The sequence below is a fragment of the Halichoerus grypus genome, chromosome 10, assembly GCF_964656455.1.
Source record: "Halichoerus grypus chromosome 10, mHalGry1.hap1.1, whole genome shotgun sequence".
NCBI lineage: Eukaryota > Metazoa > Chordata > Mammalia > Carnivora > Phocidae > Halichoerus > Halichoerus grypus.
This window is the reverse complement of record NC_135721.1, coordinates 28,617,640-28,761,818: the sequence shown is the minus strand read 5'-3', so window position 1 is coordinate 28,761,818 and position 144,179 is coordinate 28,617,640. Positions and strand designations below refer to the sequence as shown.

The 144,179-nt window shown below is 39.3% G+C and overlaps 1 long non-coding RNA gene across 2 annotated transcripts; it reads left to right on the top strand.

Moving 5' to 3' along the window:
• Nucleotides 1–33,018: 33,018 nt before the first annotated feature.
• LOC144379339 (uncharacterized) lies at nt 33,019–112,527 on the top strand. 2 transcript variants are annotated; one of them, XR_013442161.1, is made up of 4 exons: nt 33,019–33,131; nt 102,489–102,596; nt 105,963–106,066; nt 112,368–112,527. It is a non-coding gene; the product is annotated as an uncharacterized LOC144379339 (long non-coding RNA). The 2 variants fall into 2 exon arrangements; XR_013442162.1 differs by lacking the exon at nt 33,019–33,131 and adding an exon at nt 89,036–89,092.
• Nucleotides 112,528–144,179: the final 31,652 nt, after the last annotated feature.

Sequence of the window (144,179 nt, the reverse complement as noted above, 5' to 3'; positions counted from 1 at the left end):
TACGACATGTGAGTGAGGCCATCTGGAACCAACCAGCCCCAGCCCACTGCCAACTGACTGCTAGAACATGAGTGATCCTGGTGAGACCAGCCCAAGAACAACTTAGCTGAATTCAGCACAGATTGTCAACCCAAAGAATAATGAGCCAAATATTGTTGTTTTAAACTATTAAGTTTGGGGGCAGTTTTTATTCATCAAAAGCTAACTGATATACATATATTTACTCCTTTATTTCTCATAAGACACTATCAGGTAGATTTTGTTATTATCTCTGTTTTATAGATGAAGAAACTGAGGTCGAGGAGGGTTCAGTAAAAAGTCACTTAGCTAGGAAGTGGTTGTATCAGGGTGTGAACCCAGATAAATGGCTCTACGATCCATGCTATACTATCGTAAGAGCTCTAAGTAAAGTTCTGCACTTAAAAAAGAACAATCTTCCATTTAATTGTTAGTTGAATTCCTGAAAAACTCAGTATATATTCAAACTGCAAAAATACTCTTATATTTTTACATATATTTACATATGTTTATATGTAAAACAGAATTAGGTTCCAGGATGAGATAATTATAAACAATTCTTTTTAGGAACATGAAATAATCCAAGAAGATATTAAAAAATGATGCAGGATACAAGACAATTCTTTGTTTAAGGAATTGGTCCGTAAGTATAGGAAGCATATCATTCTTGGGCCCTGCCTACCAAATGCCAGGAGCACCACCCTCCTACAATCATTGTAGCCACAAAAAATTCCCCCATAAATTTCCAAAAATGGTTACTTGGGTCCCACTCCCAGAGAGTCTGTTTAATTGGTCTAATGTGCAGCCAGGGTTAAGTCTCTGGTACAGGTGAAGCCCAATTAAGAGCTCGTAGAGTTTGGTCTGTGATGATGGACAGACCCTTTATTTCACAACCAGGCCATCAAGAATGGTTGTGCAGGTTGTGCACTGCAGTCCTGGAGGGCATGTAGTCACAAAGACTGTGAAGCCCTCTTCATCTATCAGATAGGAACAACATACTTGCTGGCTGGCTCGAGTGAAATCACATGGGAAAATATTATATATATACTTTAGGTGACATGGAATTTTTCCTTAAACAACTTTCTTTAGTTGAGTAGCATTTTAAATTATTTAGACTGTATCTCTCTTCATAAAAGCCTACAAGATTTTATTACATGTATTAAAAATTAAGCTTTATAAAGATTTTTTTAATTAAAAATCCCACATACCCACAAAAGCACAACCCACATACCATCTCTTGTCTTTTTCCAAGACAGCCTATTCTATCAGAGGTCATAATAAATTAAATCCCAAGGTACTCAAATTTTGGTAAGGAACTTGCTGAATTAGAAAGACAGTAGAATTGCAAATATTCTTGGAAAAATGATAGGCATATTACCATATAGGGATGTATGAACATATATATGAAAATACTACACGGAGAAGTTGGGAGTTGACTGTTTTATATTACAAAGGGTTATGGACGAATGTCTGGGTGTCACCCCCCTGCCCCATTCATATGTTGAAGCCCTGCCCCGAAAAGTGATACTATTTGGAGGTGGGGCCTTTGGGAGGTAATTAGGTGAGGTCATGAGGGTGGTGCCCCTTCCTTATAAAAAGAGGCAGAGAGGCTCGAGCTTTCTTTCTGCCATGTGAGGACACAATGAGAACGCAGCTGTCTGCAAGCCAGGAGGAGGGCCCTACCAAGAACAAAATCTGCTGGCATCTTGATTGTGGACTCCCAGCCTCCAGAAACTGTGAGGAAAAAAGTCTGTTGTTGAAGCCACCCAATCTATGTTATTTTGTTATGGCAGTCAAAGTTGACTAAGACACAAAGCAATTCTTTAGAAAATGTATCTCTGACCTACGAAGGATTTACTTCGTGTATCTTTATAAAGCAAGCTTCCTTATGTCAGTGATAAAGTGACTTGATCTCCAGCAATATTGTTTGGGGGCACTTTCTTAAGAATCTGAATATTCATTGGACAGTGTTTAGACAGTATTTATTGAGTTACTACCATGTGCCCATCACTATACTAAGGTCTGGATATTTCAATTAAGATGAGACACTGTTTCTGCCCACAAACAGCTTCTGGTTTGTGAAGCAGATGTATAAACTGACAAGTCAAACACAACCTCACAAGTGGTGAAATGAGAGTTGTGAACAAAGTGTCCAGTGGAGAGTGCAGGTGAGTCAGCCTGGTGGAGGGGGCAGGCCCTTATCAAAAAAATGGATTGGATCGAATCTTAAAAGACCGGTTGACATTTGCCTGCTGGAGAAGCAGGGATAGGTGTGATACAGCAGGTGCAAAGGCACTGGGGCTGACAAGTGAATTGTCAGAAGCATAAGGCTGGGCCTGAGAAGAGGCAACAGTGATGAACTTGAGGACGTAAATTAGTTACAGCCTGTGCAGGGCTTTGGATGTCATGCAAAGGAGCTTAGATTTCATCCTGCAGAAAACTGGAGTCTGCAGGAGTTGAGAAGCAGAAAATAATACCAATTTTGTTCCTTAAAAAAACAACTGCAGCTTCATGGAGGACAGGATGGGAAAAGATGGCCCAGGGGACAGTGTGGAGACCTGTGCTAATGGGCACCACACCTGGAGGCTTTCTGATCTAGATTCCATCCTCGACAGTCAGGTCAGGAGTTGCTGTAGGCATGAAGGTGGGTTGGAAAGGAAGCGTGAGGTGTCATGAGACAAGAAACAATGGAACAGAAATCCAAGCCAGAGGGCCTAGGAAAGAGATGATCAGGCTTTAAGTAAGGGTATTAAGAATGGCACAGGATAACAGGCCAGAACTTCTGAAAATTCGGTGTGCATCAGACTCGGGGCTCGTTACAAGACAGACTTCTGGGCCCCTCCCGCAAGATTCCGACTCTGTATAGGACTGGAGCCTGGTCTACTGATCCACAAGTACACACGTGATGCTGACACCACTGGTCCTCGGACTAAATTTTGAGGAACGAGGCTCTAAGGGGACCTCCAGCTGTAAAATGACCTGAATTGATTTCAGGATTTAAAAACCACTTGAACCTTCAGGGGTAGACATTTAGTTACCAGACCGGAGAGAGGGCTGAGTGGGTGGAGGCGGGCCAGCTCCTGACGGACCAGACGTACGGTCTGAGAGGCACCACGGCGGAGTACGCAGCTGTACGTGAACACCAAATGAGACTTGATTAAAAAAAAAAAATTGGTTTCTCTTCTCCCCAGGCAGCTGCTACAAAATGGGACTAATGGTTGTTTGAGAAGTGAGAGAAAGAGGCAGGCCTGAGCAAGTCCTACACAGACACTGTCTCTTTGGAAACGGGGTCTGTCAGCTGGGAGCTGCCCATCCAACGCTTCCCTGCTCCGACAACCCCATATTGGGAGCACCCGGGCCTCTCCAGGCTGATTGAATGCAACCCCCCGACGAGACCTTCCAGTCTTTCAGGGGCCGGCTGCAAGTGCGAATGCAGGTTTTTGTTGCACAGTTAAAAGGGGGAAAAAATAGGCGAAGATAATAAAATTCTTGAATTGATTTAATTATGGTGCATCTTTTAATATGACAGACTGAGGAGGCTTCTAGAAACTAGGCCAAATTTTCTGGAGAGCTGCCAGCAATCATACGGCATGAATACATATATAAATAAGCAAGATGTTAATGCTAAACCTCTTTTTTTTCTTTTCTGACTTAAGCTGCGAAGGTAACTACGCCAAAGCCATAGTCGGTGTAACCCGAGCAACAGATGGCAATTTGCTTCCATTGCAAGATGGATTTGAAATCGGAATTGACTGAAATACTGGTGCCTATAGTAGATGAAAAGGAGTTGATTCATTTTCCAAGATCCTTCGAATATGGAAATTACTCATCAGTGATTCGGCTAGTTTATCACTAGGTATCAGCACCTACAAACACATTCTTACCTTTGGGACACAAATTCCTTTAGTTGCGCCAGCAAACCAACACTCCGTTCCCACATCACTGAATCAACCCAGAATGTCATCGAAGCAACCGCAACTAGAGCAGTGCAGGGCATATACTAGGCTCTCCGTATGTATTTATTGAGTAAATGAATGAGTTGCCAAAGCAGAAGGTGGAGGTAACTGGCAGCCTGGCCCCGGAAGGGGGCTACAAAGATGGAGAAAGTGTTCATGGTTTGGCTACAGAACCCCACGTGTAGAAAGCAAGAGATGCAGAAGGATAGGAGAGAGAGAGAGAGAGAGGACGCCGAGAAGGAAGGGGAACAGGGAAGCCTGGATTACTGGTCAGGAGGGTCCTGGGAGACCTGGAAGATGAGCACAATAGAGATGTCAATGACCGGGGGCGCCTGGGTGGCTCAGTCGTTAAGCGTCTGCCTTCGGCTCAGGTCGTGGTCCCAGGGTCCTGGGATCGAGTCCCACATCGGGCTCCCTGCTCAGCGGGGAGCTTGCTTCTCCCTTTCCCGCTCCGCCTGCTTGTGTTCCCTCTCTCACTGTCTCTCTCTGTCAAATAAATAAATAAAATCTTAAAAAAAAAAAAAAAAAAAGAGAGATGTCAATGACCGAACTCCTGATGAGAAACATTCTAGCAAAGTAGCTCTTCAAAGAATGGGATAAAATCAACATTGACGCAAACAAGCTCTTGGTGCTAATTATTTGGCAAGCAACTGCTGCAAATCTCTAAGGGGAGAGGGAAGGATGGATGGGAAGTTTTGGAGTCCACTCCAGCTGTCTGGAAGGCTCTTCGGGAAACCTAACTGTTGGGACGCTTGAAGCGTTGGTGATACCAATTTGTTATTTCACAAGTGTATTGATCTCCTACTATGTACAAGTACTTTGCTTGGTACAAAAGTGAATAATACGGGATTCCTGTCCTCAAGCATCATACAGTCCATATGCGGAGAATATATATATTGAGAAATAATAGTCTAATAGGACGAAGTCTGAGAATGATTTGAAATATTCACATATTTATTGATTCGCTCATTCATTGCTTAGAAAGTGCGCCATTCATTGGATTTTAGGATATTCGTAAAATCACCCCTATGTAATTACAGAGTATTTTCATTACCTAAAAAGAAACCCAGTGATCATTTGCAGCCGCTCATCATTTCCTGCTCTCTCTAGGCTCTGACAACCACTAATCTAGTTTCTGTCTATGGATTTCCCCATTCTCAAATGATTCCCCCAAAATGACTTAAGCTAAACATAAGGTTTATTTCTGGAATCTGAAATCTATTCCAATGATGTTTATGACTACACTATCTTGCTAACTGTATCTTTGTAGAAAGTTTTGAGATCAGGAAATTTGATTCAAATTGTTTGATTATATTCCCTTTCAAATCGTGTTGGCTATTTTGGATCTCTTGCATTTCCATATAAATTTTAGGATTAGCTTGTCAATTTTTGCAAAAATGTCTGCTAGGATTTTGGTAGGGATTTCATTTAATCTGTAGATCAATTTGGGGAGTATTGGCGTGTTAACAATATTAAGCTTTCCAATCCATGATCGTGGGGTTTCTTTCCATTTATTTAGATATTCTTTAATTTCTTTCAGCAGTAGGTTTTAGAGCAATACATTTTGCACTTATTTTACTAAATTTATTCTTAGGTATTTTATTGTTTTTGATAGTATCATAAATGGAATTGTTTTCATTTAAAAATTTTTTTAAATTTAATTTAATTTTTAATTTTAATTCCAGTGTAGGTAACATACAAGTTTATAGTTGTTTCAGGTGTACAATATAGTGATTCGATAAGTCCATATGTTACTCAGGGCTCATCAAGAGAAGTGTACTCTTATAGAATTGTTATCTTAATTTCATTTTCAGATTATTTGTTGCTAGTGTATAAGAATAGAATTGGCTTTTGTATATTCCTCCTGTATCGTGAACCCTTGCTGAACTTGCTTATTAGTTCTAATAGTTTTTATGTGGATTCCTTAGGATTTTCTGCAAATAGAGATAATCTTATTTCTTCTTTTCCAGTATGGATGTTTATTATTTTCTTTCCTTGCCTAATTGCCCTGGCTAGGACCTCCAGTAGAATGTTGAATAGAAGTGTAGAGAATGGATACCTTTGTCTTAGTCTTGACAAAAGAAGGAAAACTTTCAGTCTTTTTTAAATTAAGCATAATGTTAACTGTGGGTTTTTCATAGATGCTCTTTATCAGGTTGAGGAAGTTCCCTTCTATTCCTAACTTGTTGAGTATTTTTTTTTTTCATGAAATGGCAAAGATAAATTTTGTCATATGCTTTTTCTGTGTCTGTTGAGATGATCATGTGGGTTTTAGCCTATATTCTATTAATATGGTAGAACATGGTTGATTATTATATATTGAACAAGCCTCACACTTCTGGGATAAATCTCACTTGGTCATGGTGTACTTTTTATGTGTTGCTGGATTCAATTTGCTAGTATTTTGTTGAGGATTTTTACAATTATATTTATAAGACATATTGGTCTGCAGCTTCCCTTGTGATGTCTATCGGTTTCGGAGTCAGTAATATTGGTCTCATAGAATTAGTTAGGAAATATTCCCTCCTTTTCTGTTTTGTAGAAGAGTTTGTGAAGGACTGGTGTTCATTCTTCTTAAAACATTTGGTAGAGTTCACCAGTGAAGCCATCTCATCCTGAGATTTCCTTGTTGGAAGGTCTTTTTTTTTGTAATTTCTTTAAAAAATGTATTACTGATTCAATCTCTTTACTTATAGGTCTATTCAGATATTCTAGTTCTTGAATCAGTTTTGGTAGTTTGTGTCTTTCTAGGAATTTGTCCATTTTATCTAGGTTATCAAATTTATTGACATAACTGTTACCTGTATTATAATTCTTTTTGTTTCTGTAAGATTGATAATAATGTTCCTTTTGTTATTTTTTATTTTAGTAATTTGAGTCTTCTTGTTTTTTTCTTGGCCCAGGCTAGCTAAACATTTGTCAACTGTGTTGATCTTTTCAAGGAACCAAATTTGAATTTTATTGATTTTCTCTTTGTTTTTCTGTTACTTATTTTATTTATTACCACTTCAATCTTTATTATTTCCTTCCTTCTGCTTGCTTTAGTTTGCTCTTCTTTTCCTAATTTCCTAAGATGGGAGGTTGAGTAACTGTTTGAGATCTTTTTTCTCTTTAAATATAGATAGAAATTTTACAGATAGAAATTTACAGATAGAAATAGCCCTCTCAGGGGCGCCTGGCTGGCTCAGTCCTTGAGTGTCTGCCTTCTGCTCAGGTCATGATACCAGGGTCCTGGGATCGAGCCCCGCATTGGACTCCCTGCTCAGCGGGAAGCCTGCTTCTCCCTCTCCCACTCCCCCTGCTTGTGTTCCCTCTCTTGCTGTGTCTCTCTCTGTCAAATGACTAAATAAAATCTTAAAAAAAAAAAAAGAAAAGAAAAGAAATAGCCCTCTCAGCATTACTCCCACTGCTTCCCATAATTTTAGTATGTTGTATTTTCATTTTCATTTTCATTCATCTCAATATATTTTCTAATTTTTTTGTGGTTTCCTCTTTGGTCCATTTGTTATTTAGTAGTGTGTTGTTTCATTTCCACATACTTGTTTGTTTCCTAAATGTCCTTCTATTATTGATTTCTAAGGTCATTCCATTGTGGTTGAAGAATGTATTTTGTAGCATTTCTCTCGTTTTGAATTTATTGAGGTTTATATTTTAACCTAATCTATGGTCTCTCCCGGAGAATGTTCCCTATGCACTTGAGAAGAATATATGCTGTTTTTGTTGGGTGGAGTGTTCTAAAGATGTTTACTGGGTCTAGTTGGTTTACAATATTATTCAAGTGCTCTATTTCCTTGTTGATCTAGAAGTGAGATATTGAAGTCTCCAACTATTCTTACTAAATTGTCTATTTTCTGTTGAATTCTGTCAGGTTTTGTTCATGTATTTTGGGGCCTTGTGATTTGGGACTTTTTAAGAGGCAGAGAACATCAGGAAATGTACATTCCCCAGACACACATACATACACAGATCATGCGCGTGTGCACTCACCGCACCCCCCCTCCCCATGTTCCTTCAAACAGCCTGTTGTTCTGCTTTCTGTGTCTCTTCAAGAAACATTCAGGAAACTGTTAGGCAACAGTTAAACAAATTGCCAGATAAGCACCAAACAATTCTCTGTTTGAATTAGACAGGTTGGAGCAAAGAATAAGGTGGTGGGTGGAATGGAAGGCAGAATTATACTCTCTGCTACATGGAAAACTGTCCTGTAGTGTCTACGGTTAAAAGAGGGAAGTATTACCTCAATAGTCCAGAAAGCCATAATACTGTTTGAACTTGTGTGTTTTCAAAGTCATCTTGGAACCTCGAGTATAATATTCCTAAAGAGGCTAGTGCACTTCACTAGAGGACCTGAGAACCCTTGTCTTTCAGGATCTGACATCCCATAGGCACACCAGGGTTCTATTGTCAATGGCAGATGAATATATATCTTTTCATGGATATCTACTCACACATATATTTATCTTTCATGATTTTACCTCAAAATATTAGAGATATATCTCAGAATTTTCTGGTAAAAAATTCCAAGAATATATCTAAACTTTTCTTGTATTGATTTATATTTTTAATTAATGCTTCTTGTATTTTCTAAATTTACTTAGTTTCATTTTTCCTAACTTAGCTTCTTTATTCAAGAAGTGGTCCATAAGTTTACTGGAGATTTTATGGTAATGTTGTTATCTTCAACTCAACTATTGGTAAGTATTGAGTGACTTTGAGTTCAAATTACTCATCTTTAATCTGAAAAGCACCACTCAGAAGTTTTTGTACGTATTGTTTAAAAAGGAAGTTGTGTACCCTTCCACTCAGCAGAGCTGGACATAGGGTTTACGCCCTCTGAGGAAAGCAGGAGAACGTGAGAAAGGAACATGCCTAAAATATAAGACCATTCCATCTCTGGTACCTTCCCTGGAACCTGGCACACAAAAAAGAGGAGAGACAAAACCCCTGGGTTGGGTCAAAACTCTCCTTAAGAAGTAGTTTTGGGATTACTCCACTTCACTAAAGAAGGATATTGAAGACCCTAAAACTTCAGTCCCTAATCATGGCCCCAATGCTATCAGTCTAGAAATATTTGGAAAAGGTGCAACCAAAAGCCCATATGGGACATGAAGTAATTCAGTAGAACACCAATAGTTTGTATTATCTTGGGCAATCTAGGAATTACCTACAAAATATACACCTAAGTTGTTGAATGAATTATGTTGTTCTATAGGTTTTCAACCTTAAGTCAATGAATGTTGGTGCTATGGACCTCTTTCAATAAATGCTTGACTGGGCTTCTGTTTGACTATAAGTGTTTGATATAGAAAGTAGGACCAACCATCTATTAAGACCACTAAATGCATGACAATAATATGAACATATGTGAAAATGCTTATCTTTATTATTTTATTTTATTTATATGTATTGTTTTGAGAATAGAAGTGAAGGAGGGCAAGTACCCAGTCATTTAAAAAAAACCTTGTTAAGATATTGATTAAAAATAAGGAAAATAAATATTAGATATGTCATTTGTAATTGTTATTTCTTCAAAAAGATTTTGCTAACAACCATATCCCCAACTATATGGTAAGATGCAGGTTCTGTATTCATGTTAAAAATGGGGAATATTTATTGAGCTCATGCAATATAGCTTATACCTGGCCTTCTAGTCAAAGGTACTCTCTGTTGTTTTTAAGAGATTTTACTTTAAGGTGACAAAGAGCATAAAACTGTAGATAGCAGAGAAAGAATTGTGCCTAAAGCTTGCTTGCCCTTTGGACTGGACAGTTTTGAAGTTCATCAAGTAGGAAATTAATATATTTGGGATTGAACAACTTAGTAGTAGGTTGGGAGGGGTGTATTTTAAGTCCAATTAGGTGGAGTCATGCCTTCAGAGACAAAGAGAAACACATTTGCAAATCACCAGCATCACCTTTCGATTCTATGATAAGAAATATTCTCTGCGTCCTCTTTGGCATGAGCTTTTAAAAAATCAACTATAAAATATAATGAAATGCTACTAGGTCCCAGGTAAAAATGACTTGGGACCTTCAAAGTTTAGGGCCAGTTAACCTTTAGTTTATAAAGTTGGGAAAGCCAGTGATCTCAGGTTTTACTAGAATCTGAGCTACTTAAAATTCACCCACCAACTTCTTTCCTTCAGTTATTATTTTCCAGGATCTTCTCTCATTGTCTGTTTGGTGGCCAAATTCAATCCTATTTATTATATCTGACAATTTTTTAACCCTCAAGATGGAATTTATAAGAAGATTTAAATTTGATAAATTTTAGATGGCTTCCTCCAATTTCATTTTGCATGATACCTAAAAAGAGGTCCTTGTCAACTCCAGCCATAGGAGGCCAAATCCAAAATTTTCCAGAGCCCACTTTGACAATAATCTATTGATAAGAGGAAGAAGTAGAAACCCTTTTCTTGGCACAATGGAGGGGTTGTAAATGGTCCCTGGATAACAACAGATCACAAGGAGAAGCTGAAATTATTCTATTCTATTCTGTTCTTATTCTATTATAAACTTCTCAGTCCCCCAGCTTTTTCAGTCCAATCAAGAATATGGATGGTCAATTGGACAGGTCCACTCAGGTTTTAAAGGCAGAGTGGGAAGCATGAACCCGGAAGAATTCAGTTACAAAAGCCATTGGTCTTTTGGAATCTATTGGGTTGGATACTGTGCTTCTCTGTTGGACAAATCATTTTTCTCACACATCAAAATCACTTGGTGACTTCTATCCACTGCTCAAGTATTAAATACTAATTCTCTCTATGATTTAACAAGAAGTTGATATGTGGCCACAAAGTTGAGGTATTGGACTAAAAGCCAATTGACAACTCAAGTTTGTTCCCAGCTTATGAATATGCAGGAAGAAAAAAAGGCTCCTTTATAACTGCTCAAGCGTGCGCATTCTCTCTCTCTCTCTCTCTCTCTCTCTCTCTCTCTCTCACACACACACACACACACACACACACGCACACACGCATGCACGCATGCACCCCCCCCCCCCACATTCTTCACTCCTCTTACTACTACAGGGATTTTGGAGACCACTAGGTGTCACTCTGCACAGATCCCTACATGCAAAGGCAAGGAAACTTGATTCCCTGGTAAAGGCTGTTCACCTTTTCTTTAGGAGACAGAGACAAGATTCAATAAACAATGAGTTTAATTCCTCCTTTCTCATCAGGGAAACAGTTTATCTTTTATTTAGATCTGAAAGAAAACTTTCTTGAGTTCCCTCCTTTCGTGTCAATCTTCCTTTCTCTTGAGTTTAAAGAGACAGAAAAGCTGTTTTTTTGATGAAGAAACACGTAGAAAGCTAAAGAATCACGTTTTATAAGCCTCGTGGAGGTCTTCCTTTGGAGGTCACAGAGTCAAATCTCACATCTCCTCAGATTCTTGAACCCATTCAGGCACAGCAAGCTTTAAGAGAGTGCGCCACCTTAATTGTATGATTTGAAGATATGACTGCAAGCATTTCCCCTGCCTCAAATATCCACTTCACTTCATTTGTGGGTCCTTCCTACCTGGAGTGAAGGTCGCACCAGTGAAATCTCACCTCTGGGTTTGGCATTCTGTGTAACCAAGAACATTGTTATTTAGATGTATATGTTATATGGTACCCCTAGGAGCACATTAACAGTAAATTATGTAATTATATTAAATTAGAGTTGTTTTAACTGTATGTCCTTGTGGAAGACACAGAGGATATATGTATCTTTGAGGGTGTATGTTTCAAATAATAAAGAAAAAGGAAGGAAGGAAGGACGGGTCTTGATCAAGATAATCAAATTGGGCAGGATTAGGGCCTAGGAAATTTAGAGAGGACAGGGAGTGAAGAGGGACATTCTCTATCCTTGTTTCAAAGTTCCCTATCTCTCTGTTACCCTTCTGTGAACACCCATTTTCTCTCATCTAATTTGGAAGATACAGAAAGGTCTGTAGGGATGTATTTCATGAAATAGTTGAAGTGTACAAGAAAGGAAGGGAAATATGTGAAGTGTCTACCTTGCTTTTGGGCACTATATTCTGTGCAGTGCGAATGTGAATTCACTTAAATTATCCTTCTGTAATAAAGCAGGAAAAGGAAATGCACGGTCTTAAGTAAATCTCCCAAGTTCTCAAGGCTGGAATGAAGTAGAGCCAAGGCTAGAACAGATTAGAACCTTTATTTGGCCTTAAGAAGATAAACTGTTTGGACAAGCCTGCACATGAACTCAGTGATACACTTATGAGGGCATTTATTGCAGCATTGTCAAATGGGAAAACTAGAAACAACCTCCGAGTCCATGAATAGGATAATTCTTGAATATGTTATGCACCTGTTATAAAGCACCTAATTCCGAAAGTACTTGAAAGGAAAAATTTCCAAGCGAGGTTATAAGATTAAATGGCAAGATGCAAAAGATTATGTACCATCCTATTGGTTTTAAAAAGAGGAAAAAAATATATTTATTTATATCAATAATTTACATACAATCCAATTATATATATATATATATATAATTTTATATATATAAAACACTAGATTGTACTTTCTATGAAGGCGGATTTTTTTTTTCCCTTTTGCTCAATGACGTATTCTCATTGTCTAGAACATTGCCTGGTGGGGTAACAGACCCTAAGATGACCCCCTAATTATTCACAGCTCCGGGCATTCATGTCCTTGTGTAATCTCTTCCACTCAAGTGTGGATGGGACCTGTGACTTGCTTCTAATCAATAGAATATGGCCAAGGTGATGGGATGTCATTCTCATGCTTAGATTTGATTAGGCTACATTATATAGGCTCCATTAGCAGACTGGAGCTGGAGATTCTCTCTGCAGTCTTGATGAAGTAGGTGCCCATGCTAGGGAGGCCAACATGGTAAGGTTAACGATATATATTCATGTCGCTGCATATGAGTTCAGGTCCTTTCTGCTGATTAGTATTCCATGATATGACACCACTATACTTTATACAATCTTTCACCACTGATGAACACCCACAGTGCCTGTATTTCCCTGCTATCACAAACAATGTCTTGGTGAATATCTTTGCAACCATCACACTATGGAATCTGAGCATATACCCTATATCTGGGGAGTGGTATTGCTGGACCATATATAATATGTTCCTTAATTTCGCTCGCCACTGCCAGATTGTTTCTGGAACGGCTGTACCACAGAGCACGCCCACAGCAGTGCAGGATGTTTCTGGTTTTCTCATATCCTCCCCAAGTGTGTCTATCTCCAAAGCTCATGTTCTTATTATATTTAAGTGATATCCTAGTCATCCAAGTCTTGAAAACATTCAAAGACAGGCTTTCAAAGATGAAAAATACTCCAAAGTTCCAGACATCAATGTATTCTAAAGTTAAAAGACAGGTCATTATCTGAACACTTTTTGGTCTGTTACTATTTGTTGTTCTCCACTGACTTCCTCTTTTTTGATTATGAGAGAAAAATCTGGGTGTGAGAAGAAAGAAATATGGAATATCACACTGAGGTGCCAGGGAAACAGGCATGCACATGCGCAAAAGTGCACATGTGCACGCGGGGTGGAGGTTGCGGGGGAAGGAAGAGAAGCTGAGACCGGAAAGTGAAGAGAAATAAGTGGTATGTAGTGAGAAAGGAAGATGTGTTCTCTTTAAAGCATTGATTGGGAGTGAAGGTGATAAAGGTAGAAGATGATGAAGGGGATCTGAAATGAGCCTGTGTGTCTGTGTGGAGTGGAGCTGGAGGCTGGACCATTGGCCACCTTCTGCTTCACCAGGTTGCCCAAGCCATCTCCACGGACAGAACTCAGCATTGGAGATTTAACACATCTAAAGAGCAATAATTAGTGCTGTTGTTCCTTTGTGTTCGGGGAGATGAGGAAAGAGTAGAATACAATGGCTCAATTAAGCAATAAGATCATGTCAGCATGACCAATGTCTTCTTTGCTTTCTTCCTTCAGAGCTAAATTGCCCAGGTGTTGGAAAAGAAACTTGAAACCAGAATCTCCTCATCACCAAATATTATGTTTTAATTGCTAGGTGTGCCAGGTCTAAATAGATAGCACCAAATCTGCATATCTGAAGAACATGAAATGTAGGCTTTTAAAAGAAATGAAGGTCTACGTAGGTTTTTCCTGACAAATTTTGTTTGAAAAAAATGTACTGAAAAATAGCAATTTCTTATCAATTTGATGACTGATTCAAGTGTAACTGTTATACAAATCAGCAGCAGGGAGTATGCATCATAGTTAAATGATAATCCATGCTAATAGAAGGGACTGAGATTTACGTAGCTGTGAAACCAATGGTTAAAGAAAAAATGGACGTATTTGTGAAATGCAGTCACCTACATACATACCCATGCATTGGAAACACCAGTCTGACTCTTTCAGGGGTGTGGTCTCCTCTCTGTCATCTGGGACCTGAAAATAAGGCCCAAATTCACCCTCCCCTGTGTTAATGTTGTGAATGGGGCAATAGATATACTGGGGGGAAGGTTCTAGATGGACCTTGAAGATCACCCAGTTTTAGCCCCTGTCTGGTGCTTGATTCTCCTCAACTTTGTGTGATGTGGCTGTCCAGATTCTGTTTCAATACTTCCAAGGATTAAAGTTCACTTCATCTCAAGATACCCTATTCTATGTGTATGCAATAAATAGAAAGATCTAACTTTTGCTCTGTTTAAGTAGCTATCTACCCATTTGGAATTCTCCTGTAAGTCCTGTTTCTGACCTTCTGGATGACACAGGAAAAAATTTTCCTGTCATGGTGGTGTGGGCCACTGACTGGCAGCCGATTCTGGACTGGTTGCCTTACCCATGGCAGATAAACTGCCCCTTCACATTTCCCTTTGTTGGTGCTAGCTCTTACCAATTCAGCATCCTCTGCATCTGGAATAACAGATGCCCTCAGGATGGACATTGATGAAATCCACAATTCAACTTAAAACTTCATGTTTCTGAAAATAGCTTTGCTATTTTAATGCCCATGGCATTAAACATCCCTGTGAAGCCAGATTACCACTTTATTATAAAAGGATACAACCCAGTAGCAGCCAAATGGAAGAGATGCATAGGGTAAGCTCTAGGGGAGGGGCAGGGCTCACCAACCTCCCACAACCTTCACATGTTTACCAACCTGGAAGTTCTGAGATTTTTTTTTTTTTTTTAAGGGAAAGTGATATAGGGCAGATTTAGAAGGTTTAGGTCCTAAAAAATTAATAAATAATACAAACTGAAACTATCTATAGAGAGTGGGAATGAAGTCATTCACGAGGTCAAGAACTTTCTGAAATCTCAGTCCTTTGAAGGTCCAGAAGCAAGCTGCAGAGAATAGAAGAAACCCATGACTCTGTGTGTGTTATCTCCTGAATGGATCTCTGCAACTGCCCCCTAGCTTTCATTCTGGTGCCTCTTCATCCACTTTCCACACTACAACCAGAGTGATCTTTTCATTTCTTTACTTAAATTCTTTCAATGGCTTCCCATTTTTCTTGGGCCAAGGACCAGTGTTCTTACCAGTTCCTTCATGGTCTGGATCATCCTTTCAGTTTCACTCTGGGTCATTTTCCCATGCCCTCTGCAGCCACACTGACCTTCATCCAGTTACTAGAACACACCATGGGACCCCTCACCCCAACACGGGGTTACTGCCATGCTGTTTCTTCTCCCCTTTTTTCATCTAATTAACTGACACTTACCATTGAAAATTAAGCTTAAATGTTTCATCCTCAGGGGAACCATTCCTGACCCTCCATTGTAGGTCAGATCTATTTCTTAAGCACTCCCAAAGTTTCTTTCTTTCAGGGTACCTATTTCCCTTTGCAACTGTATATTAGCATGATTGTTAAGTTAATGTCTGTGTAACAGGGGTGTGTTTAATCACCGTCCCAGCTTGAGGGAAAACCTCAAGTGCCCATGAATATGCTTCCCTTCCATGCTTTAATTACTCTCTCTACTCCAGTCTCTCACCTTGTATCTGATGTATGTGTGTGTGTGGGTGTGTGTGGACAAGAAAGGGGTTGTCCTCACAAGGTGGTTGGGAGGGGACTGGTCAAAGTGTTTGGATGGTCCCAGGCGCCGTGCTGTCAGTGCAATGGGAGGACTCGTGCGTCATTTGGCTCGGGGTGCTGGCAACGCATGGTGCTGCGCTTGCAAGCGAGATGGGCAGAATTTGGAGGGTAAACCCTCCCTCTCGGTCTGACCCTTTGGCCCCAAGTCCCTGACTTTTTCTCGTCATGATGCCTCCCCCTCTTTCTTCCTTCTCCCACACTCCTTCCTAGTCCCATAATGCTCTCTTATAGGATGGAATTGGGGGAGAGAACGCTAGAATACAGTACTTCTTCCTTGTCATCAATTGGCTAATTACAAAAAAAAAAAAAAAAAATCTTGCACCTCCATTTTAGCTTTTAAAACTGAAGTAAGAATTTGGCTATTTTGAGCTCCAATTCTTCCGTGATAATACTTCCTTGAGGTAGTAGACGTCTTGTATCTAACTGCCCAAATGAAGAAGGGTCACAGAGAAAAAGAACAGGGTAGGGAATAAGCACAGTGGCTCTTATACAAAATGATCACCCAATCACATGTCTCTTCCCATCAAACTGTGGAGGCAGAGATGATGTCTGTTCTCCCCCAACGTAGTCTCATCAGTACCCGATGCAGGGTCTGGTATATATCAGGTACCCAGTAGTTATTTGCTGAATGAAGGAACAAGTGAATAATTGAACAAGGAGATAAAGCAATCAACAGGCAAGAGCCAACATGCCTGACTTGGAAATGAAGGGCCTGGAAAGTAGGACCTGGTAGCCAAAGACAGAGCCCCAAAGCCCAAGGAAGACAAGACAGATAATAAAATCAGAAGGACCAAGTCTCTGGTGGATTAAAGAAAAAAGAATTTACCCAAGAAGCAAATGGTCTGTGGAGACAGGAAAATAGGTTACTCTAGAGTCAGAACAAAGGCCATACTAATTTTCGAGTAAAAGAGCTGACTGAAAACTTAAGGTAGCTTTGAGTTGAAAGCAAAAGTTCAATCTACAGCCCCAATGTTCATATTAATAGGTATTACGAATGTTTTATAATAATGGCAAATTTTCAACTGGACAAAACGCTTCATTCATATCATCACATGTAATACTCATAATAAACCTGTGAGGTAGTATTTTTTATGCCAGTTTTACAGATAAAGAAACTGAGGCTCAAAGAACATGATAACTTGCCCAAAGCGATACACTAACAAGTGGTAGAGGCAGGAATTAAATTCAGGTCAAAGACACCCCAGAGTCAGAGTCTCAGCCCCAGTGCTTGCTGACATTCGTAAAATGCTTTATGGTTTTCAAAATGCTTTTGACATATATTTGTAGACACTATCCTAACAATCCCAAGAGTAGGCAGGGCAGACAGCATCATCCCCACCTTACAAGTGTGCCCCCTGAAGCTTTAAGAAGCAGTGAGGTTTACCCAAGGTCATGGAATCAGAACTCATGTGCAGGCCTGGTCTTACTACTATACAGGTTTCCTTCCAGAGAAGTTGGCCTAACAAGGTGACTAAGCAGCATAGGTTGTTCTAGAAAGAATAAAGACAAATGGTGGCTGTCTTACAACTTACTGAGGGTTTAAACCCTGAGCTGCCATTGGTCAGGGGGATGGGGTGATAGTTAAAGATAATAAAATCTACATAACTTGACTTGAGTGATCCTGATATTACTTAATTGCTTATACTCTGGACCCTCAAATACATTACACGTATAAACTACTTTCTGTATGGGTGTGCCTGTTACCTCTGCGGTCATGGTGACTCGTGAGAGTGGCCCATCCATCTGCAGGGGCCAGGCTGACTCCCATGTCTACAGAGTGTGAAGTTCACCCATCCCCTTCTCACCAATGTTGACGAGAACAGAGTGCACACCCGATGAGGAGAAGCCACTTAGTTTCTATGTGTGGCCAGAATTGGGGCACACATGAAAAGTGAACCCTGGTTGGGGATGGAGAGGTGGAAGAGGGGGGAGGAGAGGTTGGTGGCTGTGAATCAAGAAACAGAGAAAGCAGATCCTGGAGAATGAGGACTGAATGAGTCAGGCAAGAAGAGAGAAGTGGAGATGAGAAAAAAAGACGATACCTCTTCTGGATTCCTATTTTCAGCTTCCGGTTCCATTTCTAAGTGGAGGCCTGAGGGCTTTCCTGACAAACTAACTGGAGTTAGATTTGGTTATTTGCATCCCAAAGTATCCTAGGTGAGGCCCCCTTTGTGACTGTTGTCGAGGACTGAGGAATGGAAAGACAGGCCTACACCAAGGCCATCACAGGCCCAAAGAAGACGTGCCAAGGCCACATCCAAAGTCACTGCCTTGGAATGATGGCCATTGGATGAGTCACACCAGGCAATTACTTGGGACTGCTAGGGATATAAAGACTTGGGAAAGCCCCGCAGGACTCATGTAGGTGGTGAGGGTAGGAGGCCTGTGATCATCCAAAAAGCACATGAATACAACAAAAAGCAGGGCACCTGGGTGGCTCAGCTGGTTAAACATCTGCCTTTAGCTCAGATCATGATCCCAGAGTCCTGGGATTGAGCCCCGCATCGGGCTCCCCGCTCAGCAGAGAGCTTGCCTCTCCCCCTGTCCCTCACCCCACTCGTGCTCTCTCTCAAATAAATAAAAAAATTCTTAAAAAAAAAAAAAGCAATCAGGTATGCATTGTCTTCCTTTTCTGGTTTGGCTATTATGGCAGTGGGACCACGCTTTACTGCGGCTTCTTCCTGGACACTTTTCTGTTTATTACAATTTTGATGAATCCAGGTAACAGTGAAGTACCAGGATAGGGGCTGATGCTGTAACTAACATCTGTATAGTGCCTAGAGCTTACAAAGTGCTTTCCCATACATTATAGTGCTATAATTGACAGAGCACCTACTGTGGACCAGGTGTTCGGTCCGGGTTTAATATGTAATAGCCTTGATTCCCACAACCACACCCAGAGGGAGGCATTCTCATCCTCAATTTACAAATCAAAAAATGGGGCTCTCAGAACTGAAAGGACCTGCCTGTGAATATTCAGGAGTCAGGGTTTGAGCCATGCTCTCGGGCTACAGTTTGCACTCTTTTTGCCATATGATACTTTTCATTTCACTCCATTCATCCATACTTTCATGAAAAACATACATGATTAGGTCAAAGTAATGGCAAGGGAAATACTCAAAAATAAGTGAGAATTATAAAATAGAAGCATAGAGCAACTCAGCAATGTCAGGAGTGAAAGTATCAGATCAATTCCATTCAATTCTCTCTGGCAGAGGTGAGAAATGAGGCTCTCATCAATTTTAATTTAATTTAGTTATTTAACAAATTCAACAAATACTTATTGAATGCTTGTCTACTCCATGCCAAGTATTGTATTAGACACTGCAGATAGAAGTTAAAAATACATGGATACAATTCACAGTCCTAATGGGCTCTTGAGCCAGCCGGGGAGACAGATTTATAATACAGCTTCCATAGGGGCACAGAGGGAGGTTGGATATTTATGGGGTGTAACAGGAACTTAAGTGTGAATAAATGTTTGTTTTTGCTGGGGGAGTGATCTGGGGATGCAGAAGTTATCACGGAAGACGTGACTGGGCTGGGATGTTAAGGATGAGAAGAGATTTGTTAGGAGGGCAAGGGGGTATTATTAGCCTGAGAAAGATCACTGCCCGATACTGTTTGTTTCAAGCATCTGTGTGAAGAGGAAGTTTGGAATTTTCAGAGCCCAGTTCTTCTACTAGCACGTGTGAATCCACTTTTTTCTTGGAATGAATCCTAGAAGCTGGAGCTGAGTAGCAATACAAGGTGCTTATTCTAACTCTCTTACTATAGCATTTACTGTCTTGAACTTACCATATGTAGCTCTTCACATACAGGGCTGTGTGTGTCTGGACTGTCTTTTTTGGGCTTTTCTTCCATCTGCTATTGGAAGAGTGAGTACCAGCAACTATCATGAGAATATACAATCTGATAAGGCCCCGATTATATTTCTTATTTTCTTCCCACTATTAATGAGTATTTCATTAGTAATTATCACATTATGTGCATGGCTTATATATATCTTTGCTTAAATGTTTAACTTTCACACCAGCTGTGTGTTCCTTAAAAATGCATTCTTTATTTTTTTGTGCAACTGTTGTTAAACAGTTGTTGTTTCCAGATGGAAATATATACCATCAATACACTTTATTAGAAATTTTAATTTGGTTGTGGAGTTCGCTAATCAGTAACTAAAAGGTCAATTAATATTGAACAATTTAAAAATAATTGCATAATTGCATTGAAATGCTCAGTAAAATCTTCTTGCATAATCTGAACAGTGCTTGAAAGAACACTTATTTAAACAAGAATGTTGTGGGGTGCTATAAGATATGTAGAACAGTAGCATGAACTTAGTGAATTCTTAAACACGCTGGTTTTCCAGATCAGTGAGAGCATCCAATGCAATACGAACTTAATGTGATATATTTTAATAAATGCATTAACAGTTGGTGGCTAAAGAGCATGTGAATGGATGTGTCCATCTGCTCAAAAAAAAAAAAAAAAAAAAAAGGCAGGTGACAGCTGCATACAGCTCCTGCCTTGAGAAAGACAGGGTGCTTTCTAAATGTGAAGGTGCCATGCGTTTGGCCAACACAGTCCCAGTGGGAACCGTTCTCTGAAATGTTAATTGAAGTCATTGGGATGTTATTAGTTTTTAAAGTAATTGATTTATACAAAGTCTCAAGAAAATACTGAATGCCTAATGCGAAAGTCACAGTAAAGCTCAATGTGAACGGGTAGCCCCCGCTTTTCGTAAGTTCGTTTATGCCACTTTGCTTTTATGAAGGACCTACATTACAACAGTACCTGTTTTTCACTAACTGAAAAAATTACGAAGAAGATTTGTGCTTTTACTAAAAAAGCTAAAAGCAAAAATAGCTTTCAGTGCTTGTTTCTCATGGAGCCTTAACAGAGGCAGCGTGCACCCCGAGACGCGAGAGTGACGCCACCAAGCTCCTTCCCCGAGAAAGCCACCACAGCTTCAGACTGTGTCTTTGATTTATTTCGTGCATCCCTTAGCAAGATGTCTCCCAAGTGATCAGAAAAGCCTAAGAAAGGTGATTTTGGGGGGTTGGGAATGCTCAAAAGTTTTCTGTATAAACTAATTGCTAATTGGCAATCAGGAATTGCTTCTTTGCTTTATGCCATTTCGGCATATGAAAGGTTTCATATGAACACTCTACTTTCAGCTAGCGGGGGAAACCTAACCAGTCTCGGGTAACTCAATTCATATGAAGTTTGACACAAAAAAGGCACCAGTAAAACTATATGTCTGTGACGTGGAATCGTAAATGAATAAACACTTTAATTGGCAAATATAGTTAAGACCTGAGGATCCTTCATGGTCATCCCAGTCATTCTGTGAAGTGCTGATCATGTCAGAAGGCTTTAGCTTCCTTCGGGGAGTGTGCGCAGGGGGAAAGCAATGCGGACCATATATTTGGAACTCGACGGGTTGTATTTCATTCCTCGTGGCATTAACATCAACAAGAAGTGGTTGTTATAGCAATACTGGCTTAATATCTATCCACCTGCCTTGACATTGTCAGTGGATGACACTGGATTAGTATTTTATATTTTTATCACTAACCTGGATAGGGCAATTATGAGCATTATCAAGTTTTCAGACAGCACCAAGATGGAAGGGCTTAACACCTCAAAGCTCACACACAAAAAGCACAGTGTAATCTTTTGAGTCAAGAAGCTTGAGAGCTGTTCCAAATCCTCTTCAATGACCTGAGAGTAGTCTGTGGCTCATCATTAAAATGAGAAAGTACAGGGTGCTATCTTCTGTAGGGCCCATTGAGTTGTAAGAATTACCTGGATGACGTTTTGTTCCAACTTAATAGCTTTGCACTAGGTAACACATAATATACAATAAAGCGCTGTCAAAAACTCTCAAACTGGATCCAGGATGTTGGCTGTGTGTGTTAGCAGGCCTATGAAAATCTCCTCTCCATCGCTATTCATTTCCTTCATAACACTTTGTCTTAATTAGTAATTCTAAATTTGTTTGTTGAATGATTTTCTAAACACTGGAACTATGTCTTCTTTTTTTTTTTTAAAAAGATCAGCATGTTCCCTGTATCTAACACTTATTATGTGTTTTATATTCTTTGAAGAATAAATGAACCAAATTTATATTTACTGATTTTTCCACAGAAGTCCAGAATTCATTTTCATCAAGGGCTCCAGTTTGAACCTGAGCTATGACAGCTATTGAGTTCAGATGCATCTGGGTTCATCCCTTTGGAGAGAGGGAGGCACCCAGGAATCTGCATGTATTTCATTAAATTAATGTACATGGGAGGAAGAGGAGTGAAAATATGGTCCCAAAGCTTCCTGTATGGAGTACCACGATGAAAGGGGGGCAGGAGCTGAAGGACTTGTTTCCATGAGGGCTCTGAGATATGGTGTATGATGTAAGTGGGTGAGAGACAATCGCCCCATTGCTCCCAGGACCATTCTGGTACCTCAAGGATTGGCATTTTTGGGAGGCTACAGGTGTTACCGACATGAATATTCTCATGAGGAACAGTACCAGTGCTGGAGGAGATGCATTCAGTAAAGTGGACGTCAAATGGAGGGCAGAGGAAAAGGAGAATGTGGCAGAATGTATATTTCACAGACTGGTTCCTGATCCCGAGAGACACCTTTGAGCATTCCCAGATACAATAAGGGAGGGTTTGAACCTTTTTAAGTCGGTGGGGCTAAGAGCTGATGACATGTGCATTATTTCTGATTCTATGAAGTCATCTGTTACCTGTAGTTCAAGAGGCATGAGGCAGCTTAGGGTACAGTTCTGTCAGGCATTTTTTTTTATACCTTGCTAGTTCCTTGGTTGACAACCTTCAGTTAATATGGCTAACTGACATATTTCACTGTATCTAATTGTCTTTCAAGCTTCTGGTCTGACAGAAATTCTGGGCTGGAGATTCCATGAATCACAGCAAATCCATGCCTTAAGGATTCATCATGTGGATGTTCTGACAGGAGAGGCAAATTCAAGGAGACCGGATATTCTGGGTGTGAACTCCCATCCTCACCGGGAAGCTCCAGGAGGGCAAGGTTTGTATCTTAAACACTTCTGTGTCCTCACAACCTAGCACCATGTCTGGCCCAGAGGAGATGCTCAGGAAATATTTGTTGAACAATGTTTTATTTAACTTTATAACCCTGACAAGGTGGAGTGCGTGGAGTTGACTGTTTAAAGAAGATCATTATTTTCATGGAAAAAGGGAAAGGAAAAACAAGTGAGGATCTCAACAGATTCTATAAAGCAAGGTTTCTGACCCCTTTTTTTTTTTTTTTTTTTTTTTTTGCCGTTAATCCATCTTTCTACCTCTCTGTTCTCTCCACTCTAACGGCTGCTTCTCTGACCTGCTCCCACCTGGAGCCTTGAAGAAACCACAATACCTGTCAGCTGGGTTCATGGGGCAGGTAATGTAGCCAGCGCAGGGGACACTCTGAAATGTGTTCAGTGTCTTTTTCCTCTAAGTGCCATTCCTCGTACTAAGAAATTGAATCGTGTGGGACAAGTTCACTGAGATTTGTAAGCTGAACTCCCTGGCTAGGAGGCAGGGATGACATCTAACCACTGCATCTTGCCCATCCTCACTCAACAGTATCTCCTTCCCTTAACATTATCCCAGCCTACTCTCCTGCTCACTTGATTCTTTCCTGAGAAACACCAAGTATTTGGAACATCACAGATGGCCTGATTCTAATGGATGCTGTCATGGCCTTCTGTAATTAAGACAATAGTTGCTGGACACTGTAAGGACTGAAATAATGGTGTAAAACTCTTTAGGTTTCATTGGCCTAGTTAAGCTTATAGTATCAGAACAAGAAATGTGTCTATCTCCTGCCCAAATTGTAATGGCACCATGCTACCAACATGGTGGGTCAATGGGAAGGACCATCTAGGCTGTATGCTCCATAGAAATGGAGTACACATGGGCAGTCCTTCCAGAAGGAACACACCATTAAGGGTCAGCTGGGACTCAGTGAGCCAATCTTATTCTCTTCCCAGTGATGTTAGTACACAGTCAGTGGTGCCATCCCAGGCTATGGGTGTCACACTCCACTCTGAGCAGTGGCTTGGACAAAGCTTGCCTCAGTGTCATGATGTTTTAGTTTAATGAAATGGAAAGTTCCCTGTTCCACTTCTAGTCCTATTTACATAAAACATTTTAAGGAAGAATACCATCATGTGGTACTTTTCTTCATCAAAATATGTAAATTAATCCAGCTCATTTATCCAGTCAGTGCATATTTACTGAGTGCCTACTATGTGCCAGATCCTCTTCCAAGCCCTGGAAATACGCCAGTGAACAAATCTTTAAGTAGCTCAGGCTTATTCTAGCAAAGTTAAATTTCCACTGTTTTGGAGGTATGGAGGCTCAAAGATAGCTCTTGATGTTGTAGTGGGGTTTTGGCTTTGTTTTCTTCTTGTTTACTGTTCCTGTAGAAACACGGACTCAACTACATCTTTGGTTGTTCCCTTTTCTCTTCCTTCCCTTGCTTTGGCTTTCTTTTATTTTTTTCCTTCCTCCCTCCTCCCTTCCTTCCTCCTTTCTTTTTTCCTTTTGCTTTCTGGCCACGCTAGTTTAAGTGTCACAAGCACGTACAAGACAGTGACTGACAATTTAATAACAGAGAATGAAAGCCTTGAGATGTCAGTAGAAAGTAGAAAAATAGGAAGCTAAAGTCACAAATGCATGGCAATCTAAAAGACAGAGCTCTCAGGGATGCCTGGGTGGCTCAGTTGGTTGAGCGTCTGCCTTCAGCTAAGGGTATGATCCCAGGGTCCTGAGATAGAGCCCCACATCAGGCTCCCTGCCCAGCGGGGCGTTGGCTTCTCCCTCTGCCTCTGCCTGCAGCTCCCCCTGCTTGTGCTCTCTCTCTCTGACAAATAAATAAATAAAATCTTAAAAAAAAAAAAACACACACAGAGCCCTGCCAACTTTATTTTTGTATGTATGTTAGCCATTTGGCGACCTGCACATTGGGAAAGAATTAGGGATACACTTACGGTATTAGCTAAATGATAAATGGTCTTAGTGATGCGGGGCTGCTAAGTGGAAGGGCCATCTGACTCTTCCTTTCTGAGATTCTCCTGTCTCCAATCTGCCCATCGATTAGCATCTCCAGACACACCCCTCTTCCTTGACGGAGAGCTTGTTCTATGGGGAGACGATTGGCAGCAATCAGGCCTGACTTTATTTGCAGGAGGTGTTGCTTTCCTGTAGGCCTCTCCTGAGGTGCAGGGGAGGGGTGCCGTCACAACTGGAGTCTGAGAAACCTCCAAGCCATCTCTGACTACCACAGGTGGTATAATGCAAAATACCGTCTCCCGATTGCTCGTTCCCATGCCTCATGCCCTTCTGCTCAGAATGCTCACTCTCCTTGCACTTGGTCCTCTGACTGTCTCTGAAGGGCATCTGCAGAGCTGGCAACTGCTTTGCAATTGCCTCCCGGGGAAATGCGGCCAGTGGAGGAAAGAGGCCCTGGAGGCCCAGAGGCCTCCTCCTCTGACCCGCCCCTGCCACGCCGTTGCCCCCACTGACTTGCGTCTCTCCGCCCCTGCAGCAGCCTCGGGCTTGGGGGCAGTGACAGAGCTTTTGCCCACTCGATTTGTGATTCTTGGTTGAGTTTATATTTCTTGATGACCACGTGTTTCTTTTGCTCATGTCTTCCTGTCCCCATTCAGTTTGAATGTTACTTCAGGGTGGGAACTGTCTGAGTGTTTTCACGTTTCAACAAATACGAACTGAGCAGGTTCAAGTGTCAGTCACAAGAGAAAGAAAATGAACCAGTTCCTGCCTCTTTTCCTCATTTATTTACGTTGCTCATTTGTCTTTCATGCGGTCAGCAAGTACGGACGGAGCACCTACTCTATGCCGTCCATTGTTGCCCGTGGGGATATACAGACAATATTTCCTGCTGTAATATTCTAGAAGGGGGAGATAAGCAATAAACAAATAAGCACATGGTGTGTCATATTGTGATAAGTGCTATGGAGAAGAATCCTGCAGGAATGGGTGGTTGCAATTTTATTTTTTTTATTTTTTCACTTGAGAGACAGAGAGTGTGCGAGAACATGAGAGAGAGAGAATGTGAGAGAGCACATGAGCAGGGGGAGGGGCGGAGGGAGAAGAAGCAGCAGACTCCCCGCTGAGCAGGGAGCCTGACACAGGGCTCAATCCCAGGACCGTGGGATCATAACCTGAGCCGAAGGCAGATGCTTAACTGACCGAGCCACCCAGGCACCCATGGGTGGTTGCAATTTTAAACAAAAAGATAGGGGAAGGTGATTTTAAGCTCAAAAATTGAATAACTATTTTCCCTTCTGCCTGGAATGCATTGTGCCCAATCTCCATGGCAATTCATACCCTACCTGCCCTATGAAACCCAGCTCCAACAGCTGTCATATTTATACTTACGCCAAAAAAAGTATGTAACAGTTATCTGAGATTGAAGTTTAACTGGGTGTCCCGTGTTTTCTCTGCTACCTTAGCACCCCATGCTTCCCTCTTATGAACCGCCACGCCCTCTCTTCTCCTCTTAAGGCACCAGAGTCTCCGGCGGTGTCACATTTATGTGGAGACAGATTTTATCACCTCCTCTCCTCTAAGCACACTGATGTCAAACCTTCCCTGATTCGTCTCTGTATCTCTGCACCGTGGAGCCAAGAACTGGCTCTTAGTAGGTGTATGTATATTTATTTACTTGGGTGCACAGGGTGTTTACATGGACCCTGAGATGAGAACATTTCCTAACTAGGCAAGTTCTTTAGGGCCACAGCCTTTTACTGAAGTCAGAATTCTCCACCACCTAAAGCCGTGTTTCCTAGAACACTCAGTGGGCTCCTAAATGTCTCAATCTCCTGCTCCAACACTCTCTTCTGTTGAGTATGGGCTAAGGTCGCGTAGTTCAGAGAGTTTAGGCTGCTCTTGCCAAAGCGCACGCTGACAAAGGTGCTCACTGACAGATCCATATCCATTTGGGAGAACTCCCAAGGCTGTATATAACTAGATACGCTGATGCTCTGTGATTATTCTGAATCCCCAGGGTAGGATCTCTGAGACTTTTGACTTGGTTGGAATCAGAGTTCTTTACGGGTCACTTAGTCCAAACTTCTCCTGATTCCCTCTATCCTGTCTTCACTCAGTTACTTGTCAGCTAGCAGGCGCCAAGCATTTCTACTAACAGGAACCACGAACCACTTGACTTCTCCACTGCTCCTTATAACTTTCAGCCCCTTCCCTCACATCCTCCCATTCTAGTCCTCCCAGAGTGCTGAACCTTCCCAAGTGCTGAGTCTTCCCAAAGTGCTGTGCTGGGTGGTCAAGTCAGGTCAGGCCAGGCTTCGATCCTTGTCCCTTCTGCGAGTGTTCCTGGGGCAGCTTCCTCTGCTCTGGGCTATCGATCAGTCACTGCTATGTTTACTTTCTGTCTCATAGAAATTTGTTCAAAGCTAGCCTCCTCTGATGACTTTTCATCCCCTTGTTTCTTGCTGTATGTTTACATTTAAAAAACATCTTTTAGGTTTTTTTTTTTTTTTTAAAGGATCCCCCTGGAGGGAGAAGAATTAAGCATGCGAGTTTATTTTGCCAACTTGCAGAAGTCCTCAATGCAATTGAAAGAATTCCATGGGACACCCTTTTGCTCTAAAATATTTCTTAAACCAACCTAATCCAGCCATGCTACCCTCATGCCCTGGGAGTAATGGCATTTTCTTTAGAAACCATTGTGAATCATGCAACATTCAGGGGTCTGCTGGAGTTCACGCAGCTGATTCTGTGCACCTCTTTACAACTCTGCCATACCAGCGGCTTGAAACTGGCCACGCTGGGAGCGTCTGCACCGTACAAAATGGCAAATGCCACCAACCTGGGCTCTCTCGCCCCATCCCCCAACTGGTGAGCTCGTTTACTAGCAGACATCTGAATATATTCTGTGGGAAGAGGGTGAGTGTGGGATGAAACCCTTTCCTTGACACCCACTATACCTCAGCAGAGTTACTTTATCAGCCTCGCTGAGCATTCCCTGGAAAGTCAGGGAGTTGAGTCTGAGAGGATGTGGTAAGATTCAAGACAGGGAGGTTTCAACTGCAAAAAAATCAAGTCCTCAAGGCCCAGAGCACAGCAAATTCCAAGGGAGATATTTGGAGGGTGCCCATGTGAGGAGGTATTGCCCAACGGGAGCTGGAGAAAGTGCTAGAGCCAACTTCAGAATTAGCTGTGGGTTTTAGAGTGAACAAAGACAGGAGACGCAGAAGCAGAAAGTTGGCTTTTTCTTTCTTTAAGGAGCTGACCTTGCTAGAGCTAGGGTGAACCATTCATCTCACCCCCTTCCTTCCCCCCAACAGGGACCTGACACATCTGCTCGACTACCAGGAATGGCAGCGAGTGCAAACACCTGCCGGCCCTGCTAATTACCAGATGCCCCCCAGGACGAGGGCTGCGGTGTAACACCTGGGCAGAGGTGGCTGACTCTGTTAGAACCAGAGAACGCTGGCATTGCAGTTACTGCAGAGACCTGGATCATTAATCAGAGAAATAGTGCTTTGTACCTGGGAAGCAGGGCAACAGAGGGTCTTTTACTTCCGATTAGCGGGTGTTTGTTACAAAAGGAACGTAAACAGATTTCCTTAACTTTCCTGCAGTTGACATCTTGGAAGAGCCTGATGCGAACTCATTTGTATTTGGGTAAAATTTGTTGCCCGAAACATTAATGAAAGGGGTACTCACCAGGTTGCCTTCTCTGTAAATGACCTTAGTATTTCTCTGTGATCAGATTGTGCATCCATTTATTTTAAACCCAGGCACTTTGATAATGTGGGCATCAGCGTCGTGGCTGTGAAAAGGCTCTGGAGAACACTATTTAACAATTTCCCTTTCCGTTGTACCATGCCCGGCAGCCTTTGCAGTGTTTCTAATTTATTGTTAGAGGAATGATACGGCAACTTTTTTTCTCTAGTATTTTCTGCGTGCCATTGTGCCAGGCCCTGCGTGAAGCGCTGCGTAAAAATAATCGCATTTAATTCTTATAACAACTCCATGAGGAAAGAAATTGGTGACCTCCATGAGAGGTCACCTCCCCAACCCCCATTTACAGGTGAGGAAGCTGAGGCTCAGAAAGCTTAAGAGATTTGACTCAAGTCCTGCGTCTTCCCATCCGTCTGGCCTGCCTGCCCACTGAGGTGCTTTAGAAGTCATGCTTGCGGAGGGGGGTGTGTCACATGCAGGAGGGGGCCAGTTCTTGGAGCTTACCTCAGGGTGGGGATATTTTGACCTTCTTCTAGTTTTGACTGTTATATACCTCAGGTTCTTTAGTCTTTCCGCTGATTTGTGACCAGGACCTCTGCCTTCCTGGGGTTGGGGGGCAGACATGTGGCCTGTGCTTTCAAGGAAGAGAAGTAGTGTTCAGGCGCCTGCAGCAAATGCCCACTGTCACCACGTACACGGGAATGATAGCAAGGTCAGATCTGAATTGTGATATGAAACAAAGTCCCTGTTTTTTCTGGTTCCAAGCATACCTTTCTTTATTAATGTTATTTATGAAGGGTAGTTGGAAGAAAGGCAGGCAGGGACAAGGGACCCCCGCCCTAAGAGGAAACCACCCTTAAAAGGATTTTACACCACCCTGGAAGGAGCCCTCAACCCTTTCCCACGTGATAGGTAGATGACAAAAACCTGATTGGGTGACAGGCCCGCGGAGGGTTAATCAGATTAAAACAGCCCGACTTGGGGCGCCTGGGTGGCTCAGTCGGTTAAGCGTCTGCCTTCGGCTCGGGTCATGATCCCAGGGTCCTGGGATCGAGCCCCACATCGGGCTCCCTGCTCAGCGGGAAGCCTGCTTCTCCTTCTCCCACTCCCCCTGCTTGTGTTCCTGCTCTCACTGTGTCTCTCTCTGTCAAATAAATAAATAAAATCTTAAAAAAAAAAAACAAAAAAACAGCCCGACAACAAAAACCCCTAGATCTAAACGCAAAATCCGAAACCCCCTCAGGTCCCCTCCCTCTTTGGGAGCTTTGTACTATCACTCAGTTATCGCTCAATAAACTTTGCTTTGCTGCCCACCACTCTTCGTCTGGTCTACCTCTTCATTCTCCAAAGGGGCGTGACCAAGAACTGTGGGCACCGAAGGAAAAGAAATCCTACAACATTACTGTATGCTATGTCATAAAAGTAGTTTTTTTACCTGCCTGCACTGCAAATACTTAAAGGATTTTTGTGGGGTTTTTTTAGAATAAAGAAAAATGAGAAAGTGTGTGTCTTCCTTTCATGAACCTGAATATGATTTCCAATTTCAAGATAATGTAAAAGGAAGCATATTTCATCTAGGCAGCATGGCTAGGAAACAGAAAGCAACACAACAGTCCTTTTAAAACAATTAATCTTCAGAGTAGTGTCTCCATTGAAGACCTAATCCAAAAGGAACCTTGGTTATTTATCTGCTGCCATTTGAGGTGATAACTAGAGTTAAGATTTCCTTGGAGCAAGTGCTAATCACGCAACTTTTATTTAAACATTTAAAAATCAACAGCAAACTATTACTTTAGGAAAAATTTAAGACTTATTTTAAACCTCTTTATATTCACTGGGGTTGAGGAGATTCAAAATCAAGGTGGTGGAGCAGAGGATTTTTCGGGCAGTGTGAATACTCTGTGTGATGCTTTAATGCTGGAGACGTATCCTGTCAGGAAACACAGGCATCTTGTTGCTTAGAATGCCCCACGCCTCATTTTCCAGGACTTGGAGGCCATTTCTTGGAAGCCCCAGAGCCCAAGGCTTCATTTATTCTCTGTTACACGACTCTCCCTTCAAAAATGGCAGGTATTTCCATCTTCAGTGTCCCTGGAGATAAGCACACCAGCTCTTCACTATAACTGTTTTTGTTAATAATTGCTCAGGTGAACTAGGAGACGGCAGAAACCAAACCCATTGAACAAAGTCACCTCGCAAGGGGGTCGGGAATCTCAGGTTTTCAATCCAGTCGATATATCTGGGATCCCTTTCTTACAGACCCCTCAGATCCAGTTCTTCTCTTTTATTCGTTATCTCACCAAGCCTCTACAGCCCCTCAGCCTTCAGGTGCTCTGGGAACCAGTTCTCTACCTTGAGCTTGTAGCAGAATCTCCCAGGCCTTGGTATAATTGAGGGGTCCCAGGCAGGGGTTAGGTCTGCACTGGGAACAAGGATTTGCATTTCTAACAACTTCCCAGGTGCCCTGATGCAGGGACCATCCTTTGAGAACCGCTGCTCTGGGAGACACAGGCCTGCAGATATAATTCAGGCAGAAACATCTGTTATTTAAAGGAGGGAGGGGTCACCAGATAAACTACAGAATTCTCAGTTGAGTTTGAATTTCAGATAAACAAATAATTTTTAAATGTACATATGTCCCAAATATTGCATGGGACAGACTTATATTAAAAAATTATTTGTTGCTGATCTGAAATTCAAATTTATTGGAGTGCCTGTGTATCCTGCATTTTTATTTGCTAAGTCTGGCAACTCTATTTCAAGGGTATAGCATTTGCAAACTTCCTGATAGCATAATAGCTACTTGGTGACTCAGGCTATTTTCTTAGATATTTTCCTCTACCATCTAGCTCTCAGGCTCCTGAAATGGATTTTCCAACTCTGAGATGGGGCTGTCCTGTCCCAACCCTCCACTGAGACACCCCTCTAGGACCTACCTGTTGACTTAGCGCATTCTAGGGTTTCCTATACTATAATTCCTTGGAGGTTACTATTGCCATGTCTTCTAGTGGAACATTCCTTTTCAGTACCTGAGTCTTTCAATATGCTTTAATAGTGGTGATGTTAGACCAAGGCAGGGAAGAAGGTAGAGCCCACAAAGCACACAGTCAGCTCCCCTACTCTGCTGATGCCAAGACTGGCCAAGCTGGTATCCCTGAAAAGACTCCCCCTGCCAAACAAGATCAGAGAAGGGTGGTGTGTCTGTCAGAGCAAGCAAGCCTCGTAACTTTGTTATGCAGAATGAATGTTAATAACTTATCGTGTGTAAATGCTGTTCCTAGGCAAGTTAAGGATTGCAATTGGTGTTTAATTTTAAAATGCCATTATTGCTTCTGTGAAGTCATTTCTGAAGTTTGACAAGCTTACTTGCAAGGATGTGTCAATTTCAGAATATTGTTCCTAAAAGCACAAAAGATTTCTTTGGCATTGACTATAATGATGATAATGACAAGATAGATAAGGAAATTATTGAATGGAGACCAATCTCACGAGCCTTCAGTTTAGCTGGAGTTCAATGTCCGAGAGTTCATCTGCCACTTCTGATCATTTATTTCCAAAGCAGCAACTGTATTCGAACTCACAGCCCAGCATCATTGTGAAGACTGCAGAGTTCGGGTCTGACAATTTGCTGCAGATTTCTGGAGTGAATATTTAGAAGGGCAACATAGTTCTCTTCTTTCGAATACTAATAATTCTGATTCAAAGAACAGTAACTCGAAGCGTTTTTCCAGGAATGCAGTCCTATTTCCAGACACTCTAATAAAGCTAATCGGAACCTTGAGGCTTTATTTTTGTTTTTCTCTGAGGAATGGATTCCTGTTAAGTATTTGCATTATAAGTCTGAAACCTACCATTGTTTGAGAAACAGATGTTAGAAGAGAATGTGGTCAAAAACAGGAAGAAATGACTATAGCTGAGAACAGATATTTATTTTCACATGAGATGGCTACGTATCTAGTGGCTTCCCATAAAAAGCCATCAATGAATGAAAAAAATCAAAGAAGAAATGTGTCTGTTGTTTGTGTGCAAAAATGTTATTACTAACCCGCCATTAGAAGTGGTGTGCGTTTTGGGTGAGGTCGGATGCATTTGGGCAATGTCACTCATAGGCTTTTGCCTCATCATACTATTAATCAGTAGCAAGCATCTGCAAATGAGATAGCCAAGATTTTCTGGCGTGTTCTGTGGTCAAGGAAAAGGGCCAGTTTTCTGCTCCTAAGGGGAAGGGAGCCCATTTTCTCAACCCCACTGGCATTGTGCTTTTGCGCTGGGCAGCGCATGCTGCAACGCTATCTGGCAGTAGACCGGCGCGGCAGAGACTTGGAGGGTTTCATAAACGTCAGAGTTGAAAGGTATCGTGCATTTTCTTACCCAGAAAGACAGTCTACCCTTTCTCTGCTATACTCCGAGCTGATGAAAAACGCAGGGAGAAACAGTAGTCTATGAATACGGTCTCGGCTTACATTCCTTTTTTTTTTTTTTTTAAAGATTTTATTTATTTATTTGACAGGGAGAGACAAAGCAAGAGAGAGAACACAAGCAGGGTGAGTGGGAGAAGGAGAAGCAGGCTTCCCGCTAATGCGGGGCTCGATCCCAGGACTCTGGGATCACTACCCAGCCCGAAGGCAGACGCTTAAGGACCGAGCCACCCAGGTGCCCCTCGGCTTACATTCTATACCGAGAAGCTATTTTGTTTGTTTGTTGGGTTTAACAGATTGTGCTTTAATTACAAGCCATTAGCTAGTCATTAATACATAAAACAGTTTGGATTTCATAAATATTTTTGAATATTATTCAACTCATTCAACATTTTAGTCTACAGAGAGAATATCTGATTTAGGTGAAATACTTGAGTTAACTGACATCACATCACTTGCGGATAGGATAGCCCAGCCCTTCTGACTCAGTCCAGGGGGGCCCTGAGGGTGGGGTAGGGGTGGGGGCTCTCTGCACTCGGACTGCCTTTGCTCCAGTCCTGACTGCCACTTACTGATGCGTGGCCTTGGGCAAGCTAAGTCCTCTGTTCCTCCATTCCTTTATGAACCAAATGAAGGCAGTTTTATTACCAATATCCGAAAACTGTTTTCAGCATGAAGTGAGATAATCCATGTGAAGTGCCTAGCATCGAGTGAGCACTCAATAAATATTAGATAAAAATAGAATAAAATTAAACAAAATTTTAACCGTATCTTCACTATATCTGATGGATCTCTTATTATATTTTGCAGTTGTTGAATGAAGTATAGAGTATGTTGGCTACCTAATAAAATTTAACCAATGAATATTTGAATTTTGGAATAAACTTACACACTGACTAGGGATTCATTGGATACCGGTAGTAAAAGTACTAAGGGCATATTTAATACAATTAAAGATCCCTTGGGGTGCCTGGGTGGCTCAGTCGGTTAAGCGTCTGCCTTCGGCTCAGGTCATGGTCCCAGGGTTCTGGAATCGAGCCCCGCATCGGGCTCCCTGCTCCGCGGCGAGCCTGCTTCTCCCTCTTCCTCTGCCTGCCTGCTCTGCCTACTTGTGCTCTCTCTCTGTCAAATAAATAAATAAAATTAAAAAAAAAAGAATAAAGATCCCTTATATTCTGTCATCACTCTAGGATCAACTTTTGCCTATTGCCTAAAGCCATAAAGAGAACAGTACAAAATAAATGTAGTTTCATTTGGCTTCATTAAAAATGGTGTTTCTAATCTTATTATTTTCACATTTATTAATAAGCTTGAGTTTTTTAAAAAAAAATCTCAACGTCTATGATTCTTGGACTTGGACGGTGGCACCATTAAGCCATTGGAAAACCAGTGAGTGGAAACAGTGCACTCTTCAAGGATGTGGTTTCTGTGGTCTGGCTCACTCTGTCGTAGCAGTCATGGCTTGGTGGGCGGGAAAGTAGGCATGGAAGGAAGTTGGGCAAGGTAGTGAGGTGGTGTCAGTGGTAATCCGAGTGGTTAGACCACTCGAACTGTGAAAATTTAGTGTTGGTGATTTCCTGGCTGCAACAGTTTTCTTTGATGTAGTCTCCAGTCTCTAGGGCCAGAGAGATCCAAGAACCAACAGAGAGGGGTGTTGGAAAGGAAGGAGGTAAGCTAAGGGAACACACAGAATAGTGAGTCTTCTCTGTGCCTTATTTGCTTTCCCACTGAGCAACTGGAGGACCTTGGGATTTTTTTTACCTAGTTGGAATGGGCACTCACTGCTACTCCAGTCTCGCCCTCTGTGGTTGTAGATGAAGACCCTACTTTGGTAATTCTTGCCTCTACGAGGGACTTTATGTGAGTCATGGACATTCTCAAAGATAATTTCTGCAAAAGTAAAATGTGTATTTGCTGGCTGACTTATTCTGTGAATTGATTTGATAAAACTGATTCTTGCTTCATATCTTAAATGTTTTACACAACCTAACAGAAGAAGAAGCTGAAAAGCATTGCATCACATCTAACACACAGGGCTGGGCTTTCTCCCATATCACAAAGGCACTTGCTTATTGTGTCTTCTACTGATTTATCTTGTTTCCTTTTGTTCAATTAATTGCTGATGTCATCTCTTTTGGCTTTTTCTGAAAGGGTAGCTAGGCTTGCTTTGTTAACTGTTTTATATGCTAACACATATCAAGTCATATTTGACAGAACTACCATTATCAAGCACTTACTATATATTCTCTGTATGCTGATCTCTCTTTAGGAAACCTTATATATGTTACTTCATCTAAGTCTTGTTGCAAGCCTGCAAGAAAGACATTCCTTCCATTCACAGAGATTCTGAAACTCAGAATGTTTAAATACTGTGCTCAAGTTTCAACATGTAGTGAGTGGTATTCAAAACGAATACAGTTCAACTCCTAATGTTCCTTCATTAGGCTATGAAGACTTAGACTTTTGTCTTCTTAGCACTGAATTACTTTGTATAGAACCCAACACAGTTTTTATAGTATTTTTGCTGTCTTTCCAGATAATGCTATCTCTCTTACACTCTCAGTTCATTTCAACATTGTTCAGCTTCTGCACAAATCAAGATTTTTTTCTCTATATTTCAAATGTATAGAATTGACCACACTATTTGCAGCACAGTGCAAGGCACTGTAGGGCATACAAAAATACACGACTCATGGTCTATAACCTTAGGAGGTTCTATTTTAATGGGAAAAAAGTGAGCATGATAAAATGTCTATAATATGAGGCAGAATGAAAGTACCATTATTGAGATATAATCCATGATAGGAATTTCCAAGGAGAAGGCAACCACAGAAGCCATTTCCCCTTTGAATCTTGGTTGAGATTTGGCTTTTTTTTTTTTTTTTAACTAGGTATTTATGGGGAGGGAGGACCAGAGAGAAAGTTCACTGGCCACATTTCAATGGTTCATTGTCACTGCCTTATCTCTCTCACACTTGGGTGTTGTGGGGGAGTGGGGGTTTCTTAGGACTAGCTGACAGAGAAGGAGAAAACCCAAGCTTGGTTCATGAATGGGCTGGCTTGGCATATTTATGAATGTCAACATTGAACTGCTGCTGCATGACAACCCCATTTAGGGGTGACCCTGAAAGACAGTGGAGCGGAGACTTCTCAGTGGACACATCTTTGGGTATTGTACTTGGTAGTCCACTTCGTGTGGAGAGAGAAACTGAGGTAAGGATAAATTTGGACTTCTGAACAGTGGCAAAATGACTTAGCTGATTGATCATGTTCTGGAAGGAGCAAGATTAGCAGATTAGGAATAAGTAGGTTGGGGCAAGAGGACCTATAGGATTAGCCACAGAGTGTAAATATATTTGCATCCTGCATTAGCATGTACCAGAGAGCTTCTGCTGTGGAAGAGGCACTGCCCAACCAAAAGAATGACTCAGCCACTTCACATCAGCCGGAGACATATTCTGACGTTAGGGGCGAAAGAGTTTCCTGATGGATTGGATGTGGAATATGATCGACAGAGAAGAGTCAAAGATGACTCCAAGATTTTGGCCTAAGCTACTGGAAAAATGGAGTTGCCATTAATTGAGGTTGGATAAAGAAGATTTTTGCATGAAGATTAGGAGTTCAGCTTGGGACATGTTGGTTTGAGATATTTTTTAGACACACAAACGGAAATGCTCATAAGCATTAGATATGTGGATCTGAAGTTGAGGAGAGAAGAGATTAACCCAGAGTATAAAAGTCATGACATGGTGGAAAGAATCATAGAAATGAACAAAGAAGTCCTGACTGTTGGACTGAGGGACCCAGGACAAAACTTTTCCCTTACCTGCATTGCTCATGTGTATAAGGAGAGGACAGAAGGTGTGCATGGTAAGGTTTTGTCAACCTTGTAATTCAGATTCTGGGCAAATTTTGCAGAGTAGGAAAGATTGAGAGCTTGGACATTTTTTAGGTGGTGTCAGTGTCTAGAAACTTCTAGTAATCTCCCATTTCCGATATACCCTTTTTAGGGGAGCACATGGGAGAATCACACTTTGCTGCATCCCTTGCAGTAAGTCAGGCTTATACGAGTAGTTCTGGCTTTGGGATCGTGAGATGGTTGCCACTTCTATGCTGAAGCATTCAGTTGCTGGCACAGAACCCTCAGGTGCTCTCTTCCCCCACCGTAGGGAGCATGGAATCATGAGGAGAGGCAGGTGCCACAAGATGGAAGTAGTCAAATCGCTGAGCTGCCACTGAGGACTTGCCGCCTTGGGTTTTGCCCAGACGTGCAGCAGACTTTGGCACGTGCTAAGCTACTAAGATCTTGGTGTTGCTTGTTATCACGGCACAAAGTAGGCAGGCTACGGTGACTGATATGGTCTGCTGTTGGCACACCTGTGGTGGGAGGTCCTGGAAATAAGGATCTGGTCTCTGGAGAAAGGAGAAACCAAATTTTCCTCGTGTCACAATTTTCCTCAGGGCTCTGAAGAACAAAGATACCATCTCCCTCATAATCGTGCTATTCTTTTCCATTTTTATTTTGGTTTACACATTGTTTTTCAGTAAGGTCTCTCTTTTTTCTTTTCCTTAGTGTTGCAATCAAGAACCATAAGACTTACTTGGATGACAATAAGTCTATAAATATTTACAACTTGACTTCTCCAGTTTTAATGAACCAGGTGATTAACGGAGACCCCTATGTTGCTTAAAGATGTCACTCAGAGTGAAAGTTCACCTGCTGAACAATTAAACAATTAATACACTGATGGTTAATGGAGTTTCCAGTGTACCTAACTAACATTTATTAATGATAATGATGACTTTATGTTTTTAAAGCTTGTCAGTTAGATTTAAAATAGACTACACACATCTCTGTCTCAGGCCTTTTTGCCCTTGGTGGGTCAGGCCTGAGGATAAAAATTTGTATGAACTTGGAGGAAGTAATAATTTTATGGTGCATGGTTTTAATCATGTGGCGTTGTCTATTCACTCGTTGTCCGTCTTTCTGTAATGCTGCAGGGGGAATATACCACTGAGTTTGGGATTAAATAAGTCAGATAAACAACATTTTGTGGAGTTCGTATTTGATGCTTGGTGAATATTGGTCTGAGTCCAATCCATATAAAAAGCTCAGCAAAACCGATAAAACAAGTAACAACAGCAACAAAATACGGAAACAAAAAAAATCTATCTGACACATTTTTAGCCCAAGAAGAATTTGGGCACAAAGTTAAAGAATGAAACTCAGTATCATATGGGCCTGCTACCCTTTTGGTACCAACAGCTACATTTTATGTGAAATCTATGAAACTGGCCAATTGATAATAGCAGAAAGCTCATTACCAAGCAAATACAAAAAAGCTATTCACCTTTGAAAGATTGCATTTTCATTACAGAAACAGTGGAAAAGGACCTAGAAAACTAATGAAAAAACATAAAAATGCAAATTACTGCAGCTAATTGGTTGTGTCTTCAAACATACTCTGAATTATTAATTTATAAAAGAGTAAATCTCTTCCTTTACATATAAGGAAATGGTATCCTTCCCTCACGGTTAACATTAAAATGATAATGTTCCATTCTTCTTTAGTGTAATTGTATCAAAATTTTGTTGAGGGAAGGAGCAAAGAGGAAAAACCAAAGAATTCCATTTTTTTCTAAAGTTCTAAACTCTTCCGTCAAATAGCTAGTTACATGTTAAATTCCCAGTCTCTATATGCCGTTAATAAAGAACCACACTGAAGGCATATATATCAGACAATAAGTTCCAAGAGGGTCAGTATTCTCACTTCCACTTGGTTCACTGGGGTGTACCAAGCATTTTTCAATGTCTGGCATGGAGCCGTTAGAATAGCTCTCATCAAGGTAATCAACATTTCCACCTTAACAAATCAATAGTAAGACCTCATCCCACTTGATATTTGACACAGGTAACCATTCTCTCCTTTTTGAAATGCCTTCTCCTTTTGGCTTCTGGGATATTGCTTATTTTTTTCCTACTTCACTGGATATTTCTTCTCGATCTGCTGGCTCCTTTATCTCTTTCCAACATTTGGAGGACGCCAGGGCTCAGTCCCTCACTCTCTCCTTTGGTGAAAGGATTTAATCCCATGGTTTTAAATACCATCTGGATGTTGAGACTCCAGAATCTTGACTGTAGATCTGACCTTTCCTGGGAGCTTCAGACTTGTATATCCAACTGCTGAGTCAACATTACTTGTTATATAGCGAATGGGATTCCAAATCAATCTGCAACAACATGGATGACTCTCAAAAGCATTATGCTAAGTGGAAGAAGCCAGAAACAAAAGACTGCATATTGTATACTGTATAATTCCATTTATAGGACAAAATTATAGTGATTCCTAGCGGCTTGTGGTGAGGGACAGGACTGACTGCAAAAGGGCATGAAGTAATTTTTTGAGTGATGGAAATAGTCTATTTCTTAATTATGGTGGTAGGGTGATGGTTACATGATTATATATGTTTGACAAAACTCATTGACTACACACTTAAAATGGGTGATTTTCTGGTGCATATTACTTATACTAATTATTCTTCAATAAGCTTGATTTCAAAAAATGCTCAGCTGTCTTCTCATTGCAATTAGGATAAAACCAAAATACTTACCATTCTTCAGCCATTTGATCTTTGTTCCACAAAGTAACTAAACTCCTTTCCCTAACTCTTCTCTTTGCCTGGAAATTTCTTTTTCTGGATATTTGAATGGCTAACTACATCTATTTCAGAAACCAATCTCTTAGAGAGACTTTTCCTGTCTCTGGTGTCTAAAATAGGTCTTTCTTCTCCTTCAAGTTAAACTCTTTCTCATTGGCCTATAAGTTTCTGGCAGAAAAAGAAACTGTCAATTGGATTCATTGCTGAATTTCCCAAGCTAAGGTCAGGATAGAGCATATTGTAGGCATTAAATAAATATTTGTTGAATGAATGAATAAATAAATGAATAGCAGGAACTTAATAAACCTTTGTTGACTGGCTGACTAACTGAACTCTAAACCACAATTGTAAAACACTGGCACTTCAAACTTAATTGAAGCATAGGGTGCTAAGAATGTGGATCAATGGTGCTAATGGAGTATGTACTTAAAACATGCACATCCATCAACAGGCATTTATTTAGGTCTATCTGTATGAGTGTACTGAGCTACATGTGGAGGTCACTTATTTCGAAGGAAATGTTCTGTCAATCACTTCCATGCATTTGTTCAAACTTTCTCAAATGAATACATTTCATGGAAAAGCTTCTTAGTTCAAACTTCTGCAAAAATCTGTGGGAAGTGTGGGAATAAGTCATTTTAGTCATCTTTGTGTGTGTGTATAGAATTCTGTTCTTATACTAGTTGTTAGGAGGGTTTTATGGATAACTTTCCTAGATTTGAGAAAGTCTGAAACCATTATTTCCTCTAATAAATCACTCTTGGCACGGTAAAAATAGATTTAGTTTTTATAAATAGGTAATCAAAAAAATAATCATGTAACCAACTCTATTTTGAGAATATAAAGGGTGGCCCTTCCTTGGATATCTGTTAAGTATGAATAACCGGGCAGTGAGTGATCACTCCACTGGCACGTAACCAGGTGAGCATCTTGATAATGCTTATTAAAATACACCACAAATTTTAAATCCGAACACATGTGTTTTTATGTGTAAACAAACTTGAACCACCCTGTGCTAATATAACTGAAGGAATAGTACTTAAAGATAGAGCAGTTAAATCACCAACAAGAAACACACACACACACATATGCACACATGCAGTGGAAAACAGAACTCTTCTTTATGACAGTTACGGTCTAGTATTGATTGTAGGACCTCACTTACTCCTTTTTTGTTTTGTTTTATTTTGGTTTTGATGGACACATTAGGCCAAACAAATCAGAAGACAAAAGCTTCTTCGTGGAGTTCAGGAGCCCAAATGATCCATGGCTGCAAGAGCACCTTCTGGAAGGAGAGTTTGAGGTGGAAGCAGGTGATGGCAGAGTGTAGGTGGGAGAGGAGTTCAATGATGCTGACTGTCTGTCATCTCTGCTCTAGATCCTCCAACTCTCCTTCTCCAAAGTGAATAATTTATGCTTAGTGATACAGATGATCAAAAGTTCTTGGCAATTATGTCTTCCAAAGTAGCACCAGGTCATGGAAAGTAACAATAATTCAGGAACTTCATGTATCAAATGACTGTATATCATGAGAGATCTGAAGTGTCAGATCCTAACTGTAAATGTTTGGCTGTAATTCATATTATACTGTTTGCTATAGAGTCTGGAATTTAGCTTTCTTTAGTATCATCTAAAGAGAAACAAGTACATGGTTTTATTTAGTAATTAACATGTAATTATGTGAAATTGATTAACTTAGGTCATTTTCTTTTCCTTCCCTTTTAAAGACAAAATAGCACATACTGACTCTGTACTTTATGTTGAACCCTTTATAAGTGCATTTTTAAGATTCTGATGCCCAATGTTCTTGGATCTAAAAATTGTGGTAAAAGAGAAGTACTTTTACTACCCCTTCAAGAAGTCATCTCTTGCCTCCTGAACTCATAATTTTCAAGATAAAAGCTGAAGAAATTAGTAGAATCCCCTGCCATTATTTTCTAGACCACCTCAGAATAGACACTGGCTTGTGAGGCCACCTTTCTGGAGTAGGCATTGTTTACTCATTTTACTTCTCGTCCTTGACTGAAGCAGTTTCTTTAACTCTGGATTTATGAGGAAAACATAGTATTATTTGAAAGCAATGGAAGTGACACTGCAGAATGAGAACCATGAACAGTGTCCTACTCCTTTGCCTTAAAAGAAGACTTACTAAAACAGTAAGAGAAAGAACATAATAAAAATAAATACTACTTGCTGTCCATTTGAAATCTATCAGGTGCCAGAGCAGAAGCTTTCAAATAATCGCATGTCATTTACAACAACATGTAAAGTCAGTGCTACAGAGACTCAGAACGGTTGGTTTCCTGTTCTGAGGATCAAATAGTTATAAAATGCCAGAGCCAGGGTCTGAGCCAAGTCTGTCTGCTCAGTTTATGATACCACAATATCTCCACAGTGATATTCTTGTAATCATATCTTCCTCTCTGAGCTCTGGCTGAGTTCAGACTTGTGTCTTTGTTTTAGCTGACCTTGGTCTAGGATTGTCTTCAGTGTATCTTAAGCCATTCTTGTGCTGTGCTGTATTTTATGGGGCTGCTTCTCTCTTCTCTATATCAGTGTTCTTATTACTAATTAGAAAAAAATGATCAGTCTATTGTCTACAGTAGCTCAAAATTCAGATTGTAAATAGACTGCTCACTAATATGTTAAAGGACACAGTCTTGTTTTTCCTTCCTTCTTTCCCTTCCTTCCTTTCTTTTCTTTCTTCTTTCTTTCTTTCTTTCTTTCTTTCTTTCTTTCTTTCTTTCTTTTCTTTCTTTCTTTCTTTCTTTCTTTCTTTCTTTCTTTCTTTCTTTCTTTCTTCCTTCCTTCCTTCCTTCCTTCCTTCCTTCCTTCCTTCCTTCCTTCCCTCCTTCCTTCCTTCCTTCCTTTCTTTCTTTCTTTTTCTTTCTTTCTTTCTTTCTCCCGGTTTTCTCCTGGCCTCCAGTACTTCCTACCCTAGGATTTTGGGTTTCGAGGTCCTGGAGCTCTCTCTCTGTTTCTAAGCATACTGCTTACTGTCTTTGGGTTCCCCATGGTCAGCATTCTGCCTGCCTAGGGGTGCTGGAGAGGATGTTTTGAAAGGAGGGGCATCTTAGTTTGGATCAAAACTGAAAATGGATGTTTGCTATCACACTTCTTGCAGAATGCAGTTAAAATCCTTGTCTGGGGACGCCTGGGTGGCTCAGTGGTTAAGCGTCTGCCTTCAGCTCAGGTCATGATCCGGCGTCCTGGAATTGAGCCCCGCGTTGGGCTCCCTGCTCCGCGGGAGGCCTGCTTCTCCCTCTTCCACTCCCCCTGCTTGTGTTCCCTCTCTCACTGTCTCTCTCTCTCTTCAAAAAATAAATTAAAAAATCTAAAAAAAAAGTACTTGTCTGGATATAGCGGTTAATGGTTCTATGCCTCGATCGTTTTATGTCCACTGTGTGAGCCACACAATGAATGTTGATTTTTAAAAAATACATACTGTCCAAACTGGGCTGTCTACAACTTTTCCATTAAAAGTGTCTCTATTACTAAATATTTCTACATTTGCCATCACACTGCTAAAAATTAAAACTTATGTCATGATGAAAATAAACATCTAAGGCATTATCTGCAAAATCACGATTAAATCCAAGCTGCTGCATTGTATGCATTTTACTTTTCTGAAAGCCACTTTTAATAAATGTTGTCAGATATTTTACTAATCCTAATTCAATTTAATGAATATTTTTAGACGATATGCTACCCATTTGGTTCTGAGTTGGAAATTGGCATATGTATATACAAGTATATAACAGTTTCTCTCCTCCAGGAATTTATAATCTGTTTAGAATATCCAAATAGATAGTGTATAGATGTATGTGTGTGTATGGAACAACTCACTAAAATTCATGATAATATCTGTTTAGTTTTTGAATAAGGTATGTAGACAAACCATGCAGTAGCAAGTCACAATATTGGGAGCATTTTGAACAGAGTCTTCAATGCGCTAGTCCTTCTAATCCTCTCACCTCAGCTGTGAAGCTTTGACTCAGTTTTGGAAAAAAAATACTATCCTCAACAAAACAATTTTAAACCTATGGCTTTTTGGTATCCACTATTATTGCTTTTCTCTCCACGTAATAAAGGGGCAATGTGTTCCTTTATCTTCTTCTTGCTCTGGAGTCACTGAGCCACTTTTACTGTCTTTCCTGACTCTCCGCCAGTTGCATCTCGTTTCTTATTTTGGTTTTCCTGACTACATTCCAAAAGGCTGACCTAAAGTCAAGTTATTTAGTTTCCTGGGAAAAAGTTTCTTTCCTATTTTTTTCACCTTGTTCTCCCGCTTGCAGTTGAAAGTTTAAGTCACTAATTGGTATATTTCTATTAGGTCCCCACTTAAGAATAGTGTAAGGTACCATATACCTCTTTTCTTAAAAAATATTCTTTCACAATTTATAATTTTAGAATTGTAAGTTGCCAACATTTGCGTGTAGCACATTTCTAAAAAATATACAAGGCCATTTGACACAAATCTACAAATGTAATATTCAGAATTTGTACTGTAATAAAAAGCTGAAACTGCATCGTTAGCTGAAAACTGTTCCTTGTCCAGATGAAGTCACAAAACTCCATCTCATGCTATATTTAATGCTTTTGTAAAGAGCAAACTTTCAAGAAATAATCTGGAAATGTGTCTAGCCAGAATAATGGAAAAGGAGTGTGGTGCATCATGAATCAATATAAATTTATTTTCGAGGAAAGCAAAATGACCAGCATGGACAATGAAAATGTTTCAAGCACTATAAAATGTATTGAGTTCCAGAAACCAGACAATTTTGTATAAAATGCCCTTTGGATTTGTTTTCCCCATGATGATAAAGAGTGGGAAAAAATGTACTAAAAATACAGAAAAAAATTATATTCTGAGAAGTATATTAAATCAGAGAAATGATAGTGTCATAATTGATTCCATAAAGAAACTCTCAGAAAAGTAAACTTGACACAACTAGTATGAAGCTTAAAATGGTGAATCCAGCTATCACTGGTCAATGAGAAACAACTGAAAAATTGCATTGAAAAGTTTGGGGAAAAAAATGAAATAAAACTAAAAAACAAACCCTGAAATCACTGGCATATGTGGTTAAGATGAGGTTTCTTTTGTCTTTGTCAAGGCAATGCAAATCAAAACCACAATGAGATATCACCTCACACCTGTCAGAATGATTAAAATCAAAAACACAAGAAACGACAGGTGTTGATAAGGATGTGGAGAAAAATGAACCCTTTTGTACTGCTGGTGGGAATGCCAACTGGTGCAGCCACTATGGAAAACAGTATGGGGGTTCCTCAAAAAATCAAAAATAGAATTACCATATGATCCAGTAATTTCATTACTGGGTATTTATCCAAAGAAAATGAAAACACTAATTTGAAAAGATGTATGCACCCCTATGTTTATTGCAGCATTATTTACAATAGCCAAGACATGGAAGCAGCCCAAGTATCCATGGATAGATGAATGGATAAAGAAGAAGTGGTATATGTATATATATATATAATGGAATATCACTCCACCATAAAAAGAATGAAATCTTGCCATTTGCAACAACATGGATGGATCTAGAAGGTATAATGCTAAGTGAAATAAGTCAGAGAAAGACAAATACCATATGATTTCACTCATATGTGGAATTTAAGAAATAAAACAGATGGACAAAGAAAAAAAGAGACAAACCAAGAAACAGACTCTTAACTATGGAGAACGAACTAATGGTTACCAGAGGGGAGCTGGGTGGGGGCATGGGGGAAATAGGTGAAGGGAATTAAGAGTATTATTATCATGATGAGCACTTAGAATCATCAAATCAGTATATTATACACCTGAAACTAATATAACACTGTATGTTACCTATACCGAAATTAAAAAAAAAAAAATGAGGTTGTGCACTCATTTATTCTGATAATGTGCCTGCTTATTGGCTATCTATCCTCCATGGCTCTGCTCAAAGTAACCCCTCCAAGAAGCCTAGCAGCTTTTACTACTCTCTTGAGATTTGGCCTTTTACTCTAATTTAGATTTTCTTGGTCTTGACGTTTTTTATTGATATGTTAATAGTATTGATTTTATTTACTGGAAGCCATTTCACATATTTGTATGAATAAATTTAACATATATAACATATGCACATTGATCACCTGAAGATGATGTATGGATTATAGCCTTTTAGTCTAACTGATCAGAGATTTCTCTGATGTCATTCAAGTTTTTGTTTATCTAGAAAAATAACCTAATTGATAATGATGAGTATAAAAACAATTAATAATTATATCCACACTATTGTTTTAGAATATGATTTGAAATATAAAAATAGATGAACAGACTAATTGTTATCAATTAATCTAAAAATTCAAGATAATACTCTTGAGGATAGGTTAAATGATTTTTCTGGAATCTTTTGCCTCTGTTTGAAAGGCTGCTTCTTCAAATATTGGTTTTGTGATGTCAGGCAGTTGATTTAATCTATACCTCATTTTTTTCTTATCTGAAAATGGGGAAATTAATGGTGCCTACCTCATAGGATTTTTTTGAGGATTAAATGAGTTAATATTTTTAAAGTGTTCAGAACAGTAAGCAAGTATTTAAACATGATCTAAGTGTTTGTGTCTTATCCATCTCTCCCAATTCAATGTCTATCTCTCCAGCTATGTCAAGTATGGTATTATACCCATCCATTAAGTTTTAGATTTCAATTATTGAGTTTTTTTATTGACGTTTTATTTATTTTAAATCTTACTGTTCATTTCTTTTTATTTTATTTGCTTGTTGCTCATATTTTCAAAACAAAAAAATTCCTTAGATATATTAAACACAATTATTTTATATTCTGTGTTCACAAAAGCCCTCAGTTGTGAGATACTTGTATTTGAATTCTTGGCTTAAAGGTTTTTGGAATATCCAGGAAGAATGGATTTAGCCTGGGGACCCATACAAGAGCTGAATTTTGGTTGAGAATTTTCAAGGACATTTTTCTTTTTGTTCTTCATCTGGTGCCAAGTTTCATTCAAGATAGGAGAAGATGTGGTATATATATACAATGGAATACTACTCAGCCATAAAAAATGAAATCTTGCCATTTGCAACGATGTGGATGGAACTAGAGGGTATTATGCTACGTGAAATAAGTCAATCAGAGAAAGACAATTATCATATGATCTCACTGATATGTGGAATTTGAGAAACAAGGCAGAGGATCATAGGGGAAGAGAGGAAAAAATGAAATAAGACAAAACCAGAGAGGGAGACAAACCATAAGAGACTCTTAATCTCAGGAAACAAACTGAGGCTAGCTGGAGTGGAGGGGGGTGGGATGGATGGGGTGGCTGGGTGATGGACATTGGTGGTGAGTGCTGTGTATTGTGTAAGGCTGATGAATCACAGACCTGTACCCCTGAAATAAATAATACATTATATGTTAATTGAAAAAAAAGATAAGAGGTTTAACTTGCTGTTGTGTGGAGCTGGAAGTGGGCACAGATCTATTTTACCTCACTCTTTCTCTGAGTTTGGAGGATATAGTTCTTTATATAGATTTTTTGTTTGTTTGTTTGTTTGTTTGTTTAAATACAGGGCTCTCCCACTCCTTTGGTGGACTTCTCTCTCCTCAGCTCTGGAAGGCCTTGAAAAAATCAAAGCTCAAGTGCTCCTGGATTCAGCAAATGCCTTTGGAGTTCAGTTGACTTATTTATTTTATTTTATATATTTCCTTCCAAATTCTTAAACTTATTCTTAAATTTCTTTCTTTCCTTTTTTTTTTTAAATTAGGGTTTGAACACTTAACATGAAGTCTATCTTCTTAATATATTTTTAAGTTTGCAATACTGTTGTTGATTCTAGGCACCACGTTTTACAACAGATCTCTAGAACTTACTCATCTTGCATAATTGAAACTTTATACCCATCGAACTACTACTCCCTGTTTCCCCCTCCTCCAGCCCCTGGCAACTGACCATCTGTTTTTAGCTTCTTTGAATTACCATTTTAGATATCTTATATAAGTGGAATCACACAGTATTTGTTCTTTTGTGACTGGCTTATTTCACTTAGCATAATGTCTTCCAACTTTATCCATGTTGTTCCATATGGCAGGATTTCCTTCTTTATAAGGCTGAATAATGAATATTATACAATGGAATCATTGTATGAATATACCACATTTTCTTTCTCTATTCAGTCTTTGATGGACATTTAGGATGTTTCCATATCTTGGCTATTGTGAGTGATGCTTCAATAAATATGGGATTGCAGATGTCTCTTTGAGATCCTGATTTCAATTCTTTTGATTATATACCCAGAAGTGGGACTTCTGGCTCGTATGGTAGTTCTATTATTAACTTTTTCAGTAACCTCCCTACTCTTTTCCAGAGTAGTACCATTTTACATTCTCACCAACAATGTGCACGAGTTCCAATTTCTCCACGTTCTTGCCAACGCTTTTTGTCTTGTTTTTTTGTTAATATCCATTCTAACAAATGTGAGGTGATACGTTATTGTGGTTTTGATTTGTATTTCTCTGATGATTAGTGATATTGAACATCATTTCATATACCTGTTGACCACTTGTATATCTTCTTTGGAGATATGTTTATTCAGGTCTTATGTTCATTTTTAAAAATTGGGCCGTTATTATTATTTTATATCAAGTTACATGAGTTCCTTACATATTTCAGATATTAACCTCTTATCAGATACATTGAATAAATGTTTCTTTATTTGCTGGATGCTCTTAGACCATTTCCAGAGACTTTAAATGGTTCTTTTTACATAATTTTTCACCAGTTTCTCTGGGAGTGGGGGAGGGTTGGGTCAATGGCATTCCTCATCTTGCCAGAGATGGCACCCGTGTATTTATTTTTAAATGACATAATAAACACATGTGATATAAATGATATAAATCCATGTGGATAGAACATTGAGACTCATTCAAATCTTCCTATGTGCTCTTTATTGGCACGATCCCCTGCTTTCCTTTCCTCAAAGTGACTAAATTTTGAAATTTTATAGTTTCCTTTACCTTAAAAATTCTTTTAATCAAATAATGATGTAAGCCTAAAATATAAAATATATAGTATTTTATATTAATTGTTTTTGAAATTACACAAAGACTATTGCCTAAATATAGCTTTCTGGGACTCAGTTTTTGACCCACATTATATTATTAAGATTTCTCCATACTGCAGCATGTAGTTGTCATCTGTTATTTTACTTCTACGTAACATTCCACAGGGTGAATTTATTTATAAGTCCTTTCTCCTTTTGATGGATGATGGGTTGTCCCCAGTTTTTCTTTTTATTCAGTGTTTGGCTCACTCTGCTATGCTTTCCAACCCACGCATTGACTGAAACTGGTGACAGCAGCTCATTAATTGTTTCTGTAATAACCCAACCCAATGGACACCTATCAGTCCTCATCCTACAAGACCGCACACTGCCATTCAACTGAGCTGGCTTCTCCCTCCTTGAAAAACTTGCTCTCTTGGTTTTCATGACACCTCTAGTGTGGTTTATCTCTTGCTTCTCTGATCCTCTCTTCAAAATCTCCTTTGTCCTTTCCATCTTCTTTCCATGCCCTTTAAATGATATTCCTGATGCCCTGATCCTGGGAGCTCTTGCCTCACTCGGTTCTCTCTCCTTCATTGTCGAAAAGTATCACCTGAGGTACTTATTACAGTGCAGATTTGGGGGGAGGGGAAGGGGTTCCCAAAGAGATTCTGTTTTAGTAAGAATAAGGTAAGACACAAGAGTCTGCATTATTAACAATCACCCATCTCTGAGTGGATTAAGGTAGTTCTCAGAATTTATCCTACTGTCTCTTCTGTAAAAAATTCTTTGCTTTGCTTAACTTGTGATGTCTTCCTGAGATTTTATGAAAGTTAATTTATTTTTAAATAAATTGCTGACACTAATAACACTTTTAACAACCTTGCATTTAGAATTGCCTTTAAACAGAGCACAGTAGCTGTCAAGCAGAGTTATATAATATTTTCTATGCTTTGGAGATGGCACCAGTGGAAGATCTAGCTGTGTGGTGGAGCCACTGGTTACCAGGACTGATGGAGTCAGTGGTGCTGGTCAGGCTAAACAATTCTTTGAAGCAAAGGGAACTGGAAAAGCTCGAAAACCATAGCCACCTAATATGAAAAAGTTGATGGATAGAAAGGCTTTCCCTGGTATCTGTAGATTTGGGCAGTGTGGTGTTGATGTGCAAGATGATGCTAACAGGTAGGCAGGAGAGAAGAAATTAGCATTTTGTAGGCCATATGAAGGACTTTTATTTTTATCTCGATTGGAATAAGATACCATTGAAGAGTTTTAGGTACAGCAGTCTCTCCCTTACCTGCAGTTTTGCTTTCCATGATTTCAGTTATCTGCAGTCAACGGTAGCCTGGAAGCAGGTGATCCTTCTGACGATAAGTTAGAAGGTCAGCAGTAACCTAACACTATGTTACAATGTCTACGTCATTCCCCGCACTTCATCTCATCACGTGGGCATTTTATCATCTCACATCCTCACAAGAAGAGGAAGGGTGAGTGCAGTAAGATATTTTGAGAGAAAGAGAGTTCGTTCCCATTCACATAACTTTTTTGAAGTGTATTGTTAAAATTGTTCTATTTTACTATTAGTTATTGTTAATCTCTTCCAATGTCTAATTTATAAATTTAACTTTACAGTTATGTATGTATAGGAAAAAACAGAGTATATATAGGGTTTGGTACTATCTGTGGTTTCAGGCATCCATTTGGGGGTCTTGGAATGTATCCCCCACAAATAAGGGAGACTACTATATAGTGATAAGGTGAAGGCAGTGGGTCCCAGGATTTCAGATGTATACTTTGAAAAGGTTACTCAGGCTGTGTGTGGTGAATAAAATGAGTGTAGGGTTCAATTGCATTTACTGGTTGAAATCAAGGAGAGATAGAGTGTAGCTTGAATCAGAGTAGTAGCAATAGAGATGAGATTTGATTGCATGGCTAATTATCAGTTATGATAAACTGGGCTTATTACTGGATTAGATAGAGGAAAGGAGGGAGCAAGTGGCTTGAGGAACTTCCACGTTCCTGACTATACTACTGGATAAATGAGGGTGCCATTGACTGAGGAGTGGGCTGATGTTAAAAGGCCACTTTTGGGTCTTTGATTATATAAGCATTGGTAGTCTTTAGATGTGAATGATAGTGACCCACATGGACAGACAAGTCATGGCTTGTGGTTTTCTTGTTTTAGTAGATGGACACCTAAGGAAAATCTGTTTTTGTGTATTTTGTGTGTATTAATCTCTCATCATTGACAGTTATTCCCACATGGATGAAGACATGGTATTGACAATTTTTATGCCCTGAAGAGAGAGTGCCTTGACTCTCTCTCTGGTTCCAAGTCCAAACATCCCAGGGAATGCTCTCATTGTTCTAACTTGCTCAGCTGTCTATCCTTGGGCTAATCAATAGTTCCCAGATGGGTGGGGCCATGTAAGCACATAGCAGCTCCTGTGGGAACCATGTGAGTGGAATGGGTGGGAAGAATTAAGGGATTGTAAGGATTAAGGGAATACTGTACAGTAGGTCTCCATGATACATTTGTTGAGAAAAACAGAAAAAACAATTCACTCTCTACAGGACAATGCTGGTTTTATGTTTGCCTGATCTTGTTTTGGGTAAAATATATGCACCCACAGTACTTTCCTTATAATATAAAGTACTGTGAAGTACTTGTCTTAGCACTGTAAAGTACTATAAAGTACATATCCATTTTGAGTACTGAAGTGTGGGATGAATTGTACTTTCTGGGTTAAAGCGCATAAAACATTTTATTTCCCTATGTTATGATTTTCCTTCCATAGGTCCTTTCCATCCCTATAAAACTGGCCAAAAAAAGAAAAAAGAAACTTGGATATAGTAAATGTGGTGTAATGCTATCTTGCCACACCAAGAAATTGTCAGTTTGTTCTATAAGAATATGGATTTAATGTATTTCATATAGTGCATGAGGAACCTCCAGTGCTCCAGCTCCTTGTCCCCATATTTGTGTCCTCCCTCACCCCATCCTCTCAAATTACACTCATTTTACTTCAGGAAATGTTAAATGATTTCTCTGATCCAAAACTGATTCACTCGGGTAATCATTCCATCATTTCACTGAGGTTAAAAGAGTATAAAAATTATGATGATCCTTAAGAAGGAAAATGGAAAGATAAATTGGTTATGACTAAGACAGAAAAAATTGAAACTCAATTGCTGGAGTATAGATGACTTAGGAAAAGGGGAAAGCCAATTATCCTATGTCGAAAGATTATAGGCAATAATTGTAAAAGCTTTTCTATTTGCATAATCATTTTGTGTCGGAGTAGGATTGTTTATCTCTCTTACATGCCCACTTTGATAAATTGTAAATTATACTTAGTACACTAGTGACACAGTAAGATATCCTTTTATCTTCAAGTAAACACACTTTTTAAAAGGTAAGGAGGTTACTTATAGCATTTTGTACCTTGATTTTTAAATATATTTTTTGCTTATATATCTATGTCGTTGTTTTCTTTGGGAAAATCAAGGTGGTGTTGGTATACAGGGATAATGAAATTAAAGAATGTTGGAGGAGATCACAGAGAGGATGTGATCACTGGTTGACTCTTGAGCTGGCTGTGGGCAATCCGAGGCTCCTCACCCTCTCTTCTGTCCTTGGAATGTGCGTCCTGCCCACCCTTCCCACAGTGGGAGCCATTTTCAAGGACACAGCCTTGAGAGGACAATGTGTTGTTGAGGCATGTGGATGGTGCAGGTGACTGCACACCGTTAAGGCCTCTTCTTTAACTTCGAGGGTCCTGGTGGGCAGGTACGGAGAGCTGCTGATCTTACAGCACAGCTCTTGCAGGTAAGTTGGTTTGCTTACTTACCACGCCACCTGCCAATCTGGAATGCTCTGTCTCTTCGACTCTCCCTGTGTACGGAGGCCAGTTTCAGATTTCACTTAGGAAGCTCGGAGGTTTGTGAACCTACCAACAGCTTAAAAAATGCCTTGGTTTTGAAAAATAGAGCAGTAGAAGGCTCACTTTTTTTTTTTTTTAAAGATTTTATTTATTTATTTGACAGAGAGAGACACAGCGAGAGAGGGAACACAAGCAGGGGGAGCAGGAGAGGGAGAAGCAGGCTTCCCGCTGAGCAGGGAGCCCGATGTGGGACTCGATCCCAGGACCCTGGGATCATGACCTGAGCCGAAGGCAGACGCTTAACGACTGAGCCACCCAGGCACCCCGAAGGCTCACATTTTTATGTGTTTTAAGCCCTCTGAGATTTTTTTCTAAATTATAATAACTCCTAATTAAACATGTATGATATATTGTAATAACAGACGAATAGTATAAAAAGGAAAACCACTAACTAGGATTACTTTGATACTCTCATTTTATCATGGAGTAAAATCTAAATCTTTCAAATGCCAAATTTAAATAAGATAAGCCATATTTCATATATTTCTATTACTCTCCTCTTTTTCACTCACTGTAGTTATAGGGACATGTTAAGGCAATCTTTTCCTAAAAAATTTTTTTAATTCCTTGAGTTAGAAGCAATGTTAAGAATAAGGAGAAATTTATAGACTCTCCAATATGCCTTTCATAGGTCGTGAGAAGAGAATGATAAACGTGAAGGGAGAGGAGGATCAATACATATTTTTCTTATGGTTCATGCCTTAATTCTCTCATCCATTCATTTGTTCATTCATCAACATTTGTTGAACAGAATATGTTTCAAGGGATGATGAAATAGCAAAGAAATGCAATCATAGCCCTGGTGGAAAAGAAAGATATGCAGACCAGTTATTACAATTCAGAAGGATTAATGCCGTGGGGTGGAGTGGAGTACAGAACTGCAAGGTATAAGCATTCTAGGGGTTGAGGAGGCGAGCCAGGTGGAGTATCTTCTGGTAAGTGTCATTTGAATTTCACATTAAGGGACAAACTGCTATCCGAGTGGAGCAAAGAGAAAGGATATTTCAGCTGGAAGGAGTCACCTGTGCATGGTGTGGAAAAGGTGAGCTTATTGTGGGTCACGTGTGTGGCTTTCCACGGCTAACCCTGTGGATACCTGAGAGGGGCGGCGGGTGAAACAAGAGGAGTGCCTGGTTGGGGGAATGTTCACTGGGAAGGTGATGGGAAATGGTCTTTCTGTCCTACTTGTGAAATGCCATTATTAATCTTTTCTTAACTTTGTGAAATCTTTCCCAAAGCCATTGTCTACCTGGAAAGTCCTTATAAGTCAGATTTGTACAGCTTTGAATTTTCCTGATTAACGATCAGTTCTCCATTTCACTTTGTAATATGTAGGCTCAGCCCAAGTTTCATAACTATTTCTTTACGTTGATAAGCCAAATACGATTCCTTTTCTTCAGTCTTAAATACCAGTGAGTGCTATTGTGAATTGATGAACCCCTGTTATTTGCAAAATTACTTCTATTGTTGCAGCCTGACAAATTACTAACAGATACACATCACAAAAATGCCAGGTACTTCAGCTCATTTAACTGCTTTCCTTGGCATTTTATTCCTTCCCCCCATGATTACTGTCATTTTTTTTTAGCTCTGTGTTAAATCACCGTCTAATTATGCATCATCACAGCAACTCATAACAGTTGAGCATGTCTCACTCCTAAATTCTAAAAGCAACTCTGTTGAGTCAGGCTCACAGGAGAAAGTGTTGTTATTTTTCTTGACCTTGCTTTACCCTTTGGGTGTTTGGGATTTTTGAGCTCCTTTGTGATGGGAATCTGCTTTGGGAGAGTGGTGCGCTTTGGAAAAGTTCATTGATCACATGAGTAAGGTGAGGAATAAGAGGCAAAGCAGGAAACCTTTCCCCAGTTTTCTCCCTGCCAAATTCAGATGACCTGATTTGTTTTTTTTTCCTTTCTAATTCACCTTCCTCATAGAAAAGCATTGCCTGATGGATGGGAAGCTGGAGGTTGAATTTTGAGTTTTGGGTCACATATGATCATACAGTTACAAATCAATTAATCTCTGTTTCCTCATCTGTCAAATGAGCATAATCCCACCTTCCTATCTCAGAGAGACATGGGAGGGTAAAATGTTCTAAATTATTGCTTGGTCCCCACCTGTCAAAGGCAGACTGCCATGACTTTCAGGGAACGTTGCCTTTTTAAAATAGCTAGTGATGACTGGAATTTGTACTATTGCTACTAAGTTGGAAACCTTCAGGTCGTAGATTTAGGGAATCCTGCAGAAAGAGTATCAGTTTTGATTTAGGTGAAATCCCATTTAGAATTTGGGATCTAAGGTGAGTGGGGTGTAAGATTGAGCCATTCATCAGTGGTCCTGGTGTATTTCAGGGACTCCATGACCTCTATTTTCACTTCTCATATATTTTTATTTTGATCCCTCGATAAAAATATCAAAGAATTTCAATAGGTTCATTTATAATCATAATCTCATCTGGGATCATCACCTGTTCCCATTTATCAGCATTGGCAAGGAAAAGTGGTTCATTTTTATTTTTATTTAATGAAGAACCAGCTGCTTTAACAGATGTTTCATAAATTTAGAAGATGCCCTGCACTTCATCAGGACAGAACACCTAAATGCTCTCTACATATGCAACAACGGATATAAGAACTTTGCTTTCTTGACCATCAAATTTCTTAGAATAAATAAATCACAAATTATTCAACTCCCCACATCAATAATGGATACATAATGGAGGCCTATCTATCTTTCCCTTTGTGTTTTATCTTGAAGACTATTATTCAAAAAGGGATGATTATAATGTGTGGTAGTTGGTGCTTCTATAGCCTGGCTTAATCTACAATCCAGCAATGGAAGTATTATTATCTTTAAAGATAAAGAACCAGAGACACAGAGATGCTAAGATCATTCAGCTAGAAATAGCAGAGTCTATATTCAAACTCAGGTCTCTCTGATTTCAAAATACTTTTTCTTTTCACTCTTACCTGTCTTACCAGCCAGGTATAGTTCCATACAATTTTTCTAGTGAGTGCATAAAAAATATTCTTTCATCATTCTTGGAAGAGATACATTGTTCAAGAAACTCAAGAAAGTCCTTCTTAACGATCTCAGAATATTGGCATTGATTAGAAAAATAGAGTCAGGGCTCTTCCAGAGACAATGGAAATGAAGAGGATTTTATATTGTTGTGTAACCTTAGGGAGGTAGTACACAGAACACACTAGGCCGTGCGTCCGATTATCTGTGAAGGAGAAGGAAACTGAGATGTGCCTGGTGAGGAGTGTGAGCGGGTTGTGCTGTTTTTGAGAGAGGCTCATGGACTTGGAACGCTCTCTTGATGTCTATGGAAACATTCCCCTCCCAGAGTTCACTATGCTGAAGGTTTAGACATTGAAAATCTTCCTAGTTACTCTGCATCTCTGAAGCAATGACTATGCCCCAAGGTGGGAGGTGAGAACATTGTGTATAATTTAGTTAAAAAAAACTTCACCATTTTATTCCCAGTCAGCTTCACACAGAAACTTGTTTCATTCTAGTAGTCATGAGTGTTTTGTTTTGTGGGAAGCGAAGCTTTTGTTGATACTTCCTACCTTCTAACTCATTTTATTCTCTTGAAATTAATTAGAAGAGAAACAAAACATGATTTCCAACATTGTTTTCCTTGAGGTTTTTGTTTTGTTTTGTTTTGTTTTACTATCAAAGATGAATTACTTTTCTGTTGTGGCCTTGATCATTCCATAGAATCAGGTAACCTTGTTTTCCCATTTGCTCCTCTCATATATTTAACATCTCTTGCCAGCTATCTACTCAGTAAGCATCCATCCTATCCATCCTCTCTAAGAACATAAATCTGCAGTTCAGAAGAGAGGTCTGGGCTACAGATTTAAATCTGGGAGTCAGGGGCACCTGGGTGGCTCAGTCGTTAAGCGTCTGCCTTCGGCTCAGGTCATGATCCCAGGGTCCTGGGATCGAGCCCCACATCAGGCTCCCTGCTCGGCAGGAAGCTTGCTTCTCCCTCTCCCACTCCCCCTGCTTGTGTTCCCTCTCTCGCTGTGTCTCTCTCTGTCAAATAAATAAATAAAATCTTTAAAAAAAAAATCTGGGAGTCATTGGCATATGGTGGGTGTTTAAAGCCATGAAACCAGATGCGGTCATGAAAGGAGTGTGTACAGGTGTCCCAACGTTGTGCGAATGGGTAGGTGAGTGGAGCCAGCAAAGAACACGAGGAATGACTAGTGAAGTAGGAAGAAAACAAAGGGAGTACATCCTGGAAGTCCTAGTGAAGAGAGTGTTTTTAGGGAGAGAACGACTCTGCCAAATGCTGGTGGTAAATCAAATAGCTAAAGACTGAGAAGCAGGTCATTGGGAATTGATAACCTTTAAAAGAGTAAATGCTACAATCTTAATAATGATTATGAAAGTATTTTTGTTTTAAAGTCAAAACAGAGAATCTTGATTAAGGCAAATATTAGAGAGTGTATTAGCAGGTTAACTTTAGGAAAAGACATTAGAGTCATTTTGAGCCAACTAAAGTTTAAAATATTTAAATAATAATACAAAGCAGAATGAAATACATTGTATTATGTAAAAATTCCTTTTTATTGTTTCCAATTTTTACATAAAAAGAACCATTCCATGATGCATATTAAGAAACTGTCCTTACAGTATACTTTGTCATGTCACTGTAGTCCATCTCTGTTAGCCCATTGCCAGACTCCTAGATCCTATCTGCATATATGTTCAGTATTTCTCATTGCACCTATCAGCAAATTCTTATCTTCCCTAATTCCTTACTCAAAGGGCAGCATAGTGTAAACACTTTTTCATTTTTTCTTCACTAAACAATATAACTCAGAGGTATTTCTGCATTAGTATACAGAAAGCTTCCTCATTCTTTATTTATGGTCGGATAGCGTTTCATCCTAGTTTATTTAAAGAATTTTCTTTTCTTTTTTTTTTTTCTTATATTCATTTTTTTTTAAATTTTTTTATTGTTATGTTAATCCCCATACATTACATCATTAGTTTTAGGTATAGTGTTCCATGATTCATTGTTTGTGCATAACACCCAGTGCTCCATGCAGAACGTGCCCTCCTCAATACCCATCACCAGGCTAACCCATCCTCCCACCCCCCTCCCCTCTAGAACCCTCAGTTTGTTTTTCAGAGTCCATTGTCTCTCATGGTTCTTCTCCCCCTCCGATTTCCCCCCCTTCATTCTTCCCCTCCTGCTACATTCTTCTTCTAAAGAATTTTCTTTTGATGGACACTTGGATTTTTTCCTAACTTTCAAAATTAGATAATGCTCTGACTTTTTACATTTCACATGTGTTCAAGTATGTGCATAGGATAAAGTCCCAGAAGTGAGATTGCCTGATCGAATTTTTTGTAAATTTTATATGCACTGTCAAATTACTGTCCCTAGGGATTGTACTATTTTGCACTCCCACTGGCCAAGGTATGTGAGTGCTTGCTACTCTAAAGCCTTATCAGCACAATGTGTTGTCAAATTTTTGGATTTTTGCCAATATGGTAGATGAAAAACTGTATCTCTTAAGGTTGAGGCTGAGCACATTTGTGTATGTTTAAGGACCATTCGTAATTTTTTCCCCTGTGAGGTTTATGATCATATCCTTCACCCATTTTTCTATTGGGTTTTTGATGCCTTTCTTCTAGATTTTTAGGAGCTTTTAATATATTAGGGAGATGAATTCTTGCTTGTGGTTTGAGTTGTAAATATATATTTTCTGTTATTTGTCTTCTAGCTTGGATTTTTTTTAATGCAACCATGAATTTGAATTTATAATTTATTTTATAGCCTGTAAATTTTAAGTCAGTTAGATGTCTCCCTGACGCCAAGATCATAAAAGAATTTGATATGTGTTCTTCTAGTACATTTTTGATCCATACCAAGTTTGGTTTGGTATGTGGTATGAACACAATTTGCTCTTTTTCCAGATGGCTACCCAGAGGCTGCAACTCCATTAAAAAAATATATATATATATATGTATATATTTTATGAGAGAGAGCATGCATGTGTGTGCATGAATGGGGAGGTTGGAGGGGAGGGACAGAGGGAGAGGGAGAGAGAGAGAGAGAGTGAGAGAATCTTAAGGCCCTCTCAACGCAGGGCTCCATCTCATGACCTTGAGATCATGACCTAAGCAGAAATCAAGAGTTGGACGCTGAACTGACTGAGCCACCCAGGTGCCCCCCAATAAGAAGTCCATCTTACTTCCATTGATTTGAGATTCTGCCTTTGTCATACATCAAATTCTCACATGTGTTTGGGTCTATACTTAGATTTTCTATTCTCTTCTATTGGGCTGTCCCTATTGTGGCTTTACAGTATGTTTTAATATAATAAGGTCCATCCTCATTCTTTTCTCTCCCACAGTTTTCATAGCTATCTACCATAATTTAGATAGTTGTGGAATCATTTGGTGTACTTGTATTTATGACATTAAACAAAAGAAGCTTTAAGAATTGTTTTTAGTTGATAGTCACTTAAATCCTTTTGATCATCTGTTTATTCCATCAATATTACTTGAGAACCTATTATGTGCTTAACTCTTAACTACATACTTCAGAACATCAGTGAACAAAACAAACTGCCGCTCTCTTATTGCTTTGTAGCCACCTACAATAGTTTTGAGTCTTTCAAGAAAAAATTCTATTTGATTATTCTTCTCATCATCTGAATTGAATTAAAGCAGAATGTCAGCTTTGCCATCTTAATATTTTATGAAGGAAAAATATTCAAAATCTCACATAACATCTATAATAAGTCATCTTTGATTCAGAATAGTAAAGAATATAAACAGTATGGAGAAGAAAGTGCTAGAGAAATATGAGATACCCAAGAGATATCTTGTTCTTCAACTTACCTCCGTTGAAATTGTCTATTTAGTGTCATAAATTTGCAGTACAGTGACCATACGAGCACTTCAGCAGCTGACAAGGCTAAGAAATGATCCTTTATACGCTATATCAAGTTTTAAAATTTGACTCCTAAACTCTTAATAGTAAGATTGTTATAATAATGTTTTTCTGTTAAATTCAAGATTTATTCTCAAATCTCAAGAGCTCTGACAGGATATTTGACATCAGCCTTGGCTTTGGCTAACTATTGCTTTTAGCACTTGACCACTTTTTATGATGTAAAAATATATATTCTAAGATTCTTTACTATCAATTGTGTTTTCCAAAGACAGAAGGCAAAAGATGGGAATTACAGGTGTACGCCTGCCATGTCAGTGGCATGTCAGACTCATGACATTCTTTTCCACAGTTAGAAGTGTTCTTAGCCCCCAGATAACTGTCCAGTGAGCAGAAGTTACATGGAGGCAACTTACCTGGACTTTGGTCTTTTGCCAAATAGGATCTCCCCTTAGTCCTTTAGTAACTGCCACACACCTGAGATAAATCATTTCAGGCCTTGTCATTACAAAACCAACTTATTCAAGGACATAATAAAAAACCCACCTCATGTAAACAGTATACAACAAACATTTAAAACTGATATGCCAAATAATTTTCTATAAGTCTTTATGTAGGTCACTGCTTATACCTTAGAACCTCCTTCCCCATCTCACTGGCCTTACTTTTCAAATTTCAACCATTGCCTCCACAAGTGCCTTCTTTCTGAACTAGCTCCCAGGGACTTAAGTACAACACATCATTAATTAGACATAGGTATAGTGATTGCCTCATAGCAATAGGATTAATACTGTGGTTCTCGGATTTGGCATCCATTAGAATCACCTGGCGGGATTGTTAAACCACAGATTGGTGGGTTCTACCATCAGATTGCTGACGGAGTAGGTCTGGGAGTAGGTCTGGGATGGGGTCCAAGAATTTACATTTCTGACAAGTTCCTCTATAATGGTAATGCTGCTGATCTGGGACAACATTTTGAGGACCACTGATACATTATTATAATAATGGTTTAACTCTGTTTTTCCACTTGTCTATGAGTTTATTGAAAGCAGATCAAATTTAGTTTCATGTCAATTTCTGGAACCTAGAAAAGTATCTGTCACATAATAGATTCTTATAAACAGCTGTTGATTAAATGCATGGAGAGCTTTGTTGAATAGTACTATTTTGGATGTATAAAATTTCACAATTTTTGTACTTGTGAGCTTTTCTTTTCTTGATAGCTACTAGCTATTTTCTGGGGAACTCAATTTCAAAGGTAACTGATAGCTTTAATGTAAAATATGAAGTAGTTTATCCAGGAAAGTTTGGATTATTTATTTTATTAATCACTAGCTAATATCAAAGATAATTTTTTTTAAGTAGGATCCACACCAATGTGGAGCCCAACATGGGGCTTGAACTCATGACCCTGAGATCAAGACCTGAGCTGAGATCAAGAGTCAGATGCTTAACCAACCGAGCCACCCAGGCACTCCTCAAAGATACTTTTAAACTAATGTTTTATTTATAAAAAATAGAAATAGGTTCTCATTAGCGTATTGAGCTTATATGTACTCTGAAAAAAAAAAAAAAACCCACCTCAGCAGAGATTTCAGATTATAATAATGAATTTTACCATTGCCTTAAATTGAAGTTGCGTAGAATATATATGTAATAATACTCCTTGATGCCAACCGTTATGACCTATTGCATTAGCTCTATGGGACAGTGATCTAGGGATTCCCCAAGTAGAAAGAATAATTGGCAAACATGTAGATAATTCGAGTAGAAAAACAGTACCAGTTTTCCAAATAGCCACCAACAACCACACCCTCCAAAAGGAAAATCAAATGAATCAAAACAAAAAAACCCTAGGACATTTTCTACAAAATTGAAGATTGAGAGGGATGAAGAAGGAGAGGACTATCCAACGGAATGGTGAAATGAGAACAAGCCACAGCACACACCCTTATTTCCTCTCAAAGCAGCACTCTACTCTGGTGTTGGCTTATGGAATAATCAGGTCTCCCCTGAAGTGTCTTCTCTCTTTCCATCAACACCTACCCCTCCCCCAAGGCAACCTGCAAAGGGACCATAAGCTTTGCCTTCCTTCGCCAGGCAGGGTACTCCAAATGTACCCCCTGGCCACGTGCAGGTGAAGAAGCTGCAGATCAGTCTGGGCAAACATTTGGTCCATCGACCAGTAAGTCAGAATACAGCTTGAGACACACAATGTATATTTCGGAACAAACCATTTTGAACTATTTTTGAAAAACAGAGAGCAAATACTTGAAATAAATCTTAAAGCAAAGGTTAAACATGCTGACAACAACATGTGCATTTAGCTTTCTTCCCATTTCTAGTTCTTGCTTTAAAGATTTTCTTACTCTCTGCCCAAATATTTATTGACTTGGGAACTGATGAAAGGACAGAGATGAAAAAAAAAAAAACCCCAAAACTTTAGTCTGTGACCTTACTCTTTGGCTTATGCTCATTGAAATGATAAAAGTGAATGAGGTAATTTTCATTCTGCTATTTTCTCTTCTTTAATTTTCACTCTTTATCCCACTTTTAGATTGCTCTTTTTTTTAATCTTACTTTCCCTAAATGCATCTTCCATTGTTTGTGCTACCCAGAGTTCAAAAGTCTTTTCAGATGTAAAATTCTCCTGCATTCATTGTCTGGCATTTAATTTTTAATGTCTCTTTTTCCCCCCACACCTACTACTTGTATTTTTCTTTTCCATGGATTTGATCTCTTTGGCAGCTGGCATTGTCTCCATTATTTCATCCCGATCCCATAAATATTGTCAAAGCACTCACCTCTGTTTTACCCCCAAGGAGAAACTAGAGATAAAGAACATGCTACACCTTTTCTTTCTTTCGAAGAGAAGATAGCTCTTTAGCGTGAAATGTCTCCCTTGTAAATTTCTCTATATTTCTCTGTAATAATTAATCTAGTCTTTGTTATTTAAAAAGCGATATAATCCTCTTCTACAGATTTGTTCTATGTTGGAATCTCGTGAGTTCTTATCACCCACAGAAAAGGAAAATATTATAAGGAGTGAAGAAAGATTAAAAATGAGGAAGAGAGCTCCATTTTACCTATTAAATTTCTTCTCTTCCCTTTAGGACAATCGTATCTGATTTCAAATTTTATGTAAATGCCTTAATTCTATACTGATATGACTTCTAGCCTCCATGAAACTTAAAACAATAGGTAGTAATATTAGACTGTATCTCCTAAAATTTCAAAATATATATTTTAAAATTTACCAAAATGGGATTATGTCTAGGCAATGTGTTCTCAGTGTGTTATCTGCAAATTTTGGTCCGTAAAATCTTCTATTCTAGTTCTAACTACTTAGCTTTTGTTTCTGGCATGAATGGATTATCTTGTTGATTCTGCCTTCCTGGGATCCAATCAAAGGATCTTTACATTAATTTTGTTGTGAGTTTTCTAACAGGCAGGAAAGGGTACTATTACTGGCTTGGAAGATTTTGGCCTTGTTGATACAGTTTGCGGACTGGAACAAAAAGGACATTTCTTTATTTAGCGTAGTTGGTGTCAACTATCCGTGTACTTCAGAACCATCTGGAGACTTTTTTGAAAACTATAGATGCTAGAGATGAACTCCCAGAGATTTGATTTCTTTTTTTTTTTTTAAAGATTTTATTTATTTATTTGAGACAGAGAGAATGAGAGAGAGAGAGAGCACATGAGAGGGGTGAGGGTCATAGGGAGAAGCAGGCTCCCTGCCGAGCAGGGAGCCCGATGCGGGACTCGATCCAGGGACTCCAGGATCATGACCTGAGCCGAAGGCAGTCGCTTAACCAACTGAGCCACCCAGGCGCCCCCAGAGATTTGATTTCAATAAGCTTGTCGGGGAGGGTGTGGAGGTAGTCAAGAAGTGAGTATTGTTAAGAACTTTTGATTTGATTCTAATGTGCAGTTGGCACATTGATAAACTGTGGATGTGCATACAGGTACAAGAGCTTCTTTATGGCACTAGGCAAACCATGGCCTCTCAACATGTGTCCTTTTTTTGGTATATCCTTCAGAGTTCTAAAAGATGTTTTGAACTCTGGCCCCACAATGGTTAAGTTTGCCTCTGCCTTTTCTTTTGCATGGCTACCATATACCATTCCTTTAAGAAGAAATGTAAATGTCCAAATTATTGATGAAAATCAGGGGGAGGAACTGAGGAGCGTCCATTCCAAGGTGGAGCAATGAAAGAGAAAGCATGTGCTTTTGTTTCTGAATCTGGCAAAGTGTGCCACTAATCTAGTTATATCCATCTTGTCAACCTTGCCTACAAACTTACTATTGTCTGTCTCCAGAGATGTGACATTAAGTAGCCCATATACTGTGTTATTTATTTGCTTATAGGTTAATTGTTCAGAATATTGATCTCCTGGGCTCATTTTCCCATTCTTTCTCAAATACCCTTTCAAATCAACAAACATAAACTAGGACAGATTCTTCCACACAGGGGACTCTTAAATGGTACAGATTCTTTCTACTTGGTGCCTTTTTGAAAAATCACTCTTGTAAGAAAACAAAATCCAGTATAAATATCGTCACCACTCCAGAAGTTACTGTACTGTTTTTGGTCCTCACTTTGGGAGGGATGCAAGAAACTAGTTGGGAGGCACCAAATTTTTGACCACTTGCCCTTTTGATTAATTTAGCAGGTGAATGTATAGAAGGAGGCCTCTAAGTTGCCATAAAATTCTATATATTTTTCCAAGAAATTACTTGAAGATATATTACCCAGCTATGTGAGAGCTTCTGTGGGACTCTAAATCTGCCTTTAAAATTGCAATAAAAAATAAAAGCTTAATTCTGAGCAGTAGGGATACAGGCTGTCCCCATTTTCTACTGCCCATAGTTGTCATTACATGGTAACCTCTGCCTTATTTTTGTAATGCATTTGTTTCTTAATTAGAAAAAAGTAAATTCAAAGCCTCCCACTTGACCAGTGGGTAGGTATGTGAAGAGAAGGTGGGTCAGGTGCTTGCTAGAGGATTTTAATTTCCTTGATAGGGATGTGGGCAAATCCAGCTGGGAGACTCAGAGGCTGAAGGGCACTGTGGAGAGACAGCACCTGAAGTGGAACCTGAAAATCCAGAAGCTCAAGAAATCAATGCAGAATCTGAAGGGACCTCTGAGAGTGAGGGCAACAACACGAGCTAACAACATGAGTATGAAGAGAAGGGAGATTCCACAATTGAGGCCTTAGGAGCAAAGAGCGGGTCAAGAGCAGGAGATAGAAATGTAGATGCAGAAAGGAATTCCAGGAGCAAAGGGAGCTAGAATAGGGCTGAGTGTTTGCAGAGGCATCAGAAGTGAAATGAGATGAGGAGACATGGGCCAGAGCAGCCAGGCAACAACAGGTTGCTTTAGTTGTCTCAAGTCTACTTTTTTTTTTTTTTAAGATTTTATTTATTTATTTGACAGAGACACAGCGAGAGAGGGAACACAAGCAGGGGGAGCAGGAGAGGGAGAAGCAGGCTTCCCGCCGAGCAGGGAGCCCGATGCGGGGCTCAATCCCAGGACCCTGGGATCATGACCTGAGCCAAAGGCAGACGCTTAACAACTAAGCCACCCAGGTGCCCCTCAATTCCACTTTTGATTTTACATGATTTTTTAAAAGTACATTTTCTCTTTTTTCTTTGGTATTATTTGGATTTATGGTTAGGAAATGTATTTTATTCTTGCAGGACCTTATGACAATTGACATTGGAGAAGAAAATTCTACAACTGGATAATCAGTTTTTTGAAAGCAATGGCACAGCCTCTGTCAGATGAGGAGTTTGGGGGCCATTTTTTTTTTCTTGAGCATAACTTCTAGCTTTTTTTCCTCACACGAAGAATCTAGATATTGCTGGGATCATATCTGCACTCATATGCCCTCATTGAGTGCAATGTGTTTTCTTCTCCATGAACAGGGGACAGGTAGAATGGTAGAAGATGGGCGTGGAACTTTGTGGAACTTCAGAATTCTTAGCCAATACTGAAACCTCGTGATACTGTAATCAGTTAGGAATGTGTTCCATTCTAAGCAACAGAGATCCTCTAAGTGCTGGTTTAGACACACAGAGACTCACTTGTCTCTGATTCCAGGAAGTCCAGAAGTGGACAGTAGAGATGGTCCCCAGTGATACGGTTGAGGTGCTGGTTCTTTCTCTTCTCTTACACCTGTTCAGTGTGTAGGCTTTATTATCATGCTTATGGACAGGACATATGGTCTCTAAGTGGCTCTCGCTTCAGTGTTCCAGGTGTAAGAAGGGGAAACAGTGTCGTGTGGCAAGAATGCAGTTGGGGTCTTTTCCTTCCTGTAACAGAAATCCTCTGTTTGAATGTCAATCACCCTAACTATGTCATGTGGCCGCTAGAGCTGCAGGGGTGTATAAAGAAGTGAGTATTTTTACCTTGGCATATTTTCACCCTTAAACAAAATGGAAGTATTGATGGATATATGTATAGATGTATTTATTTCAGAGAGAGAGAGCATGCACCAGCGGGAGAGGGGAGGGATGGAGAGAGAGGGAAAGGGAGAAAGAGGAAGCAGACTTCCTGCTGAGCATGGAGCAGATGCAGGGCTCATCCCAGGACCCTGAGATCATGACCTGAGCCAAAAATCAAGAGTCGGTTGCTTAACCAACTGAGCCACCCGGGGGCCCCAAAATAGTTTTCTTAAATGATGGAGAGTATATTGGGTGGACAGCTACCAGTGTCACGTAAAAGCTCATGGATACGTGCAGGAACCGATGCATTTTAACACCTGAAAATTAGACCAGTTAGAGGGGCAATGTCTAAATTAATAGTGAGATTAGTTAGATAACCCTCAGTAGGGTCAGTGGATAAGGTCTGAGGCAGTTTTTTTCATAAGGGTATCAATGTTTCTGTGAGTTCAAAAATAAATATCTTAAAATAAGGAGAGTTTTGTTCGTGTTTGTGTTAGATTTATGAACAGGAGTAAAATATGTCTCTTCTTTTTGTCTACTTATAATCTACTCTTTTTAAGCCAGAACCAGAACGGTTTCTTCAGTAATATGGAATTTTGACCTGTAGTTCCACACATTTACTTTCAAAAACATTGTGTTTATTTCATAAATAGAACTAAAACTCACACTTATGTAGAATAAATCTAAAAGTACACAATTGGATGTCTGTATTTCATTTTTATTTTGCAATAATAGGGTACCTGCTTATTTTATTATTTCCTCTTCTTTCTTACACAATAGGTAGCATACTCAATGTGCTCTTCAAATTTTATTTTTAATTTTTTTATTTACTATTTCTTGGGAAAAAGTGCTCAATTTATAGAGATCTTCCTCATCTTTTTTCATGGTTGCCTAGTACTTCATTGTGTCAATGTATCAGAGCGTGTTCAAACAATACTCTACACATGGGCATTTATGTAATTTCCAGTATTTAAATTTTTTTTGAAATACGCTGTACATAGGTATTTTGATACCATTGGAAATGTTTCTTCAGGGTCAATTTCTAGAAGAGGGACTGCTGTATGAAAATGTAAACATTCGTAGTTTTGGTAGACATTGCCAAGTCCTGCCCCTCCCCTGCATTAAGACTGGCAACAGTTCATGTCAGTCAGTTTGGGCTACTATAACCGATTAGCATAGACTGGGTGGCTTAAACAACAAACATTTATTTCTCACAGTTCCGGAGGCTGGAAACTCCACGACTGAGGTACCAACAGATTTGGTGTCTAGTGAGGGCCCCCTTCTGGGTTGCAGACTGACAACCGCTCGTATTTTCACTTAGGTGAAGAGAGTGAGAGCATTCTGGGGTCCCTCTTAATGAGGGCACTAATGTCATTTGGAGGGCACTAACGTCATATTTCAAAAATGAAATATAGAAATCCTCCACCCTCATGACCTAATCATCTTCCATATACTATCCCATTGAGGGGTAGGATTTCATCGTATGAATTTGGGGGACACCTATACGCAGCCTGTTGCTGTTTGCATCCCAGTTAGCAATGTGGGAGAGTGTCTCTGTCTCCCCACTGCCTACCAACAGAGTGTGTTGTTACACTTCGTAAATTTTCTCCAATCTGATAAGGGAAGAAATGGTATCTCAGTGTGCTTTTCATAGGTGTTTCTCTTGTCGTGTCGAGGAACATCTTTTCATATGTTAAACAGCCATTTGTACATCTTTTTGTGAATTGTCTGTTCGTGTCATTTGCCAACTTTTCTGTTGTCTTACTGAAACCCTGCTGTGTTCCTTACTCTTCCTGCAAAGAGCCCAACGACCTGAGAAAGAGAACTTAAGTCCATGTGCAAACAGAAGCTTCCAAATGCTTGTTGTGGGTTTGGTACCAGGCTAGTTGCTTAATAATGAGCTAGGTAATACAGATTAACTCTATTATCTTCAAGTTTCTGATTCAAAAGGACTGCCATGGGTCCCAGAATTCTATATTTTAAACAACTGCCCCCTGGTGGTTTTGCTGCCTAGCCATGTGTGGGAACTATTGATAAGACTCTTCCTAGAACAACAAGACCAGCTTCAGGACCCTTCGCTGGGAAGAGAATGGGCTGGATGGGTGGCACGCGAAGGCTGCTTCAGACCTCAGGAATACACCAGAATATTTTAGCTTACCTACACATTTTACCGGGTCAGCTATGACCTCCCAGGGGAGAAGGGAGGTGCTGGTTAAGCCATTCCTGGTCCTCCAAAAGCAACTGGATCACCTGGGCCTCTTGCCTCTGAGAGCAAATCAAAACTCAGTACTGCATAAGCTCCTCAGTGTTTTTACTTATCTAGATTTCCCAGCTGACTTGCTGTTTTCATTTTGCTGGCTTTTGTGTTCTCAGATTTACACTCTCATTTCTCAGGACTACCTTATACTCTGCTTTTTGGGGGTGACTTGATTTTCTACACTACTGACTTTAATTCACTCCATTCCTTTTATCTTATTATGGTCTCTTGGTTTTGACTGCTCCTTTGGCTCTGGGAAAAGAAATTCTCAGCCCTTGGAACCCAGAGCCCAAGTAGTCCATGATTTCTAAGTAGGTAGAGCTTAGGGGCAGCAGCAATCTGGTTTGAATGTGGGCCTGGGATACCCCTCTGGAAGATGTGTTTGCATAGTAAGAGTCTAGATTTTGCTTAGATTTTCTGTTGATTCACATGGAGGTCATGGGGATTAATAAGTAAAGTGTCCTCAATTTGCTTCGTGGAGTAGCCACTAACATATATATGTTGGGCCGGGCCTCTGTGCATGAATACACTTTATACCTAGGTTACAATACAAGATATGACAACCTGGTAACAATCTAGGATCCTGATCCTCATTTTTCTAGCTACAATTCCTCCCTTTCTTTCTTTTTCTTTCTTCTTTCTTTCTTTCTTTCTTTCTTTCTTTCTTCTTTCTTTCTTTCTTCTTTTTTCTTCCTTCCTTCCTTCCTTCCTTCCTTCCTTTCTTTCTTTCTTTCTTTCTTTCTTTCTTTCTTTCTTTCTTTCTTTCTTTTCTTTCTTTCTTCTTTCTTTTTCTTTCTTTTTTCTTCCTTCCTTCCTTCCTTCCTTCCTTCCTTCCTTCCTTCCTTTCTTTCTTTCTTTCTCTTTCCTCTTTTTTCGTCCTTTCTTTCTTTCTTTCTTCTTTTCTTCCTTTCTTTCTTCCTTCTCTTTCTTTCTTTCAAGATTTTATTTATTTATTTATTTTGAGAGAGTGAGAGCATGAGTGGGGGTAGAGGCAGAGAGAGAGGGAGAAGCAGACTCCCCGCCAAGCAGGGAGCCCGACATGGGACTCTATCCCAGGACCCCAGGATCATGACCTGAGTGGAAGGCAGCCACTTAACCAACTGAGCCACCCAGGCGCCCCAATCTACAATTGTTTCTGAATTAAAAAATAGGCAGATCTAAAAAACAAAGAGCAATAAATTTTTTTGAAATGGGGAGAACTATATATAATGGTATCTTTCTTTTTATTCAGAAGAAGAGATCATATTCTTATTTTTATAATTGACTATTTAATCCAAACAAGATTGAGAGGGTATGGTATACTGGTCAAAAGAGGAGATGTGAGAATAGTTAGAGGTGATAGTAGGGAATTAGCAAGAGAGCCAAGTTGGTTGACTCAGGGAAAGAATTTCTTCATATTGTGCCCACCTGGATTTTCTTGTCTTTGACTTTCTGAAACTCTAGTCTAATTCTCATATTTATAGAACTTTACCTTAAAGTTCAGAATCATTGCATAAGGGGTGACATTAATATAAGACCAGAAATCACTCAAAAAGAAGAGTGAAAGCCCAAGTGTGACTGAAGTCTGAAACATAGCCAGGTATCACAGAAAGTGGAAAGACTGAATCAACTGCACTATTTCTGCAGGTGGAAAGGCCACAAACATCACAGATGTTTAAACTTGGAAGGAAACACCTTAGAAGGGTATATGGCCTGAATATTCTTTTGGAATTCTACAATATCCCCAGGGAAAACAAGGATCTTAGATACTTCTCTTTAAAAAGATTTATTTTAGACATTAAAAGGAATGTATCTCTCTTTCTTATAAGTGTGAAGAATACAGGATTTTTCTTCTTTATTATTTTTTTATCAACTTCTTGGGGTGGTCTGCCCTGTATAGGGGTATTTCATTTACCTATTGATCAAAATTGGGTTAGGGGTCTGCACTGAGGTTCTTGGTTTCTGGTCCTTCTCTAGAACTTAACTTTTAGCTCTCTGATGTTGTCATCCCCACCCCCCCAATCCTCCCTGTCCCCGGTCTATCTTCTTTTGTCTTGAAGACCATTAGTTTCTCTAGAGAGGTTCTAGAATATGTGTTATTGGTCATTCTCACAGTCTCTTGTTATGGAGTCTCATTATTGTGAACAGACTGCAAATAGATTGTCTTTTAATATTCTCCTGAAACATATACACTTTGTGTGTCAGTTGGTAAATACCATTATGGAATAAACATGGCATTGTTAATTAAGTATAACTGGTAGTTGGTTGTTTTCTCCTCAAAAGTTGGCAGGAATAAAAATACATTCTTATTATTTTGGTTGGTCTGTTATAATTAGGCTTATCACAAGGAAATAAAATACATTTAATTTGTAGAAGCCACTAATTCTTGCCTTCTCACTATTCAGTTATTTCATGAGGTAAAGTCAATGGTGCTATGGGAAACAGGTGTTGTACCCAAAGCCATTTGGGTACCATTTGGATTTGCCTCCTAGGAGTCTAGTAATTGTTTCTGGGCACCTTTAAGAAAAAGAAGAATTGAGCTCCAGGAGGACCTCCAAATTTTGAGTCCATTCAGCAATGTTTAAGAAAAGGTTTAACTCAGTATGTACTCAATAAGTGATAGCTTGTGTAAGAAAGGGGATGTTGCTTCCCCCCCCCCTCATTTAAGAAAGATTATTTTTCATCTCCACTGAGTAAAGAAGGAGGGTATGTGGTTAGGTTAGATGACAGAAAGAGTTTCCTTCTGGTTAGGATTTCTTTTGTGGTTATGAGCTCTCTTTTCCAAGAGGGAAGTGGTTTTCAAAGTGTAGAGACATCTGCACTGTTTCTTCAGGTGACCTGAATGCTGTTTTACCTATAATATAAAAATGTCTGTATTTTGGTTTCTCTTATGTGTAAATAATTTATTTGTAATTTTTAAATTTTAAAGCCCTAGGAAAGTTTCGGGGACTAGCAAATGAGAACAGATGGGTTAGGGTCTTTGAAAACTGTAGGGTCTTTGAGATCTTTGATGAGAATGATGTCATGGTCCAAAAGTCCATGAAAAATCTTTCCTTCAAAGACTTCAATTTCTGCCTCTAAGTGAAGTTATAAGATGGATTTTAAAAAGGCTAATTCACTTGCAAGAAAATTCAGTAAACAATGAAACTATGCATAATATATGTAAGGGTTAGTCAAATTCCTTTATCTTAGATATCACATGATTCTCCATGGTGGGACCCAGGATGGTAGTTCACTGGGAACTCAAGTTTCTTCCATGACTATGTGTCCCCCTTGCTGGAAAAGACCGAGTAGATGAAGACCCAAGAGTAGTCCATCTCTGCTCTGGTTATTATCACATGGTTTGGAACAAAAACATGAACCAATACAATTTTCTTACTTGTTTATTTGACTAAGAAGCATGAAGGGAAGTTGCTAGTTAGTGGTGGAACCTGAGGTCAAAGAGTCAGCATCCTGAGAATTGTAGCAAACTTCTAAACTCGTATAAACCACGGAGGCTTAAGATTCTCTTCAGTGAATAGCTAAGAATGGAACAAGCATCAGAGAGGAATTGAGACGCCCCCAGGGGAGATTACAGGCCTTCTGTGCTTCTAGTTTCTTGAAACCTCTTGGAAATATACCACCAGTCCTGAGATTTCAGATACTTATTATATTCTTAAAATACATTTCATTTTACTTGCAATTTTATCTGTTTCCTTTGCAGCCAAACTAGCCATACTAGAATAATTAGTTTTACCTAAACTCAAATAATTATTGCCCGGATGTGTTCAAGCAGCAATATTTTTCACATTCTTTATTCCATTGTTTCATTTTACTTCTACAGCAAATACATTTTTTCTGAGATAAAGATAAACTCATATTGTTATATGAGTTATTTTTATTTTTAATTTTTAAAAATTTTATTTATTTCTTTGAGAGAGAGAAGGAGACAGAGAGAGCTTGAGCAGGGGGAGGGGCAGAGGGAGAGAGAGAATCAGACCTCCTGCTGAGCAGAGAGCCTATGTGTCCCATGGGGCTTTATCCCAAGATCCTGGGATCATGGCCTGAGCCGAAGGAAGATGCTTAACCGACTGAGCCACCCAGGCCCCACTAATGTGAATGATTTTAAATAGTATGTTAGTGACATCAATTCAGTCTAGGAAACTGAAAATAAAATACATTTGAGTATTTTGATTCAAATCTACTCACTTAAATCAATTTTTATTTTTAGTAAATCCAATACATTCTATGTGCTCTTTTTTTTTTTAAGATTTGTTTATTTATTGTAGAGACAGACAGAGAGATTGAGTGAGCGCAGAGGGGAGGGCATGGCGGGGAGAGAGAGTCTCAAGCAGACTCCGTGCTAGGTCCAGAGCCTGACTCGGGGCTGGATCTCACAACCCTGAGATCATGACCCTGGGATCACGACCATGAGCCAAAACCAAGAGCTTAACCGACTGTGCCACCTAGGCTCCCCTCTATGTGCTCTATTCTGAGTTATAATAAGTTGTATTCAGTGGTTAACAGAGGGATGATGACAATTCAATGGAAAGGGAAAATGACAATTATCTAAATATGTAGAAGTAACAGCATTTGATGAATGAAACTTTTGAGTTTCTATGTGTATAGATATCACCTCATTGACCTATAAAAGAAATTGTTTTATTTTATTGAATAATGGTGTCCAAGTGAAGACTTAAATGTATTTACTTTAAAGCTTTACTCTTACTCTTGATCAAATCTCATCTTCTCCCTAGCTGGGGCCATGGCAGCTGGATGTGGAGAAGGTGCTGGCTGATGCCCAGCTCAGTCCTCCCTCTACACAATTCTTTCCTGAGCATTGATTTCTCTGGTGTTGTGGACAAGATGGAAACATATGGGGAAGCAGACATCTTTTTATGTGTCAGTGGTGGATCTGTGTCTTAGACTCAGTCTGGTTCTAGTTGATGCTTGTGATATCTATTGGCATGAGAGCTTCCACTGATAACAGTGTGCTTGGTTTTCTTCAGGGGCATTCACCTTTACACCAGCTCTCACTGTCACAGAGGCATCCCCCAGGAGGAGCAGACATGTCTCCCTTTATTTTCCTAGAAGTACCTACTTCAACTCCTTTCTTGGATTGGACAGCCCATAAATTGGTTCAGCAACCACCTGGGCATTCTCAGCCCATCTATGTACACCTTTCTGTGGAGCTGGGATGTTTTCCTTCATGCTCTGAGGGCTGTGGAGAGCTGGGACAGGCGCCTAGGAACACCAAAGCCTTTAAACTGCCTTGGCACTGCTCCAATGATTTCCATCCTTCATGAATCTCTAAGTCAGAAAGAGGCATCATTTTTTATGTTCAAGAATGACCTCTAAACTTTATTATTTTTTTAAAGATTTTATTTGTTTGACAGAGAGAGACACAGCGAGAGAGGGAACACAAGCAGGGAGAGTGGGAGAGGGAGAAGCAGGCCTCCCATGGAGCAGGGAGCCCGATGCGGGGCTCGATCCCAGGACCCTGGGATCATGACCTGAGCCGAAGGCAGACGCTTAACGACTGAGCCACCCAGGCGCCCCATGACCTCTAAACTTTAAAGGAAACCTGGGAAGCACCCTCTTCCTCCTCTCCATGGTGGGAGAAACGGACCTAAAATGGTAATATGATATACCTTTGCAGTTCCAGAATCCCTTAACATGCTTCTCTCCAGGGCATTGCCAGCAAAGGCCTGAGAGTTCTGTGGTTGAGCAAGTCTCCAACCAGAAAACTTGATGTCATTAACATTTTCTTTCTGAAATCTCGAGTCTTCACAAATGATTATCTTGGCTTTTTGGAGGGGAAACATTTCTGATTCCACTATCTTTTCTTCCTAAACACTGTGGTACCCATCTCTTATGGCTCCCTGGTCTTCCTTTTGGATGTGGGGATTAGTTGGGGGTCAACCACTTGGGGAAAGTCTGCACCATGCCTCTCAACTAGTCCTGCAGGGAGGTGTTGGCTCCCGCTCCAACTGAGGACAGCTCCTTGTCAATAGAAGATAACTTTTGCCTTATGTCCAGAACAACAGAGAAAATCCCACTTTACCTATAAATCAGATACTCTATTTGTCCTCAACTCTCAACGTTTTATTCAGTGCTTTTCAAATAATTGGAACTCAATAAACATTTGTTAAAAAATAAAGACAGGAACAGTTTGGATAAGTTCAACTTTAATTTCAAGAAAAAAATTTAAGAAGCTTCCAAGAGAGATGGAAAATGGCTGATAGAATGAAAGGCTATATAGAGGTTAGAAGGGATTTATGAGAAGAAATCAGGTCCAAGTAATCTGACATAATTCCCTGCTGACATTCTCTGATGAAAATTAATGATTGGAAGATGATGTATTAAGATATTGTATGCAATTTAACTAGAGCGAAGTTGTGCATTTTATAAAAGAGTAGAGAAAAGGGACTTGGGAATCAGTATTAAACCAAATAGCCAGCAAATAGAAATAAATACTGAGTTTTAGGCTGTGCCTATTTAGGATGAAGATATCATCCATTTCAGTTTAAGTGTGTGTGTGTGTGTGTGTTTGTGTGTTTTAACTGATTTGACTTTTATTTGACTGACTTGACCAAATTGACTTGCTGTTTTGAAGCCATGGAAACAGAGTTGTGATGTGCTATTGAAAGAGACAAAATAAATACAGATGGGCTTGGGTGTTCATGAAATTTTTTATGTTTCATATGGGCTATTTGTGGGATTGACTTGTGTAACACAATTACTAGTTCACATTTCCTTTAAAGTTTCCCCACTTTTTTTTTCAAATGGATAATTATATTTGAAGTAGGGTACATTTTAGGAAAATTTGGAAAGAAAGAGTTATCAGTTTCTGCTTACTATAGATACTCAGGGCCTCCACATTCAGAAAGACCCTCCATTTCAGAAGCGTTCCCTATTGAAATTGTAGTTCCTTGGCTCTTCACCATCTCTCCCACTGCACCGCGGTAAGCTATTTGAAAAGTACCCCTTTTAATCTTTGCATTACCAGCAACTATCACAGAGGCTAGTACATAGTAGGTACACAATAATGGCTTAAGGCACAAATGAATAATTATTAGGAGCCCCAATACCAGTCTTACAACCTAACTCTGGTATTTCATATGCTTGGAGTGAGATCCTGGTTACCCAAGGGCTCCTGAAATTGCTGGCTTCTCCCTAACCTCTGATGTGATTACTCAGTTCCTTATTGATGGACAAATTCATAATACAGATTAGGATTTTCAGCTGAAATGCATCTTGGGTACTAGGGCACTACTAACTTCCTAGGCCTTGCCAGCTCACTAGTCAGCATAGACCCCCTCCACAGAACGATTTCAAACCAAGCATATCTCTGGGGAACCATTGCAAAACCTTCTGCACGACCATGACCATTGTCTGAGGGAGGCTCCTGCTTCCATATTTGTGACAAGTCTCAACCAGCTCAGAATCTTTGAATACCGATATCAGTCAAAAATTAGTTCCATCTTTCCTGCTGCTTTGGATAATGGAATTTTTACTGCTGGGACCAATTTCAGCTCATAGGAGGCTAGTCTTTAGTTTGAGTTAGTCCTGTAGCTCCAGAACAATTTGTCCCTGGGCTCCTCCCTTGGCCCATAAGCAGACAGGCAGATGAGATAACGTTCAAGCTGCTCCAAGCTAAGGTCATCCTGGATAGAGTAACCTTTTGCACCCCTCTGCTCTCCTTTCAGCCATCCCTTCTGTCCACTAAGAACTTGCCATCCACTCTGCTTCAGGAAGCTGAGAGGCTTCCAATGTACATTAATGTTATTGCCTTATTGGCTAGAGTTTTCCCCTTGGACTGGTCACCTCCCTTATTACATCCCCTCAGGATCATGATCTCTACTACTTGGATTGATTAGAGAAATTGGACAGCAAATGTTTAACACATTCTGCAAATTTTATAGGTCTCATGTATTATATAGAAACATCCCCAGAATCAATAAATGCATTCCCACAAATGACTGAAATATGTGGGGATTCTTCTGAATAAATTACACAGGAACAAGAACAAATGAAAAAAAATTGGGCTTTATAAAAGCTGTTATATCTATTGACTCATCTAAGTAACATGGATGATAACTTACAATGAGACACAAACATTTATTGTGGGAAATATTTCAAGGAATGAAAGCTAGCTTTTTTATTTGAGAAGAAGATAATATTTGAGGGATTTAGGTACCTTTAAAAAAAAAGATGTATTCAGTCCCCATTGAGGACTTCTGGTCACCTCTTAATAATCTGAGCTCTTCAAAGTTAAGGAAGACAATTTGAATTTGATGAAATTGACATTTATTACATCCTGTCCATTCATCTATGTGGTACCCACCTCAGGGATCTGGTGTCTATAAAAAACCCAATCCCTGATAATTTATTTTCTTTTCTGATTGTGTTTCCAATGCCAGTTACCCCAAACTTGCCCTATTTCTCTCTTCCTTTCTCAAACACAGTTCATTTCTCTTTCTCTTAGAAGATATCATTAAGTGTTATATTACTGAAACAATTACAACCACCTGGTAAACTATCTCTATTCAATATTTTTCACATTCTTACTAAAGTCTTCTATTTCCTTAAGATTTCGGAGGAAGAAATTTCTTGAGAAGACGAATCCTCCACTCTTGCACAGAATCTCATCCCTCAGCTTCTAATAAGACACTGCAAGAGTCAGGTGCTATGTCATTGCATGCATCATCAGGTCTTTTATAAAAAGAATCTATTCTCCCTCTCTATCACTTAATATTTTAGTCTTACGTCTCCTCCCTTTCATTGTAAAACTCAATAGAATAGCTTCTGAGCACTGTTTGATATTTTTTACAACTTTAACCTAGTCCTTTCTTAATGAGTTTCCATTAGCCTTGGACATTCATCATTCTACCCAAACTTTTTTTTCAGGATTAACAATAATCTATTAATTATCCCTGTACATTATTCTTAGGCTTCATCTTCCTCAACCTCCCTGCAATATATGGGATAGTTAATCCCTTCTCTCTTCTTGAATAGCTCTCTTTGCTTTCATAACATCACATTCTCCAAATTCTCTTTCTACATTTAAGAAAATATCAGCTTTATTGAGATATAATTCACATAAATGATTTTTAGCCAATGGAATGTGAGCAGAAGTTATACATGCCATTCCAAGACTCCTCCATAGACACTTGTGATGCTATTTTTCATGTTATTTCCATCTTTGGCTCGATTTTTGAACCTACAAGCCACCATGTTGAAGATTGTTCACAAAAGGGAAAAAGGAAGGAGACTGAGTCTCTGAATCACTGCCTGGAGAGGAGCCTTCTGCCCCTCTGGAGCACTTCTGTGGATGGAAGGAAGGCAAAAACTACATGCATTTATGTTTAAGCCATTGTCCCCTTTCCACTTTCAGGTTTGTTGTAATAAATGTTACATCAGCATATGAAAGTCAGCTGTGCCAACATTCTGTATTTTTATTTGCCAACTTTATTACTGAAATATAATCTTTGTTTATTTTTTCTTATTACCATAAGTAAATATCTTTATATATTAATTTACCATTTGTATTTATTTTTTGCAAATTGCCCAATTATTTCTTTGTTACTGTTTCTGTGAAGTTGTTTGTTTTTCCTTATAGATTTCTTTGTATTTTAAGAACATAATATTTTATCTGTTAGAAAGACTGCTAATACTTTTTCACAACTTTGTGCTTTGTCATAATTTTTTTTATTTTTTGCTACTTAGACATTAATAATTTTATATAGGAAATTCCTTTATGGTTTTTGTTTATGGTTTTCCTTTGTTGTTTCTACCTTTAGTGTCATTTCCAAAAAGTCCTTTACCATTCTGAAATTATATTCTAGAAGTTTCATAAAATTTTTAAAACATCTAAATCTTTAATCAATCTGGAGTTTAATATAGTATAAAGTGCTTTTTGTCTTTAGTATTTGGTCCAAGATCTTACTCATAGTAGGTACTTAATGAATATTTGTTAAATTTTATTGTCTCCTTTTAAAAATTTAGGGTTGGATTAGATCTGTTGTTCTTACACTGTAATCCTCAGATCATCATCAACAGTACCTGGGAACTTGTTAGAAATGCAAACATTTTTTAAAAAAGATTTTGTTTATTTATTTGAGAGAGAAAAAGAGAGAACACAAGCGGGGGGCGGGGGGGGGGCGGGCAGAGGGAGAAGCAGACTCTCCACTGAGCAGGGAGCCCGACTACAACTACACAGGGCTCCATCCCAGGATCCTGGGATCATGATCTGAGCTGAAGGCAGCCCAGGAGCCCCAGAAATGCAAACTCTTGAGTTCCACCCCAGACTTATTGCAGGGCCTAGCAATCTGTGTTTTAACATGCTGTCCATGTGATTCTCACACAGGTTAAAGTTGACAGCCCCTTGAATAGAACATATAGGCCATATTTCTAGCCAAATTTATCTGAGAAATAAGTTTTTTTTTTTTTTTTTATGTTAACAAAACCTACTGCAGTGGAAACATGATTCTCTCATTATTAGCAGAGTAGGAAATAAAGAAGAATATGTTCAATGCTAGTCCTTGTGGGACAAAGCCATGATTGCAACGAGGGTCATAGTCCCTGGGCTTCTCAGCCTCCACTCTCTTTGCCCACAGGGTGCTTCTTCTTGCCTTGGATGACCTCATTTCTTCGGAAGCTTTCTCTAGAATACCCAGCAAATCTTTTCTTCCCATGCAGTACATTGCTACAAATGCTTTAAGCCCTTCTCTGTCAAAACTCCCTGCCATCAGTGACTTGCTCCCATGTGCAGTCTTGGAGGAGAGTTCCAGTGCCCCAGGGCTCTCGGCACAGATATGCCAAGAGCTCAGTCACAGTAAGACCTTACAACTCTGAATAGCTAGCCAGATCTCGGGGCTGTTCCTGGGAGGTCACTCGGGGAACCACCCTGCATCCCCCTTTACTGCCACAGGCACCCCTGGAGCTGGCACTGCAAATTTCTGAGGTTAAAGAACCCTTCTGATCATGGTCCAGGGATATTACAGATCTCAGAGTCTAAGCAAGCATTCTTCATTTATTGACTTCCAAGGCTGTCTACACTTATCTACCACCTTGAAAACAGCATTCTTTCCCTTTGCCCCTTGTAGCTCTGGAAGACTCATGAGGAAGAGTTTATAGACAGTAGACTGGGAGTTGCATATTTAGTTTTCTCCAACTCAATGTTAAGATGGATCAATCTTTAGAAAGAACTCCTAGTCTCTACCTCCTGCAGAGCAGCAGGAGAGATGTTTCCATTCTAATCCAGGGAGTGGAACGTGGGAGTGAGTGCTGGTCCTATTCCTTCTAGGATGGGCTAAGGAATTTCTTATTATATAGCAAAGCAAACAAACAACTCACCAAAAACCAGAGTTCAAGCTCTTTCAATATATGTCACACTAAGCCCAGACACATATTTCTCTGATGTCAGAGCTGATATTAACCACCTCAAGGCTATGATGCTGAGATTAAGTATATTTGTGTGAAGGGGAATGGGGAATGAGGTTTAGGTAACAGATACAGGGATTCAAGCAAGAGGAATAAGAGATTGCCACTTGAGCCATAAACAAGGCCTACCGACCACTTTTGAGAGTGCGTGCATGCGTGTGTGCGCGTGTGTGTGCGTGCGTGCGTGTGTGTGCGTGTGCGCGTGTGTGCATGCGCGCAGGCACATGCACATAGTCATACTTTGAAAAGTCCCAGGGTGTGCTTTTGCTTTATTGGGAGACCAGAAATGCCAGTCCTACTTCTTGAGAATAAGACCCTGCTGCAGGGCTGCCTGGTCTGGGAGACAGCAGGGCAGTGCCTAGGGGTCCGCTTTCACATCCAGGCTCACATTTAGAAAGTGATGTTCTACCTGACAGCATGCTCACTGCAGCAATTTCTGGCAGTGTTAATACCAAGGAATTTGTGTTTGGGGCCGGGGGTGGAGGGGGAGGAAGATAATTGGCAGGCTGCACATGCTGATCTTTTCCCGGGCTCCTCTTTCCTCGGGCCTGCGTCTGGGCTGGGTTTGCTCGCTGTCTCCGACCCGCCAAGCCGATCGGGCTGTCGGCAGCGCGTGTCAGAGCCGCCTGGCAAGGCAGCAGTGCTTCCTTACTTGACAGCTCATCTCTCATCCTTCCTCAGATCTCGTCAACCTACACGGTCTGCTCCGCCAACAGCTAATAGCAGCATGATGGCGAGGAAGGCAGTGACAGCGGTAGCTGTCGGCATTTATTTCACCTTTGGTTTTTGCTGCACAGAAAATTCTAGCACTGATGAGGTCTGAGCTGCGGGGGAGACACGGAGAAGCGTGCACTGGGTTTGAGGAAGGTGACACTCTCAGAAATCTGCCCATTCTCCTATAATAACATGACATTTGGGCTGAGTGGTCTCCAGCAAGGATTTAATGCCTCCCTTGTTTGGACGTTTGTCCACTAAGATGGCAGGCTTGACAGGATGCATCCAGGATTGTATACTGTCACCAAGGCTCAAGGACTATATATTTCTGTTTCCTGTATAAGATTTCTGAGACCTTTTAAAAATTCAGCGGCAAAACAGGGAGTTAGTCTCCTACTATCTCTTGCATTCTTGCTTCTTCATTGTTCTCCTTGCCAAAATGATATCCTGTAAAATCTGCTTACAGTGCTGTACAAAGTAGGGACAGATGCTGCCCTGCCCTCCAGGGCCATCCAAGACATGCCTACATAGAGACAAACATGATTTCTGCATCCCCTTCTCTGTTACCTAAGATACAGTTTGTCATAGTGCATGGGGTACACAGACTTTATAGTCAGACCTACATCCCAGTCATGTCTTGGTCATTTACTAGCTGTGTGACCTTAGGCAATACATTTAACTCCTGAGTCTCAATTTCCTCATCTGTAAAGTGGGCACAACAATGAAGCCTATGTTTCAGGGTTGTCACAAAATTAAACTTCGTGTTTATAAACTAAGCTGGCCTACAGTGAGTCTTCAATGCCTGGTTTTGACATTTTGGAAAATGTATCTTATGATATGTGAATGGAATTCCCATTTCTTGTGATGTGTATGGATGGGTCCTGGTTGAATACAAAGGACTTAAGCTATCAAAATCTTTTACTTCATATTAACCATCCTCTCTTCCATGCATCATTTCTATTCCTTCTGCCATTGATCAAGTTATGGAGCTAGCATGGAATGCTACTTACCCACATAGACATGAAGGTATCTGGATACATATATACACACATACATACCCATCTATATGATAGATTCATAACACACATTATCTGGATAGGTTAGCTTGAGTATAACATGTCAGTTAATCAATTTTGCTTCTGGGCTATTTAAAAGATATTGGTCTTTTCACTGATTATCTTCAACTAGGGTGAGTAATGATTGCACTTATTGCATTGGTGTAGCTAATGGAGAAAGTTCCATTTGGATATCTTTTTCTATTAACAAATATTGTGCTTTTAAATATATGTTCTTTGGTGTATTTATGTATGTAATAATTTAAGTTCGTAATTTGTTCATGTATAATGAAGATCATCCATTATAATGAAATTGAGGAACACTGTTACAGATTAAATGATAATTACATTTGATTCTTTTGCTTAACTAGTTAGTACTGGCTATGCTTATACTGGATAAAGCTTAAGTGGAATGATTGATAGGTAAGATGAGTTTTTTTTATATCAGTATTTCACTAATCTCATAAGTCCATGGGCCAATTTTCCAGTATAGTCTCAGGAAGGTGCTCCTATGATTTTTTTTTTCCTGAGCAGGAAAATGAGCTTTCTGATGTCCTCATGGTTCTGTCCTTAGCTAGATATCTAACGTTTCTTATACTTGTAGCAACATGTACTCTTCAGAGTCCTTTCACTTGAACTCCATGATACTGACCCCATTTCCAGTTTCCATCTCCTTGCCTCCATATATGAAGAAAAATGCCAACTACCCAATGATGTGAGGGAAATGTGGGAATAATTCTTTGGAATGTTAAGCATTTTTCCTTGAGAGTTTGAAGGTCCAGTGTACTGTGAAGGCATAGGGCCATTTTTGGAAGAAGAGAGGGAAGATGGAATTCACAGTTTTGGCATTCTCTCACATTCCAAAGGCTGGAGCCTCTGTGTGTGTGTGTGTGTGTGCGTGCGCATGAGCACACTCGAGTGGCATGCACGTGTGTGTAGGGGGACTTCTTGCTTATATCAATCATAAACCTCCTTTGTTGTTCGCTGATTGAAGTATGAGTTACTGAAACAAAATTGTGAGTAAGTTGAAGTCAGAGAATCTTTTTTAGAAATGTATTTGCCTCAAAATGCTTAGCATAGTGTAGGGAAATTTTAAGCACACAGTGGGTTCTTGCTAAGTGAAATTGAAAGATACTTTTTGCTTCTTACTGCCTACCTAACACTGGGTTGCATAAAATCGGCTCATGGGAACTTGTTCATTATGTCTGCTCCATGGATAGTAAGGCAAATGCTTACTGGAAGGAGGGTCAATGAGATACAAACAAATTCAGGTTGTGATAAATGGTCCATGCCCTTTTGTGATCCCTAATGACTCCAAATTACTTTTAGTGATAGATGCTCATTGACTTTTTCACAAAGTGGTAATGTGAAACCTGCTCCGAAATACGGGAGTTGCCTAAAAATAAGTCTCCTAGAAATTAAGCTGAAAACAAGAAAAATTCCTGAGACGGAGCTAATGTCTGTAGCATGCTACCAGTTGGGAGCTGTTTCAAGAATGGAGACTTTCCTAACCAGAGCGAGGGTCAGAGATAAGTAGAACTGGCAGTCAACCGTGTACATGCCTGAGAAACATGCTATGATGCTGAGGTTTGAGAATATTTGCTGCACCCTACTATTGTTATGTTAGTGTTATCACTTAGAGCTAAAGGGTGCTGATAAGGAAGGGACTGTGGGAAAAGAGGTAGTCCGAGTATTTTAAAATGAGCACAATATTCCATCACTAAATATATTATGTCCCCACTTATTGGATCAGATTATCCTTGTTGAGCCAGAGATGGCCATGGGAATTGCAATTTCTCTTGTCTAGGTGATTTATTCATTTTGTGTTTCTTTAGTTTCTCTAGGGTGGTCTGGCATAAGCCTGATCACCCAGTAGAATTTGCCTGAAGCAGCTGTTGTCTTCGTAATGGAGTGAATGAGGGATGTGCTGATTTTTTGCCTCTTCTGGTGAGCTTCGTGGAAGATGACAATATCGTTGACATGTGATCCTTGGTTTCACCTCTCCTGATGCTTTGTTCATGACTAGTGCTTGATATAGTTGTCTTCCTGATACGGTTTACCAGCACCTAATTCCAGGAGACCTCTAAGAGACATTACCATGAAAGGCCAGGCATACAAATTCTACCCTTCTATGAAAAAAGAGGGTGGTTATGGAGATTTGTGTGAAATGCTGAAATGTGACATGTTTATGACTAAAAATACATGCTGGCAATATCATCTCCAGAGTGGGAAAGTTTTATTTTGTAATTTCCATAACTCAAAGGACTTGGTGGTTTTTACTTTAAGTTTTAATTTATTGATGTTCTACACCTGCTTGTAAAATGCTGACCCTCTGGGAAGTGTACTTTGATGCCTACAGACACCTAAAAACCAGAATTCATAATTTTCTAACTAAAGTCTTAAAAATCCTTTATTTATAGCAACCTTATGAAGGAACAATGTATTGAGGTAACCAGGAACTTTGTGACTTCATGGAAGGGGAACATAAATGACAGTTCAGGAACTCTATAAAATCAGGCCCTTTTGTTGGGGCCCTTTAGATTACTGGTACATCTTTAGTACATTTTAAGCATTTGGCAAAATTTGGCTCAATGTATATATATTTAAAAATTATGTACTCCTGACATTGCAACCTGATTATAAGTTCCAAATTTTGGGAAATAATTGAAAAAAAAATAATGTTTTAAAAATGATTCAATTTAAGGGTGCCTGGGTGGCTCGGTTGGTTAAGTGTCTGACTCTTGATTTCAGCTCAGGTCATGATCTCAGGGTCACGAGATCTAACTCAGTGTCGGGCTCCACATTTGGCATGGAGACTGCTTAAGAGTCTCTCTCTTCTTTGTCTTCTGCCCCTCCCCCCCTCTCTAAAAAAAGATTCAATTTAAAATATTTTTCCTTAAATTTTTGGATTTTTCTAAAAAGTAAACTGTTCAACAAAAAAAGCCAACCTGAAAATCCTGTTTAGAAGATCCCAGATCTCTTATCACACTATTTATTTTACTGAGATTACTTTCTACTATTCTTGTTGAAATTTATTTTGAGTGCCAGATTTCATCAGATCTTCAACATTTCATGTACCCTCACGCAGAAATGATGAGCTGATTCATAAATGTAAAACAGTAAATTCATATGTGAAAATATAAAAATAAGCCCTTATTTCTAAAAATAATAATACATTTGGCCTCAAGAATTTCATGTTTCTGCAAGGACTCTGTGGGTAATAGGGGTTAACCCAATCAAAAGTATTTGGCTGGAAGAGACCCCCACCAGACATGAGTGCCGTAGGTCTTCGAGACCCTGAGGCACCCCTCTTTTGGTTGGTTTGATTATCTAATTGTATCTTCTACTTTCTGAGACTGCACCTAGGGTTCTGCCTTCTCTCCTTGACTTTACTCCTGAACTTTTGACTTAGGCTTGGTGACCTGACTCCAACTTCCAAGTTCCTATACTGCTCTGAGCTGCTGCCTCTGGTTCTCTTTCAGATCCCAAAGGCCAGATTTCCCAAGTCAGCAGGTGACTGGATCTGAATTCTTCTTTGCCACTGCCTGCCTTGACTAAGCTTGGAGTTCGGCTGTGTCCTAATTTCACCAAGCTCCACGAGAGCAGGGCCTGACCCCTTTAGGAGCTATCCTAAAAGAGCTATAGAAGGCAGAAGAGGGAGGTTCCAAAGGAATCCTAGAGTGAAAATTTTAGTAGAGCTGATGACACCTACACCTTTTCTTGGTCTTTAGTTTAAATATTTCCTACAGAGTTTACTTAAGTGAGTTGCAGCTTCTTTCCTAATTTTTTTCTAGGCTTTAATTTACAGACCGGAATGACATTCTTGCTCTTTACCTTTTGGGGAAGGAATGGAATAAAGTGGTTGAATTAAGAAATAGAAGAAGAATCAATGTGAGGTAGCCCAGTGATCTGAAGTTATGTGGCTTTGATTGGAGCTTGGTTTGAAAGAGGATGACTGACTAAGTACCACAGGCAAATCAGTTGAGTGGGCATTTTATTAATTTGGCTCATAAAAAAGAGAGTCAATCAGTATCACACCTTGGGGAATATTCACATAAAATCAGATTCAAATATGACTAATTAAAAGGAATTTCCAAGAGTAACTCAGCATAATGCCAAATTAAAGAGCAAATGCACCTGAGGAGCTGGAAGCAATAAGGGAAGCTGAGAGGTTTCTCGGGAAGAAGCTGCGGTTAGCATCCGCAAGAGCCTTGGGGAATGAGACTCAAGGTCAGGGACTAGAATCAAGAAAAGTTGGATGAATTTTACTAGTCCCAAAAGGAAGTGCTCAAAGAAGACAGAGTCAAAAATAAAAAAAGAGTCATAAAAGGTGTATTTGAGTGTGCTAAGGATCTGGGTCCTGTTTGCATTGATGACCCGGTGGGAGCTACTTAGGATGGCATGTGGAAAAGAAGAATCTGGAAGCCACAGAGGCCAGGAAATAGTGAGAGAGATAAAAATGTAGCCAGGAGAGGAGTCTAGATTGAAAACTGAGAGCAACTGGATTAAATAGCAAGCTGGAAGCACCAGGGAAAGATAGAAACATTGGTTGGATATCAATGCTAGTTGTTAAAAGAGTTGAAAAATGTAGGCTTTTAGGTTTGGGTGAACTCTGGGGTGAATCTTGAAGGAATAATGGAGAATAGATTCCAAGCACAAACACTGCGAGTGAAGAGTGAATTTACTAGTCTGTGCACAGATCTGTTTTGAGCATCTACCATGCAATTCACACTATAATTAATATTCTGGATGAATACAGAGGTAAATGAAACGCACCTCTTGTGCCTAAATTGCTCAGTACGGTCAAGGTATAGCCTGGCACTGAACAGACACCCAAGACATATTTTTTGACTGTCTTCTTTTGTGCTTTGGTCACAGTGGAGTGATAGAACCAGCTCATATGAACTGTTTGTTAGTATCTCTCCCCAACTCCATGTTCAGTGATGTCATGTTGGAAGCTTGAAATTGGCCATGGTGGAAGTATTTGCAGCATAAGAATTGGCAAACACTCCAAATCAGGGCTCCTTCTCCTCCCCCTGCCTCCAACCCAGTCATTAAACTTTTACCAGCACACTGGTACTAGATCAACTTAATCAGTTTAATTTAACAAATATTGAGTACTTCATAAAAGTACATCCCTGTGCTGGATACTTGTCATCCTGCTTTCAAAAGGTATTTGTCATTTCCCAATAACTTGATTACTTAGGTGGTTTGGAAGCTTTCCTTATTTAACCAGTACCATATTTTAGAGTGATGGTTTGCCTCCACTCTCTTGTGAAATGGGAATGCAAAGCCAACACAAGTTTGTGAGTTTTCTCCTTGGATTTGGAGTATTGGCAGTATGTTCCATGGATGTGCAAGGGAAGACCTTTCTACTTCCTACTAGAAATTCAGCTCCTAATAGGTATATACTTACCTTTAAAAAGCTGTTCTTTGATTGGCTCTTCTGACAATGGTTCATGGTAGAAATTTGGGATCAGTGATTATCCAGGGGATCATGGATGGTTCTTTTGTTATTTTTTCCTGTGAAAAGTAGAAGCATTATGTTTCTTTCTATCCCTATAAAAGATTCCCTTCATAAGTGTATACAAATTGGGTCCTGGCCCTACTACCTCTTAGGTTAGACATTCAGGGTCACTTTATATTTGCAATTTCAGATACACTAATTCAGTGACATTGAGATTAGAGTGGGAATCATTAACAGTGCTCTGTTAATGCCAATTACCTCTGCAACAGTCAGACTAGAGACAGATAAGAGTCCCTGATGACTGATTAAAATATGGTATCCTGAAAATTAAGTGTCTAGTTTGAGTGTAGATGTAGCCCAAAGATTTGTTATCTGAATTAACTCAGATTGAATGCTAATATTGGGAAAACTCACCAGGAATAATATAACTGTTATACTTCCCCAGTGGGAATAAAATAGAAAGAACTTTACACTTCTGGGCCATGTTAAAGTCAGGAAAATTGGGATTGAAGTCTTTTATGATAACTTTTAAGTCATAAAGCCTACTAATGAGAGGGTCGAAGTAAAAATAGTAGAACTAAGTATGGCATTAAAGTTTCTATGATGTTACCTCCTTAATCTAATTTTAACATTTGATTTATGCTTTTCAAATAGTGTTATATATAACTCAAAATTTTCATAAGGGAGCAAACTATTTTTTTGTGGTGGGTTCATTTCTTTTTGCCCAATGCTATTGTCTTCAGGTAGTACCCAGAATTTGGATAATTACCTCCTTGTAAAACATAACTTTGGAAAAGATTTTAGAGATTAGAAAATGATTGGCCAAATAGAACTAATATCAGACATGGTAGTGAGATTTAAAGAGCCAGGTTTTATTTTAACTAATGAAAAATCAACATATGGATAATGCTGAGGAATGAAATAAAAAATTAGGAAAAGCATCTTTGAGTTGCTGTTTGTTTAAGCTAGCTCATAGATGCTAAAACGTAGGAAATATTTGTATTCCTAGAAGGTTATAATGATATAAAGTGCATTTATTTATTCATTTAAAAAATGGTATTCTTCTTCTTTTTAATTTAGAAAGGTAAAAGAAAAAAACAAAAAATGGACAGAATCTTTATTCTCAGAAAAATTCTATTAAAAATAGTTATATTAAAAATAGTTATATATTTGTGTATATATCAATGGGTACACATATGCACATCTATATGCACATGTGTGTATATACATGTCTCTATACACACATATGTATCGATCTATATAGACACATATGTATGTATCTCTGAATGCATTTATCATTGTTATCTATCATCTATCTATCTATCTATCTATCTATCTATCTATCTATCATCTATCTATCTATCTATCATCTATCGTTCTATCTTATTTGTCAGAAAATTCAAAAGGTTTTTCTGGTTTCTCTAAGATTGAGGACTCAAATAATGCAAAATTAAATGCTGACCTGAACTTACAGGAAAAAAAATGGAATCTTTGTTCACCAGAAACAAATGGGAACTCTGAAAACCAGAACTCCCAAGAACCTGATTTGAGACTACATCATCCATCTGATGCTACTCTACCATCTCATATTCCTACCATGAGTCTGAGTGACCCAGTTTCTCTGTATCTGCACCATCATTTGTTATTATCACTATTTTTTATTTTGGCCCTTCTGATAGGTGTAGAGTGATAACACATTGTGGTTTTAGTTTGCATTTCCCTGATGGCCAACAATGTTGAAAATCTTTCTTTTCCTTCTGGTATCCCCACGTGCATGTTAATGCCTTCTGTGGTTGTCTCACAGCCCTCGGGCCCTGCTGCTACTGCCTGGCCAAGTGGAATGTTGTTGACCCTATTGCCTCACTGGGATGGGTGGGGACAAGTTCGGCTCCGTGGCGGCCCCGCCCACACTTTCCCAGTGAAAGCGGACAGCTGCCTTGCACCATCTGGGTGCTGCTCTTGCACAGGGGGTAAGGTGAGTACCTTACTGATCCTCACTGACTCCCAGGTAGGAGGAAGTGGAGGACTGACTGGCACTACGTTGCACAGTTTTGTGATGCCTTTTTGATGACCTGGGGAGTGGAGGCTCACTTCCACCCCGAGCTCGCTGAAAGGGTGCAGGGAATGCCAGGAAGAGGAAGAAAGGGCTTTCCTTCTCTCTCTTCCTTTAAAATTTTTTTGGGCTAAAAATGCACTTACTTTGCCCTCATTCTTTTACTTTTGTTATTTTCATTTTTTTTTTTTTTAAGTAGGCTCCACCCCAGTGCAGGGCCGGAACTCATGACCCCAGGATCAAGACCTGAGCTGAGACCAAGAGTCAGGTGCTTTAACTGACTGAGCCACCCAGCCACCCAGTTTGCCCTCACTCTTGATTGGTAGTTTTGCTCTATGCAGAATTTTTGATCCAGTCATTTTTGTTTAGTGCTCTGGAGATTCTCCTCTGTGATCTGTTGCTGCTGAGAATTCTGCTATCAGTCCCATCTGAGTTCCTCTGCAGGAATGTCTCTTAACTTTGGCTATAGTTAAGATGTTTCCTCTTGTTATACTGTTTCTCAGTGATGTTTCATTTATTTGCAGTATTCTGGCTAGGCAGTTAGTGAACTTTCAGTCCTCAATTTGGAAAAATTCTCAACCTTTCTCTTCTCATACTTTCTCTCCACATGCATTCCCTAAGTTTGCTTTTTTAGGAAATTTTGTACTTGTCTTTCATAGTTTTTGTTTCATCATTTCTCTGTGTTGCATTCTTTTTGACCTCTTCAGTGTGCTCTTCTAATTCACCAATTCTCTTGTCTGGTCTAGAGTATATGCCAAGTGATGAATTTTTTTTTTTTTTTAAATTTCAGTGACTATATTTTTATTTCCATGTTTCTAATGAGTTCTTTTTTTCTTGCCATCTGATCTTGTTTTATTTCAACTTTTTTATTTTGTAATTTCTTATTTTTTTAGAAGAAAGTTTCATATCTTGAGGACCCTAAAACATACTTATTTTAAAGTGATTTTTAGATAGCAATCTTATTCATGTCTGGTCTAGAATTAATCCTTCTTCCAGTTGTTGATTTTGTTATCTATTTTTCTTAGCCTCAGTGTTCCTCATGTGATTTTAAATTGTGGTTTGTGGGTTCATCTTGATTGTGAATTTCTTTGCTTTCTCTTCCTCTTCTCATTCTCTCCTATCTAGTGGTTACTTTCTCTTTGCTCCCAAGATCCTATGTTGGGACTTTGGGGTTTATGTCCTGCTCTGATAATGGCAATATTGCAGATCCAGTCAATAAATCAGAGTATAAAATCAGTAATGCAAGAAACAACAGGTGTTGGTGAGGATGTGGAGAAAGGGGAACTCTCTTGCATTGTTTGTGGGAATGCAAACTGTTGCAGCCACTCTGGAAAACAGTATGGAGGTTCCTCAAAAAATAAAAAATAGAACTACCCTATGATCCAGCAATTGCACTATTAGGTATTTACCTAAAGAATACAAGAACACTAATTCAAAGGGATATGCACCCTGATGTTTATAGCAGTATTATCTACAATAGCCAGTTATGGAAACAGCCCAAGTGTCCATCGACTAATGAATGGATAAAGAAGATGTACTATAGCTATATCTATATATCCACACAATGGAATATTACTCAGCCATAAAAAGAATGACATCTTGCCATTTGCAACAATGTAGATGGAGCTAGAGAGTATTACGCTAAGCAAAATAAGTCAGTCAGGGAATGACAAATACACAAATGATTTCACTCATATGTAGAATTTAAGAAATAAAAGAAACGAGCAAAGTGAAAAGAGAGAGAGAGAGAGAGGCAAACCAAGAAACAGACTCTTACTATAGAGAATAAACTGATGGTCACCAGAGGGGAGATGGGTGGGGGGATGGGTGAAATAGGTGATGGGGATGAAGGAGTGCACTTGCTGTTATGAGCCCCAGGTGATGTATGGAAGTGTTGAATCGCTATGTTGTGCACCTGAAACTAATATTACACTGTGTTAACTGGAATTTAAATAAAAACTTAAAACAATCAGAGTATAGTTTGCTCCTGTTCTTGACCTTGAGGTCAAGTCTGTCTCCTCTGGACCACAAGTTTACTTAAGTGGAAACCCCAGGTAGTTTTCTTCCACAGGTTTTTCTAGGCTCCCTTCCCAGGTGTTGGAGCCTCATTCCAATCTCAGCTTCATGCAGTGAGACTTTGGTCTACTACTCATGAGGCACTTGTCCTTTTATTCCTTTCATTTAGAATCTAAGACAACTGGCTAACTTTTACTCCCCAAACTCTGTAGAACCAGAGATTCTTTCATATATTATGTATATTAATATGCATAGAATATTCATAAATACTATATATTAAATGAAATCATGTTATATTCATATATATTCATACTATATATGAATCCCTAGCACTTAGCTCTTAGTAGAGTGCATGACATCAAGTAGCTACATATTAAATATTTGTAAGATTGAGGTTGGTTGACTATGTTATGACCTTGGTTACTAATTAACATAGTGAAATTTTTATACTATTACAATATTTTTCCAAAGAGTTTTTTCTTTGTTAAGCACTGTAATTCTGTGTTCAGATAAAATTATACTGAAGCAAATTTAATTTTTTGAAAATAACTTTATTTATGTTGGTAAGCCAGACTCTATCCTTTGGCTTCAAATGAATTAACATGATTGTGCTAGATTGTAAAGATTTTAAACAGGGGGAAAAAATCAACAAAGAGACTAAATAGCACACTTAGAAGATAAAATTTCCTTTTGGGGAAAAAATAAAATAATTTTTTTTAGGAAGTTACTTTGATAAATTTACACTAATGTGTTGGTGTGTTCAAAGCTGGTGATCAGACTTCCAGAAAACTTCTGGCATCCTCAAAAATGTGGTAAGCAATATAAAAGCTAACTAAAAGTTAAAGGAGATGATGTCAGGAAAGGGAAATGATGCTTACAAAGCCATGAACTTTGCAGATGGAGTTGCCCTTAATGGTCTAATATTGATTTAAAGCCAATTTAATTTAAAAGTATACGGACCTTTATTTATTAAATTTCAGAAAAAAATAGATCAGAAAAATTAAGGAAGGGAAGATGGTGGGGTAATAGGGAAGCTCAGAAGAAACTTGACTCTCAAAAATAATTTGTGATGTGTTTATGTTAAATGGATGAATGAGTTTATGTTAAATGGATGAATCCCTGAAAATAATATTTACTAGTGATCCTATCAGAAAAAGAACAAGTACAGTTGATCCTTGAAAAACATGGGGGTTAGGGGCTCCCACCCCCTGCACAGTCAAAAATCTGCGTATAACTTTTGATTCCCCCCCAACCTAACTACAAAGAGCCCACTGTGGATCAGAAGCCTTACTGATAACATAAACAGTGGATTAACACATATTTTGTATGTTATATGTATTACATACTGTATTCTTAAGATACAGTAAGCTAGAGAAAAGAAAATGTTATCAAGAAAACCACAGGAGGGGCGCCTGGGTGGCTCAGTCCTTAAGCTTCTGCCTTCAGCCTCAGGTCACGATCCCAGGGTCCTGGGATCGAGCTCCGCATCAGGTTCCCTGCTCAGTGGAGAGTCTGCTTCTCCTTCTCCCACTCCCCCTGCTTGTGTTCCCTCTCTCACTGTGTCTCTCTCTCTCAAATAAATAAACAGTCTTAAAAAAAAAAAACCCACAGGCAAGAGAAAATACACTTACAGTACAATCCACATATAAGTGGACCCACATAACTCAAACCTGTGTAGTTCAAGGATCAACTGTCCTCCCACTACAATCACAAACACAGTGTAGTCTGGAGTCAAACAGAAACTCCATGTGTTACAAGTCATGAGGATATCATGGTATTAAAACCAAGTATACCATTGTATCAGTTTCTTTTGACTGCCATAACAAATTAACACAATTTTGGTGATTTCAAAGAAAGTTTTTTTCTCTCAGTTCTGAGGACTGGAAGTTGGCAAGGGCCACACTTGTTTCCAAGCCTCTAGGAGAGATTTTGTTCCCTGCCTCTCCCACCTTCCAGTGGCCGTCGGCATTCCTTGGCTTGTGGCGGCAACATCTTCCGCTCTGTGTCTGTCTCTAAATTCCATCTGCCTCTCTCATGATGATACTTGTGATGGCATTTAGGTCCCACACAGATGATCTAGGATAAGCTCTTTGTCTTCAAGATCCTTCATCATATTTCTCGCAGTATAAAGTACTATCCATTCTTCTGCCCACATAAGGTCCTATTCATTAAGACATTATCTTCGTTTGCTAGGGCTGCCAAAACAAATACTGCAAGCTGGGCGGCTTAAACAATAGAAATTGATTATATCACAGTCCTGGAGGCTGGAAGCTTAAGATCAAGGTGTTGGCAGGTCTGGTTTCTCCTAAGGCCCCTCCCCTTGGCTTGTAGACAGCTGCCTTCTTGCTGCGTCTCTACAAGTTCTTTCCTCTGCACACACCTGCCCTTGGTGTCTCTTTGTGTGTCTACATTTCCTCTTCTTATAAGGACACTACTCAGATTGGCCCACTGTACAGGCCACCTTTTAATTTAATTTCCTCCTTAAAGACCTCATCTCCAAATATAGTCATATTCTGATATACTGGGGATTAGGGCTTCAACATGTGAATTTTGGCGGGGGACACAATTCAGCCCTTACCAGATATGAACATATCTTTTGTGGGGGGGCACCATTTAGCCCACTACAAATGTGTAACTTTCATTGAAATGAGAAAAAAGTTAACTATAATCTACCATGCTCTATTCACCAATGCAGGCAAGTGTAATACATTTAAGGAGTAGTCTCATCAAAACAGTTAAAATTTTAGAGAAAAAGAACTCTATCAGGGGTTGCTGACAATTAACTAGAAAAATCACTTATGTGGAATAGTCATTTCTCAATGAGGCAAGATTAAATGTAATGCTAGCATATTGCAAAAATCTCACACTGATATTTATTTGGGAATATTTTTTAAAGCTCTCCCTTTCATTTATGGATTTATAGACAACTTGTGAAGATTACAATAGAAAAGAATTCTCCCTTGGTTAAAGGAAAACATATAATTTAAGTGGCGGCATAATTTATACTATATACTGCAATTGCCTGACTTTAATGAGAAAATAAAGTAAATTCCAATACACTTTCCTGGGAATCATTCCAGCTTTCAATAATCGGCTGCAGTGGGATGCCAGGAAGTGGCTGTTCATAGGGAGATGACCCAAAGTCCATATCTATAAACACAAATAGGTTGCTTTCTTGGTAACGTTATCTTTGATTACAAGGAAAGTGAACTAATGTTAATATATATGTTTTCAGAGTTATATCATGCACATATTGGTACCTGGTACCAGGACATCTAAGAATGTAAAAGTTACAGATATAAAAAATCACACCAATTTTACAGAAGGTCCCTTGTCTTGTATTTTGCTTCAGAAAAATCTAAACTCCCTTATTCTTTATTCCTGCTCCAGACCTCGAGGTTTTCTGCATTGCCCAAATATAACACTTCCACTTCCCTTCCCATTTTTCATCTGCATGGTTCTTCCATTTGCTCTCAGAATTATGGGCATAGGCTTAGGATTCAAGAATAGCACAAGCTCATTCAGCATAAAGTGTTTCAGAATTCATGACAGTTTGAACACGTACTGGGTTGCATGGAATTCTCCTCTCCCCCCTTCAAAAAATGTCTACCTGGAACTTCAGTAGGTAACCTTATTTGGAAATAAAGTCTTTGCAGGTGTAATTAGTTAAATTAAGATGCAGTCATGCTGGATTAGGGTGAGTTACAACCCACTGCTGTGTCTTTATAAGAAGAGCAGACAGACATGCACATGCACAGCAGAAGCCACGTGAAGACTGGGGGCAAAGGCTGCAGCGATGTAGCCACAAGCCCACGAATGCCACGTGTTGCTGCCAACCACCAGTAGTCAGCAGATTCAAGGAAGCATTCTTCCCGAGAGCCTTTGGAGAGAGCATGGCCTTGCTGATGCCTTGATGTCATATTTCTAGCCTCTAGAACCATGAGACAATACATTTTTGTTTTAAGCCACTCACTCAGTCTGTGGTAGTTTCTTATGGCAGCCCTAGAACACAGATACAGAACTTGAGAATGACAATTTGAATCTATGATGGGAGTTTACTCCAGGTGAAATTTGAGAAATGAGCCTAGACATCATATAGTTAAAATTACACCAAAGTAGGGGCACCTGGGTGGCTCCATCGGTTAAGCACCCGACTTCATTTTGGCTCATGTCATGATCTCAGGGTTGTGAGATCGAGCCCTGCGTAGGGCTTTGCACTGGGCGTGGAAGCCAGCTTAAGATGCTCTCTCTGCCATTCCCCCCCCATTTGCTTCTAGTTAAATAATAAAGTTTTTTAACTAGAAGAAAATCCAGGTACTGTTCAGTTAGTTGTATTAACTGAGATTTTTGAGATAATGTGATTTTTTTTTTTGTTTCTGGGCTCTGGTCTGTGGGGTGGTGCAGGAAGAAATGGGGTTATGTCATTCTTTCTCAAAACAGGAATGGAAAATTTGGACCAAAAAAACCCAATCACTTAAATACCACAACAAATTGTGAAACATGTAGTCAGTTTCACAAATCTTTACCCGTAATTTGCTGAAGTTAAATTAGGAAGAAGGCAAGGGCAAATGTATTAAAATTTTGGTTTATAGGAAGTGGTTAATAATGTGAAAAAACATGCATGTCTCTATAACCTACAGTTGGGGGAAAATCTTTCTTAGTAGTAATGTCTCAAAATTTGCATCTTGAGTCATTGGAGAAGGCGATTTTATATTTACCTTTTGGAGTTTTTTTTTTTTTGAAGGGAGGTAGATGATATGTTTATGTTTGTTACCTGACCAATGAACAGTTTCTCCACCCTAAGTTTTGCTGCCAAAGTGATTTATTTAGTGATGGGTAAGCTTTTTGTATCAGTTGGGGTTCCTAGTTGGAAGCTGCAGAAGTGATCCTGACAGGGGAATTTGCTGGAAGGATATTAGTGGGGAGGAGAATGCTCATGAGAAGGGGGCAGGCTGTAGGTAGGGGTGCTGTTTAAAGAGTCAGGGGGCATAGAAAGCTGTCCCCAGCCAGAACGACCTGGGCAGAGAGCCACTGCTAATCGCACTTTAGCAGCCGGGTATGACCTCCAACTGTGCTCTATCTTTTGATCCCCATCAGGATGGGAGTCAGTCAGTCACCACCATCCAGTACATCATTAGTTTTTGATACAGTGTTCCGTGATTCACTGTTTGCATATAACACCCAGTGCTCCATGCAATACGTGCCTAACATAACATAATAAAAAAAAAAAAAGGAAAAAAAAAGGATGGGAGTCAGTGTGTGGAGTTGGCTTCTGATTGGCTGAGCTCAAATCACAAGCTTTGTCTCGGCTATAGCTAGTAGAAGCATGTGTTCCTCTCTTCCTTCACAGTGGGAAGCAGAAAGTTGGCTATATTAATTTCCTAGCGTGACGGTAACAAAGTACCACAGACTAGGTGGCCTAAACAACACAAATGTATTTCCTCGCAGCTGTAGAGGCTAGAAGTCCATCCATGTGTCAGTTGGGTTGGTTCCTTCTGAGGGCTGTGAGGGAGGGATCTGTGGCGTGTAGCTGGTCATACTTTCCCGATGTCTTCACAACGTCTTTCTGCTGTACCTGTCAGGGTCTAAATGTTCTCTCCTTACAAAGACACCAGTCACATAGGATTAGGGCCCACCCTCGTGACCTCATTTTAACGTACACCTTTAAAGACTCTATCTCCAAAGATGGTTACGTTCTGAAGAACTAGGGATTAAGACTTCAACATATGAATTTTGGTGGAGGAGGGACACAGTTCAGGCCATAATACTGGTGTTTCTCTTCCGTTGACATTAACACAGTACAATGTACAGGAGAGGCGACTCTCCCAGAATAGAGATTGGGGTGCTCCTACAAGAGGGATAGATTCTGGGCAGGTAAAGACAAATGATAAATCTCATTCTACATTTTTGTGTCCCCGTAACTATGAAGTTAAAAACAATCTTTTTAATGATATGTACAGAAAACTTGAAAATCTAAAAAAACCAACCACATATCATAATATTCAGAGTTGGTAAAGGTGCATAAAAAGAAAAAAAATGAACATGCTCTCTCTGCTGGTGGGAATACAGGCTTTTATCCACCTTCTTATCATTCTACTTTTATGTACTGCTAAAGTAGAGTTGTGCCACTTAAATCTCTCTTCAAGAAGGAATTTGCTATTCAGCTGCAAGGGGAGTGCAGTTAGACCATTTCCTGCCGTTACGCCTTCAGGATCCAGCTCCGCTTTTCAGCCAGGGCTGTGCACTTTTTGGAAACCCCCTGATAACTGAGCACGACAGGGGTACTAGGGCCTGGCCATTCCTGTCCAACACTGGCCTCCTCGAACAGGCAATCTTTGCTCTGGAGCAGCCATTTTAGTTTGTGTGAAACTTGGTCAGATCCACATGGTGATCTGAGCTTTGCCCACCTGCCCGGTCCTGCATCCTCCTTTCATCTGTCATAGCCTTATCCTGCCCCAGGCTTTCTGTGCTCCTAATTTCATCTCTGTCTGCATCCCAGAGGGTCCAACTCACACACATAACAGCCACACACACACAGCACATATATTTAGTCATATTTTTGTTTTCCTGCTGTTCTCATGTTTCTTTGTAGGTCTTTGTTATTCCAGTCATGGATTTGCAAACCATTGTACTTTTCGGTGCTGAAAACCCTGTGGTTTTAATGTATTATCATTTGTTTCCTCTTTTACCATCTTATCTTTATTGACAGCATGAAAATTTTGTCATATGTTTTTCTGAAATCAGTTAAGCTGTATTACTGGCAATTCACTATCTTCGAGCTTAATTTGGGACTACTTAATCCAGTGACTCATTTAAGGCCTAGATAGAAACTATGGGAGAGAGACGGACACAGACAGACTGGGAGACCAGAGAGATGTCTCCCTCTGAGTACTTGTACAGCAGAGCATAAAACTGAGTGGCTAGTGGTGACCATGGCCTGTCCTGTGAACTTATGGGCAGAGGAAGGTCTGCAGTTAGAAAGAAGAATCAAGCAGATAAACAGGAAAACAGATTGGAAGAGAGAGGACCTGTTCTGGTTCCCTACAAAATCGTCTGGGTCAGAAGGACACCCTGTTCCCAGCTCCATTCCTGAGTCTTCCCTCTAGGTTTGGTGCCACTCTTTAGAGGCTTTCTAATGAATTCCCTTGACTTTCATGTATTAGTTTAGATTGGGTTGCCATGATTTGCAACTCAGGATGTTATCACTATCACACCACATAAGCACTCTGTATAGCATAGAAGGCTTTCAAAAAAGTTTAGCAAAATCTGCATCTTGTTACATTTTTTAGGTGATTTTTTTTTTTTTTTTTTTGCTGTTTCTTCTCAGTGGTCACAAATCCTCTTTTATTGTTTGAATTTATTGTCTTGAGCTGTAGATATATGGTAATGCTAAGCACAGTCTTCTGCAACCTGTTGTCACTTATAAAATATTACTTAGAAAAAACAAAGCAGGGAGAGACAGAAGGAAGGAGGGACAGAGAGGGAGTGGGTGACTTTACTATTGGACTAAAGGAAAGATTTTCCTCTTCACTAAAGAATCAGATTTTAGATAAAGGATTTTTGTTTACATGAGGAGTCCAATTCCCAGTTCCTTTGTTGGGCCAAGGTTTTAGGCTTACTGTGGGCAAGGGAACTAGACAGAAACAGCTCCCTTGACTGAAAGCTGAATCTGGACATACACCAGCAGAGAAGTTGTCACCAGTTTGAATTACCTGAGTAGGAGGGTGGAGATCTTTATTTGGATGAGATTCCCTAGATCACCTGGGAACATGGATTTCCTCCATATGTATCCCAAAATGGGCTGTAATATTCCACAAAGAGTGCTGGAGGTAAAAATTCAATTAAAATTGGTAGACATGGATGAATCCCTTCTTAAAAATGATCTCATGATCCAAATATACTGAACAATCCCTCCTTCCTTAGCCCATATCACGCTGGGTTTTCTTTTCACCAAGAAACGGCCTTTATTTTTGCCCTACTTTTTCCAGATGTCTCAAACTCCTATGCTAATCTAGAGCCTTCACAATGTTCCCCAAGGGCAGGCCTCATCTTGCATCTGGACTAAAGGATTGACTGGGAACCCATGCTCTGACCATGTGTCTTGGAGTCACCTTCCAAGTTCTCTGAGCTAATTCCTCTCCTTGGCAGCAATGTCTTATCTTTTTTAATCTTGTCACTCTCTGGAACAGGGCACTGGGGTCCTGAAACTTGTTCTCCTTATCATTTTGTTGCCATTTGGAAATGAGTGAGCTCTGCTTTTCTGTCTTATCCAGCTGTTGTCATTGATTATTCCAGACTTCTTCTTTGATCCTGGAATCTGTGACTGGAAAATGTAAGACTACAGAGAATACAAGCCAGTGGTGTTTTCCAAATGTGTGTGCAGACTCTATTTTATCTATGAATTCATGATGATGGTGCCCACAAGGGCCAGAAGGATCTTCATTATCTCCAAACCCTTTTAACAGCTGATAAAACCCAGATTTTAGAAGGCAGGGTTTTTCATGTATAGCCTACGCAGCTCATACTCAAGGGCCCCATGAGATTTCTGGTGGTGTTATCTCTCAGCTATTATATTGAAGGTACATGGTGAATCCTGTCACTTGGACATCAATAGAAAAATGTGCACTTGACTAGCCTCTTAAGTGTAATGTCTAAGATAAGATAATTACAAGCAAACCTTACTGATTCTTGGTTACCTATTAATGGAAGAGAACAAGTAGATGGGCTTATTTTGGAAAAAAGTGAATAATGCATCATCCTGCAGTGCCAATAGCTCACACAAGCAATGGGAAACAGTGGTAGACACTGGGCTTTGGAGATCTTTCCCCCTGGCTTTCAGTTCCAGTTCTGACCCTTTCTGATTGCTTGATTATTGCTCCATTAAACTGGCAATCGTCATACCTATTTCACAATGTTTTTGCTGGAATTAAATGTGATAATACTTATAATTTTAACATATTTATAGATTATGTTATTTATAAAGTATGTATCATAATGTTTGGTACCTCATAGAGGCTAATTTATTCATAAAAGCTTTTTGAGCACCTTCTATATACAGGTGTTAAGTGCTGGGGATAAGAGGAGAGAGAAGTAAAAATTCTTGCCTTCAAGAAGGTTGTGGTCTAATTGAAGAGACAGGTCTATACATAGACATTTGAATGCAATGTGGTAAAGGCAATTACACGGAGAGGCATAAAAAAGTATAGAAACAGAGGAGACACATAAACCCGGAGATGGAGGTGGGATAAGGGAAGGCTCTGGGAATAGATGCCTGAGCTGAGGATGAACCAGAAAACAATAAATAAAGATATGCAATGCATACATTTTCAAGATAATGTGACATTCAATATATGTGAGGTTTCCTTAATTTTTCTTTTCTTTAATTCACATTGAATTGCCAACATTTTTCATATTTTTGGTCATTTATTGGTAATTCCAGGACTCAATTTGTTGGTGTTAGGGAAGGAGGAACCAAATTTATGAACCACTGTGGGTTTATTATTGCAAATTAAAATTCCTCAGGTTCATCTTTAAAAGATTGACCACTAAAAGACTAAGAATAAAAAAATAAGACTAGAAAGACATTAAAAGTGGGAAATACCGGGTGTTATAAAATTAGATGCTGAGAAGTATAAACTGGAGGGAAAATTAAGGCAGTAAATATTACTGGTGTGTCCACATGTTTTAAATCTTGCTTTCCTGAGGTGAAGGCTGCCTAGCAACAGAACCTCCCTGAGGCCCTGTTCTCCACAGCTGGTCAGCCCTTCAGGGTCTGAAGTTGCTGAGATCAGGGGTTATAGCTTAGGAAAGCCTCAGCTTAGAGCAGTTTAGGGGTCAGGATGCTAAGTCTCTGAAAGTCCTGGGACAGCAGGACCAAGGAGACTGAAGGCAGAGCTCTGGGAATTGGTTAATAACATGCAGCTTTGCTGCCAGTTAAGTAGATTTTTGTGGACTGGCCTTGGAGCTTTACCATCCTTTATAACTTTTGCTATTGGGTAAATTTATTTGAACTACCAACAGGGCATTGAGAACACAACTCAACCATAAGATAAACTTAACTACGTCTTTTTCAGGCCATGAAGTGAATCTACGGAAGTCTGGAGTCTGTACCTAAAATGCGCAAGTGCCATTTAATGATTGTTTATTCATTTTTGTACCCTGTTGCTAATACACTTCCTGAGTATAGCATCTTTAGAATCCTTTCAATGCCTTTTCAATGAACAGTTTGGTTGAATAACAAATCAAGTAGCATGTATGAGATTAAGTATATAGGGCACTTTGCTGAGTAGGTTTATCAAATAAAGCTCTGAATTTCATGATGCTCAGGCTGCAATCTCTTTCCAAGAACAAACCAACACTTGGGCCAGGCCTTCAGGAAATCTAAACATCTGGATTTATAAAAATGGCAGGAACAATCAATCATCCAATTTTTCAACATGATGCCAAAGACCTAGATTATTGGAAAAGTTTCCCACCAGATGTTATACAGTCTGTGGATGTATCTAGAATCGGGACTACAAACACAGACCAAAGAATAAAATGCACCAACAGTTTTGCATTTGAGTCTGCATGCATTTTGCTTTTTTAGTTGGGACAAGGAGAAAGGATGTTCAGATTTTGTGGAGATGATGGAGGTTTTCTCCTGTAAGATAATCATTTCAGAATGAGAAAGGAATATTTAGATAGTTGGGAACACACTAGGTGCTAGGAGAAAGCTACATAAGATTTTGGCTAACTCTGTGGTGTAGACTACTTATCTGGGATTGTGCAAACTGAGAAACACTTAGTCGTTTTGTGTAAAACAAATTGAATTTTTTGTATTATTATAGTTAAAAAAGCTCTTCTTTGAGTTTTAGAATAAACTTGTGTTGCTTTTATAGTAAAGAAGAATAAATTTTAAGTGCTAATAGCTACTATTTATTGAGCACTTACTAAGTGGTTGGCACTAAAGAAATTTTCTGTACTAAACCCAGTAAAGTAGGTACTGTTACTAGCCTTCTTTTGAAGCCTAGAACACTGAGGCTTCGAGAAGTTCTATAATTGACTCAGGACTTCCCCATCCATAAGTGGCAGAGTTGGGTTTGAGGTCAGGCAGTTCATCTCTAGAACCTGCCACCTGCCTTATCCCCTCAGCCAGGCTCTCTCTGTTGTAACATTCCTACTCTGGGGATCTGCAGCAAATCCAAAGTAGGTCAACAGTCTTCAATAAAACAACACTGGTGACAGTAATAGCAATAATAGTAATGACTAATAAATAGTGAGGACTTAATATATTGATTTTATTTTTATCTCTGATTTTCAGAACTCTTGCTCTGTTGATACACGGTACAGATAAGGAGGCCGCAATATGCAGAGATTGAGTAATGACCAATATCACCAGGCTCTTAAGTGATGAGCTAGTACTGACCAGGTGAGTAAAATAAAATGAAACAATTATGCTTTTCATTGTATCAGATCGAAAATCATGGAAGTAATATTTCTCCTTCTATAATTAAATAGAATATTCTTATATTATCAAATGGCAAGATTATTTTATGCAGTTTGAATAAAAGTGAAGGGTCTCATTGGTGAGGAAAAATGGAATGTTTCAATGGGAAAAACACTGAATAAAGAATATATAAAATGGATACGTGAAAAGCAATAAGGGGGGATAGTCAACTGTGGCAAATATTTCATTCCAATATAATACAGTAAAATTGATTCAAAGGAAATTGATAAGAATAAAATAAATTTAAATTTGAGACGTTAATCTTTAAACACTGTGACTTTCAAAATAATGCCAACTAAATCATTTGCTACTGATGTCAGAAAACTCAGGTATTTGGAGGAAATGTCATTTAAAAATTATGCTTCTACCACATACTGGTTATGAATTATTCAATAAATGTGTGGGGGTGATATTGTTTACAGCACATTTCCTGCCAACTTCTGTTTTTCACTAAATTTTTTTTAAAACTTGAGGCAGCTTCATAAAGTAATTGGTAATAGAAACAGATGGCACTTTTTTGACCCTTTATTTAGCTTCTAGGCATTTGCAATCAGTTATATGCAAGATACGGGGCAGACAATATGCATTAAAATTAGCCCCATCTTTTTTAGCTGCCAAAGAGTAGACTTGGTCGTAAAATTTGAGAGTGAAGAACCTCAATCATCTAGTCTGATTCTCAGATCTTACAGGTGAGAAAATGCTTGAGGTGAAATGACCAGCTCAAGGTCACAGAGGAAGTAAAGGCGACCAGATCTCAGCCACTTGACTTAGTGTCAGAGATTCCTTGCTCCCACTCCCAGTAGCAAGGCTAAGTTTTCCATTTGGGGAGATGGGAATGTTTATATATTACATAAAATTAGGAAAAATTTTAAGCATCCTGAAAATAAACAAGAATAATATAACTCTGGAATACCTTCCCACCCAGTTCTGTTAATAGTTAAAAAACTGCCATATTGGCATCACCTTTTAAAAAAAAAACATCATGACAGAGTTTAAGTCTTCTTTTATAGATCAGAATTGCTATATTCAATTTACACTGAAATGATAGCATATTAGCTGTGGATTCATTTGTAACTCTTTTTAAGTCAATTACATAAATACTCTCAATATCCTGAAAATAGTAACAACAATAATAATAATATTATTATTATTACTGATAACAGTAACAAGTAGCCATCATTGTTCTGCTTACTGTATGATAAGCACTTATTTGCATGCATTGTATTATTATCTTTGTTCATTTATTTATTTATTTATTTATTTAGAGAGGGAGGGGGGAGGGATAGAGGGAGAGGGAGGGAAAGAATCCAAAGCAGGTTCCACACCCTGCTTGCCCACTCGTGCTCTTTCACTAAATAGATAAATAAAATCTTAAAAAAAAAAAAAGAATCAGATGCTTAACTGACTGAGCCACCCAGGCGCCCCATGAATTGTATTATTTTATATAAAATCACATTTTGTTATTGTCCTAGAGTTCAACTCCTTTTCTTCTAGACAAAATTATTTCTCTTTTGTCATTATTCTTTTCAACAGAAATAGGACTGTGTCATTTAGGCTTATTTTTTTCCTGTTGGGCCAAATGGCCTCTGATAGCCTAAACAGTTTCTTGGTATGGAAAGAGCCAGACGCTTTATTTTGGGGGTGGACATGGCCTCCTGTCAGTTCCACAACGAGCAGAACTGGTGCTGGATTTCAGCCCTAATTGTCCCCTTAGCGGGGGCACTCTTGTTTAGGGCCAACCGTTGATTTACTGTGGCTAGAAAGAGAAGACTTTCAAATCTGGGGAGTGAATCAGATCAACACATGGCCAATCTAAAATGAGGAATATTGTGAGAACATTTGAATTTGGTTTTGGATGGGTTTATTGAACTTATGTTTGAATATGGGTTACACCCGATGATGTTCTGAAATTTGACATCAAAGAGAATGAGGAAACCATGCTGTGAATGAAGACGGAGCTGAGGAGAGGCTGGGAACCTATCCAAGTTTTTCTCCCAGAAATCAACCTTCCTTGGAACAGATCCTAAATTGAAATGATTGGATTTCAAAGCACATTCCTCCTGAAAATGAGATGGACCGAAAGCTAGAACAATCAGGTGGGAGGAGTGTGATATGAAGTACCACATGAAAGCCTTACCTGCCTCCAACTATTTCTACATCATCTACCTCCATGATCTGAAATTTCCCCCACAGAGCAAAATAAAGATGGTGACTCTGTCATCCCCACTTACCATGTCCCTGATTTTATGTTTCACCCATGTGTACTTCTCACCTTTCCCCAGAGCAGATAGAGATCTTTCACATTTCAGGTTGTCTGTTCATGCCACTCACTTCCTGGCCTGGAATTCCCTTCCCTTCCTCTACCTGGAAAACTTCTACTATAGTCAAGTTTCAGGAAACACAAGTCAAGAATAAGGTGGTTAAAAATAAGTGCAAATCTGGAGAGACAAACAAAACTACATATTTAGACTATTCAAATTTGGATAGGATCTCAAAAGTCTAAACTCAAGAAAAGTGTCTGGTATATAGTGTGTTCTCAGGAAATATTAGTGGAATGAATGAAGCAGATAATGCTGTGTATGTGTAAGAGTTTTGATAATTTTTTTGTTGGATTTTAAGGTCTTCTTCTGCAATCTTTTTACTGCAGTTAGGTCCTTTTATATAGCTCCATCCAGAAGCTTTTGAGATGCTGTGTGCAGTGCCTTACCTAAGTGAGACACAGTGATTTGTGGAATCACAGGTTATATATGTCACCAGGGGACTGGTGTGCCTGGGATGAGCCCCAGGCACTCATATACCTGACGTGTATTTCTTTCCTCCTGTTGTGCTCATTTACTTGAGGCTCTTGTCCTCAGTCTTCTCTCTTGCTCTGGCATTCTAGCTCCTGGCTGGAATTTGGAGCCTGCCCTGAGCCCTGGTACACTTAGTTAGAGCCTGGGCCGACTTGGTTGTGTCTTGCTCGTGGCCAGGGGTATGGATCATGTCCTCTTCTATATAAGTTTCTGCTTCCACAGACTAGCACTGGGAATTGAGATGCTCCAGCCCTCTCTGACATGGAACATTCCTGTCCTCCACCATAGTTCAGTAGTCAAGGGCACAGGCCCTGGAATCAAATGGACCTGGGTGAGATTCTAGCTCCTTTATATTTAAATTTAGTCAAGGTTTTCAACATCTCATGTGTAAATTGGAGCTAAGAGTAAATCTTCATATTGTGAGAATTAAATAATAATATAGAAAACACTCAATACTGTGCACATAGAAATGATTAATATCTCTTTGACTTCTAAGGTTAAGACCACTGGTCCAATACCAGCTGAACACTGGCTACTGGGATGGATACTGGCCTACCTGGATTCTGGTTATTGACCTGTAGAGGTCAGACCTACTGTGAAGTAAGCAATTCTCCTTGTAGTCTCTCTTCTTTTTGTTTCTCTGTTTTCTAGCCAGATCCTAACAAGGAAGGGATGGGAGGAGCACAGAAGCATCTCTCCATCTCATAATTTGCCTTGGCCTTGCTAAGACAAAAAAGATTGATTATTTTAGAACACAGTAATTAAGTAGGCAGAATACAAACTGCCAATAATATCAACAAAGCAATTCATTAAGCAGAGTTGGTGCCCTTGGTTAATAAACCGGCTTTAAACAAAAGTTTGCCATGGGCAAGCCAAAATTTTGCATAATTCATCTAAAGATGAGGGAGAGTTGACTTTATGTGTTTCTAGATACTACTCATAAATGAGCATGGAATAAATACTCTTAGAAATGAATCAGGATATTTCTCTAGAAGCATTTACCCTTAAAATGGTACTTGAATTGTGAAGAAATTGCACTTGTGCTCAACATATTTCATTGTCTCGTTTCAGTGATGTGGTAAAACAACCACACATTCCGGAGTCAGAAAGACATGGTTTTGAATTGCACTCTGATAGAAACTTAATATCACTGAACCTGAGTTTTCTCCTAGGTGAAATAGCTTTAGTTTGATCTATTTTTTCAAGATGGCTGTACAGATTAAATATGATAATGTGTTCTAAGTGATTTGTGTCATGGCAGGTCCAGTTTCTACTCTTATCTTTGCCTTCCAAACTTATATGGAAGGCACACTTACATTAAATAAACTTAGGGAAATCACACATCTCCTCATCTGAAAGCTATTCTGCATTTATCCCCACAAGAAAAATCAATGTGCTCTAATATTCTAATATTCGAACATAGGGCTTGCTGACACTCTGATCCATTCTACTTTGGGGCAGTGCAATTCAAGTTTGGGGTGGGGAGGAGGATAAAGGAAGTAAAGTGATTGAACTCATTGACTTGGAGGAACAGGGAAAGGAGGGTTACTGAGCATGTGCTACTATGAGTGAAGTTGTTACCACAGACTATCCATTCCACAAATAATCATTGGGTGCCTAGTATAAGTAACGCACTGTTCTCAGTGTTGAGGATACAGCAGTAAACACAACAGGTCAAGTCCCTGGTCTCAAGTTGCTTAAGTGCTAGTGAGGGATACAGAAAATAGGTAACTCAGTAAAATGTACAGTGCTATTGACAGTGGTCATGATGTTAAGAAAAATAAAGCGAGATAAGAGTGATGAGGAGTGCTGGGGTGGGTGCGGGATTTCTATCTTATATAGGGTGGGCCAGAGAAGGACTCTGATAAGATGACATTTGGGCAGGAGTCTGAAGGGAGTGAAAGTGAGTTTGGAGATATTAAGCCTAAGAGCATTCCATGCAGAGAAATAAGTTGCAAAGTCTCTCGAAGGGGGGAATATGGACTTGTTAGAGAATATCAAGAAGATTGGTGTGACTGGAGCAAGAATGAGCCCTTACAGGGGAGATCAGAGAAATGCGGCATGAGTGGGTTGTTGTTCCCAGCAGAGCAGTTTGTAAATGTGTGGGATATTTTCACTTGTCGGAATGACTAGGATGTGGTACTGTTATAGAATGGATGGAGTTCGGAGATGTTGGGTGTACTGAAATAGGTGGGATGGTCCTACACATGGAAGAATTGTCCTACATCTTGCCCAACTTTCAAATATCTGAATGGGTATATCTACATTATAGGGCTGCCACATACAGTTGTGCAGATTGTGGACTGTGGGATTTTTGGAAGCACCACTGACATAGATCTGCTGGGCACGGTGGCCCCATAGGACAATGTCGTGCACAATATGTACAGCTGTAAGGGGCCTGCTTACACACAGGTAAAAAACTGTTTGTAATTTCCTGAGTCTGCACCCTAACTGCATTTTACATATATACAAAAAGCTTATATTTTGCAGCATTATATAATTCCTGAATATCTTAGGAATGCAACTACTATGTAAGTACAAGAAACTTTACCAAGAGTTGTTCACTATTGTATCAGTCAGGTTTCAGTAAGAAGAGTGAAATCATATGGTAATTCAAACAGACCAAATTTAATATGAAGTATTATTAACTATAACATGGAAATAGAACGAGGGATTTGTTGGTAAGAACAGGATTCTAAGAAATGTATGAATGGTGGATATAATGATAAGCACTATCTTTGGTTAAGAGAGAACATACAAGGAAGAACCACCCATTCTGGGGGGAGGGTGGATGCTAAGAGTCAGTATTTGTTGAACAACACAATCATGGCTCATTGGGTGGTAAAGAAGTTGCTGTGGTTTTGCACTGGCAGAACTTGCTGGCAATCCTCACTTTGGAACTTGCCAGAAAATCAGGTGCTGGGGAAAGCCTTTCAATGTAAATGTCTCTTTGAGGCATTCTGCTATGAAACCAAATAAGAAGTATGTCTGAGGAACTGTTGTCTGCTGGATGCTGCTGATTGCTGTCCATTGCAGGAGCTAGCTGAAGCCCTGTGGGAGGAAATGGCTTATAGGATCTATCATAGCAGCTGCCAGAATCCTTTTGTCTAAGAAGGGAGAATAAATAACCCAATCTTTTCTCCTCCCACCCTCTTATCTTCTGCAACTGTCTTCTGTTGACCAAACCCAACTGGAAACCAGCAGGCTAGTAAGTTTGGGTCATTTTGACCCTAGGGGTCAGCTGACTGAGACAAAGACCAGAGCAGAAAAAGACCTGTAATGGATTTGGATGGGAAGCAAATGGACAATATAGAACTGGGTCAATTAATTCTAAAAAAAAAAAAAAAAATGACAATTGCCTCAAAGTCCTCTGTTTGATTCGTTATTGCATATGAGATAACTCAACAATGAAGCTGACTTATTCTCGAAGACATTTTTGAAAGGTAGTCTCTCTGACTCCATGAAGTCATAAAGAGGATACAGTGCACTGACAGGTCAAGAGAAATTCTGCTATGCTTCTTTCCTGAGCTTTCTCACACTTTCTGGCTCCCAGGGGCTGTGCTCTCCTCTCCCCTCATTACCTTAGAACTTGCACTGTGATAATTTTAATTGGGACCTTTAATATCAGGGTCTATCCAGGTTTTAATCATCTTCCATCTATGTCATCAAAATATTATATTATTCTCACATGGAGATAAACTAATTTGAAGAAGAAATTCCTGCCAAGCCACTCATGTGTTTTAGCCATTGTTTCTAAGGGAAACAATTTTTCTTTCTTAAATCTCACAAACATCTTTAAGTGTTTCAAGGCTCATCATTTAAAAGTGGGATTAGAACTATTCTATATTCTTAGCCATCTCCAAGGATGGAAAAGGACCAATGAGTAGTAACCATGTGCTTATACTGATCTGAAGCTTTCCAGTTGTGCAAAGATAGAAAAGGCTATCTTGAGAGACAGTGAGGTCCCCCTCATCAGAAGTGTTTGGCTATTAATGTTGGAGGGAAGTTGTAGAGCAGATTTAAGTTTTGGGTGTGTGGTTGACCCTATATCTTTTTCAGATTCCTGCCAATACTGAAACTGTGTAATGCTCTGCAGGTTAAGGTCCTGACAATCATGACAGCACCTTGCCCAGCTGTGGTTTCTGCCCCTGGGTTCAAATGAAATGAAAGCTGAAGTTGTAGCTCAGAGAGAGAAGTTGGGATGTGGAGAGGGAAAAGTTGGATGGAGAAAGAAAAGCAAGACGGAATTCATGTTTTATTGTGCATGTGGGGTGGTGTTTGCTTATCGCAAACATCATCGAGGGGCTAGGACCAGGTCCTTTTGCTAGAGATCCCCTTGGAGCTGGGGCCGCCTGCCCTCCTGGGTCAATGGGATTGAGTGCTGGCAGTGGAATTCCTACTCATCATGTACCAACAAGGCAGTTTTGCAGCAGTGCATCTTGTCATTCCCCCTGCCCATTCCAAATATGGTCATCTTCCATCATATTTTGTGGGACATGGTATTAGCTTCCTATTGCTACTAGAACAAGTCACCACAACCTTAGTGGCTTGAAATAAACAATTTTATTCTCTTACCCTTCTGGAGTTCAGAAGTCTGAAATAACTGTACTAAAATCAAGGTGTAGGCAAGGCTGTGTTCTTCCTGGACGCTCTGGTAGAGACTATTTTCTTACCTTTTCCAGCTCCTAGAGGCTGCCTGCATTCCTTGGCTGGTAGCCCCTTCCTCCATCTTCAAAGCCAAATCTCTCTCTTTCTCTGACTCACACTCCTGTCTCCCTCTTATAAGGGTCCTTGTGATAAAACATTGGGCCTATCTGGAAAAACCATGATAGTTTCCCCATCCCAAGATCCTTACCTTAATCATCTCTGCAAAGTTCATTTTGCCACATAAGGTAACATATCCATAGAGTATAATCTTGAGAGACAGTGAGGTCCCCCTTCACCAGAAGTGTTTGGCCAGTAAGACATGGACATCTTTGGGGGACAGAGACCATTAATCTGCCTACCACAGAAATTGACACCTAAAATTTATACCCAGGTCAAGGAGAGGACTGAGTTGGGGCTGGACATGTGAATGTTGAACTATTGTCACATATCCACCAAACAGCAAACTGTTCAGACACACTTTCATTTCAGACGACCCCCTACCCACAGCCATGACACATCCTAGTGAAGCGGACATTTTGGTAGTCATGAATGCTGCTCATGAAATATTTTTAGTCCTCCTATTGGGCACATGGGAGGGTTATTTCTCCCTGCCCCCTTAGAGTTAGATGTGACCACATGATTTGCGATGACCAATGAAATAATAACAGAAGTGACAAGTGTCACTTGCAGGATGAATTTTAAAGGCTGGTATATGATTGACCACATCCTCATTTTTCTGCCAGAGCAAACATGACTGCACACAGATAAACTCTCCCTTCATCTGGGTTCCTGACAGAGAATTAACAGAGTAGAGCTCCCCAGCCGACCCCTAATGGACACACAGCCTGAGTGAGAAATGAATTTTTGAACAACTCAGATTTTGGGATAATTTTTACTGTAGCATACCCTAGGCTGACCTGACTGATACAGGCATCCTTCATAACAAACCAAGTTAGGGTTTACTCCCTGTCCTGATTCTTCTACCCAGGGCACCATTCCCTGAGGACCCCCCCATTCATCAAGGAAATCTGCTGGATCCTAAGACAGAGAGTCTGGCCACTTAAATCCCAGTTTGGAGAATATGGTTTATCTGTGGTTCCATTCACCTTTCCAAACTCTCTCATTTTAACCCGGGCCATTTTCTTTAGGATAGAGCATATACTACTCTTCTGCCTTGTGCACCTGAGCTTAGGTGAGGGGGGCTTTGCCTCCAACCCTCACCCTGGAGAACCATCCCTGCAGAGACTAGTTTGCATGATCTCCCTGCCAGTGTATGGGCACCAGCTAGTGCCGATCTCTGAGCTCGAACACTCTCTTCAGTCGTGTCAGAGTTGATTAGTTCTCACAACAGGATGAGATTGAATTTCCCAATTTTTTAGGTTAGCCTGACATGAAGCAAAAGTTCAAACATGTACTAAAGCTTATACTCAAAACTATTAGCTTTTAGATGCACTCTTTCTAAGGAAAATAACTCAGGAGGCCCGTGAAAGGGGATTGGGGAGACCAATACCTTCTGAGAACATCTAGGTCATGATGTTCATGTTATAAATCATTCGGGGCAGCCGTGATTCTTACAAACTAATGGCTAAGAAATTGCCCTCCTTTTCAGTGACTCTCCAGTGTCTTCCTACAGGCAAGCACCCAGGGACAATCATAAGCAGGAGTGAATCACAGAGCACAATTGTGTGTTCCTTGTTTATTGTAGGGCTTTCATGCAAGGAGAGGAGGACAAGCAAGTAGGGACAGAGAGGGCAGCTCTCACGTCCTTGAGCCGCTACCAACAAATTGGATATAATTACAATTAGAACACTTGAGAAATTGAACCAGAAAAGTTCATCCTCTGATATTGAATTTTAAGGTGATTTCCAGTCATGTAACAGGGTAAAAGGAGGTCAATTTGAAAACGTTGGTGTGAGGTTTTCTAGAGCAACTTATTTAACTGGGAGATTGCCTGAGAACCTTTTAAGAAATACCAGGATGTCTTGAAGAATTGTTTCATTTTCCTCAATATTTGTCTTCTGTGAAATTTATTCTGCTGAACCTTCAAAACAGAAATAAAAAGAACGGGAAATATATTTTTTCTTCATTTTCAGTCAATGACTGTGACATAAAAAATTCAGATTTAATAAATTGCCACCCCCCCCAAATACACTGACTCGTATTTTATCTTGCAATTTGTGTGGACTCCAATAAGCTGCTTCTCTCCCTGAATTTTGTATGTGTTGATCCAGAATAATTTTTTGACTATTGTTAGATTGAAGGCATATGAAACATTTCCATTTAAAACATGAGAGAAAAAAAAGACGTGAAGCTGCAGCAGGATCGATAACAGAAAACCCTCTTCCTGACAGCATAAGTATGGTGGTGTATTTTGTTTTAATTTAAAATAAAAAATTGAAAATGATTTAATTCCAGTTTATATGTCTTGTCTTTATCATGTGGTGTGTAACAGAACAAATAAAGATGAGATACTTTATTCTTTATTAAATGACTGGCTAAATTAAACTCTCTGTATTTGTAAGTAACGCATTTGTGTGTGTGTGTGTGTGTTTACAGAATTCAGTGAGTTGGGTACTGTGTGACCACGATGACATCATATCTCCCTCTCCCCACCCCCAAATTACTCAACAAGATGGATTTCCTATAGATAACAGCTTCAGTTGTAATGCAAAGAAATTATTTATTGGACAAACTACAGCATGTTAGAACTGCTAAATGAATAACAAGAATTCATAAAGAGCCCTAACAGACTCGAAATCAGGAATTGTGGGTTCAAGTCCCAGCTCTGACATTAACCGCTGCTAACCTTTTACAAGTCACTGAGACCTTAGAGCCTTAGTTTCTTATCTGGGAGGTGGATGTGATAATATTTCTCAAATCTACTCTGTCCTGCCTGATTTTTCTGGGCTTGCTCTTCCGTTTACACAGAATAGCCTTACTGCCCTCCCGCCTACTTCTGCCCAGCAAACTCACTTGCAGCATCAAGACCCTAGCGAAGCCGCTTCTTCTCTCCAGCCTCCCAAGTAAACTTGAGTGTGCCTTCCTTAGAGACACTAAGGGACTTTGCATCGTCTTTGACATGGGAGGTTTCCAGACATCCTGGGACTCTCTTTGTATGGGAGTCTCCTTGACTGACTCTCATGCTCCGGGGGTTGTGTGCCTACACCTTTCTCTCCGCAATGCCCAGCAAGGCAAGGTGCACTTGATAAATGTGTGTGGGTTGCACTGGTCTGCACACCCTGCCTGTCCTAGGGCTGCTGTTGGTTGTTTTGAAAATCACAAGAAGAGAGAGAGAGTTAGATATTTACAGAAATAATAGTGATGCTTTGAAAATATCTTTGTTGCTTCTGGATTTCTTTCTGCTTGCACAGCTGTATGGATGGGTCATGACAAATCTCATCATCTCCAAGTTTCAGATATAAGAATCTGGTATAGTCATGTAGCTTTTTCTTTCAGGTTAAATAAGCTCCAATTCCTGTAGTCATGATTTATAGGCCCCATTTTCCAACTCTTTAATCATTTTCATTGCTTTTCTCTGGAACTACTCCAAGTTCTCCAAACACTCATGTTTCAGGCTCCAAACTGGACATAGTATTAAGATACTGAGTAAAAGCATGATCTGTGTGCTCCTATATTTAATATTCTTGTTTATACATAATTTTTTTTCTCTAATCAGTCTACTAATATTAACTAGGCACTTATGTTATACCTGGCACTGTGCTTCAAAGTTTTTGGCAATTTCAAACAATGTGATTCCTCTCTGTGAGCCAGGCTTTCCTTGGTGGTACTACATGAAAAACATTACATTAATAAGCATCTGTATGGTAGTAATTTATAGAAAAGTGAAGTGGCTTTCCATGTCAATAAACATGCTCTCTCTTATCTGGTTTGTTTACCTGAAATTAATTTAATAGCTTATCTGCTCCATGAATATAACAAGTTCACTTCTCATCCCACATTACACTATAAATTAAAGAAGGAGAAAATGATCTAATGATTTTTTTTGCATTATATACTTTCAATATGTTCAAATTTTATTCTAACTTGTAGATTTTATTCTAGTTTAGCTGACCATTAAGGTTTTCTCTCTACTGTCATTAGAGAGATCTCAGTTAATACTAAAATATTAAACACTCAACTACTTAAACACAGTAATATTATATCACTACTGTATACTGCTTTATATTTGAAGGCATTTTTCATGGTTCTTATTTGATCCTAATAAAAACCTTATTAATAAAGGTAGAAATTATCACCATCATTGTCCATTTGGTTACTCTGAGGCACATCAGAGTCAAGGTTCAGCCAAAATCACACAAATTAATGGAGAGGTAAGTGTTCTGACTTACATAGGGTTTCCATCAGAGTTTCTCAAAGCTTGAGAAAAAATTGGACCATTACTATTACATAAGATCCCTATAGAAAAAATCTTCTAGGAAAGCCAAGATAAAGTTATAAAAGTTGTAGTATGTAACAAATGCTATTTTAATGAAAAATATTTGTAATGTATATATAACACTATGTCATGTGATATAATTACCCTATCAACAATATAATTAACGTGTTAACAACAATATTTAGTCATAGACTATTGTAAGGATTGTGGTCTGGTAAACAGCACAAAATTAAAGATTATTTAATGTTGGTATTAGTCAGGAATATCTACCAATCACACTATCATCTATGATTTATGATAAGAAATTGGTTCATGTGATTATGGAGGCTGAGAAATCCCAAGACCTGCAGTTGGCAAGATGGAGACCCAGGAGAGCCAATGCTATAATTCCAGTCCAAGTCCAAGGCCTCAGAATCTGGAGAGCTGATGATGGTCCAAAAGCCAGCAGACTCGAGACCTAAGAAGAGCCAGTGTTTCAGTCAGAGTCCAAAGGCTAGAAAAGACCAACATCCCAGCTCAAGGGGTCAGGCAGGAGGACTTCCCTCTAATTCAGCCTTTTTTTGTTCTATTCAGATCTTCAGTTGGTTGGATGAGGCTCACTCACATTAGGGAGAACAATCTGTTTTACTCAGTCTACCCATTTAAACATTCATCTCACCCAGAAACACCTTCACAGACATACCCACAATAATGTTTGGCCAAATGTCTGGGAACCTCATGGTCCAGTGAAGTTGACATATAAAATTAACCATCATAGGATACATGATGAACCTTTTAAAATCTTAACAGTATACCTGTGTACCTCTGTGACTGTGTTATAAACTCACTTAGAAGTCTTGTCAAAATTCGAATTTTGAGGCTCTATAAGCACATTAATCATGGGCCAATGTCCTTTCTAATCTTGCATTCTGAGAGGCCCTGCTTTTCACTATACTCTCTGGTGCCAACTGATTCATTTCTCAAGATAGAGATGTAAGGAAGCTACCAGAAGGCTGAAAGAAACCAAGCATTATTGGTAACTTATATTTGCTGATGTCACTGTGGAATCAATTTTCTTTGAATTGTTTAACTCCTTTTATGCACTGCATCAAGCATGGCTAAATATGTAAGAAATAAAAACTAAAGCCTATTTTTGTAGTCCACTTGCGAAAGATTGAGCCAAACATACATGCCTTTCTCTGGTCTTCTGCAAAATTACTGCAAATTTTGTTCATTTCTGTGAGCAAGTATTTTTAAGTTTTATGAAAAATATGCTTAGGTTGTTTAAAAATTTTTAATAATTTTATTTTAGAACCCCGGGGTTTTAAAAAACAGCTTTATTGTGATATAATTCCCATACCATACAATTCCACAAAGTGTACAATTTTCCTGGTGGGGGAAATCATGGGTGGAGGAGTCTTTCTTGGCACTGAACTGTGTTGCCTTGGGGAGGGCTGACCCAGGCAAAGTGAAACTTTTATTTTATACTCTTCAATGTGTCTGTTTTTGCTCTTTTGCTCAAAAGAGCTACTGTCATCTCTCCATTGGACTCCCGGGCTTCCACGGGGGTATTCCTGTCCATGGATGGTTATCAGGATTGACATGTCTATGGAGGTATGAGGGCTGGAATGTCTTTTCTGCCATCTTGCTGACATCCTGCATCTGTATTTCCCCGCAGCAAATTTGATGTGCCTCTCCCCTCCAACCTGGCTGAGCAAATTGTTGGCCTAATCAAAAGACGATTAGTTCTTTTCGTATTCATCTGGGCTCAGGGTGGGAAATGTGCGGCCTTTTCTTTGAACACTTTTTATGAGAAATGTGGCTGTAGTGAGATCAGGATTCTCAGGGGAATCTAGAGAATAAAGGGGTGCCTCCCTTTGTGATGATACAAAGTTTAGATTTTTCTGGACTTGAAAGGAATGGTGTAAACTTGCAGAGATGTCCAGGAGAACTTTCTATGATGACAGCAATTGTCTATACATGCAGATATGGTACTGTGAGCCACTAGCCACATGTGGTATTGAGCTCTTGAAATATAGCTAAAATGAGTGCGGAACTGAATTTTCCACTTGAATTATGTTTGACTTAAAATTAAATAGCTACATGTGTGTAGTGGCTACTGTATTGGACAGTGCTGATCTAGAGAATCTTTTTCTTTGTGTGTATGTTGTAAGGTGGGTGGGAGCAGTTGAATTGAGTAAATCTAGATAAAATTTTCTCTTAGGCAACTTAGCCCCAGTGGATTATAAAAAGTTCTGGTGGTTGATCTAAAAAAAAGAAGAGTGTTTTGAGAAATGTTCAAAAGAATTTCAAAAGTACAGATCCTTATAAATCTGTAATCTAATTTATGCATCTTAATTTAATCATAAATCCTCAAAATAAGTGAGGATAGAATTAAATTTATTCAATTTAAATCATCTTATCAGGTGTGTTACATCTGAGAAAAGTGTGGATATTTTGTCATCTTTTTTAATAGAGGAAATAGTCTTTAATACCATTTTCCTCCTTTTGCCTTAAGGAAACTATGTATATAAAGCTTATTTTAAAAATCAGTAATCTTTCAATACATTTCAGATAAAGTTTTCAGGGATTTTGGAAAAAGATCCTTTTGAACAGGCTTTTAGGGAGAATGACCATGGTGAATTGATTTTTTCCAATTTATAAATCCCCATGAGCATTTAAGGAGAAGCACTCTGTGAGAAATGCCTCCTTCTGCAGACATTCTTTAGTCATTGGCCAATGTGAAGAGTTAAATGTCTACCTGGCTTTGGCAGCACAAGGCTGCAGTCTTGCCTGAATTCTGTTGTTCTTTGATTTCATCAAAAGGCATATTTGCATATGGACTGATAAGGCACCTTGGCACTGGGATCTTGGATTTCATACAGTCACAGATTTGGCACAGGATTGATGAAAACTCAATTATGATTTATGTCTATGCAACAGAGTTTCCTATTGATTACCTGCCAGAACCATGATAAAGCAATTTTAGGCCTGAAGCCAATTCTTCCCGACCATAATCTTTCCTTAGGTTTTGTATTCTATGTCCTTGCTGCAGTTTTCTGAACATTTGTGAGCAATAATCGTTCACAAAAATGATCCTTGGATATGCAAATTTGTCTGCAATAAAGGATCCTCTTCTTAGCACATAGGTTTACTTTGTATTTACCTTCTAACGATTTGGTATTTATCCAGCACCTGCTTATGTGCATTATATTGTTCTAAGTTTTATAGGACGTAGAAGAAATGTATAACTTGGCTCCTGTTTTCCTCAAAACTTGCCTATAGTAATCTGGAAGAGGTAAGTTGTCTAGAGATGAAGACACGAGTCCAAGAAGCAATTGCTTTCTAATATTGATGTTGGTGAAATTAAGCAACCTGAGACAATGACTAGAGTGAGCCAAAACTAGACTGTGAGGTTTCTTGGTTATGACCATAAAGGAGGGGCATTAAAAAGTAAAAGGAATCACAAGTAGGTAGAAGGGATATGGGATGAGGGTCATTAAGAGGGTTCTTGTAGAAAATCTAGCTTCCTTGATAATCAGTGCCCTGCTGAGATGGTGAGCATTTTACTCCTCATGCTTACAAATAATATCTTTATTTGAAATATCTAACTTTAAAATAGTTTAAAATATCCAACATTAACATAGTGGGTTGGGCCCTGATCTAAGTGCTTTACACGTATTAACTCATTTAAATCTCAAAACATCCCTGTGAGGAAGTTCTATTATTATCTCCATTTTACAGAGCAGTTAACTGCAGATCAGAAACAAGAAGAGACTTGTTTAAGGTCCCGTAGCTAATGGGCGGTGGTGCTGGCGTTTGAACACAGGTAGTGTGGCTCCATATTCTGAGCAATCAATCACCACCTCATCTGGCCTCTCATCTGAGGAGAAGAACAGAGGGGCATATGCTATGGTTTATGTCTTGGCTCCTCAAGGAGGAACAGAGTTGTCCGTTTCTCATGTTGGGTACAAAAAGGTCACCGTTCCTTAATTTCAGGATGACCCAGGGTTGGATGGGCAAGCTGCCCTCCCACTGCTTAAAACAGCCAGTTCTGAAGAGTCTTTCTCAATTCTGCAGAATAAGTTCAGTTAGTGTGGTGTTATGGGTTGAATTGTATCCCCCCAGAAAGATATTTTGAAGTCATAACCTTTAGTACCTCAGAATATGACCTTATTTGTAAATAGGGTCTTTACGGAGTAATGAAGTTATTTTGTTATGGCAGCCCTAGGAAACTAATACAGGTTGAAAGTGGTTTTCAAGCGTGTAAGGTGGCCTCCCATTAGTTGAAGACTATTTAAACTCTCAAGAGGGGATCTAATTTCCACATATCAGAGAATGGAACAACTTAAAACCTCCACAGAGAGGTAATGAGGTATCACAGGAAACAAACCTCAATTAAAGCTTATTTCATGTTTATCAGTACCTCAAAAACACTCACCTAAAACCACAATTTGTGTCAGAATCTGAGTTAGGCTACTGTTATTGTAGTTAGATTCTAGGGAAGTTTTTTTGTTTTTTTCTCCTTCCAAAGCTTTTAAAGGACCCCCTCTCACCAACTTTCCTACCACTATTTATGGTACAGGGACAATCCCACTTGATTGGATAAATAGTATAATTTATTCCATATTCTAAAAAGACATTACTCCCTATCCAAAATGGTAGCCTTCTTTTATTGGACAATAGCCCTCAACTATATGCCAGGTATTTGATTGTCAAATTACAAGCTTAGTTTTCATAGGTCAATGTTTTATATGAGGAACATAAAGCACCAAGAACAGCTCATTTCTTTATAGAACACTGCCATCTTCTTTCTTCTCTCCTAGGGAAATACATTAGAGATATCAAATTATTGCTGCATTTATTTCTTGATCTTTATTCTTATGTACAAGATTTGGCTGGTTAAAGAGCATGAGCTCAATCTAGACAGAGACCCAGGTACAGATACTTTTGCAAACCTGGCCCTATTATGGTTCTGCTTGGATCAGAGCCAATAGGAACAGTCAACACAGAAGACCATAGCCTTTGGATTGTGTTTAGGTTTCCTTTCTTTGAAACTTGGCTCTTAATGATCTGGTTGAGCTTGCTTCAACCCCTCCCACTCCTGGCTATAGAGAAAAGTAGCACAAACATTCTTTCTTATATGAGTGTTAAGACTATTATTTCAAGCAAGGAGTGGCCTGAATAGACCTTTGACCCCACTGGCCAATTACTGCCCAAAAGAAAGGCCACTGATAAGGCTTTTAGCCTTTTTCTTATTTATTTTTCTTTTTCCAAACAAGTTATGTCTTTGCTAGATATTCTCATCTTTTAGCTGGTTTATAGAAACAATCCCACACAACTTGTTGCTATTTCCCCAACGCGTATTTCATAATGGTTTCTCTTGGAACACACAACAGAAAGTATTCTTCTCAAAGCTAAAGATGTTTTCAGGACTATATTGATATTTTACTTTGCTGAAGGTGGGTGTCTGGTTATCTTTGGCTAATTCAGGCTAATTCTAAATGGAGTAGAATTTTGAGGCCGTACGGTTTTTATCTGGGTTTGTAGTGGGTTCAAAATAATTTTCTCCAAGTCATCCTGGACTTTCTTGACAGAACTCCCTATGCTCACCTTATAGAAGGATGGCCTGGATGTCCATGGGACATGTGCCTGCATGGGGTCCCCAGCTTCTGCAAAAGGATATGGACCCTAGCTCCAGCTTTGGGGTCTGCTTGGGCACTGGAAGATGAATTCAATGATCCAGGGAATAGCCACTCTCAATACATTTGCCATCACCATGCAATATCAATCAAAAGCTAGGTGGAACAATATTTAGAGAAGATTGCTAAAATTCTTCCAATGCCAGATAATCTGAATTAAATCCCTGGATCCAAGCTGATCAGCAGAGGCTGGAACACTGTTTTTGTTGTGCCAATCATCCCTGTCTTCTCTTTCCCCCTTTCCAGAAGAACACCTTTTCTCTGTATCATGTCTGTGTATGTGCCATTAGCCTATACCGAGTTATTTTAATGAGCAGCCCCATGGATCTTGTTGTATGAATTGTAAAGAAGCTGTGATGATTGTTCATTATATCACCTACTTATGAGGATCCCAGGCAAAGTTCCTGTCTGGTCTGAGTACCAAGAACAACTAGACTTCCCCAGGAAATTTGGATTGTTAGTATCTTATGGACCCTATGAATTGTATAACTGATAAGGTTTCTCTTTTCATGGTGGCTGCCAGAAAATTTAGGACCAGATTTATGGCCCACCTATTGCACACGTGTGGGTTATTACAATATGCATTTTTAGACTCGTTCCTGGCTCTGCTTCATCTCTACTCTTGTTTTACTTTCTTCTCTTGCCCCACTTTTAACAGATGCCATTGGGTCATCTGCGATGTGTCTTGTTATAGGCTCTTTCAAATCTTTTCAGGAATAGAGCAAAATACAAAAATAAACACATATACATAAATGAAATAATCTCAGATAGAGTTTTGAAGGAAGGATTGCAGACTGGTTGGTGAAGAGAAAATGGGGGTTTCCAGATGCAGGGAGCAACATGAACAAACATAAAATCTTCCTTATTACAGTTAAAGTGATATAGCAAAGCTGTTCAAATGAGATCTCTAAAATAGAACGTGGAAAAAGATGCATGATATAAAATGAAATTGCTTTTAAAATCTCTCAGCCTGAAATATTTTATTTCAAGAATAAATTTGTGAAAATATTTTAGTTACTCTACATTGGAATGAAACTTAGAAGTTCTCTGAAAAAATAAAGGGAATCAAGATAAGAAAATCATATTAGTATTTTTAGATTAATACATCTTCGTGTGTTATTTAAATACTTCAGAAAGAGTTAAGTGAAGACATTCTTTCAATTTTATTCATGCCTTCCAAAGGTCATGCCTACATCTATGTGAAAAAGCAAACATGGGAAAACACTGAACATTTTATAGTGAGATTAGGTCTTAAATTAGAAATTCAGATGAATAATGATGGCAATAATTCAAAGATAAGAAACATTATGTCTACTTTATTTACCTGGGGATCTTTTAATCTCAAAGCTCCATTTTCATTGATTAGTTCCATGACATTAAGGGCTTATCTAGTTTATTATTGCTATATCCCAAGTATACAGCCCATTGCCCAGAATATAGTGGATAATCAGTATGCATTTGTTGAATAAGTGAATGAGTGAATGAATGAATGAAATGAAAGCTAAATTTAGACTATATTTGTAGAATCAGGATGAAATGGATTCAACCTTGGAGGCGCAATGATAGCAACTTTAATTTTTGCCCCATTTGGAGAATCCAGGCTAAGGTAAAATTCCTTTTAGAGCTAATATCCCAGATAGCTATTTTTTTTTCTAATAGCTTCTTTCTTAAAAATCTATCAATTTTTTTTATTATTATGTTATGTTAATCATCATACATCACATCATTAGTTTTTGATGTAGTGTTCCATGATTCATTGTTTGCATATAACACCCAGTGCTCCATGCAGAACGTGCCCTCTTTAATACCCATCACCGGGCTAACCCACTACCCCCACACCCTTCCCCTCTAGAACCCTCAGTTTGATAGCTATTTAATGTTACCATTTCTATGATTATTTGAAGACTTCTTTCCTTCCACAGTGTGGAGCCTAACCTAAGATGATCATTTTGTGCAATAAGTATCCTGTTGCTGTTAGAATAATGAATGCTAACGATGTAAGGAACTTTAAGACTGTTAGCTCCTCCCCATGGAGGGGAGAGGCTAATGACTGGGAGGTGATACTTGTGGCCCAAATTACTTGGCTCCATTTTCATGGAGGCTGCATGGCACAGCAGTTACACACACTCTCTCTGGAGACAGGCTAGTGGCCGCTAGGGTCTGTTTCATCTGTAAGATGAGAATAATAGTTCCTACCTCATAGGATTGTTTGGAAAATATGATGAAATAATGAATGTGAAGTATTTGGAAGAGTGCTTGGTATTACTGAAATCAAGGCTTCCAAAGTATGGCCAAGTTGTATCATTAGAAAGCAAAGTGTAATTAACTTAAGAGTTCAAAGTCAGTTTTCCATATGAAATTTTCCCTGATGCCCAAGTAGAATGGATTGCTTCCTTTTCTAAAGTACCTTACATGCATGTCACCCCCCACCTCTCAAATAGTGACCCTGTAAAGGTAGGGTCTGCCTACCTGGTAGGCAATTTAAAATTGTCTGTTAATTTTACTTGAATAATTATCAATATTATCCCTCAATGAAATTAATGCAGTGGTCTGAGACCAAGGCATTGTACACACAGATGACTTTAATGATTAGCTCAATTATTCAAACTATGAATCTTTTGCCCTTACTAAACTGTTTCAGAGAGGAATAATTTAGTCACACTGGTTATTTGTCTAGATAAGGGTTTTTCAAACTTGGCACTATTGATGTTTTAGTCTGGATAATTTTTTGTTCTGTGGGGCTGTCCTGTGCAATGTAGGAGGGCTAGCAATATCCCTGGCTTCTACCCACTAGACGTCAATAGCACCCACCTTCCCCACCAGTTGTGACAATAAAACATGTCTCCAGACATTGCTACAGGTATCCCAGAGAGAAATATCCTCCCCAGTTGAGGACCACTAAAATAGATTACATTATATAGTTGCTTCTTTTTATTGCATTTTATAATGAATCTCTGGAATATGCTTTGAAATAAGATCATGAAGTCTTCTTTCGAAGGCTATCCAGAAACAGAGAATGATAGTTCTCAGTTCTGGAAGGTACAGAGAGTTGGATCAAATGACCTTTTTAGGTAGCTCTCGATTCTCTGGATTGATGATCAGAAGTCCCACAAGCCTCCTTGGTGGAGCCCCCTGCTTGTCTGCGTATTTAAATATTTAGCATACAAGCTTTATGTTTGCCCTTCCAGGATGTGTTATATAAGGACTCTAGCCAAAATTACTGGAGAATAATTACAAATCTTGCTTCCTTTAAAACATTATTGCTTTGTTTATTAGTTTCCAATTTCCATATTTGCTTTGTCCTTTCCCACTGCACAGAGCATCCCAAGTCATTCGCTAGGTCTACTGAATATAGTAGGACAGGTGGCGGCGACCGTGGCTGTACACACATCTCACAGTCTCTCTGCACATCAAGTGGCTAACACACCTGGTGCTTAGAATATACCCTAGCATGGCTGCTACAACAACTCCTAGGACCCACTCTAATGCTCTCTAGCTGCCCCACCCCACAGACAATCAGAGCATTGTGCAGAACAATCCCAGAGCTGTTCAAAGAGCATTGCCCAGGGCTGAGGGGGTGGCTGTTAATTTGTGGCTCTAGATCAAGAATGATATGGCAGTAGCTTTATGAATGTGCTTAGGAAAGACTTGTATCAACAGCACCTGAGGCTCTGGCCTTTTCTCTTAGCCTTCTACCGTCCCTGAAAACAATGCTGTACGTATTTGAGGAGTTGGACCTGTTCTAGGAGAACATGTATTAGGAATGCACCCAAGCCCACAGTGGCCTCTGAGTCTGTTGGCACATCCCTCGGTATTCCTCTGTCTCAGATATACGTCATTACACAGGTGAAGGAAAGTAAGATTGTGCATGCTTTGTTAGATGTCTGTTGGCCTTCATGGTCAGGGCTGGGACACGGAGTCATAGGAGGCTATGAGGAAGCTAAGATGGCTCTAAAAGAACCAGATGCTTCCTGTCTCCATAAAGGGTCCCCCAGCTCTGTCCAAAACTTGTTTGAATGAAGGCTTTTCCCAAACTCTAGTCATCCTTCAATTATACACATGATCAAGTTAAAATAAATCACACTTAATTGATGGGGTACAAGAGAATCCAACTTCAGAATATCCACAACACAATAAAGGTAGAAAAATACTAGTGACAAGGAAGATTAGCTAAAGGAAGAGGCAACAACAAATGAACCCATAACCTTTTTCCAGATGTATAGGCTCTGACTTAAACACAGATAAAGCAGAATTGTGAACAAGATTTAGAAAGAACTCACAGAGGATCCCCACTTATTTATTTTTTTTAGCACTAAGTTTATATGAAGCATGGAAGAATATTTATTTTGAACATCAGTGACTTGTGTTGGCACAACGTTTTTATTGACTATTATTCCAAGCTGTGGCTTTTATATTTTCCTGTTCTCTTTGACTGATATTTAATGAGTATATTTTAAAGAACATTTTTGCTATTTTATGGCCAGGGTGCTAGCTCTAGCAACTGGAAATTTGTAAAATTGTACAATACAGCCCTTCTAACATGGTTCCATCAGTTATACACCAATAAATAATGGTGATTTCAAGGATGATTAATCATAATCATTATAAAGCACTTTGGCCAAGCCAACATCTGTTTCCATGGATACAGCTGCCGGCCATCCAGGTTTTGTAATTTATATGTTTTAGTTATTGTTCCCAGATGACTATGAGGACCATTCTACACAGTATGACCTTTTAACTTTAGGCCCCAATGGACTCTGTGGTTTACATGCAGCCTGTAGTTCTGAGAAGTTTTTATTGAGAATTTGTAGGGCTCTGAGGAAATGAAGCGGGATTTCAGAGGTCTTCCCATCAATGCTTCCTCGAAGAGGCAAAGTGAAGAAAAGCACAGTGGTAACAATGTCAGTAACAGACAACTAACTAACTGGGCGACATTGTCAGGGGATCAGAGATCTAAAGACCCACAAGGTACTGGGGAAACTGAGAAGTGGGAGGTTGGAATGTCTTGTTCCATGTCACACTGAAATTGAGTGGAAAGCTGGGTCCTAGCCAGATCCCCTGACTCTCAGGCCAGGGCTCATCTTTTCCTCAATTATTTTAGACAAATAGGTTTTATTCAGTTCTTTATTGAATGAATGTTTATTGAACCATACTATGTGCCAAGCTCTAGGCTTAGTGTTGGCAAGTTAATGTCAAGTCAATGAGAGAAGTTAAAACCTGTCTTGGTTTTTGCCTGGGTGGCCCGGAAAGAGTCTAGTCGGGGAAAACTGGCATTAAGCAAATAGTGACACAGGAGAACGGACAGTTAGGCTGTGACAAGTACTGAGCAGGTGAGAGCTATCGTATCCTCAGGGCCTGTCACTGGGCATTAGGTCTAGTTACAGGTTTCTCTGGAGGCGATGTCACCTGCGCTGAGATCTGAGGAAGGAATTAACTTTGTGAAAACGAAGGAAATAGCATGTCAGGGGCCAGCATGTGCAAATGCCCATGGCAAGAGGAAGCAAGGTGAGTACCAGCAGTAACAGAAGGTGTGACAGGAGTGTAGAAATATGGGACAAATGATCAGGGGCCTGATTGTACAGGACTTGTGTAGCCCATAATGAAATAGTCTGTCCCTATTCTAGTTACAGAAAGGACTCACCTGCAGTAGCCTAGGCTGATTGGGTTGTATCAGAGTCAGTAGGAGTAGCTGGGGACTGGTGGTTGGAATCTCTCCAGCTGGGAGGCTAGAGCCATGCTTTGCTCCTTTGCCCCTTAAACACCCTACTGTGACTTTTTCTACATTTCTTCTGGGCAGTCCAGGTATTGAGAATGGCAAGAAAGCCCCAAGGTTTTGGCTGTGATTGGATAGCCTGGTTTTATATGCGGCAGGTGTCCAGGGCCCTGGTCTCCTCTCAGCAGAGGAGGGAGACCACGCAGTGAACTGTGGTCACAGGGCTGAAAGAAGAGGCTTAGCATAGACCTTTCTCTTTCTATGCATAGGAACCAAAGTACAGAGTGACATCCCATCACCAATCAATTCTGTTGGTTAGAATAAAGTCACAGATACTGCCTCCACACAGAGGAAGTAGATTATAGAAGGGCATGAACACCAAGAAACCAAGCATGGAGCCAGTCTGTCTTCCACCCTATCCATGCCCTAACGTCACTGACTCATACACAGGGATTGTCTGAAGAAAGCCTGGGTGAGTCAGAGAGACTCCTGGACATGGTATGGTTGCCACCTAAGAAGACTATAAAAGCCCAATAGCAAGTCAAAATCCCTTGGTGGGAAGGGAATCCTCCAGCCTAGTTCTTTATTGAATGAATGACAAGTGGTGCATCAACTGCTATGGGTGATGAGGGAAATGGGAGGGTCTCTGGGGATTTTCTCTAGTTCACACTGCTTCCCTTAGAAGGCAATCAGCAAGGAAGGAATAGGGAACTTGGCTGTAAAGGTGGGAGCAGGCAGGTTTGGGGCAGGACAGGAACTGGCTGCTTTGGATGGAGTTCTGGTTCTGCTGTCTCTGGTGGGTCATCCTCCTCCATGGGATGTACTAATAAACAAGCAACTTGGAATAGGTGATCTCTCAGTCTCTAGAATGGTAGTCTCTCTCTCTTTGTGTCTGCGTGTGCACGTGTGTGTGTGTGAGAGAGAGTGACAGAGAAACAGAGACAGAGAAACACAGAGACAGAGAGAGATGGGATGGAGGGACAGATGGGGCCAAATCCTAAGCTTAGCTAGATGGTGAGGAAGGAAAAGGTAGGACTTGAGAGGCGGCCAATCCTAGATTATGGCCTTTGGTGTTAATTTACCATCCTGTAAGAAAGATAAGACTCGGCAGGAAACTGATTTGCCCAAGGTGTTGCATTAGTTAGTTTACCAGCAACATTGGGCCCAGGGTCGAGGTCTGATTTCCAGTTTGTACTTTATTGCTTCCCCATGAATCGCTAGGCTAAGGAGGGAGGTTTCAGGTGCTTTCAGGAGGGTAGAAACAAAGGGAAAGGGGAGACCGCTCAAAGGAAAATGACAAGACCCCTAATTATAACTAGGCCAATTTCAAACTTATACTTCAGTGGGGTATGATGGAGCTTTACTGCCTTGAACAAAAAATTTCTTTTTTTTTTTTTTTTAATATCACTCTCAGATAGACATTCTTAGTCTCTTCACTCTACCACCGGACATAGGAGGCAGGGAGTTTTTTTGCTTCATATTATTATGCAACACTGGAAGGCTTGCTAGGCATGGTATGCTGTGCAGGCCTTTTGGGGCTGATGATGTTACCGGGGCACATTTTTGAACCTTGCGAGTGGTAGTATGCAGCCCGACGATAACACAAGTCCCTGCCAAGATGGGCTGCTGACAGTTCAGTCCCCTCTGTAGCCAAGGTCAGCTGCCCAGTGTGTCACACAAGGGAGAATTTCACTAAGCTTTCCTTGCTCATAATCTTGGGGGTGCAAGTGAAAACAACAGTTAGGAGCAATTTTCACCCATCAGATTAGCAAAAATGAGAAAGATTAAATAGCCAGTAGGATATCAGTGATATCTTCACTTTGGAGAACAATTTGGCAGTTTCCAAAAAAACTAAAAGTGCATATTCATTTCATTTCCAAATCTATACCCCAAAGAGGAAACTCATCTAACTGCATAAGCAGACCTGCACAAAGCTCCTTCTCATTCAACATTGTTTGTGAGAGTAAAACATTTGAAACAACCTAAATGAAAAAAATATAATGAAATAACCTAACAGAATAAATATAATGGGGTTTGTTCATACAATGGAACATAATCCAGAGGTAAAAAAATAAATGAATACAACCGCTCTACATAAACATGGATAGATCTCACAAGCATAATATTAAGTGGAAATACTGCAGAACAATATGATTTTATGACGCAACTTATTTAAATGTGGAGAGCAGCACAAAAATAAAAATATGCATTACCTATGAATACATAAATGTATATCCAATATTATAAATACATAATAAATATAAATATTGAATATGTAAAATATATTATATATAAAACATTATATATCAATATAAAATATATAGCAATATAAAATGTATTACACATTCATATAAAAATAATATATATACATACATATGTACATATCCAAGTATCAAAATGGATTGGAAGGTTGAATAGCAAGTATCACAGTGGATTGGAAGGTTGAATAGCAAAGTGTTGGTAGGAGTCGCTTCTGAGAAGGAGGGAGGAAACTGAGTCAGAGGGTAGGAGGAGAATAAGGGCACTTTGATTTGTAAGGTATTATTTCCTTAAAAATTTAAAAAATGTCAATATATGATTGCACATGCATGTGTGTGAGATGCAGGAACAGATTTTTAATTTTATCCTTTGAGGTTTTTAAAAAGTTTTCAAAAATATTATTAATGAAGAAGATTACCATTTCTTACCAAGGGGAGGAATGTGGAACTTTGCAAATCTACTCCTTTTCACTAGAGTGAAAGGGCTACCCTGAGTTGAAAAGCGTTTCAAAGGATTAGCTTCAGCAGAGTTTGGGATAACGGCATGCACAGTGTACAACATGAAACTACAAATGGGTAACTACGTTCAGAAATGACCCCTCGGCTGACACATTCAAGTACATTTGGAACCACAAAACTTTTAAAAAACAATGTGCTCAAAGAAGGCTTTAAGTAAACATTTGCTAAATTGGATATGCATGATGATCTCAGCTAATTGTATTTTTAATAGAATTATTCTTTGGTGTCTAGGAAAAGGAAGTTGAAAAGCAGGAAATAAATTATTTTTTACATTAAGTCTAAATTTTGGACTGGTTCCGATTGTGACAGAAATTGCTTTGTTGAAGGTTTTTCTGCTGTTCAGATGGTTGGCCATGGAGCATAAGCACTTCGTGAATTAGAGAGGAACCAATATACTTATAATTTTGAAGGCAAAGGCAGGGATTTGCAGAAGTAAACATTTCCACTCGATAATGTTCAGGAAACCAGACCCCTTGCTGCTTTGATTTGCTAGAGTAAAAAAATCCAAAGACACTGCTGGAGATCCTCTGATTTCTTTTAAAACGAAATGACTGAAATAGTTTAATGATGATGCAATCCTAGATTTCTGTATCTCAGAAACCTGTTTTTGCTGCATATCATTAAAGCTCTGTTTCAGTATTTAATTATTCCAAGGATTGTTAGTGGTGATTCTGGATGTGATTCTGTATGCAGGGTACACCACTGGTGTAGAAACAACACTTGCTGTTCAGTGAGTTACGCAAATAGAAGACTGGATTTTTTTCTTGTTTTGCCACTACCTCTTTCTCCCCAGCTCATCCTTCATTTTGGTTCCAGATTAAACCTCTCAAGGAATCTCTGATGCCATCAGTCCCTTTCTTGGAAATATTCAAGGATACTTCACTTTCAACTGAATTAAGAACAAACTTAGGAGCCTCTGCTAATGTTCTTCCCTAGTATTACTCCCCACTGTTCTACAGCATGCCATGCCAAGTGGTTTGTTTTTTTCCACCTTTATTGAGGCAGTCTAAGTGGGTTAGCTTTGGGATCTTTTCTCACCTTTTGCTCATTCTTTCCCCTTACCTGTCATACTTCTCTTGGTCATTTTATCTGTTCTAGACATCACAAGAAGTATCTTAAAACTCATAACCTCCATGAAATCTTTCTTAATTCCACCCCATGGAAACACTATAATTTTTGCATAGCATTTGAAGAATGGGTTATCTGTATATTCATGGGTTTTTGAGTATTAATTCAGTCTTTCTCAGTCCATTGCAGGCTTCTCCAGCATTGGACTTATGACTTATTTATATTTATGTCCCTCACAGCAGCTAGTGCTGTGCCCTACAAATAGTGAGTACTTAGTTAATGTTTAATTAATGATTACCTGATTGAGAATGCAGTTGTATGGAAAAGTTGGCCCTAGTCAGCTATTAACTGACCTGACTTCAAATGTCAACTTTCTAATTGTCTTACCAAACTGAAGACAAAGTAAGTGACTTCGTCTGGGACCTCTGTTTTATGTGGCAACTTTCCTAGAACAGGCCAGACACCAAAGCGTACTTGCTTTCTTGCTGCCATATGTGGAGATTGCTTCTGTGGTATGGTGAAGCCAGAGTTCAAGGACCTCCAGAAGGTCTCAGCATGTGGGATTCTGCCAATTTTCTTGGGAGGCAAAAGATTTTCTTTCGGGTCAATGTTTCCAACTCAGTGGCATCAGGGATTTTTTTCAGAGTATTTAGTGTATAGGATCTGATTTGTTGTGGTTTGGGAAGACTCCATGGCATTTGGATAGGCAGGTATGGTGTAAGGTGAAATGACCTTAGGACTCAGGTCCTCAGAAGACTTCAGGATGCCCATTCTTAGCCTGAATTATATATAATGTAGATCCTTATTTTATTTATTAATTTAATTTACTTATCTATTCTTTGTCTTCTTCTGTAACTAATTTTAAGTTGTTTATGGCCAACGCATATATCAAAACAGTGAAATTTAATTAGGAGAGAAAAATGTTAAGACTAGGGCAAATGTAAGTTTGCATCAGAGAAAAGTTCAGATGGGCAGGAAGATGAGAGGAATAAGAAGAAATCCCAGTGTTCACACTGTATGGATCTTCATATTTGGGAGAGATGAACAAGAAATCGGGCTCATGCTGGCAACCTAGATGAAAACAAAAGTTCACCTGGGACATAGTTTTAATATCTAAGAGAATAATATCAACATTGGTGAGAAACAAATACTTCACTAGATTAAAATCTAAACTAAATTGCTCATGGAACTTCTCCAAAGGACAGTGGATGATATTCTCAACAGGACTGCACAAAGCGGTGTGACGTTAGTATCATTTCTCAGTAAATTACAGAGACACAATTCTGTACAAGACCCATTTCAAGGGCCATTATGTCTCAGGACAAGTGTGCCCCTTCCTGAGGGATTAGCTTGATTTGAGGGCAAAACCTGAAATGCTAGGAAGAATGGGAAGACTATCAAAAAGTTCTTCATAAATACCTCCTTCTTCAAGCACACTTTGGATGTGAGGTGAAAGGCATAGAGTTCATGATTGCATTTTTTATGTGCTCATGAGGGATTCTTCATTATTAATTGAGGGTGCATTATTAATTATTAATTGGCCCTTAGTCACATCGTATGCCGAATTATCCTCATTACCACCACCTCTGCCAACCTCACCCTCATCCTCAGAAAGTATCTATTTCACTCCCACAGTGATATGCACATAGTTGGTGATTAATGAACATGAGTTGAATTAACCATGCTAGGAGCCAGTTGAAAGTAAATCCCAAGTTTATTTCTCTTTAGAAATTGACCATTAAGTAAGCACTAGAGTTGTATCAAGGCTAACCAGAATTTTCCATAATCAAATGCATCTTCATGAAATACTTAGTTTGCAAGCCAAGGGGAAAATGGTTCTAAGAATTATATCCATGAAGTGGGACTTCAGAATGTTTTAAAATGACAATGAAGGGATGGCCAGAAAATGTATTCTAGACAAATAGTGTTTGAGAGAAGTGTTTGAGAGAAGATTCAGTAGGGAGAGCACTTCTAATTTTATTTCAAGAAGTCCAAGCCCATAAAAATTAATTATTAAAACGGACATTTCTACAAAGATTACTTCCTTTTACCCTAAAGCTGCCCCACCTGGTAGAGATTAGTATCTAGTCAACTATTGAAAGGGACCCAGAGAGGCTACAGAAAGACCTCAAGGTCACAGCGCCAGGACTAAGAATGTTTTCTGACTTCAAATCCAAAGCTTTAAAAGTTGGTGTTCTGCCTCTCAAGTTGCTAAAGATGTATTTAATAAATATTATACAGGGAAGAGCAGACATTCCACTTGCTGACTCTTTTCCTCCTTACCATCTTATCCAACTATGCCCCTTTTATTTTGCAGTTCCTTCTCATCTTGTTTTCCCTTCGTGCCAATCCATAAAGGTAGAGCACAGCAACATTTAATGGATGTTAGTACTTATGGATTGATTCTTTAATTTGGAGAATGAGGTAAAAAAACCTGTTTTCTGAAGAATGTTACAACAGTTCCTGACAAAGCAGGAGCCATATAACATACACTTGACCTATCATTTATGATTTGAATTCAACTGTATCAAATACCAGGAATAATCATAGCTTAATCAAGACAAAAGATGTGGCCATCTAGGGGTGGCCACCAAAGCTGGGAGAGCAGACTTGTGGTGTCATCATGTCCTAGGATTCATCCTGCTTTGCCCGTCCTAACACCGGCTCCTAGTCACTATGTCAACCCATGAACTGAGTTGCTTCATAGAGCTCTAGGCATTATATCCACTGAAGGTTGGCAGCAGAGGAAACTGGAGGAAGACAGAAGGCTTCATCTCCTTTTTAAAAGAGTAGTCTTACCCATAAATACAGGGAAAAAACTGATGATCACCAGAGTGGAAGGAGGTGAGGGAAGGAGCAAAATGGGTGATGGGGAGTGGGAGATACAGGCTTCCAGTTACAGAATGAGTAAGTCATGGAGATACAGCACAGGGAATATAATCAGTGGTACTGTAACAATGTTGTATGGTGACAGATGGTAGCTACACTTGTGATGAGCACAGCCTAATGTATAGACTTGTGGAATCACTATGTTGTACACCTGAAACTAATGTAACATTGTGTGTCAACTATACTTCAATAAAAATAAATAAATAAAAGGTGGTCTTAAAGAGGTCCAGTTGGGTCATATAAGGCTTTGATTTATATCACATTGCTCAGAGCTTGGCCACAGGCTGCAGAAGACCTGGGAAATGAAAACTGGTCTTGGAGGCAATGTGCCCCACTAAAAATGGGACTCCACTACTAGGGAAGGGAGGAAGCCACAGATGATTTAGACTAAGCTATTGTAATTAGGATTTTTAGTTTCTGATGATTATAGATTTCAGACATTTTTCTTTCCAACTTAAATCGTTTTCTTATTTAGGTTAGTATTTCTGAGTTGCATTAACTCTTGACTTCACTTAGATCTAAATAAATCTCACTAAACAAATCTCTAAATTGTATGTTCTCACAAAAAAAAAAAAGAAAAAGAATGGATTGACATCTCCTTTCTTCGTTTGCTCTAACTATAGTTGATTAAAAACTCTTAAAATGTTTGTGATAAATTTTACTTTTAAATATCCTGATATTTATTTCTTTCCTAATATTGCTCCCATTTTTTGCATTCACCATTTACTTGTATTTTGAAAACTGAGGACTCTTTCTGACCCCACATGAATTTATATCATTGTTTTCTTGTTTTGGACAAGAAGTTCTGTGTGAGATTAAAATTACTTACCTTCAAATCCTTCATGCCAAATTTAATTATGTCTGAATTCTGAACCACTTTTAATAAAAGATGATAAGAAAGATAGATACTGTCATTTTCCATTTCTAAATTTTACTCCCTGGCACAGGACTCCCCATCCTCTTTAAGTTGGACATAAAAGAAAACTGCATCCTACAAATCACTCGGTAGATTAGAAAACATTTGAAACCCCTTTCCTCTTCATTCTTTCTTGCTAAAAATAGGTTCCTGCCTTCAGAATTCCTTCCATACTTTTTCTCCACTTAAAAGATGGCTTATTCATCGCCTATGAAAAGTCCTTATGAATGCATCTGCTTCTAGAATTTTCCACTATGCATCAGACTCATTTAACTCCATTCATTTGTTATTCTTTTAAAGTTGTTATGGAAAAAAGTTTATTTTTGAACATAGACAAAATGAAACACCTAGAATCTCTCAGTACAACAGCTTCATATTTGCCCTATTTTCTAATAGTACCACATTTCACTTAATTTAAAACGTATTATTATCTTATGTACCTCTAAAAAAGAAAAAGTGCTCGCAGTTAAACATAAGACAGTATTGATTGTTAAGGTGCATCCTGATTTCACACTGTTGACATGCTAAAGATATGCCTTTTAGAACTGAGAAAATTCAGTATTTGTCTAAATAAATACATACTTGTGCAGTTACAGTCATAGAATACAGGCCTCTCTTTATTCTTTTTTTCCCACTTAAACTATAAACCACGAACATTTTCTATATGTCTACATTTACTTTGCAATTACAATTTTAATTACTACATAATTTTCCATCAAGTTGATGTACTATAATTTACTAAACGATTTTGCTGTTGTGCCTTTAGGGTGTTTCTAGGTTTTTGACAATAAATATACTATGCATGTAGATATTTTTATACTGTTGAGTAATTTACTTATTTCACTTCCTGGATTGTCTGCATCAAAAGATTCATAAAAATTTGTATAGTTCTTGCTATTTTTCCATTGCTTTCCAAAAATGTACCAATTTCCATTGCCACCAAGAGTAAATGAGTATCCCAGTCCCACAGAAACCACTCCAAATGTGGAGAGCTATTTAAAAATCCCAGCTTTTTTTCTCAGTCTAAATGCTTCATAAATGTTGCTTTAATTTATATTTATTTGAACTAGTGAGGGTAAACATTTTTCCTCATGCTTATTTTTTTCTTATTGACGCTTGTTTACTAACCATGTGTAGTTTTGGTTTCTATTCCTTACTTCCATTTGGCACTGGGACAGTTTTGCAAATAGTTGTGCTATTGGTGTGATAGAAAAAAAAATCTAGTCTTTATTTTAAATGAAATCAAAATTGCGGTGGCAGAATGGGGTGACGTGGAAAAAGAGATGTGGTGACCCTGGTTTAGCAGAAAGACTGGGAATCTCCTGAACCTGCATTTCCACCATCTATAGGAGCCCAGCGTTACTTCTTTTTTCGTCTTTGAAAGACTTTGGTATTAGGCTTACTGAGTTTTAATTCTAATCTTGACACTTAGTAGCTACATGGCATTGGGCAAATTACTTAGTCTCATCTGAAGTTTTTTTTTTTTAATTTTATTTATTTATTTGAGAGAGAATGAGGGGGGAGGGGCAGAAAGAGAGGGAGAGGAACAAACAGGGAGCCCAACACCAGGCTTGACCCCGGGACTCTGAGATAATGACCTGAGTTGAAGGCAGAAGCTTAACTGACTGAGTCACCCACGCGCCCCAAGTCTCATCTAAATTAAGTGGGATATTAATCCTCACCTAGCAGAGTATGAAGAACATTGAATAAGTTAATGTATATATGAAAAACACCTAATGTGGGGCCTGGTTTACAACAGTCCACTTAACTCTCCTGTGGCTACTGTGGACGCTACAGCAGGCCATCTATAGCATGAGGGTACCATTTTTAAGGGGGATACCATTTGTATAATGGTCATTGTGGATTTATATATATTTATTGCAATATAATAGACATTGTAAGTTTTTAATGTACTACTGTCTTGTTTTAACCAAATCAATATATTTTGACAACACTTCATCAGATGCAAATAAATTTTCTTGAGAAAAGTGTACTTTTTCTAATTTACAGAGCAAAGCAATGTTACTGGTTAGAGGAAAGTTTTATGAATGACTAGTTTATGATTACCTTTGTGCTTTTCTTGTTACAAAATAATTCACATTTGTAATAGGCAGAATAATGCTTCCTCAACCCCTCAAAGATGTCCACATCCCCAGAACTTGGGAATGTGTTACCTTACATGGTAAAAAAGAATTCAGGTTGCTAATTAACTTCCCTTTGAAAAGGGAGATTATCTTGGATTATCTCACTGGGCCCAATGTAATCACAGTGTCCTTAAAAGTAGAAGAGGGAAGCAGAACAAAAGGTCAGATGGGTTGCCATGTGAGAAGAACCTGACCAATTGTTGTTGGCCTTGAAGATGAAGGAATCTGGTAGGAGCCAAGGAATACGGGCATGTTTAGAAGCTGGAAGAGGTAAGAAAGTGGATTCTCTCTTTGCCCCCGAGTCTCCAGAAAGGAACACAACCCTTCTAAACCCTTGATTTTGGCCAGTAAGACCCATATTGTACCTGTAAACTATAGAACTGTAAGATGTAAGATAATAAATTTGTGTTGCTTTAAGGCACTCAGTTGTGGTATTTTGTTACAGCAGCAATAGGAAATGAATACAACATTATTAGCAGGAAATTTAGAAACTACAGACAAGAAAAAAAGAAGAAAATAGAAGTCACTCATACTATTTCCTAGCTCTGTCTTCTGATAGGATCTGATAGGGCCTAGAAGCACGGCATCCCAATAGCAGCAAGCACCCCTGTCCCCAGATTTTGCTATGGGAAGGAAACAATAGTAGCTTTGCAGTGGAGATACCTGGGAGACCCCACTTTAGCCCAGTGGTCAAGACTAACATCCCCAGTGATGTCATGTTGTCATATACCCCCAATTTGATGTAATGAGAAAGCCACTTTATCTTTGTGGTGTTCTTCTCAAAAACCTATAACCTCAGTCTAAACATGAGAAAAGAAGAGGAAAAAATCCAGACTGAGGCACCATTTACAAAACACCTGGCCAGTACTCCTCAAAACTGCCAAGGTAATGATAAAGAAAGGCTAAAAACTGTCATAGGCCAGCAAAATTAAGGAGACATGATGGCTAAAGGCAAAGTAATATCAATATATCAGTTTTAACAAATGTACCATAGTTATGGAAGATGTTGACATTGGGGGGAAATGGGAACTCTCCCTACGGTCTTTCCTATTTTTCTGTAAATCTAAAATTATCCCCAAATAAAAAAATACATTTCACCTAGTCTAATCACTCAAAAATTGCTATTAATATTTTATAAAATTGAGGTTAAACTCTGTAATTTTTGGCAACCTTCTTTTTTACTTGTCAGCATATTAGGACATTATCCCATTGGTAGAGCCAGGAGAGACATCTCTCTCTTTCTAGTCATTATGGTTCTTTGAGGTCCTTTGGCTACTTAAAGGGAGATAGTGACTGCCCAGAAGAGTCATAGATTGTATGGTCATATGACATCTACTATATGGTGAGAGTAGGCTCTGCCTGGCATTGGTTTGGTCCAAACCTCACTCCACGTGTAAAAGGGAAAAGCATTCACAAGCTTTAATGCTCATTCCACCTTAATGTATTGTCAACTCTGCACAGTTGTGCCCCTCCTAACACTTACAGAACAAGAAAGGCATGAAGAGAGCTTCCTGTTGCTTTAACACAAGAGCATTGTCTTCCTTTATAATCCATAATTTATGATGCCACCAAGAGATTTGACCTTGTCCTTTGTACAAAAAAAAACACCTCAGATGACTATTTACTACTTGCCAGTCACTAAATGTTTTATGCACATCATTTAATCCTCAAAGCGATCCTCTGAGGTAGGAAATATTCTCATCCCCATTTCATACATTTATAGAGAGAGGTTAAGTAACTTGCTCTAGTTAATACTAAACTTCTGTAAGATTGACATTATTTTCAGTATCTGTCATAAATATTTTTCTGCAACATCATTTTTGATGACATCACAATGCATCACATCAGTGTAACGGACCTAAAACTTGCAAGTTCAGAAAAGAGGGTGTGGCAATTTCTCTGAAAAGCTTTATAAACTGTAAAATGCTATGTGACTCTTAAGCATCCTATTATAAAACATTTTAAAAATTAGAATTCTTTTCCTACAAAGATCCTAGGTATCCATCTAGTTAGTTAATGCTAAAATGAAACAAAACTTAGATGTAATTTTCTCTTAACTTTGTTGCTGTCTTGCACATTTCTTTGGGAGTAGAATTAAATTGCAACCAAAAATAGAAATGCATTTGTTAGCACCTGGTACCATTGTTCTGAAAGAAAGATATTTTCTCCATGATGGCAAACCTTCCTCACACTGAGTAATATAGAACTGAATTTGCATGTTAAAAAATGTGTACCCTGCTTTTTTATAATTAAAGATAAGATTAACCTGTGTGTTGAAGTTTCTTCCAACAACTTGAAAGATTTTCATGTTAATTTCACTGAAAACAGGGTGAGAATAATGGGTAATTATTTTCTGCAGACATTCTCTCCCATTAGATTGAATGTGCATTTTGGAACTGAGCTGTCAGTTTTGATTTCAGCTTAGTTTTCACGTAAAGTTGGTGCATTGAGATTATTTTCCCATTATTGTTTAATATGTACTTTTTCATGGATGTGGAAGTAATTTTGGGCCATCCTTTCAATCATCTCCTCATAGTTTGGACACATATATGTGAAATATAGAAGGAAAGTGTTGAGCCCCCTGTTTCAGACAGTCTAACTTATTTACATATATTAAAAACCCTGATTTTGTACCCTTTATTAGAACTGACAATGGTTTAAAGAAAGTTAAATAATTTAATGAAAATCTATATAGTGCTGATGTCATGGACAAAAGTCATTTTTTTGTTTATACAAATGAATCCATCCATTCATTTTTAATGCCATGCTCCTATGTATACTGCATTGAGGGGATGGTATTTACCTAGGTAGCTCAGAATATAATGTCAGCTGATCTCATCTTTTCTCAACCTTCTTAAGAATTTGAGGTGTTGGATCACATGAAGAATTTCTGATTAATATAATTATTAATTCATAAGGAGAACTTTATTTTCATTTTATACACTGATGGTTTAATAACAATTTTAAGTACATTATTCATTCTTCAAACATTTATTATGTGCCTACTATATATAATCATCCTTTTAGGTGGAAAGAGGGGTCCTAAAATATATATGGCAAGGTCTCTGAGCTCCAGGTACCAACAATTCAACAGCCTGTAAAGGAATGTTTGGGTTTTATTTGATAAATTTTGGGGAACTAATGAATGTTTTTGACCAACGGCATAAACATGGTGATTTAGAGAATTTAAGTGGCCATGGTATGTGGGCTATATACCTTAGGAGACCATAGACTGGGACACTTGGTATGAGGATATTACGGCAGTACAGCAGGCAAATGAGGGTGGTGGTGTTTAGATGGATGGACAAAAGAGGAACAGGTGCAGAGGAGGAGAGTCTAAACATCCTTACAGCTGACTGGCTAACTGGAGGTTTGCATTTGACCAAATGGATGAATTATTTTAGACACATAGTCAGGTCCGGAGGAGGCTCTGGGTCAGAGTGGAGATGGTAGTTGCTTTGATCAACTAGAATGTAGGAGTTGGTGAGATTCTCGGTAGGCAGGTGAGCATACAGGCTGAGACGTGGAGAGAGGATAGGGAGATACAGTTTCTGGAATCCATTTCTTATAAAAAGAATTTGGAATTTGGCAGCTGTCAGAGTGGTTAGGATTCATGAGGGCAGTTGCTTTCAAACTGTTGACTGTGTGACCCATAATACATTTTACATCATGACTCATTACATGTAGGTGTATGAATATGAATATTTATATATGATACATACCCACTTACGTTTATATGTAATCTTCATATAAACTTATGTCCCCCCAATTTTGCCCTTATTACATTTAATGCACTCTGATAATTTTCCATTCTATTTTTAAAATCTTATTTTTAAAAAGTGGTGGCTAAGACCCATTTAATAGATTTCATAATCTATGAATCAGTCACAATCTGCGGTTAACAATATCCCTGCTGTGGATCCAGCTCCTGTGTGTTTTTCCTTATCATCATGCCCCTACACTCTGCAGGGAGGCTCAGTGAAGATTTTGAGCAGGTTGGCATTGGGAGCCCTGCTACCGCTGCCCCTGAATTCCCCACCCACCTGAAACCAAACTGAGAAGAAGCAAGAGCACTCAATTAGGGATAAGTCTTCTGATTCATAGGCATGTGGGATGTGTAGAGTGTGGTTCTATTTTGTACATGATAAAAAGAAAGGTGAGGAGAAAAGAGAAAAGGTACAAGATAAATGGATAAGAAAGAGAGGAAGGAAAATGTAATTTGATGTTACATCTCCAACTTTCTTCATGTATGTATGAGGTCGGATCAAGGGCAACCAAATACTTACAAGGTCGTCAGAGGACCCAGAGCTCTTAAATCTGGTTTTTGTTTGTTTGTTTGCTTGTTTAAAGATTTTTTTTTTATTTATTTGAGAGCAAGCACAAGGAGGGGAGGGACAGAGGGAGAGGGAGAAGCAGACTCCCCACTGAGCAGAGAGCCAGACTCAGATCATGACCTGAGCTGAGGGCAGATGCTTAACCCACTGAGCCACCCAGGTGCCCCTTAAATCTGTTTTTACACTGAGAGGAGGAAGGTTGGAGGGTAGTGTGTGCATTTATGATTGTGTATACATGTGTGTGTGTGCATTTCTGTTTTGGTGTGTGTGTACTTATGTGTTTATGTATAGGTGTGTGCATACTATGTGTCATTTTATTCCTTTATTTTATTCAATTTCACCACTCCTCAGTATACACAGGCTCTCTGACATGCCTGCCTCAGCCTACACCATTTGCTACTATTCCTCCATGTGGAAATCAACTCTGCCCCTTCCAGACACTCTCCCTAATTCATCAAAGATCTAAGTACTTGGTGTATCTTCTGTCTTTCTCCCACTAATTCTGTCATTGTGTTTGGTAACATGGCACGATATTCACGTAGACAACGCAGTCCCATACCCTGCCCTCTCCTCAAGATCTTCCATCAAGAATCTCACTTCCCTCTAGGTGGGTCAGTTAATACCATAGCCATACTTATTCTCTCTTACCAAATCTCCATATTCCTTGACTCATTCTCAGCCTTAGCATAATCACAGATCATCATTCTTAGATGACCTTGCATCTTATTTCAGTTGTAGAAATAGAAGCTAGAGAGAAACAGAAATAGAAGCAGAGAGCTTCGACATATTTCCTCACTTCATTTCCCAACCCATTCCCATTTTTGCTTCTGTGTGCTGTCTTCTTCCTGCCACAGTGGAGGGACAGTGAGCTGCCATTATCACTCCACCTGGTACACTGGATTCACATTCTCTTACCTACTCAAGAATATTGCTCCTGTGGTTATACCTTTTCTCAACATAAAAGTTTCCCTCTGCTAGATTATTTACTTCAGCAGACAAACATGTTGAAGTACCTCCCATCCTTAAAAAAAGGTCCCCTTCCTTAATAGAGTGCTCAATACTTGCTATCTTCACTTCTTAATCTTGTATTCTCTATTTAATTCATTTCAGTCAGGTTTTCTTCCCTACTCCTGCACTGAAACTGTTGTTGGAAATACAGCTGACCCTTGAACAACATGGGTTTGAATTGTGCAGGGCCACTTATATGCAGATTGTTTTGGATAAATACAGTACTGCAAATGTATTTTCTCCTCCTTATGATTATCTTAATAACCTTTTCTTTTCTGTAGCTTACTTTATTCTGAGTGTAGTATGTAATACCTATAACATACAAAATATGTGGTAATCAACTATTTATATTATCGGTAAAGCTTCCAGTCAACAGTAGGTTATAAATAGTTAAATTTGGGGGGAGTCAAAAGTTATATGTGGATTTTTGACTGTGCAGAGGGTTGGTGCCCCAACCTCCACATTGTTCAAGGGTCAACTGTATTACTGGTGACCTCCATCTATTAAAGTCCATTGGTCAGTTCCTTTCTGTTTATACCCAGAGCATCTCATTACATCTGTCTCGATAACAGGGCAGTCTTAGAGCCAAGTCCAAATGTGGGCATTTGGGAAAAGTCTTGACTGATTAAAACAATCTTTTGCACTGTGTTCAAGTGAATAGAAAGATACATCACAGCAAATAAGTACAGATTCCTCCTTTGTTATTGAGTTCTGCCCCCAAGTAGCCTGAGACTGCCTACGTTCTGCTGGCAAAAAGAAGATAGGAGTCAAGGAGATGTAGTTTCTAACTGCAGCACTATTAGAAACTGGCAGTAGGATTGTGGGGGGCATCACCTAATGTCATAATCCTTGGTGCTCAATTTTCTTTTTGAATTAGGGATGGCACCAGAGGCTGGATGGTATCTCTGGCCTCTCTGCTCCAATATCATACAGTTCTTCTGTCGAGGAAGACCTTCCAAGACGAGCCTCAGCCACAGTCGTCAGGTTTTTTTCAGCTATTTCATGTATAATGCAAATATGGACAAATTTAATCCTTGTGAACCATTTAGCTTCTTCTAAGGGAGAGTGATCTATGTCACACTGAGCAATCCCATGCTGCCAGTACCATGAGCTGTTGGATAAATGCAGGGGTGAGTTGGAGCCAGTACCCGAGGGCCATAGTGTGTATCTCTTTCCAACTTATTGTTCAGTCATGTCATGCTGTGTTGGTAGACTGAAATTGGCCACGGAGGGAGTATTTACACCAAGGAAATATGATACATCAGGGCTTTTCTCTCCCAACCCCACTCCTGGCCTAAGAGTCACTTGTTAAATATTTATCAGCACACTACCAGATACATGTGAATGGGTGTCACCATCATTAGATAAATAAATCAAAGGATGTCTTTGATTCACAGTGGTACACGGGCTACATGGAAAACCCACATGTATAACCACCACCACCATCCTTTCAACAACCTTGAAGGAGAAGTTACTTATTGAGTCACAAAATTAAGAACTTTATACGATTTGTTTAATACTGACAAGAGCTCATGAAATGCTTATTATTAGTATCCTTTTTATAGACAAGGAAGCAAAAACGGAGAAAGGATAAATAATCTACCCAAGATCAGACAACTGGTAAGTGACAGATCCTGAAGTTGTGCCCATGTTTCTCTGATTCCAACAGTGAGGCTACACTGCCTCCCTGACACATAATAGACACACAGAGACATTCCTCTCCATACATACATTTATGGGCTTAAAAATACTTCTTTCCACTGTGGTAATTGTTTATCTCTTTCTTCACAAGTGCAAAAATGTCATGAACACAAATATCACACCAGAGACTTGTTTGTTCTCTGAAACATTTAAAACATTCCCTAGGGACTATTTCAGAAATGAGACTGAGTATCTCGTCTGAGTCAAAATCATCAGAAAGCCACAGTGATATGGAAGATGCACATACTTTTGTTCTTAGAAAGCTTTCTCTCTTCTTGCTAGCAAAATAGCTGAAAAGAAAACTGCTTAGCTTAAGACAGGGCACTTTGCCTTCAAAATAAATTGCTTCTTAAAAAAAAGTGGTTGCATAATCTTTGAATTAAAATTCCAAATCCACAGAGAAAAACGTTACCAGCACCGTGTTAGCTTTAAAGCAAAGTATCCATTAGCTCACAGAACAGGAGAAGGAAGCTAATCTCGGGACAGGAAGACGGGTGTGGGAGTAAGGGCGATGCCTTTGATCCACTACCCATAGAGCATTCTTGACAGAATTATGTAAATGACCTTTAAAAAGTAATTTGGAGCATGCAGACCTGGAAACATTTATAGATTTCCAAATCTAGGTACCTAATCAGATGAGAAGGAAAATTGAGCTTTTCTCCATTTACTTCAACTAGAAGCTCCCTTTTCTAATTTTTCCTTGCATACGAATCTTTATAGATGACAGTTGCAATGCCCCTAGAAATGCCTCCAGGAGGTAAAGAAGGGGAACAGAGAATCACTGCCTATGACTTGTCAGTTTCAGCATACTGATCACCTTCCTCTCCCGGGAGATTTGGTTGAAGTGGGTGGCAAGGGATTTGGGAAATTAGGTGAGGGTTTCCACTAGGCAATCACACTTGAACCAACTGTAACATATGTGTCTAAGGGGTTGTGAGAAATTAAATATGCTAATGAATCCGGTTATCGTTCTGTGGGAAATACTCCTCATCTGTCTGTATCTCTATGTAAAATGGAAGCATATTTTCAGAATGACCTTGAGTTGTTTATAGACTGATGCTGCTGGTTCAGAGAACACACTTCTGAGAAACATGGGTCAATGGTTTTCAACTCTAGCTTCAGTTTGGAATCACTGGGGGTTAAGAAGAAAAGAGTAGCAAAGCCTGGAACCTGCCTCAGACCAAAATCTCTACTGTGGAGCTCGAACACCAGTGTTTTTACATGCCCTCCCAGGTGATTCTCCTACAGCCAGGATTGAAAACCATGGATCCAGCTTTACCTCTTCATCTTACGGGTGAAGAAATTCAGTTCTCAAGGTTACACTTAATTTAGTTCATTTCAGCAAATGTTTATTCAACCCCAGCTATGAGTTGGACTCTGGCTATGAACTCAGGGGTAGAGATGAGGGCATTGCTTATGTGGAAAGGAGTCGGTCTGTG